Raw genomic sequence first — 144,179 nt, forward strand, 5'->3', positions numbered from 1 at the left:
TCACAGAGTCACACTAGCTAAAACATTTGCACTAAGCAAATGTGCTTTAGCCACTGTTCAGATATGGCCCCAGGAATTTGGGGGCCAAATGGCAGGAACAAACCCCTGAGGGTTCGCTGCATTTTGAAATGGCCTTTCCACCCCCTCCGAGCAGACTGGGGGTGGCGGGAAAGAGTTGACAGTCTGCAGCTGTAGGCTCCCCTAGCTCAGGGATCTGAAACTCCCAGGGGAGGCTGGTGGCATGGAGGCCGGGCCGCAGGGATACCACAGCACGCCGTCCTACCCTCCAGGGCCTACTGGGGGGAGCCCGGCTGCCCCCTGGGGCCTCCCTGCGGCAGCGGCGGCTCCGGCTCTCCCGCGGGCCAGGGCCGGCCGCTCTCCGGGCGCCGCCGGGCGCTCCCGCCCGCTGCCTGGATGTTTCATTCATGCTCTCTCCTTCGCCATCTCTCTCTCCGACTCAGGGGAAACGGGAGCGCGCGTGGGCGGCCGCTGGAAGGCTCCCTGTCAGTCAAGCGGCCGAGCTGCAAAGAAGGCGAGCGAAGGAGAAGGAGGGAGAACAGCTTTCTGAGGGGAGGGGGCGGCTGTTGTCGCTGTCAGCCTCGCAGCCCTTCCCGGGGGCATCTGCGGAGACCTTCCCGCCTCGGGAGGAAGCAGGGGGGCCGGCCGGCTCCTCTCCTGCCCGTTCATCACCTGTCTCCCCTCCGCACACACCTACTCAGCGGCGACTTGCGGGGGGGCAGGGGGGAACGGCGGCCGCTCTGTCTGGCGGGAGTGCCGAGCGGACGGGTCTGTGCCTCCGGCGCAGAGGAGGCAGGGCGCTGTGGCGATCTTCGTGTACGTGTCTGCCGGGGACTGCGTGGGCGACGCGCCGGCGGAGGGGGCTGCCTGCCCCTGCCGCTCTCCGGGGGGCGCCCGGTGTGTGTGTCAATGGAGCGGGGTACGTGGGGCAGTGCGTCCTCCTCAGGTCGCCCCGAGGCTGGCGAACTTCCTGAGGCTAAGGGGCGCTTCCTAGTCCCGGTACCAACCGCACCACAGGGGCTGGAGTGAGAAGGTTTTGAGGAGAGGCATGGGGGCAAGTTGTAACGGTTTTAACTGTCGTAACGGTTGCGGGGGGGCGGCCGGCGCGCGCCCCTCAGCGGGCTGAGGCGGGCAGGGCGCTGGGCGGCGGGGAGCGGCGCGGGCGGCTACCGGCGGCGGGAGCACCGGTGCAGTGCGCAGCAGGGCTGGGGGCTCGGCAGGGGAGAGGCGCGGCTTGTGAGGGCCCGCTGCCCCCCGCCGCGCTTTTCCGCGCCGCAGCGGGCGGCTCTGCTTTGTGCTTCCTCCGCACCTGAGTGCGAGGCTGGGAGGGACGGCGCAGGTGGGGGCGGGCACGGTAGACAGCGGCGGCAGATCCCCGGAGCCAGTGAGGGGAGGTAAGGCTGTGCCGTGCTGCGGTGGCCGCTCCCGGGGCTGTGGGGGGCGGCTGCGCCTTCGGCCGGAGGCGGGGGCGGCGGGCAGGTCTCTTGGTTGGCTTTTCCTGCAACCGCTTCTCATCTCATCCCACTGCACGGGGAGAGATGCAACAGCAGCTGCCCAGTCCCCTAGGGAAGGACGGTGCTCGAAGGTGGGCAAGCCGTATGGGCCTGGCCGATGCGCGTAGGGGCGGGCTGGGGAGGGGGGAGCAGCCGGCGGTGCGTGCCCGCTCTCCCGGGCTCCACGCAGCTGCCCGTGAACCTGCGAGCAGCGCTGAGGGCGGCCGGCAGCCCGGCTCCGCCGGCACCGATAACGCCCCCGGGGCGCCCGCTCCGCTCCCCGCCCTCCCTCAGCCGGGCCCGGGGCGTGGTGCCGGCGTGCGCAAGGTTGGGTGGTCGCGATATGAATTTTCCCCGTTTTCCCCCGCCAAAGAACATGCCAAGATAAGCGAAGCAGACGCTGGTGTATGCGCTTAGCGGATCTCGCTCGGGAAGGACCGGGAGGCTTGGGGGAGGCTGCGTTCAGACTGGCGTAGTCGGTAGTTAACTACTGGCTGCAGTTAAAATTTTAGCAGCAGCAACAGCTTTGCGATGCTTTCCGGGAATATTGCTGCCTTTGAGCTGATGTGACAGACAGCCCGTGGTACGCTGCCACTTTCTGCTAGATGGCAGTGCTGAGAACAGGATAGTTGGCGTTGTAGGTAATAGTGTTGGGAAGCTGGAGACCTGTGTGCAGCTGGATTTTGGTGGAGTTATGGGCAGAAGAGGCTTCACATGTGCCCTGTAAGCTTATTTGCAATTAACAGGATTTTTTAAAACTTTACACATGATTAGCTTGTTATGCAATTATGATTTAGTAAGACTGTGATCTTATATTTGGAAAGGAAAAACAAATTTAGTAAGTTAAGCCTTTGTATTACAGCCTTATTGACAAACTTTCTGAGGTTTGGATACACATAATTGGCAAATTTAGGCTGTCACCTACTTGGCAAAGATTTACAGCTGAGAATCAGACTCTGTGCTTGCATTAGAGCAAGAAATTACAGACTCAAACGAAATGAAGTTGTGTGGTACGTCACAGAGTGCTGAATTGTATTGTATGGAATATCTCAAGTCCAGATTTTTCTCTCCACTTGCCCTATACTTGTTTTCCAATTTGTTCCTTTGGAGTACCACAGGGCAATGCTGTTGCTAATGTTTTCATTGATGCGTTTGAATTAGGGTTGTATATCTGAAGCCAGAGATAGTTCAGGGCTTGGTATGTGCCCATTGAGAGAAAATTTAGCATGTTGACTTGAATGTGAATCAAATGGACACCAGAACTCTTATTTTACATTTGTATATGAGTCTCAATGTTTTCAGTAGATACGTGCAGGAAGGTAAGCACATCGTGTTACCTTGTGTAATTAATTTTGTTATAATTGACTGGGCATTTTTCTTTGTAGTGTTTTGTTGTTTGTTTGGGTTATTTATCTATTTTTACTTCTCACTTACTGTTATTGTTGTGGTTCAAGGGTTAAGCTTTAAAATGTTTGTCGCTCCACTGCAGAGTTGCCAACTGGATGTCATGCATGTGAAACTAGAACAAGAGCCTTTAAATAGCAAGACCATCAATTTAGTAACAATTTAGTGTGATAAATGGTAGAACACCAACAAGAATGCAAGTCTGAGTGATTATAGCATGCATCTTTTTATATCGATAAGGTACAAAGCAGAAAAGCAATTAAACACATTCAACTTTTAAGTACCTAAACTGGTTTGAAATGGAAGAGCTGTTTTCTGTTATGCGCTTTATGCTTAAAAAGAAAAGGGGTGGAGGAGAGAGGGAAGAAAAGTTATTTACAAGCATTTATTTTGTTTTCTGGATCTCAAAATTCCATTATGTGGCAGGATGCTTTCCAGTATCTGCTTTCTCAGTATCTGGAAAGGCAGATGTTGCTGCAGCAATTACACTGATTTGCAGCACAAGGAAAAAAAAAAACAAACAAACTGTACTGACGTTCTGCCTCTGCCTAAAAAGATCAGCCATTTAACTCTGTTTTGGACTTCTCAACAGAAGAGATGAGGTAAGGAAGTTAAGTTTGTTCAACAGAAGGAGTGAAGTTAATGTACAAATTAGGAAATTTCTGTTTCCAGAATAAAATGCCTAACAGACTATGTTAAAGAATTCCACTCACTTGGCTCTACCTCACAATTGTCAGGGAGTTTTCCTAGGTGGTGTTGGTTGCTTGACCAGATCACTCTGTCCTGTGGAACATTGAGTCAAAAGGCGGAAGAAGCAGTGGAGACTAGAACCCTGTAGGCTTAGTGCATTATAGCTTTCTGAAAGCTGCGTTACAGAACCCCATCTTCACTAAAATCGCTGCAAATTTTGCTATCACAGTTGTTTTGGTTTGCTTCTTATTCTGTGTAGACCACAGCAAAGTGTGACTGGCACTCAAGATTCAGCCTATGATAGCACGTGGATTCTTGGTTTAAGCTGACGCTATAAAGAGTTTATTTTTAGTTTTCAGATAGAAAGTGTTTCTACTTTAGAGGATATTTGAGACTCCCTGCAAACAAAACATGAAAGTTAAGAACTGAAGAGCTCATTTGTACTAAAGCATCTCTAGCAGAATAAGGCCAGAAGAGATGCTGGCTATGTGTATGCTATATGAATGTGTGCTACGGCATAGTGAGCGAGCTATGATATTCAAGAAGGGCGGGGGTCTTGTGTGTGTCTGGAAGGTGACAGGGTTTATCATCTCACTGTGGAGCTCAGGCACAGTAGTTCTTTTTTTGGGTCTTTACAGACTCATCCGTTACTGATATGGAACCAACCTGACCTGTGGTTTTGAGCAACATTTTAAAGAGCTAGTATGGTACTAATTTGCATGTTAGAAGTCAGATTTCAGCTCCTGTATTGTAAGACTCCTGATTTGTGACCAGCTAGAATTATAGTAAGTGGTTCTGTATGTTCTTTTTTCCTCTTAGCCCTGCCTTGCTTAGTGATCTGCTGCATGTAACCTGACTACTAACTTGTTTGGGGCAGGAGCAGTGTCTCGTAACTTGTTTCAGTGTGGCTCAAATCCCTGTTTGCAGCTCTAAGAGGCTGGTGTAGCAGAAGGTAACAGCCTGACCCTTGCTTAAGGTCAAAGGTAGCTGCCCAGACTATTTCATACTTTTAAGAGGCAGAGTTCTAGCATTTAAAAAAAAAGAAGTTTATTTTTTTTCTTTGTGATTCCTTATCATAACTAGTTTTATTCTGTGTTTTACTACTGTGCTTATGGGTATAACAGCTAGACAGTGCAACCTGCATTTTTATAGCAGTGCAAACAACTGCAGGTGTTAATGCGAGCTCTTGTTTTTGACACAAACTCACCCTTCAGGCACAAACAACTTGGTTAAGATACAGGAAGATTGTGATCCCACTTATATATCGCCAGATAAACACCTTCAGACTATCCTTGTTGATCACCGCAGTATAATAAAGCCATTTAGACCATCTTTTCTAAAAGAATTGAATATGTGATGCTGGGTTCAAATAGCAATGAGTGCTAGGAAGAGTGACAACTGCATGTGATATCTTTCATATGTATGAATTTGTTTAGGATGATACCTATCTTCATAATCCTGTGTGTGCAAATTTGGTACTTCTGGATGTGCCAGAGGTTCAGACACATTTTGAATGCTTCAGTGAAAAGTTACTAATAGCTGCAGTATGCAGAGTCTACTCGCTAATTTTGCCCACTGTCACATATGCAGCTGACATGTCACTATCCAAACTGATGTCTGTGTGCCTACACCACTTCATTAAACTGCATAAGCTATGACATGGCTAGTCATAATTACGCTGCTTTTTTAAGTTATTCAAATGCTGTAATTCATGTATTGCTAGAATTGTTCTACTGCTTGTTTGTCCACAGATCATGTTTCATTAGAAGTGCTGATGAGGTCCCAGGACTCTGAAGACAGCAGTTTTGTGCAAGATAAGAATGTTCCTTAAAGAAGCTGATGGAGGATAGAATTCCAGAGTTGTTGGCAGACACTGACAGCGTAAGATGGCATCGTAGTCTAGTCTGAAACTGTAAGTCTTAAGGAGGACTAGGTGTCCTTGACTTTACAAGAAGTTATTGTGCTGAAGAAACTTCAGTGGGCTGTAGTCTGCTTTTGGGACCTGTGTAGATGGCATTTGTTTCTATTAAGTTATACTGACCGTGGAGCAACTAGCATTTCTCTACATGTGAGTGTGAATTTAATCCCTCTACATTAAAAGAAGTAATTTTATTTACCCTAGCGAACCTGAGATCTGCACCCATAATTTCTGAATTACTTTGTTTCTAGCACTGCTAGGAAATCTAGGAAATGGATGCTGTAAGCTTTACAGCATGACTGAAACTACTGGCTCCAAAGGAGTCTGAGTTTCGAAAGCTGCATGTTCCAAAGTTGTTGGTTCGTTTGCAGAAGTCTGTTTGGTATCTGCAGTTGACAAAGATCATGAAATCACTGATGCCGTGAAATGTGCAAAATATTTCATGTGAATGATGTCTTTGCGAAGACCCTTGCAAAGTCTGTTTTATCACTGAGACCTTTGTTTCAGTACATGGTCCTATCAGTAGGAAACAGGTTACAGGTCAGGAGGCTGAGACACTAGCACTGTACATTGTGCCTGAAATACATTACACGGTTATAAGTCCAATGTTGAATACAAAAATAACACTATCATTGGCAGATATAAGATTGATAATTGCTCGAGGTGGGATCAATATTAGTGGATATTTTAGTGGACAAGTCAGTGGACTTAGATTTTTTTCATTTCAAAAGGTGGAAGAATCTTAACTCCATCTTCCATTTCCTTTTGCCTTCATTGCACAGTTCTTGTGAGAAAACAGTCTTGCAAAGTATATTTCTATTTATAAGTAGTCGGTGATCAAATTCTTTCATTCATTTCTTTCTGACCCTGAGAGATGCAGGAGGTTGATGTATTTCACTGGGAAATGGAAAACTAATTTACATATGGAAATTTGCTAACGCAATTGCACCAACCTTATTTTCCTCACATGTACACCTCTTACAGAAGCAGACTGTGAACATGGAAGTGTATATCTCTAAATATTCAAAATGGCTATTCTGGTAGGTACCCTTGTGTAGACAGACTCTTGGATATAAATTACTATTGCAGAAGTTGTTGAAATCGCATCTAAACCTAAAGGAGAATAAACGACAAAATGAGCCCAATAACAATGAAGCTGAAGTGTAACAAAAGCACTAAGATCTTCAAAGTACATGCGCTTTGGTAAAAATCTGTGTTTTAACCTGTAGGCCCAATGTGAGAAGTTAAGGTTAAATGTCCTTTTAGAAGTCCACTCCCTTGTTTGGTCTGTATCTGTATAGTGAACAGAATACTTCTGTTTAGGGTAATACTTTCTATTTACAGTTGTAGCTGTTTATTCAGGTAACGATGCATCTTGTACTACTAGTGCGGCAGAGAAGTGACTCTGTGACATTTGTTACTTCTTGAAATGCATGTTTACTGAAATCAGAATTATACCTAGAAATCACAATCTCCCTAGATCCTGTGAGCTCTGTGTGTCTGGATATGTGTACTCTGTCCTCACATGCAAGGAGTACAGGTAAAGATAACTTGTGTTACGTGTCATTACAAATTAGGTGTTGAAAATTGGTGTAAGAATAGCACTAATCTTTAAACTTAAGTCACTAAAGTATAAAATTGTTCAAAATGAATGGCAAAGGAGTAGACATGGGACAGTGGGAGCTGTTGATGCATGCAAAGCAACAAAAGAGATGCTTGAAGGAAATTACCCTTTAAAAAAAGAGAGAAAGGAAATTAATTATAAGGATTTGGGTAAAAATCAGTAAGTATTTTAGATTTTCTTTTTTGTACTACAGGAGTTGTAATTTATGTTTTTCCTGTCAAGCTCCTAAGTATTTGACAGTGGAGTACTTGAATTGTAGGACAATATCAGACTATTAAATCATTGCAAATGGGAGACAAAAGAAGTATTGCAAAAAGTTCAGTATTAGCCCATGAGTTTAAAAATATTCTAAAATTGTCATTGAACTAAAATTTAAATTAAAAGTCCTTTAGAAAGCATTTTTTTTATTGAGGAAATAGAATTTGGAATGTTTTGGTTACCTTCCATTATTTCATCTATACTTCCTTTGGGTTGGTTTTATTTTCATAATGTACCTGTATTGTTTCTGATGTTCTTAGATGCAGAAACTTGAAAATTTCCCATCCTTAAAGGCTCAATTAAAGTCTATAGGACCATTTGTATTTACTAATATTAAGTTTGTGCCTACCTTCATTCATCATTGAAACTACAGAATACTATTTATGTTACTGTGTAATGTATAGTTTAATTCTCTGCTGATTTCACCTCTTAGCAGGGGCAGCTTAGATGATGAATTCATTTGAACAAATGTGTACCTCACTTTCAAAATGAGGCTGTATCTCACTTTTTCCCTAATTCCATACCCCAGAAAGTGGCAATCCTTATGGTTTCTACCCTGAGAGACAAACGTGTCCTTTTTCCCTGCAGGGAGTTGCTACTCCTCTTCAGTGGGTGAACACATTCTGTTTGTATCACCGGTGATATCATGAGCCTCTAATGGTATCTTAGAGTTTGTTAGGAAATACAAATGGTAGCATTTTGCAAAGATGCAGAGAGTTTTTTCAGATATCATTTAATAATCAAAACTACTGAAAAAAGCTCACAATTTTGCATGCTGAAGGTATTTGTTCTGAGCTGTATCTCTCAGGTGCTATAAATAATAACTATTTTCATAATAGATGAATTGCAGTCTGTAAAAGCAGGTCATTCCAATTACTACCTTTTTTCTCTTCCCACTGCTCCAATGGCAGGAGATCTTCAGCAACCAACAGCTTTGCAGACTTTTTTAGGTAAAGGTGAATATTATATGGGTGTGAGGTAAGGGAGGGCTCCATTGGAGTATAACAGGCTTTGGATCCTTTGGAAGGCAGGATTCCAAAAGCTGAGGTGGGCTAAACCAACAGTAACTAGCCTTTTTTTCTTTTCTTTTCTTTTCTTTTTTTTTTTTTTTTTCCTGGCAGGCAGATTCTTACCTAATTTCAGTTGTTCTTTGTAACCTTATTCCTGCCTGTTATCAGCTTGCCAGGACCACAGCTTTACTTCGCTTATAGATGACAATTGTAAGTGATTGATAAGGGGATGGGGACAGGAGTTGAGACGCTTCTTCTTTGCTTGAGAAAAGTACCGGGAAGCAAAACAATCCATTGAACCTGCTCACTGATCCCAGCTGGTCTTTGAAAACTGGGTTGTCACCAGCAGTATATGGGTTGTAGGTTGACAGTTGTCATGTGCAGCTGTGGTGACAACACTCGAGCACCAGCTTTTCCATACAGCCACTCTTGGAGACCTACTCTTACAATTCTGCTGTTGGGTAGATACCTACTCAGGAGGCAGGCAGCTGGATCACCCTGGATGTGTTCCATGTGTTTCTTAATCAGTAATGAAATTTTGTGTCTCATAGCGGTGTCTTGGACTCGATGATCCTTGTGGGTCCCTTCCAACTTAGGAGATTCTATGACTCTCTGTATACTTCCATAAAATAATAAGCAAAGCAGACTATTGCAGGTGTGCTAGTGGCAGTCCTTATGGGCTTGAGGTTTCATTTTTCTCTACTCTTGCTAGATTTAAGTCATACCATTTAGTCAGGACACTTACAAGCAAGCTAGGCATCTTGATTCAGAGTCTCTTAAGTGAGTACTTGTTTTGCCAGAGATGTTATTTAAAGCATTGTCCTGGGTATATGATACTACTTTTGAATTTACTGCCAGTTCACTGAATTGCACTTGCCTAGTTTTGGTTGGGTTTTTTTGTTTGTTTGTTGGTGTTTTTGTGTGTGTGTGTGGTGTTTTGTTTTTTGTTTTTGTTTTTTTTTTTAATACAGGTAAATAAAACATGCTGAATATTTTTTTTTTTTTTTTTTTCTAGCATCGCCCAGAGATTCTGGGAAAGCAAACCCATTTTATTTATGAGGCATTACCTTTTTTTTCTGATGGTTCTGTGGAGCCTGTTTTAGGAACAGAGACTTGCTGCTTCCATCCTGTACCTTGACTTGTTGAGTATGGCTAGATTTGTTTATTTTCTTTTCCAGAACATCTTCCATTTGGTACTCCAACAGCATCTGTTCCCTCATTTTCACTCTCAGTAACAGTGCATATTACCAGCCTGGGGCTTGGCTGTAGCTGTCTCCTTTAGGAGCAAGGCCTCCCTTGCCAGTACAGATCACTGCCACCATTCCATTACACTGACTGAAGTGTTTGCTCCTTAAGTTTGAGAATAGCAAGCCAGAGAGGTGGAATAATTTAACTAATTGGCTTGTTTCAGTCCTCTTCTAAACAAGGAAATCAGAGCCTGCAAACATTTGTAAGATGAAACATTGGCACAGACGTGATCATTTCTGTGAAACTGCAGATGTGACTGTTTTGTTATGAAGCTGCTGGGAGCTTTGTGAATTATTGTAAAAAATCCTGTGACTAAAAGGCATGTAATGGCTATTTTTTTTTCTGCTGCTAAGTGTTTCTGCACTTCAGAGCCTATTTAGAATGGCCACATAATTAAAATAGTTAACATTCTCTTTCAAATTAGAGGGAGACTTCTCACATACTTACATGATGCCTGACTTGCAATGACATACGTAAGGACATGACTGCCCAAGTGCTGTGTGTATTTTAGCCCATTTTAGCCCATGTCTTAAGCCATGTTTTCAGACCCTTAAGTGCTCTGTTCTTAGTGGTAAATTCCTGCAAGCATATGTAACATTCTTCATGCTATGTATGTTTTTTTAACCTCTCTAGATTCTTAATTATGCATTTTCTCCCCAAAGTAGGCAGTGCCATTTGTTTTTTACTTGTATCTCTTTTGCGCTTTAAGCATTGTGTACAACAGTGTGTGTCCTGAATTTTTTAGGGAAAAACATTGTCCCTTTGAATTTCATATGCATTCTCTGGCACCCTAACCCCTCAAACTCCTGATTCGAAACACTGTAGATCTTACTACTGAATATAGTCTTGGCCATTTGCCGCCGTTCTGCATGGTGCCAGTGGGCAGCAGATCACGAATGGAGGCTCAGTGCTATGAAGTTTTGTAGTGATACTAAGTAATGAGAGAACCAGCAATTAAGCAACAATATCTTTTATCTGCAGTGTATTCTGTGCAGCTCAGACCATCAGTTTTCAGTCTGTTATCCCTGAGTGGATTAGATTACAATATATTAGTTTGCATTGGATTAAACTGAGAGCTGCTGCTTTGTGTTAGTCCTGCGCATGACTTTAATGTTTCATACAGGTTTTATTTAACCCAAAAAATTGTGCCAGTGGTAAGACACTGATTCAAGCGTGGTGCTGGTTTTTGTGTTTGGACAGAGGAGACGATTATCTGGGTACTCAGGATTTAGGAAAAGATTCTCTTGTGCTTGGCGAGCTTGCTTGAAGTCAGGTCCTGCTGTCAGTGTCTCTGGCTTTACTGTGTTCTGTCAGAACCTACTGGCATTTATCTGGAGGCCTGGGATTTGTAAAGTTGTGCCTATGAGATTGCTGATTACACTGGGAAGAGAAGGCAGTCCAAAGCTAGCTGAAATAGTGTCTGCTGTAAGTTTAGAATTTGCTTTATTAAGGCATACCACTTACTCCCTTGGTTGTTGATACTGAAGAGAAGTAGAAATTGAGAGCAGATCTCTAAGATGATTTACTGTCCTTGAAACTGGATGTTTATTCCAGTTCAGAATATAACATTTCCTATCTGGGTCTACAAGCTTTTTTTTTCCTTCATTTTTTCAGCCTGTACCAGTCTGCTGCTCTGCACATGGCTCTCATCCTTTCCATCTGTGTCTGTCACCTCTCTAGCCCAAGTGTCATCTCCTCTATCTATGTATTTCTCTCTCTTTCTCTCACAAAGAGCTGAGTAACCTTCTGCCACAAAGGCTTCAGAGCAAGGAAGTGCAAACTGCCCTCTTTGTCCACTACATCCTCTCAGATTAGCAGCTTCTGTTTGATGTTGTCAAAGTATGAAAGAAGCAGCTTTTCCCTGGAAGCTATAGAATCGCCTACGTTCATAATTTCTGAAGACACAGCATGCAGCAAGTTGCCTGTAAATCCAGTGAACAACTTAGCTGGGAGAAGTCTCTGTTTAGCATAAAATTAGTGGCAACTGAGTGCTTCAGCAGAAACAAGTAGCTGAGGCAAAAAAATGAGTGATAATGAGAAGTTCCAAACCTCTGGAGAACTAATTACCCATGTTAGCTGAAGTAAATCAAAGGGGTTCAATATGTGATGACCTGCAGATGAACAAACCCCAGATAATTAAAGATGATATATAAGTAGCTAGAACCAGAGAGATTATCTAGAAATTATTGCATGTCGCTGCTTAAAATATTTTTTTATACTTTATTCCCACTAATATTTACCATGGTTGCTTTAACACAGTAGCTGTTGTGGCAACTAACATGATTTTTTTGGGGAAAAAATGAATCTATTTTTATCTTTTTGAATGGAGGAAATACTGTGAGGTAGGTTAGGATAGATACTGCATTGTTGTGATTTCTTTAGTCCTTTTGTTACAATTTGTTGTGTGTTTGTCCTTAAGCAAGGTATTCGGTGCATTTGGAAGGGATAAGGATTTCCAATAAGTTTTGAGAGTTAGTGGCAGTTTTTCACAGGTTGATAACAGTCTTCTAGAGCCTTATATACCAGTAACAGCAGTAGTAACTTCTAGATCTTATTTAGATTTGGACAAAAAGCATTTTGAGGAGTGTTGGTGGTTAACTTTGCTTTCATGACATTCAGTACCCTTGGGATCAAGTTTATTACGGGCTATTAGCCTAGAATGTTAGTAGCTGGTAATGGACTGACTGTTGAGAATTCCCTGTCAGTAATAGGGGACATGCACACATATAATGCCTTGTTTGTAAGGGACTTTATCGTGGATTGAAATGAGCTGATGGTCACCACTACATTGTACATAAAATAATAATTTGCTTCTAGTTTTTGTTCCTCTTTTGCTAGTGATTGCTGTGGACATCATGCTCTCTGATTCTGAGAACACAGTGGGGATTTGGAAGTGCCATCTTGAAACCAGTATTGGTCCTGGAAAATGCCATATTAATCAATGTAGCTGCTTCTAGGCCATTTCTTGAAATATTGAACTTAAGGATTGTGTCTACATGCTTGTGGTTGCCAGCTTTCTTTTTCAGTTGCTTCATGATTTTAGGAGCTGTTGCTTCATAAGTTACCAGAGATAGAGATGAGCAGAAATCTGAGATCATATTGTTAAGGAACTGATCTCAGACCTTAGGTCAGTGTAAATTTTAAAGCTGATCTGCTGTGCTAATCTCTTATGGTGTCATTTTGGAGCTGTCAGTTGATGATTATTCTGAATGCTTAACCCATTTTGTGTGAAGATTTCTAAACCTTTTTCTGGCACATTGTTTCTCAGTGACACTGGTTGACGTGGGGAGTGATTTTGGGGAAGCAAAAGGATTGGAAGGCAAAAGCAGCTCTTTCTCTTTTGTATCTTGTGTGTGCAGTGATGCCACAAAAAACAAGGGCTGGAAAGGATGAGAGAGCAATTGTTCCTATCCCTTGTACACCTGTCAGGTGTTCATCTTTGAGGAATATGCAGCAGAAGCAGAGCCCCATCTGCTGAGGTTCCTCTTTGTGTGAGAGTTCCTTAAAGAACGGACCTTACATAAATAACTTGTCTGACCTGTGTTTCTCTGTATATGCCGTATCATGTCTGTGGGTGTGTTGTTAACAGCTGTACAGGAAAGCAAAAGCGATACATCAAGTCAGTGCTAGAGCTGGAGAAACTAAGCAATCCTTTTAGTTGTATGCAGGTCATTATTTTTATGCGAGGTTTAGTATCATCACAAAACTTGGACCCAGATAACGTCAGAAGTTACTCCAAAATGAAGCTTAATTCCTCTTCATGTTGAACTTCATGGCAGAAATCCCCCAGGTGGTGGACAGAACAAGATCAAACTAAGTGGGGATGGCTTACAGGTTGTGAAATTTCGAGGCCCATCCACACAAGCATAGGTATTTTTTTTCTGTGTGAAAGGATCTTGATGCTCTGCTGGGTAGTAAAATCTGCTATTCTCCTTTGACTTGAAGTGGTATCTAGGGAGAGGAAAATGGTATTGGCAGCAACTTCCTTTGCTTTGAGCATTTTGTCTGTATATTCCCTGGAGAACTCATTAATTTTTAAGGCTGTGGCAGCGATAGGTTAAATGGATATAGTAGTGATACACTGATGGTTTGAGGTGCTGTGTTCATCCTTTTGGGATAACAAGTTCTGCTCCCTTCAGTGATATGTGGCACCCTGAGATCAACAGGGCAATTTAACAGGAGAAGGCAGCTGTTAAATGAATAGGAAGTTGCCATTGGTACAATGGTAGAAACCAGAAAACTGTTCTGTTTCTAGAGCATTGTCTGCTCTCTGATCAAATCCTTCTTAAGATTGACTTACCATGCTAATAGACTTATACTGTTTGCAGAAAGGGAGAAATCGTCCAGGAGGGGCACTCACTGGGGAGACAACAGTGTGTGAAAAGCAAGGTTCTAAGTTACACTATGATTTCTAATCAGTAATTGCTAGTCGGGATCAGTGTCTTGATTGTTGACTTGGAGGGTTTTAATGTTGTGAATGGATAAGCTTTTCAAACCTGAGTATATGTTTCGTGTACATGTATATATATGGCCATTTTGTAACTTGTAGTGTCCAAATACTTAATACAATTAAGTAAAATTAAGACAGCACTGTCTTAATGTGGGAAGTCTTATATCATGTGGTAGGCAGCTCCTGAGTCCTGACCTAGGACCTGAGTTACTATATCCAGCTTCCTCTCTAAGAAAAGCCATAACAGACTGCCATTGCCTTTTGAGCCAGAATTGGACTTCAGAAGACACATACTGTTTTTTCAATGGGTAGATACTTTGAGGGGGTAGTAATCAAAGCTGAGCTGACAGAGCCCAAGCAGCAGAGACTGAGGCATGGCCCTGGGGATCCTGTTACCATTTTGCTCTCATTTGGACACAGAGCCACAATGCTTTGTGGGAGATCCTCCAGTGCCCCGCTGCCAGTTGGCTGAGGTTCGCAAATGGGGCAGACCTGGCTGCAGCCAAGGCCTGAGACACCCTGAAGGTGCACCTCTGGGAAGGTAGCAGAAATATTGCAGAATACAGAGTAGTGGGGTATCACAGGACATTTAGGGGCACTGGTGCCTCAACCTCAGGGCAATGAAGGATGGAAGCAGTCAGCATATGGGCCTCCATTTGGTACTAAAACCACTTACTGGCTTTATCTTGACCTTACTGGCCTTACTTTAGGAATGACACCACTTACTGCAGATTTGGGTGATCATGAAGTGCCTTTGTCTGCTCTGTCCACACTTTTAATACTGTCTAATGCTGCTTTGCCTGTCCACCACTGCAATCCATTTCCAAGAATTTGAAGTCAGAGGCATGCACTCTGCTCCAGCTGATGGAGTTGAAAGCTGTAGGAGCTCCAAATTTGATACTGTGTATTTTGTTATCAAAGAAACGATGCCAAGATTCTGTGAAATACACCACATATATACCGTATATTTCATCATGTTTGGAGGTTTCTGATACTTGTCTTCCTGACCCTGGGCAGTAGACATCATCAGCCCTGGGACTGAAGCAGGATCAAGCTCACTGAATGAAGAATAACAGAACAAATGCAGAGGGACTGTGTTCCAGACCCCAGAAACAGCTATGTGCTTTAGCACCCGTTGAGAAAAACGAGTACTTAGACACTGGTAATCCCTCATTCTTTGGGGGTGTGCTAACCACCCATGCATCCCACTGAGATTAAAGTCACAGGGATTTACCACCTCCAGGATTTGGCCTTAGATGCCTGCCAAAATGTTCTCTGCTTTTGGAAGTTGCAATGATTCTATGTGTTTTGTTTGTTGGGGTTTTTTTGTTTGTTTTTTTTTATGTTGGGGTGTTTTGTTGTTTTCTTGGTGGGTTTATTTAGCCTTTTTTTTTTTTCTTTTTCTTTTTTTTTTTTAGTTTTCAAATTAAAACATAAAATCCAATCTACCCTGGTACTAACACTTCTTTCCCACCTCCCTACCAGAGTTTGTCTTCCTGGACTGGAACCCTGTATATCATGTTTCAGTAAGTTTCAGCATTGTTTTGCTAGCATATAATTAGGATTTATAAAAAAATGCTGACACAGCCTTAACTAGCCTATTGCAAATGTGACACTATTAATTAAGGACTCTCTAGGGTGCAGTATGCTCTTTGGTGGATTAGCTTCCTGGATATGTAATGGCAGTCTGCAAACTGATTTTTTTTTTTTTTTTTTTTTTTTTTTTAGGTCTATCTCTTGCTACTATAAAAAGCAATTCTGATAATGTCAGATTCTGTTTTACTTTATTTTACTTTCATCTCTGGTAAAAAAAAAACCAACCTGTTTCACCCTTCTACTGTACTTTAGGCAAAAGGATGAGTCAGCTGGGGAGATCTGGGAGAATTAGTACAAAACCAGATTGCTTTGTGTCCAGTTAGTCTTCTGGAAATGAAGCAAGATACTCATACTCGGTAACCAGTTGAACTCCTGTCTCAGCTGTTGGTGAACCTCAGTTAAGCTCAGAAAGGCTCCTGAGACTTATGTGTAATTCTGGCTTTATTTCTGTCTAGTAATTTTATGGAGGTTGAGATCGGAGGTGCTGTGGGATTTACTTAGTTCTTGGTGCATCTGAAGGCTAGATTATTTTGCTTCATCTCAGAAAAATGTTGAATTGTTTTGGTTTGTGGGATGCTACAGTACACTCTACTACGTACAGGTTATCCCTATAACATCACTGTGCAATAACCTTCTAAACAACTTGATGTATGGACATAATAATTCTGGAATAGCTATTTTTAAAATACTCATCCTACCGTACTATGACATAACTTGTATCTGTAGACAAGTTTGTAACAGTTTAATAGTGTTGGGGAGGTCTAATTATAAGATCGAAAGTGACCCATGTAGAAGAAATTATTTTGTGTAGAATTGTTTAGCTGAAATGTCATCTTTCATAAAGATCAGCATTTATTTAGCTATTATATACTACCTTTGAAAGTTTACCACCCTAAAACTTACCATTTTGTTTTCAAGTTGTTTGTTGCCAAATACTTTCCAGCCACTTCATTTAAATGCTTAAGTGAGAATTAATCTTTCGATCTTTCTGGTAAAAACCTGGCTGTTTATCTTTAAAAAAAAAAAAAAAGAAAGAAAGAAAAGAGTGAGAGTAAATGAATTAAGGTGTCCTTTAAAATGCTTCTCTAAAATGACTGTCCTTTTTCAAGTGATGTTATAGTTTCAAATTATCCCCGCCAATGCCCCCAATCTAGCATTAACCGTGAAAATAATTGATTAAAAAAAAATAGAATACTACTGAAGACAAAAACTTATTTAGTGATAATGTGTTCTTCTGTCTGTTCTACTGTGAGTTGACTGACTTGTAGATGTACTTGGCTTATACTGTTCGAACACTAGAAATGCTAGGAACCATGAAAATTTTGGCTACCTTTACTCGTGCCATATGCTTTGCTCGTATGATACTTGCTCATAGCTGATCAGACTGTTTTGATGGGAGACTCAATGGTGAGAGATCATGAATCCACACTAATATTAATATTTAATGCCAAAACAGTCTTCAGTGCAATATTGCACGAATGCAGAAAAAAATATTCCCAAATGAAATCAAGCTCTGCAGCATCCTTATGAATACATGAAGACTGTGCTCTGAGCTTGCTGGATTATCTTAAGTGACCCTATCAACCACACTTACAGCATGAAACAAAGAAATAGCAGGCAGATCCTGGGCTCCTTCAGGTAGCCAGTTCCTGCAAAGGATATAACTAGGTGTGGGAGTTAAGGTCTGCAGCGTGAGCATAATTGTCAGTGGATGGGGGTAGGAATGTGTACGATTCTTTTGAAGTTAGGCTGGAATGGGGAGGTTTATAGTTTGCCTTAGAAAATCCCTATGTAGATGAGTTTGATGCAAGTTTTTAATGCGAATGTAAGCCATTTAGCAAAAGTGGCTCTACATATCTCTCCATGATGTTTCCACTAACCATTTAACAAGCTCTCTGGACATATGTTGAATTCAGAATCACAGCACTTGCATTTGAATGTTGCCTGTGATCTTTTTCTGCTCTTTGTTACTTATGACCTATACTGTGGCTCACCCAGAAGCATATAATTGTTTCCTTACCTCAATCAACTTAGAATTTCATGAGCAGTGCTGTATGATTTGGATTGAGATTCATGTGGGTGGAAGGGGACTTTATATTATTTTAATCCAGCTGTAAGCTTAAGGGGTAAAAGAAGGGGGAAGTGATGGCCGTGCAGCAGTAGGGATGCAGAACTGAGTAGAACTGGTAGAAGAGGAAAGCGCTGTGTGTTAGGACAAGAACTCCTTTTTCATATCAAATTTCTTTGATTCAGCTGCAGTGTGTATCACACAGAGGGGTGCTAATGACCAGAATGTGTTTATCCCCTCTTTAGCCTCTTAGAAAGATGACCTTGAAAGACTTATGTGGATTTTTGTAGGATTGTGAGACTGGTTTCAGAACTCTGTGGATCTGGTATTTTTAATACTTGTAAGAATCCTAGGCAGAAGAATGTAGTAATTTTGATGCTTGCTGTTAGGCTTCATGACATCCAGTGAGAGGGAATTATCCTTACTGTGTGAAGACAGAGCTGAGGAGGAAATTGTGACCACTAGTAGTGGCTGGCTCTGTAGTGGGTTTTTTTTTCTGTTATGTGGGAGGCTTAGGCTTCATCAGAGCAGAGAATTCAATTTCCCCATTTCACTGAGGTTAGATTTTTACAGAAATGTAACTTTGTGTACCTTGCAGAGTCTGCAGGAGAGCAGAACTGATTTGTGTTGAGACAGATCCCCCACAAGGCTCTGAAAACAAGTGTACAAATTCAGAGTAGCTGGGTGTAAATCTGAAATAGCTGTCATGGAGATTGATGTTCTCTCTAGGAGTTAATCTAGATTTACATCAGGGTAACTGTGACCAAAATCTCTCAGAATTTCTCTTTGCTAGACTTCAGTAACTCACTAAATTAATTGCTAATTAAGTTGAGATTGTTGATTATTATGGATGCTTCCCACATATTTCTTCTGTCTTACCATCATAGAATTTAAAGAAAGAAGAGCTCCACTAGATCAGACCAGATCTTACCTGTTCTGAACTCCTGCTTGTCAAAAGTTGTTCCCTTCAACTAGATACGAAGACACTGAGCACAGTCAGCAGACATTACACTGGAGCACTGCAGTCCTCAGGAATCCAAACTTGTGTACATCTGGGACAAAACCAGCAGAGACATGGCAGCCTGTATTGCCTAAGACACTTTATGAGGAAGAGGTTAGAAGAGGGTCCTACAAAGCAGTCCCAGACTGCCCTTGAAGGCTGGCCTTACCAGTTATCTGCAGCAGAGCAGGGCAGTGTGAGTCTTCTCCTTGACATAAATACAGTGGTCAGTGTTGAGTTCACCACTGAGATATCTAAGAAACAGCATGAGCTGCCTCCCCTCAAAACACTTCTTCCCTTGTGTGTCAGAAACCACTTCAATTTGTGCTTTGTTAATTCTATACAAAGCAGATTGTACCGTGAAGTATCTCATGGTAGAATACTAATTTGCAGCATCCTAGGCCACTGAGCAGGGAAATTACCAGAGTCACTCCTTCAAGGTCTGACAACATTGAGGTGCCTGGAAATTCTGCCTCCCTCTTCAGATTTCATCCTCAACATTACACTAAAAAGGCACACCTTTCTTGTATGTGTTTTGTATGGTTTACATGAAATTGGGATGCCAGAAGAATGGTTTCCATGTGATTCTGCTGTAGTCTGGGCAAGGAGTTCTTATGAAAGCCTTACTTGAAAACTGAATTCAGATTCTGCTTCAGCATCCTCCAGAATGGAGGCAGAGGAGGACAGTTAAAGCAAGCCAACTGAGAACCTCTCATGCCCTTGAAGATAGTAAACAGATCTTTGTTGGGATTGAAAGCAGAACCAAATTAGGCTTCTGTTCAATAAAAGGCCCTTATTCATAAAATAAACATTTTGTTAGGTCTCACTAAAAATTGTGTGTAAGCAGCATGAATCTAAAATGGCACCCTTGTCTTTACAGACAAGCTTAACAACCTCCCAGTCCTTGGGCTTCACTTGGAACAGGTCTGTCCCCTAACAGCTTGTAGTTTCAATTGAGAAGGCCTGATGATACTGACTGATGAGCATGCAAGGAAGATGTAAGAATACAATAAATTGGTGATCATCTTTCTTGCCTGCATAAGAAAGTAATGGCATTGTGCCAAGCAAATATGCGCATTAGATGACTAACAGAGCTCCCACACTGTCAGTGTAGGCAGGGAATATGCAATGCAGCCACATATGTGTCTCTGAACCATACTGAGTGCTTTTTATTCTTAATGTTTGGTTTTGTTTTTAAATAGGAGATCAGATCTTCAAGCAGGATGTTTATCTCTATGCACAGAAAACAATGTTGGTCATAGTTTTTAATATACGATCAAGTTTTTAAAACTACCAGCTGATGTATCTGTTGTGAGTGATATCAGAATTTCAAGTAATTGCTATAAATGTTCACTAGGATAGCCCTGCATATCATATGTAATCATCTGAGTTTACCTTTTTTTAATGGCTGGAAAAACCCTTTTGTTTTTCCAGTGAGGATGCTGTTGGAAAGTTTTGTATTTAACTGCCCTGGTTGAAGTTTAGTCTTTCTTTCTTTGAAAAAATTGGTATGAGGTTTTGACAAAAATTAGCATGTGGTAACAAAGGAGCTGGATTCCATTTGATACTTGCTTAGCCATAGTTTTGAAATATAGATGCAGATACTACTGAGCGGAACACTCAGGGAAGTTCCATGAATCCCTGTAAACAGCGTGCAGTTCAACTTTGCATTTAATCTAGCAGTGACCTTCCACTGAAAATAGTCCCCTTTTCACTCCTCCAATGATGACTAATCCACCCCCAAAATTAATTAGTTTTCCATCAGTTCTGCAAGCTGAAGCAGCAGCCTTGTTGCTGCATGGATAAGATAGATGGGTATGATGAAATAGAGGAGAGTTAACAGGATGAAACAAACCCCTCTCTCCAGCAGTGTAAGATCAGATCATCTTAAATGCAACATGAAGCTAACCTTAAGTGTTAGTTTTTTAAATGGTAGTCTCATTTAAATTCCTTGAGAAGTATTAAGGACCCACTGAGCTAACTCTGCAAAAATAGAATGGGAGACAGTCTCTTGAGCTGAATCTTAAAAAATGAAGGCACTGGGAACCAAAGATGAAATCACAAACCAACCAGTTACAGCTCTGTGGCCTGACAACCAGATGATCAGGTATTCAATGGACAGACCTATGTTGTTCCCAGAGGTAAAATTTTTCCAAGTTTATCACACTTTTCACTAGCTTGTCTCATAAGCATACAATATTTCAGAAAGCAGACTTCTGAAGTACAGGTAGAGAGAAGTTTTCAGCTCTTTCCAGGACTCTCTTTCATTGATAGTGGCATAAACTGTCAAAATCCTTTTAGCATTGAATAACTTTCTATTTGATGACAATTTAATTTCTAAGACTTCAAGAAGCAATGAAGCTGTATTTCCCTCAGAGAACCATTTAGTAGCCTGTGTAATAAGGATTGGGTGCTATTTCGTCTATTTTAAACACTTGTTTCTTCTTGATCTGTGTGAAAGTTGGCATCTAGATCCTTCATCCCAGTTACTTTTTTTCTTTTTTTTTTTTTTACCAGCAGAAATTGCTATTAGGTGGACTAGCAGTTAAGTTGTGTTGTGTGGAACGACTGGAGTCAGGGTCCACAGGTAGCCTGCATTATATAAACTGTGCTTTCCACTCAGCTGGTTAATTAAACTTGATTTTCAAATCCCAAGGCAGAAACCACTTATGTACACACTCTATTTTAATAACATGTTTCTGTTCCTCTGTCTCAGGAGACTTGGCTCTGTCTTCAGGTAGGTCCATTCTTAAGATGGAGAAAAGGGAATATAAGGACAAAAGTTTGGACAGTGTGTGGCTCTGTATAGTCCCTTTTCAGGCAAATACTTTGTCTGACTTGGGGTTGTACGTAGAGCGAGGGAACATCTTATAAAGTAACATTACTACAAATTGACTGAATTACATGTTCTTTGAAATAGATTCTGTGTCCTTCCAGAACAGGGAAAAAGTGAACAGTAATAAAACATCTTATAATTTTGCGTTCCAACCTCTGGACTTGTGTTACAGTTCTGTGATGATGCTTTTGCACATTAACCTGCTTTGCTGCTCTGTCAGTGCTACAGTATTTATCCAGATAACTGTGTACACGATTTTTGCTTGCATCTGGGCAGATTATGCCAGCATTTTCAGCAAAAATTAACCTGGTAGCTTAAAAACATGGAATGTTGCTCATACAGAGCACAAGATAAAGTCACACTTGCTCCAATGAAGTAGTCTGAATGTGCTGCTTAGTATTGGTACCAGAGGTTTTGAACTTGCTTATCAGTCCTCTGTGACACATCCTCTAGAGGCTTCATACAGAGCAAAATGATGTGCTGAAATCTTCTCTTAACTCAAAGCCTGATTTTGCTGGGACTTATGCACATGAGCAAGTGTTCCTGTGTCTGGTTTTAGCTGCTCATGTCAGTATAACGAAGGACATGCAACAGTTCTAAAAACAAGGTTATGCAGTTGCGTTGCCTTTATTGTTTAAGGTGACTAGCTTCCTGTAAAACTGCTTTGCTTTCAAGGTTTTCCTCGTAGTCATGGGCACATGGCAGCATGTTTCTTCTGTAATGTAAAATAGATGTAAAATGCTATCAACTCTGAATATTTTTTTCACATCAGTTTTGCATTGGTAAGAACTGTAATTTGTAAGGTGATTGAGAATAAAACGGTGTCCATTTTCAGAGACAGGAGTGATTCCTAACTGTCAGTCCTTTAGTAGGTATATTCTTCTGATCGTTTACATGCAGAGACAGAAAGATGGGGCATGTTAGGCAATAGATGGTCTTAATTCCTTCAACAGTTTAAAGTGACACTTGTCCCTAAGTTACATGATGGGGGAAAGGGGAGGCAGAGGAGAAATGCTTGAATTGATAGGCAGTGTAGAGAAAGGGATTAATTATGGAGTCTGACAGGGCATCTGTACTGAATGCAGACTGCCACAGTTGCATGTAGCTTAGGAAGAGGTAATTCTGTGTAGAAGCTACAAGGACCTAGAGATCCAGGTTTTGTCCCTACAGCTTCAGCATTAGTTCTTATTCATTTGGCCTCTCTGGAAATGTCATGATAGCAAGTTCCTTGCACAGTTGTGTGTGTAAAGAGAACACTTTTATACCAGCATTTGAATATTGTGGTGAACTGCAGGCACTTAGGAAGGTCAAAGAACAGCATTTGGGGCTGTCATTGCAAAGAGCTTTCTGTTAAAAACTAAGATGTGTGATCAAGATACAATCTATCAGCTGAGCCACAGTAACTATGTGTACCCATTTGTGGGCTGCTTCTGTAAGCACTTCCTGGCTTGAATTTAGTAATGTTGTCTTCTGTTTGCATTGGACTGAGACCATCTAGCATCAACTACACTTCCACTTAAACAGAAGTAATAACTTTATATACTGGGGTAACCTGTTCAGGTACCAGAGACCTTCGTGTCAAGACAAGGTAACAGATAAGGAGAGCTGCACAGATAGCCGTAGCATCTTTTATTAGAGCGCTTGGTGTAATTTGGGGTTATAGTTTGGCCTTCAGTTGTGATTCAAGAGGCACCAATTCCTTTTTTCCAGTAGCAATCACTTATGAAATCCAGGTTTGTTTTTGGTTCTGCACCTCAGGGACATGCTGCTGCAGTGGAATGAGTGCCTTGCGAAGCCTGTTTCTCGGGAACGGTTGCACAGAGCTGCTGATTATGTCATCGCCAGAAATTTCAGTGGAGCAATGGGGGTGCTGGTGGCGGACTCGGAACTATCAGCATCATCTTTTTATGGTATTGTTAGTTGTTTTTTTACTCTGTAAAAGAAGGCTGATTCCCCTTGGGACTTACTGGCAAGACATCTTTTCTGGGTTTGAGCTTAGACTTAAGAAAACACATCAGAAAACAAACTTAATAAAAACATCTAGCTGAAAATAATTGGTTGTCATTTTTTCCTGCGAGGGAGGGAGAGGTGTTTTTGAGTGGCTATAAAAGTATAAATACCATCTGTATGCTTTATGCCTGATTTTTCTGGTTTTAAGAATAACTTTTGGATTATGTTTTGACACACACTGTGTACACAGACAGTATTTCTTATTCTTGGACCTATGTAGTTCCTCTATACTATGTTTGTATTACAAGTGAGATACACAGCATTTATCCAGGCCTTTATAGCAAGTTTCATCCCTTGACTCAATAGTCTCTTGTCCTGGGTAGCAGAAGATTGCTTAATGCTAAAATGTGCTGCATTGGTTGAGGTGATTTTTTTCTTCTTTCTGAGTGCTTCACGTATGACTCTGCTGACTTGCTTTTACCTGGATGCTGTCTTATTGTATCTTGCTGTCTTCTAAGAATGTGATTTACTTTTAAGTATGTTTTTCTTTTAACATGCAGGTGTGCTTATCTTCATGCAGTAGTGACATCATGTCCCAGTGCCAGTGCTGAAGTCTGAGTATCTAGATGGTCTTTGATTTATTAGCCTCTTAAAAACTGGAAAGATCATGTTCTGGTTAAGTCAATTCTTTGTGATTTCAACAGGACCTCTGTAGAAGGGGGTACTTTCAGGATTTAGCCCTTTATACTCTTGTTCTTCAGCAGACTTCTTGATTGGGTTTGTGACAATAAAGTGCTGGCATCAATAAAGAGAGTTGCATTGGTTTCTCTGGGCTTTGGATGAGACTGGCCTGATGCTCTTAATGTGAGGTGCTTTAGCAATAGACAACAAATCATATAAGCCTTGGAGGTAGAACATGGTATTATCTGGACAAAGAATACACCTCTGACCCCTCCATTAGCAGAATGTGTAAAGAAAGAAAAAGTCCTTGCAGTTTGTTAGAGGTGAATTTCTTTCTAGATGCGTGCATGACCCTCTCCATGCTTTTGCTCTGCTTTGGCTGAGTGGCTGTATTGGACGCAGTCTCTGAGGCAATGATAGACTGCCTGTCTCCATATTATGTATTTGGTTAGCCCTGCTGTGGGGTAGATATGACACATTCAGCAGTCCTTCACAAGTAGTAAAGGGCCTCTTTAAGCAGTCTCTGAGATTTTAATGAAATTGGCCTTTATGATTTCAGCTGAAGCCTTTTTCCATGTAGAGCAGATGTTTCCTAAGGGAGGTTAGCTTATGGATCTCCCCTTTTCCTTAAATACTAAAAGACTGTATGGTACATACCTTTTGGATCCCTGTTCCTTTATGCAGGCATAAGGAAAAGCAAGTGGATCAATAACAGCACAGGAATATGCTTCATCTCCTTTCCGTGCTTCCCCCACCCTACAGACCAGTGGCTTGATACCGGTGGCTTGGGTGGACATCACATCATGGTCTTTTAGAATATATTTTCAAGCAAAGTTTTTTGACATCTGATAGTATTAAAACTTAGAATTTTCACCTTTTTTTAAGGATTCTCATGCATAAAGGATGTAAATGGTAACCCAAGAGGACCATCTGTCCTGGAGCAGACATTGTAACTGAACTACAATGTGACTGAAAGAACTGATTTCATATCAGGTCGTAAGTGAGGCAGGGAAGACCAGATATATCATCCTGTCACTTCAGTACAGGTGAAAAATACAGCCACACATTCTTTCAGAACTTGTCCTAATCTTGGAGAATGAAAGAAACAAGGAACAAAAAAAAAAAGAAACAAAAATTCATTGCAGGTTGTAAGTGTTTTGCAGAGCCCAGTTGGCGTGGAAGGTACTTTTTCCTAGATCTTCTTGTATTGGACTCTGTCTTTTAATCTAGCTGTGGTTCTTGAATCATGCAAGGAGTCCATTTTACCTCCATTACCTACCTGATGTCTATGAAGCTTGTTTTAACTAGGATTTCTAAGGAAACACAAAGGTTTGAACCTTTGTCACCTAAAAACTCCTTTTAAATCCAGTCCATAGCTGTCTCAAACGTTTTTTTTTAATTTATTTTGTGGTAAGCAGTAAGTAAATTAGTGTTGTTTAGTCATTTGTTTTCAAGTCATTCTGGACTTGGGTCTAAGCATATTCTGTCTCTTACTAGGAAGTGTTTCCTCTCTGATCAATTGACCTCTTAGAGCTACTGAAGTTTGGAATTTCAGTCATGCATCTGGTGCAGATAAACTTTATTTCTTTTTATCGATTAGGATGGTGATCTATTTACCTTCTGGTTACAGGCTAAATATGTCTTAATGCTGCACTGAACCAGCCTTTCATACCATCTTGCAGGTATGGATGCCTTACAGACTGTTGCAGTCTGGTTGTTTTTGCAGTACAGAAACCAGTTCCGCTGATGCGGGTGTGCGTTTGGAATCTACTCACTGTGAAGGAGGCCAAGCTTATGGAAAGAGGGTGCTGAAAGCCTTTATTAGGGAGTATTTGGAGGATAAAAACATGTTCTTTATGTGAACAAGCTGTAAGGTGAATGGGTTCATTTCACCTGCTATATGCTTTGCTTCTGAAAAGCCCTTTATGCACTGTTACCTTTTATTACTTACATGAGATCCTAAGAAACTTCAGGTAACCTACAGATATATCTCCTGGGTGTTCACATTCCCTTTACAGGTTAGCTATAAGTGATCAGCTTTGACCAGCTGACAGTCAATGCTTGCCACTCATTTGATGGCAAAAAGGATGTGCGCAGAGTGTCATGCTACTGTTCTTTACAGCCTCTGTGTTATGTGGTCTTGTCTAGATCCTTTGAGGCTAGTGTTAAGCCTAGGCCATAGAACATCTGTATTATTTACTTTTATATTGAAGTGCTGTGTAGGTGTGCTTCATTATATTAAGACATGTACAAATATGCAGTAAATGGCAAACATGCACTTTTTGCCTCAAAACACTTACTCTTGATAATTTAGCATAAGTAAAAACATTATATTGTATGTTGTCTGATTGTTATGGTTATACACTATATTAATTTCAAAGCAAGATGTAAATGCAATTCTGAGAGTTATACAAAACAATGAATTCAGAAATCACTTTACAGTGTTTATCAAATTTATCCCTGCAGTGAAATTTGGGGTAAAATGTAGTGAAAAGTATGGAGTTAAACCATAAGTGAATTTGATCCATCCACCAACATAGAAACCACTCACACCTCCTATTTTTAACTGTGTAGTTTAAAAAATAAAATTAAAAATATATATATATATGTGCTATAAGTCCACTATGTGATTCTTTTGCATAGTGATTATATTCACAAGGCTTTCATGTTTCAGTTCCTATTTCCTCTCTACCAATATGGCTGCTTTGGGAGGAAATGTGTGAATGGTTCTGGTAAGAATAATGCACTTTTTTTACAGGCCCCCCCCCCCCTTTTTTTTTTTATTTCTCCTGGTTTGTATGGGACTTCACTTCTTCCCATTTTGTTTTCACTTAGGTTTTGACACTGCCCAAAGAGAAGTGTTCCCCTCTTTATTTGCTTCTCTTCATCTCCATTGAATTCTCCTTGGCCAAAATATCACGTGTTGATGCGCAGTCTGCAGGTTGTTCATCTAAAAGATCTTTAATTTGGCAGTGATTCTGGCTTACTCTTTGTACGTGGGCAATACAAAGGGAAGTTTTTCAAACAGTTTTGTTTTTAGAGCAGAATAAGGCGTGGGTAGTTGTGCCTTGCAGAAAAGCTTTGCCTGGGAAAACCTGATGTAGGAGAGGAGAAAGAAAAGATTGATGGTCATTTACCATGTGGCATCAAAGTGGAATAGTTCCAACAAAAAAACTTGTGGTAGAGCTTTCCAGCTGAATGTGAGCTGAAGGTCATGCCCTTGCCTTCATGTTAACATAGTAGTGTCTGCATGTGGAAGACTGGTAAGTACCGTGAAAGAAAGTCTACATAGGCTGCCTCTGGCAGGCGTGCTTGCTTGAAAAGGTAGCCTGAAAAGGCCTCAGTCTGAGGTGGCTGAACAGACTGCTTTTTGTACAAGAGGCAAGGAAAATTAGGAAGTATCAATGATAGTAAATTGAGTGAAGACTCAGGAAATGGTGTATGAAATACAAATCCACGTCAAATCCAAATCAAGTCGACAGAGGGTGCTCCGATAAATGTTTGAAGTAAAAGTCATTGTCCAGGCATTGTCGTAGGGCCACAGACTTGCCCTTGTTTCAAATTTAGCTAGGAAAAGGGTATCATTTTGTTCAGCTGACACAAACACACTAATAACCTTCAGTATTGCAAAAAATGCCATGTAGAATGTGGCTGAAGGTTTCCAGTGTTTTAGTGCCTAAATTGAGCAATCAGTAAAACACACACAAAGAAAATGTTGTTTTCATTGCAGGGCATGTGAGCTAATGAGAAACTTCTAATGCATTGCTTGGTAAGGGTAGGTTGCAGGTTAAATGTTAAACCTCTGTTTGCTTTGAAATTCTAAAAAATGCCTTTGGAAACTGTTAGGGCGTGTTTGTGCTGGTCAATGAAAAGGAATGGTGAAGCCATAAAATATGATGGACTAGATTGAAAAATGGTCTTTTTAAGCAAATAGAAGACTATTTATTTCACAGAATTGCCTTCCACTAGATTTTGCATGTGCTGACATCCAACATAGTGCATGAAGCAAAAGGTGTGCAGAGTGACATAAAACTGGATGATGTTCCTGGAGGAGGCTTGAAAAGTTTTGCTGTAGCTGTGGGATGTAGCTGTGAGCTGCTGTGGTGCAGGTGAAAAATTGGATACAGATAAACAAGGTCACATAAGACTGTGGGGATGAGCAAAATTAATGTGCTAGTTTTGAAAGAGTGTGCACTTGGGTTGATAGTTTGAAGTTGAGGTCTTTCAGTTAAATCTTTGTTAAAGCTTGTTTCTTCTGCAGTGTGTACACAAAACTCAACACTGTAGAAAATTAAACAGATGAAAATCTCAATCCATCTCTGAACAGTATCTAGGAATCAGAGCAATGATGAAAATGAGGGGGTTTACAGTGCAAACATGCATTACCTCTGCAGGTTTGTATCTACAAGGACCCTGTTTTCAACAAAGAGTTAAATTAAAAATCAGTCTATTGTTTTTGACAGGTGTCAACTTAGTAAATTATCATGTGCCAGTTTTAGTTATATGGTCCTTATTGCTTTAGATTTTGACTATATGCAGTACATGATGTTTTTTTCTTATCAACCAGAGTGTAATTAGTTTTTCATTTGATGGTGTTGCACAAATAATTCTGATGACTTGAGGGAGATTTCTCACAAAAAGGAGAGCAAAGAAGTAAATAAGGAAGCCTTACTCTGGCTCTGTGCAGTTTATACTGCTTCTGTTTGAGAAATAAAATATAGCAATATACTCTCAGTGGAAAGAGTGCTTCTGTGGGAACATAGTGGAAGGAAGAAGATGTGGTTCTCTTTGATTAACGGTTTGACATACAAGTTGAGAGACCATTCATTTAACATTGAGCTTTCGTTACATGGACATTCCATGATTTCACTGTAGTTTGATAACCAGTAGTCAGCATTTCTAATGAATGCTTGATTCAGGAAGATATTTGTGCTTATGAAATATTTATGTAGTAACATGAGCAGAGTTTGGCTAACCATATGCTTGCACGTGGAATGCAAACAGAATCATGAAAAGAGACACTGACTTTGGCATGAAAAATCCCACCCGTTTTCTTATAAGGTTGTTATTCTTCCTGTTCCATTATAAATCATGAAGAAGTGGGATTAACTGTACACTAGGTGAAAGTGGTGAAAATGTCAGTTGCAGCAAGGAGAATCAAAAGAAATGTGACCATGGTTGGAAAGTTTAGCTTTTACCAATAGATTAAATATATATGTAACATGCATTCACTGTGTGTTATATGCTGTGTGGGTAATGAGGGTAAGTAGGCATAGCAAAATTTTGTCTTTGTCAAGGTCTTAAAGGAAAAGCAATGACTTGGAAGGTAGTGTTTGAAGATGTTTTTTGTGTGGTATACCTTTAGGAAGGGTTGGACAAGTTCTTAAGAATTTTTTTTTTTAATTCTTCTTGTACTTGGTCCTTTCTCAAGCTGCACATGTTGAAAGTGAGTTGACTTGATGCTCTTCCTTCTCCTGTCCTGTGCATAAAATGGTTTTCTTGCTTCATAGCACGTAAGGGGTAGAAGTCTGGTAAACTGGAATTTGCAACTTATGGAGATGTGAACTATTTGTTGCTGTCCTCCAGTGTATGCTTATTGCTCTGCTAGCTCAATTAGCCCAGCATAGCACTCACAATATAAAAGATATCCTCATATCCTTTTGTTTAATACCAAAGACGTTAATCTGGGATTTTGTGAAGCATTTAAGGAAACTGATTATTTGTTTTCCGCGGAAGTTCCAGTGAAAGTTAGAATCCTTTGATCACCTTTCAAGCATCTGGCATGAAAACACAATAGAATCCATATGCTGGTACATCTCTGGGTCTCTGTATCACTCAGTGCCTTTCTAGGTCACCATGGAGAGATTGCAATTCATCATGTCATTGGCAATGCTGACTGTTTAATATGGGTAGAGTATGAACTGTTAAATTATGAACTGCTACAAAGGTTTATCCTGAACTTCAAAAGGCCTAGCAGGCCACATCAACTGGATTAGAGCATACAGATTTCTGCAGACAGCAGTTTCTAGTGGTGTGTTGTGAGGTGGTTTTTGTTGTCATCTTCATCATAACAGTCCAAGTAAAAGATACATACAGGCTGATCTAGCATGGTGGTTCGATGCAAAGCTCCAGCTTGTGATTTGGTATTCTACAGCACTTCTAACCACTATGGTGCTGCTTCCCCAGCAGCTATGAGCTTTTCCTGGGTTTCTGCAAGGATGTACCTCTGTTTTCCTCCAGGTGCATTCCACCTTACCTCTTTCTTCCCCAGACAAACACTGCCTTTCCAGTTGCAGTGACAGAGTGATTTTTTTTTTTTTTTTTTCCAAAATTGATAAGGTGAATATGCCTGTTGTTTGCTTGATAATGCTGTACTGTGCTTGCTATGAAAAAAATAACCAAATGAAGTGGAATGCACCTGAGTTTGGGCTCACGTATTAGTAATCATTTGACCACACTAATTGTTTGGTTTGCTTTCAGTCTTTGAACATTGATACAAGAATGTCACTTGTAAAGTTTAAAGATTTATCAAGAATCACGAACGTATCTTGACAGGACATTGAGGCATACGTAGTATGGTATGATCCAGGAGTGCTAGCAGAAGTAGGCAGCTGTATTTCAAAGGTGGACCACAGAGTTTGTTTTTTAAGACTGTTTCTGGCAGTGCCTAGGAAGATTGAGATCTGAAGTCCAAGGTAAGACTACATTTCACTGAGTCTCCATTACTATATACAGAGCAAAATAGTACCTCTGGGCTGTCACTCCGAGAATTTTTCAGGACTGTTCTGTCAGTCTTTCTTTCACCATTCATATTAGGACAGCCTTCTCCTCATGTGCTCTTGCCCCTCTCCCACATTTTAAGCTTGATCTTCAACAGTAGGCACTGTCACACATCTGACCATGTGCTTGACATGTGTTAGAGTGAGATCTGGGTGGCATAATCTTTCTATGTTAGTTCCTGGTTTCTGATGAAGGAAATGTGGGCATGTGGACCTGAGAAGAGCAACAGTGAACTCCAGTTACTGTCCTGCTCTGGATGGTCGTAGGGGGGAAGAATCACAGTTGTAGTTTGTTCCTGCTATGCAGTTAGACATAGCAGCCTATGCACACACGCCATGACAAAAAACAGGTGGGGATTGAAGTGGTTTCAGTAGAACTAGGATTTTATCTGGCTGGGTTGGGGATTTTGAAAATCTCCCTAGACCTTCTGAAAATCTGGCTTCCTGATGTCCTATATCATTTAGGGAGGAGGTACCCACCATCACCTTTCCTGCTAGAAGAATTAGTTAAAATCAATGTCTGATTTCTTTGGCTTTGCCCTTGCTCACAGTGGCAACTGGGAAATTACAATCACAGAAAGGTTTAACTGGATTTTTTTTCTGCTTCAGAGTTTAGAGGAAAGTATCCCAGAAGAGAGAGAGGGAAGAGTCTCTACCCTAACTCAGAGGTTACTTAATCCCCAAGAGGAAGGAAGTTTTTGGTGTACTGCACTTGCATATGCTATCTTGCTTGATTTGAGCTACTGCCAGATGCTGTTTTTAGTCTCCACTCACTCCTTCTGCGAGGCTTTCACACTCCTCCTCCTCCTGTGGGTTTCTCTTCTGTGGCCTTGTATTTATTTTCCTTCTTTCATTTCTTCTCTCATCAGATATTCTAATTTCCATTATTCTCAAGCATACACCTTCTTTCATCACTCTTATATTCTCTTTTCTGTGCTTGTTGCTGCTAGTCCATTGTCTAGCTTAACTCTGGTCTTCCATATGACCTGATGAGAGTGTTTTTGTAGAACCTGATTTAATGTTACCAAACACACATTTTAGAGGTCAAAAATACCAAAGCATCTGTTTCAGGGATGTGGAACCCAAAATGATACAGTGTTTTGAATAGAGCACAATGTTACATACCAAATTTTGTGCATGCCTCATGGTCACTGTTTGGGTTGGTGGACTAACTGGCTGATTAGTGGACAAACTTATCTCAGAACTGCATGCTGAAATAAGCTGAAAATCAGCCTGTTAAAATGCTAGTAATTTCTGAGAACCTTGCTGACATGTGTCTGTTTGTAACAGTCTTATAAATGTTTTTTTTTTTATTAGCTGAAGCAAGCAATCCTTTGCAAGTCTTAATGTCTGTTGTAACAGTAGAGGTTTGCGATACTGTGTTTTGGAAATCATGTTTTCTAGACCGCTGCCTTACCAGATTGCAGGTTGAGGTTTCATGGTTTCCTTGTGCCTGCTGATGACATCTCTGTCGCCACAGGAAAATGCAAGAAACATCAATGAGAAAATAGTTTCAATAAAGATAGCATTAAGAAGAGGGTGGGAGGGGAATGCCATCCCCAAGAATTAGAAGTTTTAAGGATGGAATGTTTTTTTTGTTGTATCACAGTTCCCTCTCAGAAAAGAAGTTTTGCAAATGTGAGACTCTATCTTTGTACATCTTATCTCTTTCCACCTACTCATGATCTCTGATCTTTGTTACTCTGCATTTGCTCTGCATGTTCACAGCGAGAAGTTCTTAAAGGAAAGGAGAGACACTGCAAAGCTGATGAAGAGCAGGTGTAGAGTCATGTTCAACTGTCCAGAAGCAGTGAGGAGCAGTCTCCCAACCCTGTTGCCTGAGAAGAGTTGTCAAAGCAGCAGTGGTCATGGCGTGGTCTCACCTGATTGTTAGATTTTCAGCTGCGGTGTGTTACACTAGGAAATCTGATTGAATGCAACCTGGGAGTTCCTTGTGGTCCTTTCACCACATAATGAGCCTTCCAGTTGTGATCTGGCTATGTTGCATAAGAGAGCCATGTTCAAGCATGTAATGGAGGGAAAGAACAGGAAGGGGAGTCTGTCATGATGAACCTTCCTTAGGAGCATTCAGAGGAGAACTGAGGAGCTTCAGCTTTCAGATTTAGTGGAGAGAGATTCTGACATTCCAAAAGAACAGCTTTTAGGAGGACGGAAGAGGAGTTCAGTAAAGATTCACACATTTGTCTTTTTGGGGCGCATTTTAGCAACATCTGTCAAGCTTCCTTTAAAAATGCCCTGCAAGCTATGGCTTAACTGTGGATATTTTCCATACTTACTTCCCAGCATAACAAGTTGGCATTTTAATTTCACAAACAAATCAACCAGCTTATTAGATTCACCTACCTGCTCAAGGAAATGGAAAGCAAATAGATTGAGTTTCACAGACTGTTAGGGATTGGAAGGGACCTCGAAAGATCATCTAGTCCAATCCCCCTGCCAGAGCAGGAACACCTAGATGAAATTACACAGGAAGGCGTCCAGGCGGGTTTTGAATGTCTCCGGAGTTTGTTCTCATGTACTTTGCCATCATAGACTTCTGGTTGTCCTCTAAGCTTTAAATAGTCTATTCTGTTCAGGTTTTGTGTTGTACTATATTCTGTATAATTTCATCCCTGAAATTGCACCCACCACTACAATATGCGCTAGCACTGGGTTGTTAGGCTGTTCTCACCATGGGATCTGAATGCCTCTTCACTGTAGTCTATTTGGCTTCTTGTGTGCTACACCCCATGCTGTGGTAGCAAGCTGCCTCAATATTACTATATTGTGGTTCTTTGCACCTACCAGAGAGCATGAATGCTGATCAGGTGTCCTTAATAACATGAATCTGCCACTGCTTTATTTTCATTTCAGCTGTTTAGCTAAAAGAATGTGTTATTTAAAACAAAAAATTCACCTGAAAGTAAATGTCCAAGTACAGTTTTATTTAGTCCTGACAATAGAGGCCATTTGCTGTTGATGATTGCCATCATGGCACGCTTTAAGTGAGAACAAACATACTACCCCCCTCCAATACACACAGGCCTTTTTTCCTAACAGATTTATTCATTAAGCATATGTTCAAAGACTACAGCTATTACCACTTCTAAATAGAACCATTTTTTCATTGCTTTTCATAGATACAATGCTACAATGTTATGAAAAACCCATTAATGTTCCAGATTTAATTAACTAACATATTCTATTAGAACTCCTTTCTGCTTCTGCAGTTGTTTGACAGTAGGCAGATAAATACTGTATGTCGGAGACTGACCTTCAAATGATAGTCCATAGTTGCTGCTTTGCAAAGTGAGTAGAGTAGCAGGCTGAATGTCTTTGTCTTCTCTATCTGCATGTTAGAAAGGTCTCTTACTTCTGAACCCAGAAATAGGAGAGGAGATGGTTAGGCTTCAAGGCTTGGTCTCAGCTTCCTTGCGCAGGCAACATTCCTGCTGAAATAAATAAAGTTTCATTTGACCGAATTTTGCAGGCTTTCAGGAAGAGAAATGGCGCTCCTGAAAGACGCTAAATGCTTTCCATTTTGTATGCCTCCTGTGGGAGACAAAGATAAATACAGAAAGCGTATTCAGAATAGGTGATTTTTCTTTCTGTCACGTTCATGCAGGGGCTCTCAAAATGGCCCCTTTAAGCACTCTGTGTGCCCACTGGTAGGTTCTGAATATCTTTTAGGGGAAAACACTTGTGCAACAGTTCTTAGGTGAAGCTGCCTTTGTTCTTGAGGTTTTTCTGCATGTTACTGAAGTGCTATTCCTATTGGATGCATGTATAGATTCAGTAATGCTATGCCTTTTCAGTTGCTGAGACCATTTCAAGATGTATAGAGATTAAAAGATGGACTATAATGTTATAATTATCCCCCAGAAGTAGGACTTTATATTTTCTTGATTAATCTTCTGTCTTTTGTGCCTCTGCTCAGCATATCTGAAACAGATCACAGTGCTTCTACCTGGGCCATGCACAAAATGTTGCTCTCTTGTACATTCTGCTTATGATTTTCCCAGCATAATTAATTCTGTCTTCAGGAAAAAGGACCAAGATGGTGTGTGGTACATAGTTGTCACTGGGAGCTGAGAGGTACAAGGAAAAAATCTTGTGGTAGAATCTGGCTCCTGTGGATGAAGACAGAGGTGGTGAGTTTGAAAGGACTGCATTGGTCCTTACAAGCTAAGAATGAGATTTACAAGATTACTCAGTGCAGGTTTAACTTCTTCATATACCTCACTGTGGGAAGAGATTTGGTATGAGGTGTTTGGCATCTCCTGTTAATGCAGGTGAAGTGTTCTGGATAGCGTAGCAGGAATACGTCTGTGTGGATCAAGTCCTGCTTCCCATTGACTCATATTGCCAGCCATACTTCACTATAGATGGCAACTGACTGCCTGTATTTCAAAATATATTATATACACAGAAGTTTCAACATGGAGACAGAACAGTAGGGCAACTAGGAATCTATAATGATATGTTTGGTGCCTTTGTGGTGACCTGAGTTATAAATGTTATGAAATCAGGAGCTTCTGAAAAGGAAGAAATGTTTTAATCAAGGCCTTGAGAAAACCATGTTTTTGAATAGCTACAATTTGTGTTGCATAGATCATGCTCAGAATAGGACATACTGTGAGACCCTTTATGCCTGTAGCGATGGGAGGTTTTAAGTGTGTCTCCTTGGTGGCTCTGACTACCACAAATGCAGCATACCTGCTGACTGCTTCCGTGATCCATGAGATCATAGTCAAGTCCTCTCCAGAATGGTCTTTGTTTCAGGTATCAGAGAGCATTTCCACACTGTTAGTTGGAGTACAGAACAAAAATCCCTAGGTTAGCTGATAGCAAGCTGGCCCTGAAGCTAGAAGTAGAAACGCTACATTGATACAAGATCCGAAATTATGTCTCCCCAGAACTTTGCTTACTGCCTTGCAGACCTACTGATTAATGTCAGCTCTTGCTAAGGTAACTCAGCATGAGGCTGTGTGGTGCAAGGTACAGTCACCACAGATCAAGCAGAGCCTTGGAATGCATGCATCCATGAGAGGTTTGTTTCTTTGGATTGTTTTGCATAGTTAGGCTTATGACTGCAGGCAAGTGGTGCAAAATCCTCCCAGAATAATTGCGATGCTCATCATGAGCATGGGCTTTTTTCTTCTCACCTTCTCCGACATAAATCCATAACAACTTGTGCATGTCTGCCTATCTGTCTAGACAAAACATTGCTCTGTGCATGTTCCCGCACTGGGAAGAGGATGAGAAAGCAAGCTGTTGTATTTTTTTAGTTCACTACTTAAGGCTGTGTATCTGTGTTGATGAGCACAGTATAGGAACCCATATAGACTAGACACAAGTAAACAAAGTGGATGGTTACCTTCCTCTGTGTGCGCTGTTCACCTTTTGTGCTGCTGTGTGGTCAGCTAGCAAGGATGAGAGATTAACGAGTCTGTTATACTTATCACATTTTAATAATCTGAGCATGCCCCTAACATGAAGGGACTGCAGTTACAGAGGTGGAAGAGCACTGAACTGAAAGGAATGGTATTCAATTGTGCAGGCTTTGCATGTGGGCCCATAATGGAGTAGCACTGGGTGGAAACAGCACTCTAGTACAGAGATAAAATCGAGTGTGGACATACTGTTTCTAGATTTCTACACTTTTTTTTTTTTTATACAAGCGCTTATTCTAGAGCCAAAGTTATAGCATCTGAATGATACCATTGCTTTCTGAGAAAGCCAAGCAGTGCAAGCATAGCCTTTTTAAAAGCGTGAAAGAAAGTGAAATGATCATACTGGGGATAGTGCCCTTGAGGCATGTATCAGGTTTGTGGCTGAAGATGATTGTTGAGACTGGTCTTGATATAATTTACTTTGCTCAGGAAAGAGAATGCCTTTTGAAATAAACGTTGAATGTGATAGTGGCTTTCCTAAATGTTTTTGCTGAAGGCTCCAGGGCATAAGATATTAGTCACTTAGTAAAGCAGGCTATACCCACATGAATGGCATAAAAATGTTCACATTTGAGCCTGGCAGGAAGCCAGCATATCACCCATCTGCTTTAAGGTCCAAACCCTCTTATTCATCAGAGCAGAAAGCAAACTTAATACCTACAAGACACCAGGCTAGTAAGTCACTGAAAAGAAATTAGAAACACACAATGGCATTAGCATTAGAACTGTAGAAGTTATTGAGTTATGAGAATATGCTTTTTCCAAGCAATGCAAGTGTACTAATACCAATTCAGATGATAGTATAACTAGTAAATACTTTAAAAAGTGTATGAAACCAGAATGTGCTTATTTCTTTTAATTGTCAGATTCGGTCTTGTGTCACAGAAGCTGTTTGACTGGTTTTAAATTACTGCTGCTATTTTTTGATTATGCATTCAGGCACTTTTAAGTATATCCTGCAGTTAAAGGCTAAAGGCACAAAAATTATAATTTGTGTTTGGGAGGGAAGAGTTGTTTGTCCTGTTTCAGAAAGACAATTCCACCTTGTGCATCTCAATTGGCATCTTTGTGCTGTTGAGAGTTCTCCCTGGCTATGTTGTCTGTGCAAGGCTGATTCATGAGCAGTCAAAGCCAGAGCTCTATAACTGTGGAATTATGGAGCTGCATTGTGGGTTTCCATTTTCAGTGTTAAAGGGAGTTTGCAGGATGGGAATAGTTTGGCACAACCAGCTCCACTGAAAGTAAACTTGCAGTGTGTTTATAAAAGCTCAAGGCACCTGCAAAATTATCTCCAGGAACTTGAAAACTTTCACTTAATAAAACAGCATAACAAAGAAATGTAGCCTTTATTAAAGAAAGAAAAAAAGCATCTAATTGTTAAGCAGTAATCAGACAGATCTTCTGTAAGGGGTTTAATAGGAAAGGAGGAGTGAGCCTTGCACAAAAAAAGCCCCAAACAAACAACTTTGAATAGAGCCCTGATTGAAAGATGGCAAATGCTAATTATGTGTGGGTATGATAGAAGTTAATATTCACTGTCTCTGCCTGCTGAGGGTCTGCATTCACTTTTTAAGAGCTGTAATTTGACACCATATTTAATACTTTAATTGTTTTGAAGCAAACATTGCTCCAGGGGTCCTAGCTGCCACGAGAAATGACATATCCTTTAACTTGATGTATTTCTCAGGAGAGAAGTAAAAAGGACCGTGCTTGAAGACACATCTTCTGCTTAAGACCTGTAAGCATTAGTAGAATCATTAAAAATAAACCTCTTGTTTATTTGATTTAATAGTGGGAGTACAATTTATATGTGGACAGGGTCATAACTAATCATGCATTGGAAATTAAGAGCAACTTCTCCATTATTAGTAGAGACATAGTAGTTTATAGTGAGTATTGGAGGAGAATCAGACCCCAGCAGCTGGTCCAGTAGCTATCCGGTACTTCCCATGTGGTTGCTTTATCTGACAGTCCCTTGCTGCTTCTGTTGGCTCCTAGCAGCTCATCTTTACTGAACTGGGAGGCCTGGCTGGCTGGAGCAGAGGGCCTGATGATTTTGTTTGCTTCTTCCTCCCATGTAAATGATGCTTACGTCTGACCTGGAGTGCTGTCAGCCAGCTGTATTGTGAGCTGCTTTGCCCTTGCAACTCTGTTTCATATGAATTACGGACTGGAGATATGGTAAGATGATCAAATAAGTTACTTTCTCTCTTACTAGTTGGGCTAGGTGTACTACGCAACCAATAGCACTGTGTAGGACTCCAAGTCTGGGAGAAGTGCTATCTTGAGCATCTGGTTTCTTCAAGGAAGGGTTTAACAGCAGCTCAAATGAAGTCTCTGTTTCACTCTTCAGTGAAACAAAGTCTCTGGTGGCAGGCTGCATCCTTGCTTCTTCAAGGATGAATTCATAGGCCAGAGACCTGTCTCGTACTTTGGTTGTTTGGGAAAAAAATCAAACAAAACCAACCAACCAAACCAAAAACCAAACACCAAAAAACCCTGTACGGAGGCAGAAAACTTTTATGATGTTTTCAGTTTTGCTTTATTCTTTTCCGTATTTCTTTTTCCCTGCAGTCATCATATCTTTTCATGAACTATGTACTGAGCAACATGATGATGAGCCATACTAGAAGGCAGGGAAAGGAATTTAGTATAGAAAGGCATGTTAATGTGATGTTGTTAATATCTCCTCAGACTGAGTATATTCTTTGCACTTCAGATGTGTACAGCACAAGTGTGTTTTCAAGCAAACAGACTTGCGCTGGAAGAATTACAGAGAAGCAAGGGTGGACATTACCTAAAACCAGACTCTTTCTCACAGAGAAAAGCAGGCTTACTCTTTGAATTGCTAATTCTGTTTAATAAAACAATATTCTTATTTAGTTCCTAAGAAGCCCCTAGTTTTTCTGCTGAATACTAACAGTAGAGGTAGTTAAGAATTAGTCTGAAAATTAATCACAGTTGTCCTGGTTTAGTTTGGAACTTAGTTTAAGCAGCAGTTTTCAGATCAATGATTTAATAAAGTAGGAAGCTTCTGGGCATTTTCTTTTTTCATGAGCTATAAACTGTACTGTCCAGAAATCTAATTACAGAAAAAAAGACTACCTTGATAATTAAATGTATGTTTCCATATGTGTGGCCCAACCTAAGAGCAACGTGGACCCTTTGTAACCATGATGAACATGTATGATACCACTGATAATAGCAGGGTCCCTTTTTACATAAAAATTTAATAGGTAGTAGATGTTGCTTCCTGTTATGCTTGAGTTTTGTGGAAGCTGCAAGAAAATGGCTCAGATTTTTCTCTTTGTCTTCTTGAATGATGAAAGTTGTGGCTGATGGACATTTCCACTGCAGCAGCTCAGTTGAAGATGCCTGTAGGAACTGGGATCTGTCCAGAGGGTGTTGGTACTTATCACTGTGGCACTTTGCTGTGGCAGCCAGTCATTTACTGCACAGAGCCTGTTGGACAGCTGAAAACATCACAGTAACTTGAAAGCTCTTCTAAATCACAGAAACAAAGGAAAACGTCAAGGCCTGATCTGAAACCTGAGATTTGCAGAACATGTGAGCAAGCATGTAACATCAGTGACTGATTTGGAATCGGATGAGGTTCACAACTTATTTGCTGGCTGATCTCCTCTTGTAGAAGAGGGGGATGCAGTTTGTCTTGCAATCTGAAATTCTTATTTTCCATCCCTCTCTAGCAGCTTGCAGGCTTCCTTTTATATGTGACCCTGCAGTATCATAATGGTCCTGGGTAAACATGAGCATTTTTTCTGACTTCACCTCTTTCTCTTGCCTCCTACTCGTCCCAGATGAAGTGGCAGGTGGACTGAGTGGGAGCAGTGTGAAAGTGAATGCAGAGAAAAGGTGACTCAGCAGTTCAGAGGGAGCTGCTGAGTGGAAAGGCAACTATTCTCTTAACACGCCTTGGCATCAGGTTCCTGTTCCCTCAGAGATGAGAAAAGGCCGCTTATGGATGGAGCTGCGCAGCCCACCAGCAGGGAGAAGGGGCTGCATATTCTCACCAAAACTTACTTGAAGTGGAGAGGGAAGTTTCGTCTCCAAGTTTGTTAACAATTTTGCCAGTGAAATGGGAGAAGCCTAGGTTCACTGCCTGGCTTGCTCACAGATTTTTTGCATTACTTTCCTCCTTTCTTATCTCTTGATGCATCTTTCCATTTTGGTAATCAGAGTTTGGCTTAAGCAGCAGCCAGACTCTACCAGCTGAGCTTGAGAAGTGCAAGTCTGTTTTTCCTGGCTAGTAAATGACACCCATTTCCCTCTCTGCGCTTTTGTTTCATGAACTCCGCAGAGAATGTTTGCCTTTTTCTAAATGAGTATGCTGGCTTTGAGCATGCTAGCTGCAACTCATGGACAAGCAAGTGCGAAGGAAAATTGATAATATTTGTGGGTTGTCCTCTGGCACACAAGGATAAATTAACCTTTCACTCAGAGTTAGGGAGGGGCCATTGCAGTGTTTTTCTAAGCAGTTTTGTAGTGATGCAAAAAGTTGTGGTATTTTAGTATCAGTTTCTGTGTTTTTCTTTCAGAAGGAAGGACTGAAGCAGATTTTTCTCTATAGACAGAACAACAGCAGGCAGACACACTTTATATCACTGGTTGTACTTAACTAAAAGCTCAGTTTTAAAGGTTTAATGTGCATTGTTGTCACCAAATTTTCCAGACTTGTATTCCGGAGTTTGATCTTTCAGATGAACTTTTTTAAAAAACAAACAAACAAAACGTCCTTCCCCCCAAAAAAACTAAAACAAAAACCACACACACACAACCCCAAAACAAACAAACAAAACCAAACCCAGCCATGGGTGGTGTTCTCTTGAATCTTCAGAGAGCCTGAAGCAGTGTCACTTGAGAGCTCTTGAGCAACTGCATTCCTCTTGATGGGTGTGTAAAACCAGGAATCAGAATGAATTAAAGACCAATATTCTTGGCTACTTCCAGTGTTATCATTTCAGCAAAAACATCTAGCTTTACCAAATAGAATCCTTGAGTGTTACAAATTATTCTCCACACAGCTATAAATACCTGTAGCATGATCCAGCTAATTCTTAAGGTCCAGGGTAGATACGCTTACTGCAAACTGAAAGCATTACAAATCATAAGCTGAATTTCACCTCAGAATAAGGAGCTTAGGAGACTGACAACCAGGTTGCTGTTGTGTAGGCTGAGTTTTGGTGAAGAGTTTTCCATTCCTCTGTAATGTGTCAGAGATGGTGGTTACAGTTATTTGGAACCTTTGATTGGATTAATGGTATGTCAAGTTTATTTCTTCTTTAATTTCTGTTGCACAGAGAGGAGAATGAAGTCTGCAGTTACAGTTTGCAGTCCTACAAAGGACTATTGGATCAATTGAACTGGCTTTTAGTTAGATACCAAAGTGACTTTTGCCTTGCAGTGTTTAGTGGTAAACTTTGTGGGATACGTGGATCTGTCTGGGTTCTTGCTAGTGTTTGAATTAAGCTGCCTGATACCTTCTGAAGTAGCGCTCTATGTGGTTTTGCATTACAAATGCAAGATCTACCAACCACAAATTCTTGGCAGCTAAAACTTGGTCATTTTCCAGAGTGGAATTGGAATTATTGAGGTGATTATGTTGTAAATCCCTTCTGTCTCCAGTCAGGCGGTAGTAGATAGCTGTTGGGTGCATTTAGAAATGTTTTTCTTTGCAGCTCCTAATCTGGATACTTGTAGCAACTAGATGCTCTCCTCCTAATGTTTTATTGAGCCATTTGGAAAAGGTAAATTTATTGAACTCTTGTAGACAGAGCACCTCGGGGACCGAGTAGAAATAGTTTCATAGCATGACTGGGAAGGTAAAAAAAAAAATAAATTAATAATGAAGGAGCCAGAGAAAAAGAGATGCATTCTTAGGATAACAGCAAGTGTTGGAAATAGCATTCCCAGCTTTCAATGGAGCTCATTACATCTCGAGTGTTATGTTTTAGTATAAGTTGTTAGATGAGTTAGGAATGCAGAGAGTATCAAGAAAACCCAGACTTTCCCCGGTGGTGAATTGTATCTGTCTATAAACAGTAATGATGCAGCTTCTGTTATTACATTTAGCTTCTTAATATCTGAGATTGGCTGGTTATAAAAAAGTTCAGTAGAAGTTTCTGAGTTGTGGTGACCCACCAGTTGGTTTCCTGTAGAAAGAGGAATATAAGTTCACAAGTTGTTTGCCTTGTGCGTATGAAAAGTCCCCTTCCTCTTACCCAGTTCCTCCATACCACTGCAGGGCAAGAGAAAGATGGACTTTTGGTCCAAAAGCTCATTCTGTTTCCGTCCTTTTCATACTGCAGTGGTAAACAAAACAGAGAATGTTTTCTCATCTGATACCTCTCTCCTTAAGATCCATTCTTTGATTAGATGAGCTGTCTTTTATCCTCCAGCACAAGCCGCCTCTCATTCATGTGCACTCTGAGGCAGCTCATTCAGCTTTGATGTGTCTTGCCAGCATCTGGACTTGCCTGCAATCAGTGTGTCTTGTGACCTGCAAATTTAACAATGTCTTGACGAGATTTGTGAAGTACAATGCCAGGGCTGTCCCCTGCATATGCAATTTGTGAAAATAATGCGAAAATAAACAGTTGATTAGCAGGCCCATATCAATAGTATATATTCATCTACTGTTTTCTAATCAATAGCAGGTCTCTCTAGCAGGAAATTGGAGGCAGTGATTTTAGTAGGCAATTGCATTTTTATATGTGAAGGTGCAGAGGCTATATGTGAATTTTGGACTCTGGTGCAAAGTGGTGATAGTCTTGTTGGATGTGAAGTCTTGCTGGCATGTTCACATTTTGCAATGCTTCCCTACTGTGGTCCCTTTCTATAGAATAAATTCTTGTCATGTGCAGCCATAATGAAGATATAGGCAGCTTCAGGGGGATATAAATCTCCACACATGTGAAACCAATATGGGACAATGCAGCTGAACTGCTGTGGCATGTTGACTGCTGCAGCCTGGGAGTTGGCAGAACAGGAAGGGTGTGCTTTTCCCTCCTATCTTGTCTATCTGGCAGCTGGTTCCACAGAGGTTGGGGATTTTACCATGAATGAAGAATAAGTCACTGTTAACAAAATTTGTATTTCCCAGTGAAAAGGCGGTACCACCCAGTCCTCCGGAAGCATAATTCCAACAAATAAAGTGTGGTAGATGCAATTAAAAGTCTGATAACTGCATGATCACTGTATTTTCAATGTTAGGGTACATTTTATTTCTATTATAAAAATTCTTTTGGTACAGAGCAAGTTTTTTTTCATCCCAAAAATACATTGTTAAATGAAGTCTTCCAATGGAGCTGTGTCAATTCCTTGAGCATTAGCACCTGTGCACAAGAGAGGACACAAGTTCCTTTTAAAGTGCTAACTTCATTAGGAAATACAGGCAGGATACATGGTTCTGGGAGGTTGTTTTTTGTTTGTTTGTTTGTTTTTTCCTCTGAAGGCTTTAAGTATGAATCAGTAGAGTTACAGAGCTGCTGATGCTTTGCCCACAGCAGCATTTGACTGGATCATGGCAAGTTACTGCAGGGCACTGTTGACTTACCATTACTACAGTGCCTTTTAGTGTTTCAGTTAAGTCTAGTACTCTATGCACATGTTTTTCTGAGAGTGTATATAGGTGTTCTTGTTTCATTCTTCTGCCCTTTATGTACCCGCATATGAAGTTAGAAAAAGAAAGAGCTGGAAGGCACAGGGGTTTCAAAATGGGCATTGTCTGAGTACAGAAGCCAGCTGTTACCTTGTGAGTGGACAAAGATTTTTTTCCCTGTATAGATTATTCCACAGCAAAGTGTTGTGCCATTTATTTTTGGCAGCTTGTACTGGTGACTGTGTTTAAGGAAAGAATACAGGCTGAATGGATCAGTGTTTTGATCCAGAAACTTCCTTTCCTTGAACAGCAAGGGTGAGGTTAAGTTTATGGTACCGTTTTGAAATTTCAAGTTGCTTTAACAAGCCATATGTCTGCTACAGATGCCAGAGACTTTTCAGTTCTTCTGCCAAAGGGTTTTTTCTACCAAGCATAGCCTGATATCAAAGCAAAAGTATTTGGGAAACTTGAATCCCAATCTCCATGATGCAGGGATTGAGGAGGATATCACATTGGTGGTTAGCTTTAACTGTCAGTCAAATCACTGGCAGAGGAGAGGCTTAATTCACTCCTGCTGGATGTAGTCATCCTTATCAGTTGTCTTAGGACCTTTGCACTGACCTTGACACAGGAAAACTTTACTGATACCTCACTCATTTATTACCTAATCTGTGCACTGAAATAAACCAGGGCCCGTTAGAGCAAATAATACAGGAATATAGCATTGCAAGATAAAGTGTGAATTGTAATATAAGTATTCTTTCAAGCTGGTGTAGTTAAATCCATATAGAACCCTAGGCGGGTGTCATTGTATCTGTTAACTCTTTTTTTTATTTGGAGTGGCAAATTTTTGAGTGAACTTAAATTAGTCCTTTGTGTACCCAAGACATTAATCTTAATCTTAATGTATGAATTCTTAATGTATGTATGAATGAATGTATGAATCTTAATGTATGAATCTTAATCTTAATGTATGAATTCAGACAGTTCTCCATTATTTTAGTTCTTGACCTGGTGCCCTCATAGTCTTACAGTCTTAGTGAAAAATACCTGTTGATAACAGCTGAACTGCATCAATTCAATGGAGCTGGAATCCTGGGCTCCTGGGTCCATAGACCAGATCTCTATGCAGTGAAAATAATTGAAAATACAAGTAGCCTATTGTCCTTCATATAGAGCAGTCATAAGAAATAGAATGTGACTCTTACAGCTATACAGCTGTTGCTAGACAACACTGGAATACCAGGAATTAGGCTTCTGGGCTGTGGAGAGGCATAGATCCCCATGGTTACAGATGCAGAGCGGTCTCCTAACTTTAGTTGTTTTTGTTTTGAAGGCATGTGGTTAAGTAGCTTCCACATCGTTATATTAGAGTCAGGGTTCTGTTTCCAACATAGGCAGAAGTGACCTTGTAAAATCTCAGGCTGTTACAGGTATGAAACAAAGAAATTCTGTTTACCTGGTGCATTAGGCAGGTGAATGAGCTTTTGGTCAGTTAAAAAAAAAAAAAAGCTTTTGGAAATATGATGTATTATGATTTGTACAAAATAGTTGGAAGCTTATCTGAATCTGTGTTCACTGGCTATTTGTTTTGGTTGTCTTCCCAAAGGTGTTTTAATTCTGCTCTGTGTATTTTATCACAAGCTTTGGGGAGGAGTATTCAAGAAAAGTCACTACGGATTGGAAAAACAGCAAATAGGTTCGTTGGCCATTCTTGGGGACAGAGGTGCATTATTTAAGTCCAGTAAAGGAACAGTAGGACTTAAAACATGCTTAGTGAAAACAGAAGGTTAGAGACTTTAATAAAACCATAATGAACAATATATAAATAGATACCTTTTAATGTCTGTATCTCAGCCACAGGTGCATGTCTTTTTGCACAGATGATGAAAATAATTTCTGATATCAAGATTCTGTCCCTGCTAAATTTCAAATTCCTATTCCAAAACACAGACCATAAACATCCTGCAAAAAGTGCAGGAAAAAAAACAGGCAAACAGTAACAAGGGTTTTCCCCTCAGTTCTTGTCCAAATCCAGTGATACATGAAGCAGCTTGGAAGCTTGGAAATTTTTAATTTCAACTGTTAAATTTTAGTACATTATAGAAAATGAAAACAAAGGTCAGCATTGAAATATTTAGGTAGCCTTAACTGTGTCTGCTGAATGTGGTCGCTGTGTTGTCCTCCTGGAGAACTTTGGGTCCAGCTTTATGTAGCATGGTGTCAGAAGTCACATGTTAAGAGTGTGTTCAGTATTCCAAGAACTGCGTCTGGACTCTGTGTTTCCTGGGGGGTGTCATGGACTGCAGATGGACCATCTGGATCCTGAAGGGTAGGGAGGTAGAGCTGCTGTGATCTTTGGAGCTATATTCCAGAAACTGTGTGCTTTTCTTTGAAATGTGTTGTTTTCAAGTGGTTGTCTTCTAGCATTAAAGACATACAGAAGAAAGTGAAGGAAGTTTTACCACCATGAGAAATATGGGATGGGATGGGATTGTTGACAGTTACATATTTTTCCATGTTTTATTGACCTGTATTTAATATGAAATTTTGTCAGTGGTTATGTAAATTACTGTACCGAGTCCTTGGCAAATAGTCAGTTAATTGTGATATGACGTGCATGGGTATATGTCTGTCTAGATGCATGTTCTCTATGCTCCTTGGGGCAATACCTGTGTAAAGACAATGAAAATAGCTACATGTAACCAGTTATACTCAGCATACCCTCCTGAGGCCACTACCTGTCATAAACTGATCAGAGATATTTTGAAAATGAGAAACCAGTAACCTGATCTCCTGGGCAAGTAGCTGGTAGTACCTTGCAGGTGCTCCTTCTGTTATCTCTGGGTCTCTCCAGTCATTACAAAATTATGACCCTGTTTCTGTTGGGCAGCTGTGGGAATGGAGAACCTTGCAGAGAAAGACATCAGCATCTCCCAAACACCTTGTTTTGTGCAGGAATGGATGTCCCAAGGTTTGTTTCAGTGAGGAGAAGAATAATCAGAGTGGGAATAAGCATTGCATGTTCCTGTCCACTCTTACATATTTGGATTTTATAAATCAGGAAGGGGTATTTTCATGAATCATTACTGTACCAATGGCCAGACTCTTAGCTTACATGTAGATCCTAGTTTCATTTGCCTAATCAGAGCTGTGGCTGGTTTGTGGATGCTAATCTGACTTAAAGATACTATTGTGAGATATTTAGAGAAATGTCTGATGAGAGGAACGTTCTGTAGACGCTTGACCCTCAACACGCCACAGAAGGGCCAATGATGTGGCTGTTCCCTGGGGCAAAGGTGGCTGCCTTAGGTAGGCTTAAGGCTACAGTGTTGTATGTAGGACAGCCTTGGGGCTTTCCTCATGTAGAAAGATGTGAATCAGTAGTACTTATATCAAATGGGTTTGATCTTTCACTCCTGTTAGCTTGTAAGTTAATTTATATCTACACAGAATGTGTTCAAAATACTGTTACTGAGGGACTAGCCACTCCAGTGCATATTTCCACTGAATGGAATAGCATTACAACATTATTAAATAGCACTCGAGTATGAATTCTTCCAAGAAGTAGGTTACTAGGATAAAGTCTATTTTATTAATGCCTTAGGACACTCAGCCAAAATCCAGAGCCCTTGAGCACTATTCAGACACATAACATGAAACAGTCTCTACCTCAGAAATTTGTAATAAAATTAAACAAAGCAGACAACTATGGGGAAATAAAGAAGTTGCAGCAGGGAGGGACAAAATGGGTTCTCTGCTACCCTGTATCTGGGAAGTGTGGAGCTAGAAAATAGCACAGATGATTCCTTTTAAAAGGTAAAAATGAAAAGGTGCAGTGATGTAAATGAGAATTTATTAACAACACAGCCCAGAATCTGCACCTCCGGAAAGAAAGGGAAAATAATTTATCCGCCCACACTCACTTCTTCTGACGAAGGCAGGTGAATGCAGCTGCACTAATAGAGTGTGACGCTCACAATCCTGAGCTGCACTTACTGATGCAGAACTGAGAAGTAACCATTGTCTCTAGGAAAACAAGAACCTTTGCAGGCTCTGCAGTGGCTACAGGGTTACCTACTATTCATTCCCTGCACATGTCATTTTCATGTGAAGGTCTTCCCAATCCAGCCATTATGGAGTCAGTGGATGAAGCTGAAGGACAACGGGGACAGCTGAACAGGAAGGAGCAGTCCCTGAAAACCTCACAGAAAACAGCACTGCATGGTTGGGCTGCCCGGTGGAATGGATTAATGCCTGGAGACAGCATGTATCTGTTTGTCTTCTCACAGATCCTGGTAAGGCAGCTTGTCATTGCTTTGAAATGCTGGACCCTTCTTGGGAGGTTTTCTTCTCGTTGGTAGTAGATGCAGCAATGCACGTAGCTACAGTCCTCTCATTTCTTCTTCTACCTCTCACAGCCCTGCCTTTTGACACCCCAAAATCCCATCCCATTCCCTGCCCTTCTGCAAATGCCTCCTTTGCCAAATGACCCGTCTCTCAACAAATCCATCTTCTGTAGCTGATATGTATGGGGGTAAATAACCATCTTGTTAAAAAGTAGATTGGGAGGTGTTTCCTTTAAAGTTGTAGTTTGCACTTTATGGTCAGAGGTGAGGGTATACCTCTCTGTGGGGTGTTAAATACAGCATCTTTGCTTTTGTAGTTTTATGTTAACTGTGATGTGTGCAGCAACCTTAAGTGGTTCAAATGAAATGTCTCAACATGTGTATGTTTGTGTGTATCTTTTTATAGGGATACATATGTGAATATGGGTATTTGTGAGAGCTTTGCATAGTATGAGATAAGCCTTAATGGTCTTTGTATGTTATTAAAAGTTCGTTGAATTAACCAGTTTTGATCTAAAAGTAATAATGCTGGAAGGTTAGAAGTCAGAGGACTCTGTTGCTCTTTCAATGTACAGGCTGCCATGGCCAGTCCTTTTGCTAGTGTAGAGGCAAGTAAGCTTGCTTAATTCAGTGATATACATCTAGTTAATGGTAGCTAATCATTTAGCCTTCAGTCTTTTTATTCTTGTTAAGCTACAGCCTAGAAAATACCTGACTTCTTAAAGCAAAAATTATGATCAACATGAAATCAATGAGAACTAAATTAGTTAATTATGCAGTCTTGAAATGAAAATGAATGTTTGTATAATGAGATGCTCATTATGTATTTTCTGATTGATTGCACAGCTTCTCTGCATGATGCTGTGGTACAGCACTTATGGGACCATCCCAGCAGCCCAGAATGCCTTTGACCTGCTGTCTTACTTGCTTACCCCATTTAAACAGTTTTTGTCAGATCAAGGGGAGGTAAGTCCCTGTACTCCACTCTGATTATGTAGTTAATGTCAGTAGCCTTGGGTGGGGCTTCTAATACCTCTTCTGATAAAAAGTATAATACACATGTATTTGATATAATATAGTGTGCATCCTGAAACGGTGAAGAGTTTTCTGAAAGAGATTCATATTTTATCTTCAAGATACAGGGCTAAATCTTTGGCTGTGATGTTAGATCAGTACAGCAGATTTTTCGTAATGTGCAAATGATTGCAAACAAAACAAAGCAATAAGAAATCAGCACACTAAGGGTTAGCCCATAGTAAAGGGAGAGCTGGAACTTAATTTATTAGGGTGGATAGAAGCTTGAATTCTGGAAGAATGGATCAACCCACATAAAGGGTGTAAATCAAAAAATAGTCACAAAATTATATTTTTGTTGAGTGTTTAGAGCATATTTATGAGGAGTGAAAATATTTCAGGTGTACGAAGTGTACAGATTGAATTATAGCCACAAAGCTACCCCAGTAAAATTACTTAGCTTCTCACCATGACATAATCACACGTATACCAGTATGATTCATCTGATAAATTGCTGGGGTAATTATACCCAGTGCAGATTTCTCTAGTGTGGACAGAACATTAATTAAATGCTGAGCAGCTACTTTCAAAAATCAGGCAAAATATAACTGCCATCAGAATGTTTAGATTCATTGTACATGATCTTTGTAGCAGAGGTTATGCAGTACAATTAGGAAATCTGACTCAGTGCCTCTTGTGGCTGAAGTACAGTGGAGACTGTTTTCTGTGTTCACTTAACAATATTATGAACTGCACGTCACCTGCTCTTTTGTTTATTTGAAAAAAGCCTTTTTTCTTCGGCATTTCTCAGCTGAATTTATTATGCATAATCAGAGCATTGCCTGGATCTGTTTGCAGTGGGTCAGTCATTAGCAAATGGTTCCTTACAGAAGAATCATGATTTATAGGATTTTGACGTAAAATAAGTATTCCGTGTGAAGGAAACTGATTCCTAGAATGTACCATAAGAACACCCCAAGTATGACTCTCTGCAGATGGTCTTTCATGTCTTTGAGGACAGTTTATTGCAGCACTATTTACAGTGCAAATTTAGACTTGAAAACAGTAAAGACAACTAAATCTTCTGACAATAAATAAGCAAAGGAAATCTCTTAACTCTGATTTTCTTTTTAGCTGTACTAGTGGGTCAGAAGCAGAGTAAAATTCCTTGCCCATTGAAGCCCATTAGGGCTGTATTTTGCACCTACCATAGATAATAGGTTGAATTAACAATACACTATTTGAACATGATTAAGATATTGGAGTAACATTCAGTGCCACTGCTGTGAGTGAACCTGATGGTATGTCACAGGATGTATACAAAATGTAGAGAAGTCCTCTGTGGCCAGGTTTTATGTAAGGACCCACAAACACAGGAACAGTACTGAATTTTCTTCCAAGCCCTTTGCCATGGTATAAAATTACACTGACTGTGGCAATGAAACCTTGGTCCAGGCTGCAAAATTGAATCATGAATCCAGATCTCAATTTTGGAAATGTTTGAGGATGGGAAGCGGATTTCCTAATTGCCGTCACAGTGAGCTCTGTTTTTTAGACCTTCTGAGATGCTGAGGCTTAGCGATGGTTTCAATTTCAGCCTTCTCCAAAGCCTGGCATTCTTCTGTTGGTAGTGGCGGCTTTTCCATGGATAAGAGTATGGTGTAACGAAATCTATATGGGAAATCCAAGAAGGAATATGGAATATACGGTTTGTCAAGAACATGCATGCAGACACTCTACTATGCCCCTAAATACTTTATGAATTATTGTCAATTCTGTTGTTTCACAGGACCTGACTAGAATTGGGAGCATTGTGGTATCATACATCCTGCTGTCTTTAGCTTCTTTAGGACTGTTACTTGTGGGATCTCTGGTAAGTTATGGCACTGTGCAAACTATATTCATGCCCTTTTTCTGTGAATTTTTATAAGATTTCTAAATGAACTGAAGTTGTTGATGTTATGCTCAAGTTGATTGTAAAGCAATGTCTTTGGGGCTTTTTCTATATAATTATCTGCTTGCTTTATGTAGAGGAATCATGACTACACTTATCCTTACTCAATTTCTTGATGAATTGGGGAGTATGCAGATGGTTTTTATTCTTTTCATCTGCAGATGTGCAAACTATTTTCTTTTAATTATAAGGGGTGTGGTGTAGTAATGGGACCATCTAATATTGCTACCTTCTGAATTGACTGCAGAGCAGCCACTGACTTAAGTGTCAGAAAGAGCTGTTCCAGAGCAACAGTGTAATTGTGAACATAATGCCCTTGTAGATGTAGGCCAAGGTCCTGGCTGTAGAACAAGATCAGTGGCATAACTACATTTAATCTAGTTAGCTGTCAGCTGTTTGGAAGCAGGAGGAACGTATTGTGTGTCACAACATCCTCATAGTGCAGGCTGGATGAATGCATGGTGAGGTGGGTCATGAACTGTCTGGATGGCAGAGCTCAGAGGGTTGTGATTAACAGTGCAAAGTCTGGTTGGAGGCCTGTAGTTAGTAGGTTCCCCAGGGGTTAGTAATAGGTCTAGTCCTGTTCAACCTGTTCATCAGTGACCTGGATGAACAGACTGAGTGCACCCTCAGCAAGTTTGCTGACAATAATGAACTAGGAGGAAGGGTTGATACACCACAAGGCTGTGCTGCCATTCAGCAAGAGCTGGACAGGCTGGGGGACTGATGAAGTTCAACAAGGGCAAGTAAAAGGTCCTGCACCTGGGGAGGAATAACCCCAGGCAGCAGTACAGGTTAGGGGCAGATCTGCTGGAAAACAGCATTGCAGAGAAGGACCTGGGAGTTGTGGAGGACAGCAGGCTGACCGTGAGTCAACAATGTGCCCTTGTGGGCAAGAAGGCCAACTGTATCCTGGAGTGCATTAGGAAGAATGTGACCAGCAGGTGGAGGGAGGTTGTCGTCCCACTCTACTCTACCCTGTTGAGGCTGCATCTGGAGTACTGTGTCCAGTTCTGGGCTCCCAGTTTAGGAAGGACTGTTGATGGGAAGGGACCTCTGGAGACTGCTAGTCTAACATCTTGCTTGAAGCAAGGCTGTTGCCAACACTCAGTAAGGTGAGACATGCATTTTTCTGCACAGATTTTGAAAACCTTTGGAAAAGGAGACATAAAATATTTCTGGTTGCCTGTGCCATAACAGCGTGGTGCTCTTGGGGAATAACTTATTTTCCTAATATCTGATATGAATTTCTCAAAGCTGAATGTCTGAGCTGAATTTCTGCAGCTTGTGGCCATTTTCCATTGTGGTATCAGCTGCCACTAGCAAGAAGAGTCTGACTGCATCACCTAGGAGCTGCCCTTCATGTAGTTGCAGGCTGCTGTTAGGTCACCTCGGCCTCCTCTTTGCCAGGATGAACAAGCCCAATTCTCTCCACCTTTTTCAAAGGTCATATGTTCCAGAGCCCTGCCCTCCTTTGTAGCCCTCCACCGGGCCCACTCCACTTTGTCCTTCTCTTTCTTAAACTAGAAGGCCTAAAACTGGACACAGTATTCAAGGTGCAGCTGCATCAGTGCCAAGGAGAGGGAAATAATACCTGCTTTGGTTTGATGGCCACACTCCCTGGTAGGAAATTTATAATATTTCGTAGTGTAGTTAAGTTTACTCAGAGTTTGCACAGTGGCAAAATCTTCTGTTTAATGTGTCGAGTGAATGTGTTTTTTAAAACTATTCACAAGCCAAGTAATTAGTGTTAATGTCTCTATTATTGTGATCATCATAGACAAGGAAGTTAGCCGGGCTTAATGCGATTTTCTGCTTTTTCGATGCTGCTGTTCCTTATCTAGATGAATGTAGTTTTCAAAAAATAAACTTCTGGTGATTTTGTAATTGCAAATATTAAAGAACAAAAATGAGATATCTGAGAACTGTGATGAACAGTCTGAATTCCAGGTAATTTTGCAGCAAAACATTCAGAGCGGGAAATCAAAACAGTGGGGGTGTGATTTCTCTTCATATCCAGCCTAATTTTTGCTGGATGGAAACATTTTACTGCTGACCCATTCTTAGCACAGAAACTAACTGTACATGAAAGCTCTTTGCCCAAGAATTCAGATCTCAGTTTGAACTGCTTAGCGCATGTAGTAACTCCTCACAGGTGAACACTTATACTAGTGTAGATGAGAGCGGACTTGGCCCATTTTTAAGTGTTGGTTAAAACTTTTTTGTAGAAAACAGTTTTATAACAGTTTTCATGTAGGCAAGCTTGCTCTGCTTTGTATTCCTGTGGTCTGTGCTAACAGTCTTCTAGCTGGAGTGGAGGCACAAATGTATCTGTGTGACAGCCTGTTTTCTGGACAAGTTGCAGAGAACCAGAACATAAGAAATGTCCGTGAGCACACACTAATGGTCTGTCTTGCATAGTATATTCTATCTTACAGTGGCACTAGGAAGGAGAGGCTGTTCAGAGAGGGCATATGAAGCTTTTCTGTTCCTGGCAACCTGTTAACCTTACTGTCTGACATAAAACCATAGAATGGTTTTGGTTGGAAGGGACCTTCAGAGGTCATCTAGTCCAACCCCCTTGCAATGACCAGGGACATCATCAACTAGAGCAGGTTGTTTAGAGCCCTGTCCTGTCTGGCCTTGAATGTCTCCAGGAAATGGGGCATGCATCACCTCTCTGGGCAACCTGTGCCAGTGTTTTACCACCCTCATGTAAAGCATTTCTTCCGTATATCTAGTCTGAATCTCCCCTCCTTTAGTTTAAAACCATTACCCCTTGCCCTATCACAACAGGCCCTGCTAAAAAGTCTGTCCCCATCTTCCTTATAAGCCCCCTTTAAGGTCTCCCTGGAGCCTTCTCTTCTTCAGACTGAACAGCCCCAACTCTCTCAGCCTGTCCTCATAGGAGAGGTGTTCCAGCCCTCTGATCATATTTTTGTCTGTCCTCTGGACCCTCTCCAACAGGTCCGTATCTTTACTTGAGGGCTCCAGAGCTGGATGGAGGACTCACCAGAGCAGAATAGGTGGGGAGAATCACCTCCCTCAACCTGCTCGCCATGCTCTTTTTGATGCAGCCCAGGTCGTGCTGCTTTGCATTTGCTTCTGTCAGTATTTAGGAAATAAGGTGTAAGATAGCCCTTAGCAGAACATTGAAAAGAATGTACTGATGGAGCTAAGCAGGGTTTCAAGAATACCAGCCTGGTGGTTGCATGAAAACAGTTTTCTTTATTTTCCTTCTTTCTCAGCTGAGTGATGCATATTTTCTTTTTATGGGTTTTAAGCAATGTGCTGTCCAGAAGGGACCTTGAAAGGCTCCTTTACCTTAAGAAGTGCCTTTATGATGAAATCTTTTTTTCCCAAATGTACTCTTCTGTCTTTATAGGTGGACCTGATAGATCTCATGTATATACTAGATGGCATAACAGTGAAAAGGAGCTTATCCTGTTTTTTTATTCAGCAACTGTGGTAACTTACAGTAATGCTTTAGTAGTTCCCTGTGGAAGGGAGAAAATGTGCCTTTTATGCAGGTATTTTGTTGCTTTATTATAGAGTAGTAACTGTTGAGCCACCTAACAAGGCTGAGTAATGGTGGTCATGTGGATTCTCGGAAGTGAAACCAAGAAAAGAGGGGCCCTGCCTGGTCTGTCTATGCACTATCTCAAGTCCAGCTCATTCCTATATCAAGAAATTTGTGACTCTAATACATGTAGAACAAATTTTTTGGGAGACCTCAGCTAAGGTTTTGAGGCACTTTTCTGAAAATACTGAGGTACCAGAATGTGTTGGGAGGTTAGCAATCAGAGTGAAAATAAAAGACTGGACAGAGGTCTTAAGGCTTATATTAGTGATGCTGTCTGTTTTCTGCCTCATATAATGGTGTTTTAAGACCCAGGCAGCTGCAGAGAATCCGCATAGTCTCTAGTCCTCCTGAACAAGTTTTCAGAGCTCACTATTTTGATATTATTCAGTTTAACCCCATCACTTTCAAGTATAACTTCATTTCTTCCAGTGTCTTGGGCAGCTCCCCATTTATTACAATCTAAAGAAAAGCTGCCTGGTTTCTAGGGTAAACTTTTTGTTCCTTTGGATTTACAGTGTGTTAAATCACCAGTGAAATCAATCCTGTGTCACCATACCAGCTCTAGAATCTGTAATACATAATTAGTACCTACACCTTCAGCTTGACCCTCAGCACAAGTGTTGCTTTTAATAATAACAGCACTCTCCAGCAGTACAAAGTTGTTGAGCAGATACTCCACACAGTGAACTGCTCAGCTATTACAGTCTTGTAATATGTGAAAGAGCCATGGGTAGTACTGTGGGACTGCCACGCTGCAGAAGTCATCTTGGGGAATGAAAACAGAATCAGATCTTCAAGCTGCTTGCTTGTCATCCAACAAGCCAAGCACGTAGGACACACTCAGTTCAGGTTTGGCCACCAATTTGTGTAAATAAAAGTCTAATAATCATATTCCTATGTTTGCTTTTGTAATTATTGTGTAGTTTGATTAAGTGAGACAAATAAAAATAAAAAGTGAAGTGTTAAATTAATACTGCTGCTTTGTGAGAATATAACATTTGCCAGAGCTGACTATGGACAGAAATTAAAACTTGATTCACTTCCTTTCATTCTTTCTTAGAGAAATGAGACTACATGAAGACACAGGCACAAGAAAATTATTTAAAATCCTATACAACTTATTGTGCTTTAGTAGCCTAGGAATATAAATTTGGCTTTTTTTAATAGCACATTTTCTAAATTCAGCTACACATTGTAAGAAAAGGATGGAAGAGGCTTTACTTTGGAAAATGTGGCCTGTTGTTTTTTCTCTCAAAAGGATGCCTGTCAGCACAGTATAGTTTGTGTAACATTTAGCCTGAATGATGCTGCTCCTAGTTCAATGCTAGAGGGGTGAAGCTGGCATAAGGTTCCAGATCCTGAAATTCAGTGGTGGACTTGAAATTTTTAGCTGAGGCCTGAGTGTAGGAGTAAACTGTCTACTGATACAATCTCCAAATCATCTAGACTTCCACAGCATCCGTGCAAACCAATATGATACAGTAATTTTTTAGATTCATGCCATTTCAAACCCTTCGTTAGTTCATATTATAAAATTTAATATTACATTTATGTCCTAGAACTTAACAAATTTCATTATTTAATGTTTATACCATGTTTAGATCAGATTGTTAGATTACAAAACAGGCTTTGTCACTGGCCAGAAACTGATATGGGCATTCTGAGCCTCAAAAGCTGGTACATCTAAATGAAGGCTTCTTTCAAAAAATGATTGGTTTATACATGAATTCAGGTACAGTACTAAATTATCAAAGATGTGCAATTCAAGAAAATATGTTTACTTTTCTAAACCCAGCTATATTTAAATTTTAGATGGAAAACCGTTAAGTCAGGAAAGGTATGATTTGTACAATAGTATAGTAGATTTTTATTTTGTAAACAAGCTTTGGAAGGGTAAGAAACTGAACAAAAGTACAGTGCTGTCACATTGGCTTGCATATGATGGTCACAAGCACATTCCACTTCCACTGTATCCCTGAGTTAAGCCTGACCAGCTCTGTGGAAACCTCTATGGCTGAAAGCAGGTTTGAATGGGTAGATGTGAACCCTTATAACAAGCACCACAAAGCTACTCCTGCATGGAACATTCCTGTTCTCTTCAGTACTCTCCAATTCTAATACATTATAGTAAGCTGGGATGCTGCCCTAAAGACCCATCCTCTAGGCTGTGTGGAAGGGCTGGCAACAAGCAGAAAGCTTTTTAAAATGTTTGTTTCCTCCAGTTTTGGCATCTCCTCAGAGCCCGTCCAGACCTCACCTTTCCACTGCAAGAGGACAGACGCCAATCTGTGAGCCGGCAGCCTTCGTTCACGTACTCAGAGTGGACAGAGGATAAAAATGAGGACGACTTCCTAGATTTGGATCCTGTACCAGAGACTCCGGTCTTTGACTGCGTAATGGACATAAAAGCGGAGACAGATCCAGCTACTCTAACGGTTAAATCTGTGGGCTTGCAAGAAAGGTAGGGTAGATGTGATTAATAGGGGAAAGCCTGGTCCAGATTTTCTGAATTTACGAGTACTGTGTAGTAGTGAGCTTGCTTGCCTTCATGAATGTCATTATAAATTGTGGTTTTAAAATCAAACACCTGCTTTATTTCCCATCTTGTTTTCAGTCCAGTCATAAATATTAACATACTGGCCAAAACCCATACAGTTTCTAGATGGCTTTCAACAAATGGCTTTCCCCCTCTGCCAGGGGAAATTTAGGCTGGATATTAGAAAGAAATTCTTTACAGAGAGGGTGGTCAGGCATTGGAATGGCCTGCCCAGGGTGGGTGGTGGACTCACCGTCCCTGGAGGTTTTTAAACTGAGGTTGGACATGGCACTTAGTGCCATGATCTAGTAAATGCACTGGAGTTGGACCAAGGGTTGGACTTGATGATCTCTGAGGTCTTTTCCAACCCAGTCGATTCTGTGATTCTGTGAAATGTTATTCAAAAGTGTCATTTCTTTCCTTTGAAATATCCATTTCTTTTTGATCAGTCACTTACCATTCCCCAAGGTGGCAACTGCAGGGCATGAAAGCCACTGTAGGGTGGTGAAAGCTTTTACCTCTGAAAGAGATGGATCTTGTGGTTTGTTTTGGTGTGGTTTTGTTTATTCGTTTGGTTAGTTTTTTCTGTTATTCATGCTGGAGGATTAGTCTTTTCTCCAAAAGCAACTTGTAGGACAAGTGGTAACCTACGATAATTCTCATGTAAATCAGTTAGTCCGAAAGCAAGTTGATTCCTTTTACATTAACCCAGTAATGGAAGTTTGGGGTGAGCTGGTGTTCACTCCTTGAACTATTGGGACAACAGAGCTTCTCAGAGAGATTCACAGCTGGGAAAAGGCATTTTTAAGATAAAAGGAAGGTCTTATTCTGGTTGGTGTTCTTTGAGTTGTCTTAGTGAAATATAACAAAGATCTTGATGATAGAAATCCTGTGGAGAAATTCTGCAAAGGTGATGATGTTATGAATAAGAATGAGGTTATTGAAGGGCCCGCCTTAGCAAAGTATCATCTTTTTTTATTTCTAGGTTTTCAAGCTTAATTGGCGTGCTAACTATTGTTAATTCTCCTATCTAAAACTTAAAACAAAGGGCAGAAAATAGGTTGTGGGGTTTTTTTTTATTTAAAGTATGATGCTGAGTTTGCAAAGGTCCACATGACACAGGAAAAGGGAAAGTTACAGAAGCAGCTTTTAATTTGCACTCTGTGAGTTTAGATTTCTTTTTTTCACGTTATCCATGGTTACAATGTTTGTCCTAAAATGTCTTGCCTTTTATATTCTACTTCGAATATGAAATTGCAGTAACCTCTGGGGCTTGTCCCTGAACCTGCTGCTGTCTGCAAGTTTTGCTGTTGTTTTTCGTTATAGGCGAGATTGGGCTTGAAATGCATCAATCATTTGTGCTTTTTACTGTCTCTTACTTCATTCCATCTCTCTCTTGTTAGACATCTTTTCTCAGGTTATGGCTAGCCTGCAGGAAAGATACTCACTGTTTCAAGAGACTTGGGGAATATCAATTGGGGAACAGCAGCTGGGGAATATTAAGTTGTTCAAGGGATGAATTACAATTAAAAACCTGCTAAAGAAGTAGCCATGGGAAAAAAAAAAAAAAGTAATTTCTTTAAGTTCTCACACTGGGTAGAACGTGTACACTTAAGATGTGAAATAAACTTATTTTCAACATGCACATGTGCTTGAGAAGCCAGGCATCATTTCAAGTTTGAGCTGTGCTCTGACAGATTTCATTTACATCAAGCATTGCTCACTCTTCCTTTGTTTGATGTTGTATTGAATTATCTACCTATCCGTCTTTTGCATCAGTTCTGCTTGTCCGTCTTACTTCCCTCTCATTCCTTAACCACCTACAACATTAGAGGGGTAGTTGCTAGCTAAATTCAAACAGTACTGGATGTTACTCTTAAGAAGAAACAATCTCATTTCCTCATGCTGAAGATCTATTAATATCTTTATATACATAACCTGTTCTGCCCTAAAAAAAAGAAAAAAAAATAAAGTATTTGTTACCAATTGCAGCTGTTTCTGGGGAGGAACGTAGCAGCTATTTAACAACACATGGGAGGGTAGGGTCAAAATCTTTTCAAAGGGTGTCACTGAAGATTCAGTATATACTGCTAGTGGTCATGTTTAATCCAAAATCATTTCCCCATGACTGTGAATCATAGCAGGTGGCTGGCTGCACAATCTTTTGGAAAAGCTCCTGCAACCAGAAAAAGGGCTGTGATCCAAGTGACAACTTCTACTGTTGTCTTTGTGAGCTGGTCATGCCTGCATTCTTACGTGTTTTTTCAACATCTCCTGCAAACACCTCCAAACTAGATTTTGCCAGTTGAGAGTCATAAAAAATAGATTTACTGTTTGAATGCATAGAATATTACACCTAGTAATCATCGTCTTGTGTGATTTTATTGTGATGTTAAAGATATTTAAATACAGATTCACTGATGACATTTGAATCTTTTTTCTGGGATATGCAAGATTGACAGAAGCTCAGAAATGCTTTAAAACTGCATTCAATAAACAATACAGGCATTTTGACTTTTTTTTTTTGTTTCATTGTATGGCTAACTTACATTTAAAGCCACTAAAAAATTTGTTTAACAGCATATTTGTTTTTAATGTAATTCTTAAAATGTTGGGACCTTCGTTTTACCCTCATCCTGATGTACTGTTGTGGAAAGTTTTTCACGCAGGAGAAGTCATTCACTGTAATGGGTGGCTTCTTATTTCTTTATTAATGTTGACCTGGTAATGTTTATCCCAAGATCTTACCCCACTGATGTTGTCTGTGATTCTAATAAATGGTTATTCAGTAGGATCTGGTCTGACAAAAGCTAAGACCAAGATTTTCACCTGAGGTGTCTGAAATGTCAGTCCATATTTAGGCATGCAAAAACTTGGCGTGATTGACACAAGTATGAAAACTTTCCTGCAGTTGCCTGTTTAGCACCTTTGATAAGCAAGTTGGATCTATTTAGGTGATGAAGTATGCAGTTACCTCCCTGTAGACAGCACTTTGAAAGTGTTGACCTTCATACTCCAGTGTACAAAATCAGCTTCTGGTCTTGTCTACACAAGAAGCATCGCTCACTTTTTCACAGTTAGTGACCAAGATGTACACAGCAGAACCAGCTGGGTGCTTTTCTAAAGCTGCTGTTTATCTGTCATTGGGACTGTGTCTGTAGCTGACAATGATGGGTCAGTCTGTTCTGTTGTAAGCAAACTTTGATCACTCTGTTTTGCAGAAGAGGTTCAAATGTTTCACTCACACTGGATATGTGTACCCCAGGCTGTTCTGAGCAAGGGTTTGGCTATGTCATGTCACCACGGGAGCAGTCAGCCCAAGAATACCTCCAGACAGCATCAAACATCCTTACTGAAGAGGAACTGCACAAGAAAGCACTGGATCCTTTCATACTCCAGGCAGAGTTCTTTGTGAGTATCTGACCTCTCTGTTCTAGGAGCATCAGAAAAATGGGATGTTGTGTCTCTTCTATGAACCCTGCTATTATTTTCTGCAAGTCTAAAATTAGTACCTGCAAACTCCACTTCCATCAGTGAAGCTTTTAATGCAATCCTGAAATTTGTCATCCCTTGAAATGACAACATCTGAAGGCTTTCAGGGATATTGTCACTTAAAAACTAAAAAATCTGTTCTGGCAACAAAACAAAACAAAACAAAAAGCATCTTCGTTTTCACAAGTCTCTTTTTTTCTCTTAGCATGCTACTTTTTAACAAAAAAGTCAAACTTTTTCACTAGAGTACAGAAGAAAAGCCAAGTTTGCTATAGGCATAACTTCTTGATATGTGTCTGGAGTTGCCCTAGGGATGAAATTCATCCAAGTGCATGATCTTTGCTGTTAAGTGCTTGGCATGGAGCTACTTTCCAAACCTGAATGTTCTCCAGATAACCAAAGCAGAGAAGATGAGTATGTCACTCAGCAGGAGCCATAGGAAGTATGTCTTACTGGGTTTTTTTCTCCACAAAGATTATTTACTAGTTGTAAGCTGCTCTATTAGTTAGTTGCTTTTAGGATTCTGAAGTATGTTTCCTTGGCTCACTGTATCCACTGTTGCTTTGGGAGAAATAATTTTTTGCCTCATTTTTGGAAAAAATATACATATACAGATGAAGCAAGCAGTTGAAAATTGGATTTCTAAGTAGTTTACAACAAAGGCCAGATACATTTCAGTGTAGTGAGTACACTGACATTTTAGATCTTTGCATTCTACGAGTCTCTCTTCCTTAACTGCTTGAGTGTCCACGTGATAGGCATTTTCGTATTTACTATACCTGGCAAAAAAAGAAAAGCAAAATGCTGCAGTGGCTATCACTACTATGTCTACTAGGCAGGGTTGTAAATTCCTGCACAAGATGGGAGGTAACCAAGGCACAGTCTTGGCATGCTGGAGTATTTCAACGCACGTAATCAAGAGCTACTGAAGTTAGTGCTGTCAAGTCAAATATTCTCTTAAGCGCGGAATCTCAGCAGAGCAGGAGGAAGATGATGGTTTGCAAATTAACAGCCCTTTCAGCCTGTCTTCTTTATGACCTGCGAGGGTCTGAAAGGGCAGGAGTAACACTTTGAGTATCACTTGCTGCCCTCCCTCACTGTGTGATTTCAGTTTGGTTTTTTTTTTCCATTTAGAAGCACAGGGGGAGACTAAGTAGTCTGGACTTCCATTTTAAAACAGACTGCTGGATATCTGTGGTGTTTAGTTCACTTAGTGCTGTATGAGTTGAAGAAAAGCAGCTTTTGTGTAGGCAAGCCCTGATTCTTTTAAAGTAATGCATCTATTGCTGTTCTAGGGAAGAAGTGTTCACTTAGTGAGTGTCTGAATTGACTGCTGAACAAGTTCACTTTCAGTTTCGTCAGTTGGAAAAAATACGCTTTATTTCTTTGACAGATTTCAAATTAGTTTGCCTGGTGTTTAGAAAAATAATTCAACAGCCAAACTGTCCCAAGTAATATTCATTCTTTAATGAAAACTGAAAAAGCATAGATTAAAATGCTGTGCAATCAAAATGTCATTTCTGTAATTAAAAATTGTAAGCTAGTTGTTTGGGGGTTTTTTATGAAACAGTTATCACCAGCTAGCTCTACATGGTGTATTTTCAGTCTGTCTAAACTACTTGATTTTCCAAGTCCAGATCCACAATGAAGCAAGCAGCTGTGTTTCATTTTGGAAGAAGAGTCAGAGGGGATGTCACTTGCAGGACTAGGTCCTGAAATTCTCACAAGATTTAGCATGTTTACTCAGGCAGAAGTCCTGTTGATTTCACCAAGAATTTGCCTGAGCAGTGAGTGACTAAGTCCCAAAGAGAGACCGTGGAGCTTGGCTCAAAGTTTTGGTTGACTACATATCAAATAGCAATTGAGGAAAACATGACAATTTAATTCCGATGCAGTTCCCCAAATTGATAGGAAACTACTTCAACAAAATGTGACATTAATTGCCTTTCGTTAAGCCCAACAGTACACTCTGTGCTATGTAAAAGATGGGATACAGATAGTCAGTCTTCTGAAGCTCTGAAATTTAACATCCACAGCTCTGCTCGTCTTCCCGCAATGAGGCTTGTCTTACTCAGCCCTGATTCCCATTACCAGTGTGCCCAGTACTGGACTCTCAAATCCAGTGTGCAGCAGCTGGGCTGACCAACTCTGCTCCCAAGCTCCCATGAGTCCTTTCTCTGCTGATGCCAGTTGACACATCCCATCTCATCACGTGCCTGCTGACTCTGGTTGCTGGAAGGTTCCTGTTTGTTCCTGTCCAGCATTGGCCACTTACTTGCAGGAGATGAGTAATGCAGAATAAGAAGTCACTCCATCTTTGGGTGTTTTTTGGGTCAGCAGTGTAGAGAGCAGGTAATCCCTGCTTTCCTTGCCCGTGGAGATTAAAATGCGATGAGCACAAAGAGTGACACTCCACCGGCTCCATTGAGTCAGTACGCCAACCTGTCATAAAGTGTGTCATAATTTATTGCTGGTAAGAGTCAGTAGCAAATTATTTCCTTCCACCCTCTGAGAGGAAGAAGGATTGTGAGTCAGAAAGGATGGTGTCTGAGGTCCATCACTTTTGGAGCAGAGTATCTTATGTACCACCTTTTGCTTAGTTCTGTGCCTACACTTGCAATTCGGTTCTAATAATATTAGGAGCTAACATAATGCTATTGCGCACATTACTCAATGAATTAGTCACTGTGAGTGTTTTCATATTAAGGATTTCAGAAAAGAAAGAAAATGACAGTAAAAGGAAACATCAATTGTATTTTGGTGGTAAGTTGCTGGAAGTACTGTACCATACGTCTCAGTGGACTTCATCACTTTGCCTTCCTCACAGGCAGGATGTAGTAGGCTTGGGTTTTTTTATTCCTCTTGTGAATTTAATAATACTACCTACTGTGGTTTGTGTTTTTTGGTTTTGTTTGTTTTGGGTTTTTTCTTTTAACAGGAAATTCCAATGAATTTTGTGGATCCAAAGGAATATGATATTCCAGGCTTAGTGCGTAAGAATCGCTACAAGACCATTCTCCCAAGTAAGTTTCCTGCTTTTAAGTCACTGAGTGTCACAGTTTAAGGCAAGGCAGCAATAACCTGTGGCAGACGCTCCCTGTTATCCTCTCACTTCCCACCACCCCTTTCATTTAGATCGGAAAGATGATAGGAAAGATAAGGGGAAAGGAAGAGAGGCTTAGACGTCAAGTTGGAGAGTTTTAAAGGGTTTACTAATGCTACTAATAAATAGAGAATATATACAAAATACACAAAACCAATATTGAGTGCTTGATGTGGAGTTGGCGTCACTCCAGCAGCAGAGCTGGGTGTGCGGAGCTGGCGGCTCCAGCAGGTGCAGCTCAGGCCCCCGGGAGTCATTGGCGGGACTGCACAGCAAACTGGAACCTGGTTGCAGGATGCAGGGCCTGAGGCCTGTAGAGCACAGGCAGACAGGCAGGGTCCTCTCTAGATGCCGGCCATGGTCGAAGAGAGCTTGGCCCTCGTGATCACCCTCTTATATAGGGGGTATGACGATTATGGGATGGGATACGCAGTTGATCCTCAGTTGGTCAGTTCTAGTCACCTGTTCCATCCACCCCTCCTCAAACACGCCCCTCTCACAATGAAACATGGGAAAACTTATCAGTCTTTCTTGGCTACCATAGTAATAAGTCTAAACATGAGCTTCTTCAGCATTCCGTTGGTCTTCTTATCAGCACTGAGTACAGCATCCTAGGAAAAATATGCAGGCCAAAACTCAGGAAAGTACAGCCACCTAGAACTTAGCTGAAAGAAAAATCACTAAAAGAGGAGTGGTCTTGTTTTTAACAAAACCAGGACACTGAGGCAAGGTGGTTTATTCCACAAGCTGAAGGGCTCCACACTTTCCTTTCTAGAATGCATCAAGTGTGCTGTCACTACCATGTACTGTCCAAAGGCCATATTTATGAAGCAGCAACATGGCTTCAGAGCATGAATCAAATTTCAAAAGAGGTACAGAGCATGGAGAACCTAAGATTCACTGAACATCAGCAGCATTTAAGTTTTTAAGTCATTATAATTGCATTATTTGGTGCTGCTTAAAAATTCTACCCAAGAATTTGATGTGTTTATTCAGATGTTACTTAGTGGTTTCTTTGATTAAACTCTTTATAAGTACCAAATTCTAGCAATGTTGTTTTCCTGACTGATGTTTTTCTTGGAATCATGTCTCAAATGCAAACTGGGAGAATACTGGGAGCTGCCCTGATGGCATTAAGATGATACAGAAAATCAAAGTATTTTTCTTTTGTATTACACTTTATTTGTAGCCAGGAATATGAGTTTTGAGAAACATTTTCATACAAAATTTTACAAGTGTCATCATTTTGCCCTGTGTCATACTTAAAATTACTTTGAAAAGTTATATAATAAGGTGTCATTGTTGGAAGATGCTACCACTAGCCTCAGTAGCTCTGTTTGCAGAGCCCAGAAGGTTCAATGTCAGGTTAACAAAGATAAGTGCCAAGAAGCTAAAAATGTCCTTAGCTATACTTGTTACTTTAGTCAGTGAACCTGGATTGGAAATTATACCAGAAGAAATTGTTCTATCTAGACTTACAACTCCAGCAGCTGCAGGCAATGATCCAGTGTGCACAACCCTTCTGATGACTTTCTCCACCTTAGACCAGAAGTTCAAAAACACTGAGTCACATTTCACGATTTCTGTGCTAATGACCAAGGTGAATCATTCAAGTATTAATTCACTGTTGTTTTTTTTTTTTTCTGGAAAGGGAAGATTGCAAAAGTGGCTAGTGATTTCATATTTCCAAACGGCAAGATTTTAGAGTGATCTATGTATTCTGAATTTGGTATCTAGTGTGTACTTTGAGAACCAGATCCATTTTAAACATCTCATATTGGATGGCTAAACCAAAACATCACAATTGCTGCCATGTTGAACACCCTGTTCCAGGGTTGTAAACAGATGCCAACTGGCCTGCTAACATACTTTTCAGAATGATGACTCAAAGGATTAATTATTTGCTGCAAACTTCATCTCTGCATATGGATGTCTGCTAGCAGCCATCATTTTGCTTTGACCTTTCTAGATAAGTAATTTCTACCCTTACATGGAAACAACACCAAGTTGTGCGGGAATGTTGATCTGCTGGAGGGTAGGCAGTCTTGACAGAGGGATTTGGACCAGCTGTGTTGATGGACCAAGGCTAACTGTATGAAATTTAACAAGGCCAAGTGCCAGGTCCTGCACTTGGGTCACAACAACCCCAGGCAGAGCTACAGGCTCAGGGAAGAGTGGCTGGAAATCTGCCTGGTGGAAAAGGATCTGGGGGTGTTGATTGACAGCTGGCCGAACATGAGCCAGCAGTGTGACCAGGTGGCCAAAAAAGGCCAACAGCATCTTGGCTTGTAGCAGGAATAGTGTGACCAGCAGGACCAGGGAAGAGATCATCCCCCTGTACTGGCACTGGTGAGGACACACCTCAAATGCTGTTTGGGCCCCTCATGACAAGAGAGACACTGAGGTGCTGGAGTGTGTTCAGAAAAGGGCAAGGAAGCTGGTGAAGGCTCTGGAGCACAAGTCCTGTGAGGAGAAGCTTGGGGACCTGGGTTTGTTTGATCTGGAGAAAAGGAGGCTGAGGGGAAACCTTATCACTGTCTACAACTACCTGAAAGCTTCCTTTAGCGAGGTGCTTGTTGGTTTCTTTTCTTAAGTACCAAATGATAGGACGAGAGAAAATGGCTTCAGATTGCACCAAAGGAGGTTTAGATTGGATTATTCACAGAAAGGGTTGTCAGGCATTGGAACAGGCTGCCCGGGGAAGCTGTTGAGTCACTATCCCTGGAGGTGTTAAAAGACGTATGGATGTGGCACTTAGGGACATGGTTTAGTGGTGGACTTGGCAGCATTAGATTTACACAGGGACTTGAGGATCTTAAAGGCCTCTTTTCCAACCTAAATAATTCTATGCCTCCAAGGATTAACAAGCTTGTTCCAAGCTCATTATGATCTGGATATTTTTTTTGAATGAATTCCAAAGCTAGAAACCTCTGTGCAACTTTGTCCCTGGCTGTGACCAAAGGATGGCTCGATATTGCTGAGGAAAAAAGAGGGCTGCCTTTTCACTTTTATCCAACTACATCTGTTTCCAAGGGCTAGGTGCTGGCAAGGAGAACTAAATATCCCCTTTATGCTTCAAAGCCGAGGCTGCCAGTAAACTGTCTGTGCACAAGGTAGAAGAGGGAGCCAGAGTCAAGAGGAGGGAGAATCTGGTACTTTTCAGGCTTTGACCATCCACTGACTTTTTCCTTTCTGAGCTGACCAAATGTAGCCCTACCTATAGCGTTTCTCCAAGCTCTGCAGAAAGCACTAGTGGCAGGAACTGCCGAACAAGCTGCAATAGAGCAGCTGATTTCAGAAGGAACAGTAAATGCTTGATTACCAAACTAGAGTCAAACCCAAAACCTGAATTTAAAAAGTAACTAAAATTCCCTTGCCAGCTGCTTTGCCAGAAGCAATCTAGGCAGTTATCATTAGAAGGTAAGCAGTCACTTAACATAATGATCAGTTACTTGCACTCCTAGATTTGATTGTGGTGAAAGGCATGATAATAGTCTCAAATTCATCTCGTTTTTATTTCTTTTGTGGTAAATTCCTTTTGCAGATCCTACAGTTTTGCTCTTGGTAGTAAAATTTGCACAGAAGGTGGCTTTTTGATGGTGGAAGAGTGGTTTTGGGAAAATGCCCAGCTAAGGATGTTGATTTGGATATTTTGTAACTATGAATTTGTTTATTTTCAGACAGTCCTCTTCTGGGGATGCATCCTATGGCATTTCCTGGAAAACGATAACTTTTCTCCAAGATGTTTAGAGGCACTCTTTGAATATATAGAAATGGATCTTCTTGTTAGAGAATTCCAGAGATGGCAAGAACTTATTGGAGCATGTTGTATATTAATCTCGTTGAATCCTGATCTCAACAGTAGTGTCTAGACACACTTTTAAAAATTTCTACATAGCTCGGTTGCTTTTACACCATTTTAAGTTGTTCAAAACATTTCAGTTAAGTTTAGTGAGTTCCTCTGTCAGGCATAGTATCAACACAAAATGGCCATAAAGAGACTGAAAAAAACAGCTGACGTATAATTTGATTTCTGCTTTTTTAAGGGTGTGGTGTCTTCTTGAATCTGGCCTGTGCACTGGTGTTGTCGTGGGAGAAATGTTTTCGTTAGGAGTAGGATTTGATTTTGCTTAAATGCCTCTTTATTGAAAATTTGAAATTCATACTGTTAACTCTAAAAGTCTTGTTATGTTTTGGTTTGGTTTTTTTAAGAGGAGGTATTCCTGTTCGTATATTTCTAAGAGATGCAATTCAGCTTCAGTTACACTTTCTGCAAATTAGTGCGAGTTCTTGTGTCAACATCACGCTAATAGGCCTCTCTTATACAAAATAAGGTTGAAACTGTTTGCTAACAATACTACCTTAATAAATGTAAGTACTACATTAACAGGAAAATCATAAGCCAAGTATTATAATTTAAAGTAAAAGAAGATTCTGAATAATTTTTTAATATTTGTGGATACAATAAAAACGTTCACAGTGAAAAGTAACTCCAATTCTCCTGCAGTTGAAGAATACTGAAAGAAGCCCACACTTAAGAGTCTGTGGCCTGTTGGTAGAGTTCTTTAGATCAGTCTTTTTTTCTCCATAAAGACCCACCATGAGATGGACAACATAGTATTATTGCTATTATTAGTAGGGGAAAATAATGTAATCGCTACTCAGCCTTCAGCATCCACTCCATGGATGACTGCATAAAATCCAGGCAAAGGAACTTCATGCAAGGTGTCTAACTACCCTTAATATCTGGCAAACAATGTCTCACCTTTTTAATGGTGTGAATGGTGTGACATGTTGCAGGCTGTCAGAATTACTGATTAAAAACCAGATTTCATCTGTTGTCTCACCATCTCCCCAGTACTAAAGAGGTGAGCAAGGTTGAGCACAAGGGAACTGTATTCAAGAGGAACTCACTGATTTCAGTACTTCTGTGCTGTAAAACAGTATCTTTGTTAATATCTTTGCAGATTGTGATTATATTATCATATGATAGATAACATGAATCCATTCTCTCTGAGGACAGTGTTTCATGCAGAGCCTCTGTTTGTAGTACAGTAGAAATTACTGTGTGCTTAGTCCTTTGTGCTATACCCAATATCACACTATTTTTGCATGTTTTTTATTTTGTTCTGGTTTCTAAGCAGGCTGGATTTTTTTTTAATGAAGTCATCTGTGGTTTATTTTTCATATTCTCCTGGTGATATACACTGTTGCTGCTTTCTGAGGCCTCTATCAGGAGGATGTTTCTTATCAGTGATAACAAACTGTGTAGTACTGGTCCAGGTGGATAAACGTGAGCCTGCGTCAGCTCACATTAACATCAGTGGAACAGCTCCCATTGACTTCAGTGCGAATTGGACTGAGCTTCTTAGATGGAATCAGGTTTTCATTTGTTCTCTTACTAAAACAAGAATAATGCCTCATAAACAGCACCAGTGGGGGACAGTCAAGTACTCAAGAGACTTATGCAAAGTGCAGGAACCTGTTAATATTCTTTAATTTCTCTTTAACTGTTCACAGAATCACAGAATCGACTGGGTTGGAAAAGACCTCAGAGATCATCGAGTCCAACCCTTGGTCCAACTCTAGTCCGTTTACTAGATCATGGCACTAAGTGCCATGTCCAGTCTCGGTTTAAAAACCTCCAGGGACGGCGAGTCCACCACCTCCCTGGGCAGGCCATTCCAATGCCTGACCACTCTCTCTGTAAAGAATTTCTTTCTAATATCCAGCCTAAATTTCCCCTGGCAGAGTTTAAGCCCATGCCCCCTTGTCCTATTGCTAACTGCCTGGGAGAAGAGACCAATCCACACCTGGCTATAACTTCCCTTCAAGTAGTTATAGAGAGTGATGAGGTCACCTCTAAGCCTCCTCTTCTCTAGACTAAACAAGCCCAGCTCCCTCAGCCTGTCCCCATAGGTCTTACGTTCAAGTCCCTTCATCAGTCATGTTGCTCTTCTCTGGACCCGCTCCAGCACTTCAATGTCTTTCCTGAACTGAGGGGCCCAGAACTGAACACAATACTCCAGGTGTGGCCTCACCAGTGCAGAGTACAGGGGAAGGATCACTTCCCTTGTCCTGCTGACCATGCTATTTTTGATACAGGACAGGATACCGTTGGCCTTCTTGGCCACCTGGGCACACTGTTGGCTCATGTTGAGCTTCCTGTCAATTAGTACCCCCAGGTCCCTTTCTGTCTGACTGCTCTCCAGCCACTCTGCGCCCAGCCTGTAGCGCTGCAGGGGGTTGTTGTAACCGAAGTGCAGCACCCGGCACTTGGCCTTATTGAACTTCACCCCATTGGAATCAGCCCATTTTTCCAGCCTATCCAGATCCCTCTGCAGAGCCCTCCTGCCTTCCAGCAGGTCGACACTCCCTCCCAACTTGGTGTCATCAGCAAATTTGCTGATGATGGTCTCAATCCCCTCATCTAAATCGTCAATAAAGATGTTAAACAGGACTGGACCCAACACTGACCCCTGGGGAACACCACTAGTGACTGGCCGCCAGCTGGATGCAGCCCCATTCACCAGCACTCTCTGGGCCTGGCCCTCCAGCCAGTTCTTAACCCAGCGTAGAGTACACTTGTCCAAGCCATGGGCTACCAGCTTTTGCAGGAGTATATTATGGGAGACAGTGTCAAAGGCCTTGCTGAAGTCCAAATAGACTTGCTGAAGTCCAGATAGATGTTAATAGAACATCTTGGAGTTTAGTTCACTGCAAGACAAAGCAGGGAAACAGTTACTGTCATCTGTCTCGCCTGTGCGCAAGGAATGTGTGTTTATGGTTTTGGAGAAAAGCTGATTTCTGTCATTTCACAAACAGTATTCTAATGTCTTACAAGCCAGAATGAGTCTGTTGACCTAACAAATTGAGAAATAACTTCCTGGAGCAGCAGACTGCTTTTCCAGAATCACTCTGGGACATTGACTCTGCAACAGGAACAGTTAAGCAGGCTTCAGCAGGGGATAAAACTATCAGAAGGCAAATTACCCCAACCACCCTTTCCCCATTTTTATGGTAATGTTTTAACATGAGAGCTCTCCAAGGCCATTCACATATTTTTTGATGGCCATGAATGCTGTATGATATTATCTTGTGTCCCTCTCTCCTCAGAGCAACTGATAAACTATTACTTATGTCTTTATACCTTTCAGATCCTCACAGCAGAGTGTGCCTTACCTCAGCTGATCAGGACGACCCCCTTAGCTCTTACATCAATGCTAACTACATCAGGGTAAGAGCTGAATAGTCCAACATGTCTGCTTAGCCTGTATCAGCCACTGTTAATATAAACAGAATTGCAACATCCACTGGCTTTTAAAGGCATCCTAGTTGAACTGATTGCTACTCTCTCCTGCTTATATTAACTGAAAAACAGTTCTCAAAGTGCAACTGTACAGGTTCAGACCAGATAAAAATGCACTTCTGCATTTCTTGATGCAAATTGCTTGTCAGCTGGCCTGACCAAGATGCTGGATAATAAGCCTGAATAAGGCTCTTGCCCTCACCAGAGGCCCCTCAAGGCTGTTGGACACTCATTGCTGGAATTACGTGAGTCCATAGTGTGCCTTTGCTCTATGTACCCACGTGCAGGAGAGAGAGAGAGAGAAAGAGAGAGGGGAAGAACTGATGCCATGGAGTCACCATTCCAACCAGTGGTAGCTGTGTGTTTTAAAGACTGAACCTTCAAGGTTGTGGTGATCATCCCTGTTAAAACTGATCTCTTTTTGTTTTGTTGGCAGGGCTATGGAGGCGAGGAAAAAGTATATATTGCTACTCAGGGACCGATAGTTAATACTGTCAGTGATTTCTGGAGAATGGTGTGGCAGGAGCGTTCTCCCATCATTGTCATGATTACCAATATAGAAGAGATGAATGAGGTAATGGTGTTACATAGTCTGTATTTTTATCTGTACTCTAGCAGATATTTTCAGCACAGATGCTAAGCCAGAGAACAGAAGTTGTTTCAGTGGCCTGAGTGATCAGACCCAGCATTAAATTCTTCAGACTCAGAGAAGATGTGGGCTTCTCTTTCAGTTCACTTTACTGTAAGTCTTATTTTGCTGTCTAACTTAGCCTACTGCTGGTTTTGCCATTTTTCTTCTCCCAGCTGGCCTGAAACCTCTCCAAACCCAGCTCTATTTGCAGACAGTCTTTCAAGTTCCCTTCAAAGGAATCAAAAACAGTAGTACCCCATAACTACTAAGGTTGCATATCTTTAATCAACAGAGTTGGTACTGCTTTATCATGCATTTGTTATGATCAGTGTTTATATCCAAATTTCATTGAGGCTGTCTCTGACTTGTGAAAGATTCTAGTTGCCATAATCAAGAACTAGAACTGACTTGGAAATGGAGCACCTTTTCCTGAATGCATCTGGGAAATGCTTCTAATATACAGAAATTAAGATGCTGAATTTTCTATTCATCACCTGATTTCTCAAATTAAACTGTCATAGTGTTTCTGCTAATCCACCTAGCATGATTTTTGTTTACAGTTTAAAATACTGCTGCCCTCCAGTTGTTCACTACTTAGCTGCTGAAATATTTTCCCCACAGCAGACTTGCAAGAACCATGTGCTTGGGCTTCAGTTCACAGACAGGTAGCTGAGCCTAGGTCTGCCTTTATTAGCAGTGTAAGGTGTGAGAAAGGAGCCTGGGCATGTGTTGGGCTCTGCATCCTCCTTCACCACTGGCAGCATGGTGTAGTGGAGATATCCAAATAGTGTTCCTTAAGCTGCAGCAGCAGTATTTGCCAAAGCTTGTCCCTAAGGACCCATTAGTAATTTAGGTGAGAGTTTCCTTTGGAGAAAAGGGTTTAGACACTTAGAAGCCCAAGAATATGGACTTACTTCCATCATGTACACAGAGCTGTAACGGCTTGATTGCTAGCTGGAAACTTAGTGCCCATAATTATGCATATGCAGAAACCTTTAGCTTTCCTCAGTTGTGAAGTAAATAAATTTCACCTTGGATTTCAGTGAAAAAGACATGAACAAGACAGACACAAAATTGTCATGCTTTGCAAGTTAAAAATGGTCAGTTATTACAGCCAGCTGATTGGCTGCATACTGTCAAGTCGTTGCTGATGTAAAGTACGGTATGTTGCTGATCTAAATGTTTTCTTCTCAATAACTTTTTAAACTCGCATCTGCCTCTGTCTGAGAGGCAACATGGAAGTAACAAGTTGCTTGTTGGGCAGAGTTGGCAGTTTATGGCAAATAAGATGTTAAAGTGTCCTGACATAGTGTACCAGAATCATATAAGGACTTTGAGGTTTAAAGAAGAAGGTGCAGAGGAAATACTGGTCCTGAATGACACATCTGGTGATAAGTTCTTCCACTACAGTTTTCATAGCAAGATTGTGTAACAGGAATGTAAAATAACCTTCACATCTATGTTTCCTCTTATCCACACTGACCAAGTATGTCAACCATCACATGAGTCTTGGGAAGCAGTGCACTGCAATGCTCTTGCCCTATATAGCTGGAGTTTGCCACAGCCTGTCTATCATAACAGAGCCGCTGAGTCTTTTTTTAATACCTTTTGTGTCAAAAATTAAATGGTGTCAGGAATCTTAGCCATAAGTGTAGGGCAAGTCCTTTCATGAAAATCTCTCCTATATTCATTCCCTTTCTTTCATAACACATGTATTAAAATACAAATAGCAGGACTCAGAAGTACGTATATTCAAAACCAAAACCTTTGTTCAGCAATGATGCTAGTGACAGAGGCTTTGTGTTCCTCCTCGGTGCAATGACTTTGCTAATGTGAGTATTAAAAGCTCTGTATCTCAGCCTTCTGTCACATTGAATCTGAACTGACAGACAGCCCACAAAAATGAGTGGGCAGTCTTACTCCACTCGTTTGAGGAGAGCAACGTCTGTGCTATTGATAGCTGCTAGTGCTCTTGACAATTTTTACAATGGATTCTGCAGTTTAAGAGGGGAGGAATCAAAAACGCAATCTGCGTAAATAACTTTACAGAGACACAGTGGGCCACATTCCCAGTGGGTTATTAACTGATGCAGATGGAACAACACTGATTATCTCATGCAAAAATTTTGGCTCAGTAACTTTGCAAGATACTTTTCTGTTGTTTTGTCTTTCTCCCGAAGTGAAATTATTTTTGGTGGAGGAGAGCAAAAGGATTTAACTTGCTTTCTTCAAGGTTGTGTACAGCTGTGTAAAATAGGAAGTTTACAAGCATCTTTAGCTGGGTTTGTCCAGGAGCGTATTCTTATTCTCCTGTGATAGCAAGATTGCTTCTTCCATTATCACAATGGAGCCTTCTTCTCGGACCCTGCCTTGTTCATGTCATTCCTTGTCCATGAACTAGTTCATGCGCTATGTTGAAGTGTTTGTCTCTTCCTTTGCATATTGATTAAAGAGAAACCACCACACTGAAAACCACAGTCTCTTTCAGTCCTCCTTCCAGGATAGGAGTGTTCACAAATTCTTACCTACTCGTTTCTAGTGTATCAGTACCACAATGTAGATTTGCAAATGGACTATAGTTTTTCTTTCTCTAATTGTCAGGTTGTGCTGGCTGATTTTTTTTTTTTTTTTAATTTTTTTTTTTTTTTTTTTTGGCAAAATCAAATGGAGTAGTCTAATAGCTATTGCTTCCTTTTAGTTCCTTAGCTTGGAAGGATCTCAGTGTCCCTTTAAAGTGGATTTTGGTTCATAATCTAATACCCAAAGCATCTCCAGTTGTGTTCTTTTGTACAAAAACCTATCCAAATGATCAGCTTATAAAGGGTTAATGCTCTCTGAGTGTAGAAAATAGAGAAAATGTATTTTGGTTTTCAATATCAACATGTACATACCACAGAGATATTCCTAACTAGCGAGCATTATACTAATCAATTATTATTTTAATCTAAAAACACAGGTACATGGCCACTGGCCTTTCTAATGAACCTTCAAAATGCACAGCACTTGCCTAAATATAAATAAGGATGTGCATATTTAAAAGCATTGGTTAGTCATTACCTGATCTGTGCTTTTAAGTCGTGCAATTAGGCTATTATGAATGCAGCAAAAATCACCTGAAATGTGGTCCCGGTTTACAAAATGAAAGCTTGTACTTATAGAATCAACAGTCATTCGTATTTACCTACGCATGTGCTATATCCAATTTCAGAGTAGCAAAAATGAACCTCCTTTCATGTCTCCGTAACCAGATTTATTTTATATTGCACACAGAAATGCACAGAATATTGGCCAGAAGAACAAGTCACCTATGAAGGAATAGAAATCACAGTTAACCGAGTCATACAAGCAGATGATTACCGTTTAAGGCTCATCACCCTAAAGGTAAATCATTGCAATGTACTTACATAACTTAGCTGTCTAAACCATTAAATGGAGATGTTTGTGGAGAGTTGTTTAGAAACTTGCACAGTTTATGCTGTGCAAATACAACTTTGCATTACTGAAGTCATTATAGCTTTGCCCAGTTCACCCACACACAAACACTACAGTAAAAGAAGCAGTCAGATTTAGACCACAAATGTACAATCTAAAAGCTAACAGGCCAATCGTAGTACAGGCTTCACTCAGTGGAAGAAACTGGTGACTCATTCTGTGCCTGTGTCTTCTGTGTTGACTGGTCATTTAGAGTGACACGTTAGCTCAGGGACGGCTTCTTACCAGCCTGTGCAAGTCAGACAGACGACGCTTGTGGAATAACCCACTAAGCTCTGTGATGATGTTCTATAAAATTCAAAGGCTTGCTTATTCTTTGAGCCATGGACTTAGGCAAAGGGTTACTAATTACTAACTTTAACCTGCATGGCATCTTACATGTTTTGCAGTATGGGGACACCCTTAGGAATTAGTGAGGTTGTGCTTCTTGTCATTTTATGGTCATTATTAAGTTGCTGTCAGGCTGCTGGTTACCCACCGGCTGTTTATATCTAAGATGACTTATGCTGTTAACAAGAAGTAGGGGAGTTGAGAACTAGCAAAAGGGTTTTGAATGTTGTTTACCTGTTTTCAGTTTCTCTCAGCAGTGGAACTGCTGGCCTGCTTGGCACTTGTCAGTGGTGTGGTAGCAGCACTTCTGTTCACCATGGCTGACCCCTTTTAATAGGTACCATGCTAATTTATTCATGGAGTGATTTAGTTGACTTTAAATATCTTTCCACTTCTAGACACTAAAACTGCTGATGACTTTTAAAAACACTTGCACCACAGCTTTCTCCATTTCTAAGCATTAGTATCTTTACAACTAATTGTATATGTAGTTTTACATACTAGTAACCATTCTATCATCTTGTAGATGGAGATTTAAACATAGGTTTAATTTTTTTAACTACTTAGATGCTACTTGGTCTAAAGTACCAGAGTCCTATTTTACAACTGTTTTCATTGCTAGGTTCTAGAATGTCAAGCTGTGTGTTTTAAAAAAAAAAAAATCTATTTACATAAACTTTATACATATTTCATCTACCAGATCTACTGCTGACCTCAGTATAACACCACAATTTCCTTCCAAGCTTAAGAACTCTCCTTTTATCCAACCAGTTTCAAGTCTCTTCAGCCATATGGTAATAGGCAGAAAGCCAGCAAATGAAATCCCATGTCTGGATTGAGAGTATGGAATGTCTGTCACTCATGTTTTTGGCAAAGGCAGCAAGGAGAAAATCACAGTCCCTGACAAGTGGGAAATAAAGAAGTACAAGTATGTTGCAGACTCGCAGAGGTCTTAAGTACAATTTATCCAAAACACTACAGTTCAGCAGCAAGAATAATGCAAAGATTTATTCTGCTGGAGTGCTGACATCTAACAGAACTGATCACTTTTTAGTTCTGGTGAGAAAACAAAATTTCCTCAATAAAAAAACTACACTGTCTGCCAGAAGAGTTTTTTGTAATAGTTTTAAATTGTTGAGGATGGCATTTTAATTTTAAATGAATATTGCACTTTTTTTTTTCAGCTTGACATTAACTTTAGAGATTTAGTTGGAAATGTTCTTCCTCATCCCTGCCTTCAATAAAAAGAAAAAACTTTCCCTCTATATTTCTGGAAGGAGATTTTATTCTCTCCCTATGGAAAGATAATTTTTTTCTTCTCAGGTAATAGCCATTTCTGGGTTCAGATGAGAATTGCAAAGGAATGGCTTTTAATATTGGAGTTGCAGTAGCATATTTAAAACCCAGTATCACTTTAACAGGTGTTGCACAAAACATTAAAACAGTCCTGAAGAGCTTATATACAACAACAGAAGCGTAATAAGCCATTCTCCCATCCCACAAGTACCTTTCATGCTAATACTCATCCCTGCAGAATGTTTTCTTCCAACAGCAACCTCTCAGTGTTTTCCCAAATTCTCTTGTCCCTACTCAGTTCTTCCTTAGGTGAAGCTCTCCACGTTAAAGAAGGAGCTTCAGAATTTAGAGTCAGATATGAGTATATCTTTTCTGTGTATATAACTGTGGGTCCCATGGGCGGAGGGGGAAAAAACAAAACAAAACAAAAAAACCACCAGCAAACTGAAAGCCAGATTATTTGTCAGAGTTGTCATAGTCAGTATGTTCAGGCACTAACCGAAAGGAAAAACAGTAGCCAGGGTAGCAGAGTACAGCAAAGTCATAAGGAAAGAAGTACAGATACCACACATTTTTCCCAATCATAGCCAGAAAAAAACAAAAAGTTTTCCTATCACAAATGATACAAAACCCTTTATTGGACATATACATCTCCAAGGATGTAGTTCCTTCCCTTCTCAAATAATTTTAGTTGTGTTGTTTTTTTTTTTTTTAGCTCATCCTAGTTTTTCAGTTAAACACTGCTTTTGTTTTCAGTACTAGAGGGGCAATGTCTCTTTCCTCCCACCCCTAAATGTCAGGACTGCTAAGTTTTAGAGCTGAAATAAAGATTCCATTTCTTAGGTTACCTTGCCTCAAGCTGTATATTTGTCATTTAGCAGCAATATTGGAGTTGTGGCTCTGGACATATATATGTTAAATGACTTGGCAGTGAAAACCAGAGAAGCCATGAATTTACTCCTGTTATCCCTTAAACAGGAGTGGTCAGAAATATGATACCACCACCAGAAATCTATGATTACTGCGTGTGTTACAAGGTGGACTGTCATGGTTCTCTCAGAATAGGGGACTGGATTTGGCAAGATTTGGGAACTTAGAAAATGCTCAGGCAATAGGGCAAGGCGTGTTTTCCTTTCTTGAAGGAACCTGTCAGTGTCTAACCACTGACTCATGATCTCAGCAACAGTGTACATGAGATGGCAGACTTCAAACCATCAGTTAAATCTTGCTTCCTCCTGGGTGTTCCCAAGTCCTCTCAGTCCCAAGGAAGCACCAATAGAGAATATTTTGTTCATCTTGAAACAGAAGTTTACAGAACCATAGAAGTGAGGCTTCTCTAAACAGAAGCATAAAACTGGTTAACAGCACAAACAAAACTAAAGACATCCAGAGTTCATCATTAGAACTTCGACTGTTTCTATCAAATGAGTGATTTTATGTAGTGATTCATGTTTTTCTTCAGATGAGACTTACTTTTCTCTCAGTATTACTGACAACATTATTATATTTTTTCACAACCCACTTAAGAATCCAGTGTTTATAACTTCTGTGGCTCACACTTGATCACACATTCAAAAGCAACTGTGTGCGTTTGTGCTTCAGAGCCGTGTTGAAACTTGATCAGATTTACTGTAGTGAGCGCAAGTACTATTCATGACAACTAATTATGCTCTCTTAAGCAGAATATCTTCTCACTAGGGTAAATAATCTAAGGCCAGGCTCTGTGCTACTCTCTTTTCCTAAACTGAACTAAAAGTACTCTTAAGGTTCTGATGGCTGTGCTTCAATGAGCACTTTAAACACAGTATAAACTGGAAGAGCAGCTAAATGAAGCCTAGCCTCTCTTTGTCAAGCTCTCTTGTTCCTACCCTTGTGCGATCTCCCATCTGCCCACACAAGCGTTTACCTGTGTGGTAAGCCAAAGGGGAAAACTTGATCTATCCATCTGAAAATTAATCCAGCATGAGAAGGAAAAGAGATTTGATCACTTCCTCAATCTAGTTCACTGTGAAGCTATGCAAAAGCTTTGTCAACCAAAGAGCACTTTTAACATCTAGTGACTGACTGTCATAGGGACTTAAGAGTATAGGTGACAGAAACTGTTTCCAGATTTTTGTACCTGGTTCTTTAGAAACAGACAAATTTGTTCTTTTTTTCCTCTTCTCTTAAATTTTGCCAGCTCTGTGTTTAAGGGAACATTGTGGAAGCTAACATTTCTGTTCCCGGACCTTTTCAAGATATTTGCTTAGCCCTAGGCCAGCTGGCTTATGTCATGGCTGAAAGGGTAAGGCTGTTTCCCCAAGCTCCGTGTTCTTATTTGGCACCTTTAGAAATCAGGTGGAAGGATGTCAATTTGAACACGCAAAATCAGAAGCACACGGTGCTGCTTGGCACTCAGAAAAGATAATGACACATTTGCTATATTCATAGCCATGCTGAGACATGGAGAGAAATGGAATTTCTTTCTCTCAAAAAGCCCTGGACTGTAGCTGGATACAATTCCCACCCTCCAAAGTGTCTCTGAATTTCTCACCATGTCTAAGAGAAGAGTAGAATTGACAGAAAACTGATGTGAATCTGTCTGTCAGAAGAGACAGAAAAATAAGCTCCCATCTCTCTGCTTCATCTATCTAGCTATGAGAGACAGAGATATGGCTCCTGGCTCTCTGTCAAATACATTATGAAAGGATTTATGTCACAAGCACAGCTCTGGCTTTGCTGAATGAATCTGTCAAGAGGGAACAGACTGCCTGGAGTGTTTTGCACACAGCTCTTGGCACTAAAAGATCAGCATACTTTGGCGGGAGGATTATGTGTTTTCTTCAAGGCAGTTTACTGAAGTTCAGATGTGATATTTGAAATCCTGATTTCTGTGTTATGTGGCTTGCCTTTTGGATCTCCTGTTCCATTTAGCGTTTATTTGCTCATCTCATTCTTAAAGGTAAGGCCAGGTTTCAATATCAATTTACAACCAGGAGTTCTTTTAAAACTTTGTGGTGTTTGTCTTAACCGGATTACAGAAAGGAGAAGAAGTCAGAAACCTGAAACATTACTGGTACACGTCTTGGCCAGACCAGAAGACACCAGATCAAGCCCCTCCTCTGTTACAGCTAGTACTGGAAGTGGAGGAAGCAATGCAGAGTGCAGAAGAGAAGAATGCCCCAGTCATTGTTCACTGCAGGTACATAAATGTTGTGTCAGATTTCTAAGGACCCTTTTGCATGCAGTGGCAAAGTACAGATATTGTCATATTGGTCATCAGCTGGATATTGGGGGGATCTTGTCCAACTGTTTTTGAAATATGCTTGGAGTGTCTAAAATTTAATGACAATAATTTTCTATTACAAAATGTTGCATTTGGATACAGACTGAGCTTGAACACAGAAGCTGATGGTGGCTCAGTTACAAGTAAGAATAGTCTCATTTTATTTGCCTTACCAGTAATAATGCCTTTCATGATCTTAAAAGGGCCAGGTTACCAAAGATTAACATACTGTGAGTGGAACTGAGTAGGAAGACGCATGCAGAAAAATGAGAACATTGAACTTTAAGCTTCAAAACTCCCTGTTTTATAGATTCCGTCTTTGATTTTTAAAAAATCCTCATTAGGCCAAAGGCAATAATTTAAGTGTAATACATAAAACAGATGAAACAGTGGCAAAGCTGATTGCAGTAAGTACTAATCAACAGACAGGAAATGTATAAAAATGCTTCTAAAACTGGAATATCTGTGAAAAGCCCCTGGCAAAGATGAAAACTGCATATGTGGAAGAAGCAAAATCTTTACAGTGGTTTGAAGCCTGATGAGAAAATTGCAATTATCAATCACAGAGCAGAAAAAATAGATGAAGATAGATACTTCTGTCTTTAGAAAGATGTAGGATGATACACTTATCATTTGTAGACATGATGAAGTACATTCTCTTGTGCTACTAACTCAGGAATGTGTTAAGCAAGCTACTAACCATTATTAAATCAACTATACTGGGTGATTTACATGTGAGAGTGTTGAAAAAAATGGATCCGCAGGCTCTAAAGTTTACTATATCTGTGTTCAAGTTTTTGGAAAATTGAAGAAGTTCCAGGAGTATAAAAGCAAGTCCTGTTTTGCCACTGTCTAGAAAGATTAAATGTGATTGAAAACTACAAGTCAGTTCTCAAAACAATTATTTCAGGTAAATAGTGGAAAGCCTGGTAAGTCATGCTGTAATCTTGCCAGGGTAATCCTCCGTAGTTTCAATAAAATACATTTTTGCCAAATTAATCTTTGAGATTTTTGTAAGGAATTTTACCTAGTTTTACATAGCGTTTTCCAGGAAATGGCAGGTGGTTGCTATCCAGAAGCCATAGGATCGTTCAATGGGCATATTTTTAAAGAGACTGTTGACATGAATGGTTGGTAGCCTGAATTCATCAAAGATCAACCTATAAGCTGATATGGAGTTATCGCTGGTAAAATGTTCATGTAATGCCACATGTCCAGCTTTTCCTGCCTGTGTTTTAAAACAGATTTTGACAAATTTGAGAGAGTTCAGAGAAAAAAAACAAATGGTTTTTAGGAAGGTCCCCTTTGCCCTTGGAAATCTGTGACTCTATGAGCTCCTTGAAGTATTATGGTATTTGCTGCAGGTAAAAATTCTGCTCACCATGTCGCTCTTGCTTTGCATACTTGTTTTGTCCTCTTGTATGCTGTCATCTCCATGAAATTATAACAATTTGTGGAGAAATGGGGGCATTTTTATTTGAGATAACTATTAAGAGACATGGTGATAGGATTTAGAAGTATTTTATGTGATAATTGTGAACTAGAACCCTTTCAGATTATTCTCAGTTGCAGTCATTTTAGTTGAAGAAGGAATTTAATACATTGCCTCTATTTGAGAGTGCTATATGCAGCAAGCCACCAGCCAAAACCAATGTTATGTTGAGTATTGTAGCTCTTTTGGCTTTTGTGGCAGGTCCTCAGTAGAATATAATCACTGTGGTTTTGGCCTTCAGTGATGTGAAAATAATGCACCATTAAGGAAAAAATAGATACAAACCTAATCATGAAGCCATTAGAATCATAGAATAATTTGGGTTGGAAGGCACCTTTAAAGATTATCTGGTCCAATCCACCTGCAATGAGCAGAGACATCTCCAAATAGAGCAGGCTGCTCAGATCCCCGTCCAGCCTGGCCTGGAATGTCTCCAGGGATGGAGCATCTACCACCTCTCTGGGCAACCTCTTCCAGTGTTTTACCACCTTCATTGTAAAAAATGTCTTCCTTATATCTAGTCTGAATCTAGCATCTTTCAGTTTAAAACCATTGTGCCTTGTCCTATCACTACAGGCTCTACTAAAAAGTCTGTCCCCAACTTTCTTAGAAGTTCCTTTTTAAGTACTGAAAGGCTGCAATAAGGTCTCCTCAGAGCCTTCTCTTTTCCAGGCTGAATAACCCCAACTTTCTCAACCTGACCTCATAGCAGAGCTTCTCCAGCCCTCTGATCATTTTTTGACCCTATTCTTAAAAGCAGCTTCATATTAAAGGCAGGCTAGCAGTCCTGTTGAGGTCTTGTGGATAATGCATCACTCTTGGGCAGCCTTGGAAAGGTTGTGGCTTGGTCTCCTCCACTGAAACACCTGCAGCTTGTCCTGGGACAAGTGCTGCCTCAGTGCTGTTTGCTTTATCTAAAAATATATGTTGTTCCCTCCATTTACGAACACTCTGAGGTCTATGGATGGGAATTAGTATACAGGAGCTGTGTACTGTGGTCTATTTGTTTATGGCATAAATTGGAAGATGGAGGGCTTTTTTTTATTACCATTGATATATGTCCATATGCAGCAAATAGTCCTCTGAATCCCTGAAATATTTGAAGTATTGATGAACAAACTGGATGTAGTAAAGAAAACAGAAGTGAGGACATGAGGTCCAGAGATTTTCATGGACAAAAATTTTAAGTCAGGGAGGTACCTCTATCACATTTATTTGAAGACTGAGATGAGTTCTTGGTAAGATCCCCAAAACTTCCACAGAATTGCCTTGATCACTCAGTAGTAAAAGTTAAAACAATTCTAGTGTAGCTGTTTCCCTAATGAGCATAAATGCAGCTTATAAAACCTGTTTGTACAGTCAAACAGTATTAGGACTTTGTAAGCACCAGCTAACTGCAAACTCCATTGTTGCCTGTACATTTTTCACCAGTGTTTTTGTATTATGACTTCAGTGCAATTTAAATGGAGGCAGAATTTCTTGCAGTTGTGTCAAGTAATTATTCCTGAGGATGCTCACTTAATTATTTAATGCGTAAGAAGGGCTGTAAGCTTTCACTGCTAGCTTTTTATTAGGTGATAAGAAGAATTAACAACTTTGATGGCACTGTGCCTTTGACAATAAAATCAATTCTGGTCATTAAGCAGGGACTGAATCAGATACGAAGGTGTTCAGGGAAGACAAATTTCTTTATTCATGAATTTATTGTATCCTACTGATTCAGAGAATTACTGGATTGTAGATCTGATCTGCAAATGGCATCACACTTACCGTATTGCTGTTAACTCTAATTATTTAAGCAAGGGGTTTGTTGGTTTTTTTTGCTGTACCTGTGGTTGAAAATAGCTTTCAAAGAAGCTGTTAGGATTAAGAATCTAAAAGCAAAGGTTGCCTTCAGAGCAAGTGTTGACCACAAACCAAGTCTAAGAAATACTGTTTCACTGTTATTTTCAATGGTTCAGTGACAGGTTCAATGACATATCAGATCAAACAGTACCCAGCAGTCCATTTTTTAGCACTGTATGTGCAGCGTTCATCCTTTTGCTGCGAGCGGCTCACACTTAATTGGATTGTCCCAATGAAGTTGGTATCTTTTCCTATTTATGGCTTTATATTTGCCAGCACTCACCTAACCAAGGTTGGAGGGAGGCAAGGGGTAATGGGTTGTGGTTGCTGGTTTAATGGTGCTCATTTAACAAGAACGTTCCAAAGCTGTTCTAACATCTCCACTGTTTATTTCTGCTTTTCCCTCCCTTAGTGCAGGCATCGGGAGGACTGGCTGCTTTATTGCAACTAGTGTCTGTTGTAAACAGCTGAAGAGCGAGGGCATAGTTGACATATTGCGAACAGCCTGCCAGTTACGGTTAGACAGGTAAGAAAGCCTGTTTCCTTTCCAGGAAAAAAATAAAACAATTTTTACTTAAGGAGAAACAAATGGGAAGAGGGGAGAAACAAAGGCAAATGGAGGCCAAGAGAAAACATTCCTAGAAGGAAGTTTTCCTATTCTAAGTAGTTCTGACTTTAATCTTTGCCTGTTTTATGAGAAGCAAATCTTGATTAATAGCCCTAGAACTGAGCTAGATTCACAGCTGGCATCAAAACCTGCGTGGCTGTGCAGCTGCATAGCTCAGTGCAGCAAGGGATGACCTTTCACCAGCTGGAGAGTTGGCCCTGCATTCTTACAAAAGCAAAGGCTCAAAGGTCTGCTGTACTTAAGTTCATAGGCACAGATCAGCACTTTTCTCCCAAAAGAAGTAAAGAAAACTGGCCTTGCGTAGTTGGAACTGTGAGCACTGTTGGGAGGGCATGGCTGCTTGGGACTTTGTGGGGAGGAGGAGAGCATGCACAGTGTGGAGTGTTTGCAGACATATGAAAGGAGCTGTGAAAATCTCCAGAAATTCAATGGTTTCCAGTTAAGCATTTCTTAACACACCACCTTGAGTTTGATTATTAAGTAAACAGACTTGAATTTTGCACCAGATATGTTATTTTTCCTCTCCCACTGGTTTCAAGTGCCATCAAAACATATCTCAGTGCTCTCTCTAATCATAATGATAAATGTAGTTGGGGGAAGAGATGTCACGAAAAACATACCAAAGATTTTTCTGAGGGGGAAAAAAAAAAAAAAAGAACCTCAACCCCATGCTGAACTTTATTGCAGAGAAATTATGCTCAGTGGGAGGCAGAAAATGAAATGCTTGCTGCTGTGCTGAGGCTCTGATATACAGGGATCCGCAGGAGCCTGGAGGTTTGGCTATTTCCATGTATTTCAGGCCAGACAAAGAAGGGCTTATTGATAAAAAGAAAACCAGTATATGAGTAGTGATTGCTGATTATCCATGGCCCAGTGGAATATCTGTCTGGATCTGAAGTATCTTGTCTCTGTGACTAGTGTTACACAGGAAAATAGCCATACAAATGGAGGTCGAAGGCACCTGCTTCTGCTTACAAATGTGCTTGTTACAGAAAGCCAATTAAAAATACTGGCTTTGCAGAGAGAGGGGAACTGGCAGTCATTTGCAAAGGCTGGAGAGGGGCGATCCCACTTAAAGGATGCCATGGAGGAAAAGGAAGTCTGCAGAGTCCTTTGTAGCTACCATGTACCTCTCAGGGGTGGGACAGGATAGGAAAAGGCCAGTTAAATGTCATGGGAGAAAAATGCTCAAGATAGAAAGAAAGCAAATCACCATCCTTACTACTGAAGAGCATGGTTTCATCTAGGAGTGAAAAATGGGGTTTGTAGTCTCTTGGAAGTCATGCTGCCATCCACTATTGTCATTAAACCCCCACAAAAGCTGTGAGTGACTTCAAACGCAGCGTGAGGGGATGAGACAGTGTCCTAGCAGCTATAGGAAGGAAGACCTTCTCCATCTCTTTCTCCTGTCTGGTGGTTACTGGCTAGGGAAAATAGGGTGGATGGGAAGGAGTCACCAGGGACTTAGGGAAAGAGGGTTGGATGCAGTCCAGAGCAGACGTGTAAAGGAATGCACGTCACAGGGCTTGACATTAGCCCTGAGAACTGCCTTTGAGGTTGCTGTGGGGGTGAAGGGCAAAAATGTTTCTTTCCCTTCATTCCTGTACAGATCTCTTAGAAAAATCCTGTGTGCTGGGCTTTGCACCAGTGGTCAACAGTTGGTCATAAATAACCTAGTATGAATAAGGGCAGGAAGTGGTCATTCCTGCATCCTTCTCACAGTGCTGAGAGATATTTGCTGTCCTTTTCAGCATTGCAACTCGGATTTGAAAGGTTTCTGTGGCAAATAGAGGTGAAAACATAATTTCTCTATTCTGTGTCAAAGCCTGGACAGTGAACACGTGTCATGGTGTGCATGTGTGTGGGAAGAGGAGAAAGCCAGCACATAGCAGGAAAGCAGATAAGAAGGAAAATAATTTCCTTTGGTCTGAAACTCTAGTGCTTCTGTTGCTACAACTTCAGGGTGCAACCTCAACGTTAATGGAATTGCATGGGAATTAATTGCCAGAGATGACTAACGTTCCTTGTGTGTCATGGACTGACATAAATATATTTCAGTGCTGTGTGCAGCACAGAAGAACTCAGAAACACATCAACTGTGAGATTGCATTATGTAGAGCAGATGGGAAGGAGATGCTCAGCTAGGAAGTAGTTTCTTTTGAAACTCCAGTGTGGGTTTCCCACCTTTGCTGATTGATGAGAGGTTGGAGCATGGGTCCCTACCATTCCCTGCTCATTGTCAAGTGTTATTTCAAGCAGCTGCTTATCAAAATAACTGTAAGAGGTTGAAGCAGGAGGTTGTCTTGCCCATGCATCTGCTTCTTACTGGTATGTTTACTGCGTGAGCCACAATTAATCACAGAATCACAGTATGTTTGGCATTAGAAGGGACCTCAAAAGATCATCTAGTCCAACTCCCCTGCTGGAGCAGGAACACCTAGGTGAGGTTACACAGGAATGTGTCCAAGCAGGTTTTGAATGTCTCTAGAGAAGGAGACTCCACAACCTCCCTGGGCAGCCTGTTCCAGTGCTCTGTCACCCTCACTGTGAAGAAGTTTCTTCTCATATTTAAGTGGAACCTCCTGTATTCCAGTTTGTACCCATTGCCCCTTGTCTTATCATCAGTTGTCACCGAGAAGAGCCTGGCTCCATCCTTGTGACACTCACCCTTTATACATTATAAACATTAATGAGGTCACCCCTCAGTCTCCTCCAAGTTAAAGACCCCCAGCTCCCTCAGCCTTTCCTTATAAGGGAGATGCTCCACTCCACAATTTTTAAGGTGGACCCCATAGAAGAGGGCAGTCCCTATGGAAGGTGCTAGCACTCTGCTGGCCCTTTGGCTCAGAGGAAGCAACTTTTCATTAATTTCCTTTGGTGAAGGTTTCTGAGGGAATGTACCACATACACTCTTCCTCAGACTGACGCAGTCTGCTTGGTTCTGGTCACCCTTGGGTTCCTGTGTTCCTCAGCATCATTTCTCATTTCAGCCTCCTTTTGCATTGCGTTCCTGGGATCTGTGTACCAGCACCAACGCTGGCACGATTCTGCATCCACCTTCTGTGAATCTGAGCCATGGGGTTTAATTATTTTCATAATAGATTATCAAGAGGTTGTATCACTGATGAGGTACTCTTAGCAGAATTTTGAGTGTCAGTAAAATCTGCTTAAAATGGACAACTTTATCCTTATTGTGCATTTGTCTTCCACTATAGTACTTATGTGTTGATTAATATGCTACTTGCAGAAATAAACAGACTAATGAGACATGAAAAGCAAATTGTTTCTGCTCCTGCTTGCATTTCCTTTCAGGTTTGCAGTTTTAAAGAGAACAGTGAAAGCTGAAATAAAAGCTGAACCAAAACAGATTTCTGTGCTGGGAATTTTTACTGATGAAAGTGTGCAGTTATACATCTGAATTGTCTTTTGTTAAAGTTCCATTGTCTGTTCTAAAATCCTGTTGGCCATCCCCTAGTTCTGTGGTGAACTTAGCATGGAGGAAAGAGTGGGAAAGTTGTATGCTGCACCGGTTATCTGGGCTGGCCTGGCCAAGCCCTCTATAGTCCTGAATTCAGTCTCTAGTGCAGCTCTGAATTCTTGGATAAGCTATTCCCCCTGCTCCCATCTATCCGTCTAGAGCTTTGAGGTAGGAGTTGCTTTTCATGGTGTTTACAATGGTGCTTGGAGTATGGTGCTCCTGTAATATGAATGTACCTTACTGGATGAGGGCCTCTGCCAAGAAAAATGAAGGTAAAGCCCATGCCTGTTCTGACTACCTTCTGTTCCTTGGGTAGCAGAGGCTTTCAAAATGAAGCTCGAGGTCAGACTGCCAGCCGGCTGCAATCAACGGGTGCTTTTCACTCATTTCGGAAAGTTTTGGGATAGACCTTTTGTATGTAACATAAGCTTCATGTTAGATGTGCCATTTCCTCATATGTTTGCATGTAATAAGGCTGCTGTTTCCCTCCCCTTTTTTTCTTTCCTTTTCAGGGGAGGAATGATCCAGACTTGTGAACAGTATCAATTTGTGCATCATGTCATGAGTTTGTACGGAAAACAGCTTTCTAGAGCAGCAGAAGAATAAGTGTTCATGATATTCCTAAAGGCTAAAACCAAGAGAGCTTTTGACTGCATTCAGATGTATTTCAGATCTGATAAGAGACACATGGTAACCTGGCTGTCCTAGCTGGAAAAATATATTGGTTTACTTTGATATTGCTTTTATGCTCTTGTTTGCATTGACATTTAAGAGCTGAGGTACGCCTTGTCTTAAACATACATGACAGGACATAATCTTCACCAAAAAAAGGCTTATTTATACTGTAAATAAGAATACTAGCTTCATTTGTTACAAAAGCAACACAAAAAAATCAGGAAAAAAAAAATCCACTGTCTTCAGTTTGCTATTTTTAAAAGATCATTGCTAATATATCCAAATACAGTGTGAAACTTTTTGAATTGTCATGCTGAAATGTGCCGTATGTTGACTAAGCTTGAAAGTAACTTTTTGCCTCTTTCTGATTGTTTTTACATATAAAATTACCGAATACTGTGTGTATCGTAAACCTTCTGAGCCTCTGTGTTGGGAGATTCAAGTAGATTCACATTGAAATTATGTTTCACACATCATGTTTGCTTGTTTATTTTTCCTAAAGCAGTCCACCACCATTGTTACCAGAACTAAGGGGAAGAAAATATTTCAATGATGTGAGTAAAATTCTTACCTGCAGTTCTTACCAGCAGTGTATTCCAGTATCATGACAGCTGGGTGAATCTGAGGTGAACAGTAAAAGTTAATCTGAAAAGAAATTCTTCACACTTTTTCTTTGTCAATATTCTGGCATCTCAGTCTACAACCAGATCTGATTTTTGTAAATAGTTTTTCTTTTTATGTAGTCAGACCACAATCCGAATACAATTTTCCCGGAAATCTGAGGTTTAAAATCAGGTGAGGAATTTTGTGACTTGAATTTATCTTCATTAAAAGTGTAGTAATAAAATCACTTGTATTGTATGAAGTTAAACTGGTTTCAAAGCTTTGCAGGTGACCAGGTGCCTAGTGCTCATTAAAATTAATGCAAATCCTATAGGCAGCTTAAAAAAAATGTCAGTCTGAATGTCTTGGCTGTTTTTTGATAAATTTGCCCTCAAGCCAAATATAGACAATCATTTAGTCCATTCTAATCACTACTCTGGTCAGCAGTGTTTAAAAGCATGGGCAGCAGTCTGTATTATTGAAAACTATTTTTAGACCTCAGTCAGGCTGTGAAGACTGGAGTTTGTGTTTAGTGCTTAGAGGTAAGCACATGTTTAAGTGATTTGTTGAGCAGAGAAAAATTGAGGTACGCAGGACCCTTAACATGAAAGATAAATGTTTTGTGAATAGAAGCTGTAATGATCTACTAAAAATATTTTTACTTATCTTTATTTATAACAATAACCAAAACCCACAGCTTTTATTAGTGCAGGAGATTCTGAGAATTTACTGCACTTCCTAATCAGGAGAAGGTAAAGCAGCTCTCAGAACAATAAGGGCTGATCCTGCTCCCACTGAGGTTTTGCCGTTGACATCAGTAGGTGCAGGTTTGTACGGCCTGAAATGTTATGCCTACAATTTCATCACTGTGGGGAAAGTTTCCCAATATTGCAGTACACATCCTTTGTGTTTATTCTGTATCCATGAACCTGTAAAAATCCTGTCAGCAGGGTTTGCATGAATGTGTGGTAAAATGTGTTATCTTTAAACCACTTGATTTTATTGCTGTATTTAAAATATTTCCTTCAGTGAGAAGCTAGCTGGAAGAACTGGCATTCTTTTTAAAAATACTGGTGGTAGTCATTAAATAGAGCAATAAACTTAAGCTTTTGAGCATAACATGACTGCTAGTTTTATGTAAACCTTGCTAGCTGTATTCTCTCCATTGCTACCAGTTCTTTTGAAGGGATAACACTATTCCATCTAAGCACTCCTTAGAAATAACAAAAGCACCGCTGACGTTCTGAATAATATTGTAAGTGGAACTCCCTATAAATGTTGTTTTCAGCAGTTTGGTGGCGTTCAGTGTGAAAACCGACTCTGAATAAAATTACATCTTCTGTCACCAGGTTCCTGTGCATCTGCTGAAGAATATTTGTTGATGATTGATAGGATTGTGCATATAGGAGCGAGGTTCAATGTGTAAGTTACCTCCTGTACAAGGACACTTTCTTAGACGAGAATTGCTTTATGGCAAACAAGGTATAAAGGGCTCTAAGGTACTGACTTTTGAGGTTCTTGCACTGATCTTCAGCAGGTACTAGTTGGCAGTGCTTCACTGACTGGTGTATAAGTCAACAAGGAAATCTAGCCTGCTGTCCACTCTCATTCTACATCTGTGGAATATCATGGGAAAGTAGTAGCTGATGAAATCAGCCTGCTTTGCATCAGTTCACTAGTACAAAAGAGATGTCAGCTTAGTTGCACAGTCTGGTTATGAGGGCTGCACTGTTGCCGTCTCACACCAGGCAAAAGCGTGCCACTTAATCAGGACTGAAATGTTCAAATGCCTCTTGAAGCATTATTTTGTCTAACAGATTTGGAGCTAATCCTTCTATTTCCTCTTTGGCCTTACTGTAATTAACATATTTATCTTTTTTTTTCTCTTTTTTTTTTTGTTATAGAATTTGAGGTCTGAAGGACCTTATATCAGCTGTTCTGATCTCTTCTGACAGCAGAGGTAGTCTTAAGAAGTGCTTAGGATTAGCAGAAAGGAGTTCTGGCCATGCAGAAAGCACTTGAGATGAGTGGGGCTGCTGCTTCTGTAATCAGAAGGTTTGAAACTGAGCTGACAATAGGAACTAAGCTAAGCTATCTGTCTTACTAGACTTCTCTTTTTACTTTCTCTGTTAAAAGCATATTCTTAGCACACTTCATCCATTCTTCAGCTCGCTGCTCAGGTCTCTTTGTACCACAGACTACAACATTAATACCTACAACACAGTTGTTTCCCAGAGGGCTGAATTCTTCTCTCCAGGTAGGTTTGCATGTAACAAATTTGAGTTGGTTTTTTTTTCCAGAACCAACTATGATGTCTTCTGTTTCATCAGCTTTTTCACACTTCAGGGCAAAGATTAGCTCAATGCCTCTTTTGTTCCCTAGTCATTTGGTTGTTGACCATCACATTTAAATAGTGTTATCCTGTTTATGTTCCTGTCATGGTAACAGACTAATTACACACTCTGTCCTTTTGTAGGTACTCCAAGATCAGCAGATAGAAAGGGTTATGTAAAAACAAAAACTAAGATTGTACTTGGAAGCAAGAGCTGTCCCCAGGTAAAGCACATGTCTGACTCTCTAAAGGATCAAGATAAATAATGCTTGGCAAATTATTCTGAAATGTCAGCTACTCAGCAGTCATGTGTGGTAGAGTGTCACATTTACTTGAAAGACTTTCAAAAGTAGCTAACAGTTCTGGATGTTTCCTCTACAGTCAGTCTGCTTTGGAAAATCTTATCCTTAACGTGAGAATTTGCAGTTGCAAGAGGTCTTAAGACTGAAGAGATCACCAAATGGAACCTTGGTTCCTGTCACTCACCTGCTGTCTCTGTAGTGGAGGAACCATGCAGCCTGCACACAGGTGGTCTTAGAAAGTGTGTCTGTTGATTGGTGAGTTGGCAGGGTTTAGAGATGGACCTGCATTATTTTTGGTATGTTCTTTCCCTCAAAACCATTTTAAACAAAGGCAAATGATAAGTTTACAATTTGTTAAAACACTGTTTCTGAGATATGTTGAGGATAACCTTGTTTCTTCTGCCAAGTCTGTAGATGTATTTGCTGATGTCTGCAAGAGCGACTGTCAACTTAGAATAATGTAGGGCAGCTCAGAAGTCAAAAAATTACTCCATTCAAAAGCACAGAAGAAATACATGAATGAAAGCAGCATTTGCAGCTTTGTGTGTAAGGGACAGGCAGACAAAGAACTACATGCTCTAGACAACACAAGCATTGTTTTCTAATGTCTAAAACCAAATGTCACATATTCACAAAGAGGTGAATTCCTTGCACACAAGGAACAAGAAGAGTCCACTCTCCTCTGAGTACTGATACAGTTCAGGCTCCAGCACTTGAGTGCAACAGATGCCACATTCCCATGGCATGGTTTGAAAGTCACAGAAGGAGGTACAATTAGCTCTAGTGCAGAACCTGCTCAAGCTTGTGTACTGTGTAATCCCCAGCAGGGCAGCAGTGTCAGGTTTATTCAGATGACAGCAAAGATTAAAGCAGAGAAAGGCCAAATTATTTACTCAGAATTAAAAGCCATGTTGGCACCAGAGTTGGCAACGTGGCTCAGAGTACTTAAGATAAAGCTTAAACAGTCTGGCAAAGGACTCGAGTATTGCAATTCCTGGCCCTTTCTTTCCACTGGACCGTGCTACTCTACTTCTGTGTTACGTATTGCTGCTTTCTCTCTTATCTGCCTCTTAGTTCTTAGGCTTAAAATAGAGTTAAGTAAGTCACTGTATTGAACTAGTTTTAATCTAATATATTGATAGCCAGTGGTTTCCAGGGATCGCCTCTTTCCTTGGAGAGATCCTGTCTTGCCAGACACTCTTCAGAAGGCGCAGCCTCTTCTGCCTACCTTTTGATCTCAATACATCCTGGAATTTTGGGGACAGAGAAGTCTGCAGTACTGTGTATCTTACTAAAGGTATTTCTCCTTTGGGAAATGGTAGTGTTTGCCTGAGTCAAAGTTTTCTTATCATGTCTGACCTTACCTCCCTTAGCCCCAGTGGCAGCTGCAAAGTGTCTGCTTTCCTCTGACAAAGCAAAGGCAACACTTCTCTTCAGGGATTAGAGGGTTTTCCCCTCCTCACACAGATCCTTTTGCTCTGTCTCCTTTGCACGCTTAGCTTGTTTGCCTCTCAAGTGGACAGAAGAAGACTGTCAGGAATTAAGTCAAAACTAATAAGGCAGAAGAGAACAGAAACCTCTTGTAAAAGAGTTTTGACTCCATTTGTCTCAAAAAAAGGAAAACCTGATATGAGTGGTACATCTGCTGTCATCTTGGTCTTTAGGCTGTTACGAGGAATATGGAGAGCAAACACTCAAGCATCACAAGAGTGAGGATAATGCAGAAATCATACAGAGTCACTCCTCCCCTGTTTGAGGCTTATGTCTGGCAGCGTGGCCAGGCTTAATGATCCAAACTGGAAGATCTTCTCATGTGCATTGGTTTTCCTCCACAGCAGTGGGTGTGTGCACTTGTCTGTACACACGAGCCCACATAACGTGCCATAATAGCTGGTGCAAGAACATAAGCATTAGGGTGGATTCATGAGCACTGATAAATGAACGTAGAAAGGAACTGCCTGGGTTTTGAGTCAGTTTGGACAGGTCGGACGGGTTGGATTGAGTTGGCAGTGTTTTGGTTTTGTTAGGGAAAATGTGACTTCCAGCCCAGATACCAGGTTTCGCTGTATCTAAGTTGGGCTCTTGTTTCTGAATTAGTCTATTGAAGAGGTAAGTGAAGGTTGGTTCCTTGATAGATTTATTAGACAAGCAATAAATAATACCTTATCCACTTTACAGCATGACTGATCACATTTCCATGCACTTCTGATTTGATAAATGAGTCTGTGTTAATAATAACACTAACTTCTAGAGAAGTGAGCACAAAGTCTTCTGTTGTGCTGGAATTTCTCTTTAGTCTGTGAACCACAGCATGTGCTTATTTTTGCTGTTTGTGTATATTTTTTGCTCACTGGAAAAGTTGATGATGTTTCAAACTCTGCACATTTTTTTTCTTTTTGTTTTTGTTGGAATTTTACCTTCCTCTTGTAGACTGGCAGAAATCATCCAAAATAATCTCCTGATGAAGGTGGTGTGTTCCCTGGGAGTTTTGCCATTGCTTTTTCAGTAGTTTTCCCCTAGAATTAGGCTTCTGGAAGTTGTCTAGATTTCAATGTTCTTTGGTATTCTATGTTCCTGTGTTTTGCAAAGCATAACCTAGGTGCCTCCTGTACTAGACTCCCTTTTCATTTGAATTTAACATAAATACAGCATGGATAACAGCAGTCTGCTCCAAACAGAAATCAAATGCAGCTGGTGAAGAGAAGTAGTTTATTACCACTAGTTCAGCCTTTGTTACAAGAAAGATACTTGGTTTGTGTCCTTCAGAACGGATAGACCCGTATACACATCAAATGGCCTCTTGTTCCTGCACTGTTTCAGCACTGCCGCTGTTAATGCAAGTGAAGTAAAAGATCCCTAAAAACACAGGCTGAGATCTGTAGTTCATTCGCCTCTTGAAAAGTACCATGCTTGTTAGGAATGAAGTCATTCCCCATATGGAGAAGGGTGACACAACCTCAGGAGTAGAAGAGATTAAAGAATGTGCTCTGTAATCTAACATTATGAACTGTTTTTCCAAAGAGCTTGGTCCCTGCTTGAGTAGCTGAATGAACTGGCTGGGCTTGGACATGGTGGAAACAGCTGCCTGTGTAACTTAAATATAGTCAAAGCCTGGACATTTCACCAAGGTGTGAAAGGAGCACTGGGGACTGACAAACACCAAAGCAGGAATGTTTAACTGTTTTAAACCTGGATCCACATATTTTGTTTTTAACATGAAAAACAAGACTGGTAAATTGTTTCATAGTCTGTCTTTGAGAATTTTGAAATGGTGTAACAATCAGTTGTAAGAAAACCTGGGATTGAGGAAGTAATTTTTATTTTTAAATAAAAAGGTATCCTTTTGCCTACAGAAGGCTTGCTCCTTTTAGCCTCGTACTCAAAGTTTTATCATCCTATTATTCCAAGAATGTGAAACTGCTGAAGCAAGTGTAAAGGATGTAACAACATAGCTCACAAGATGCCAGTATGTATTTAACTTTTGAATTACTCAAAGCCATATTTGTCCAGTGTAAAGGGACCCAGGCACCTTCCTAGGATTGAAACAATCTAAGGGACTTCATATAAGCTGAGGGACACAGAAGAGTCAGTCATGGCCTGAAAGCTCCTGAGAGCTTCTGTCTCTTAGTAGGAATGATCAGGACCTTAGCAACTGAAAAGAAAAAAAAAAAAAAAAAAAAAAAAAAAAAAAAAATACATAAACATATTCTCAAGAATGTCCTAATAAAGGACCTGCAAAAACTATTGTGTAGGGAAGACTCGGTTACCTACAAAAGAACTGGTCAAGCTTGTCCAACTCTCTCTTCTGTAAATGAAACTAAAATTACCATTTGCTTACACCAAGACTTTGCATGTATTTCAGTGGTATTGACAAGTCTTTTCCTGAGATCTGGTTTGCCTTGTGTGTACTGAATCTGCTAATAGGAGCCATGGTAAGTAAATATAGTGTAATAGCCACACTATATATCATGGGTGAAGTTAATCTTTCTGCAGGGTACCTGTGGGTTGATTCATGGTGTATTTGTGTTCCTAAGCACAGAGGGTTGTCTGCATTATCATTTTGTTTTCTTTCTTGCCCACAGTTAAGGTATGGGCAAGTTACATTGTGGTGATGGGCAGTAACAGACAATGTCATATCCTTCAAGTGGAACCTTTTGGGCTCTAGAAGCTGGTTCCAGTCTCATCAAGAAAAACAGGAAATCTTGGCATCTGATGAAGCTTCCAAAAGCTCATCAGTTACTATTAAGGGCAATTTTTCTAACAGAATGCTTGCTCTCCAGACTGGAGGATAATGAAAGGTAATGGTCAGCAATTTCAAAAAATGTGTTTCTTACCAGTCATTTCTGCTCCTTAATTGACACAAGCTACTGGATCTTAACCTGTAACATTTTCATGTTCAGAAAATCTGTGGCCGAGGATGAAACTTTTGATCAGGCAAAAGAATTATAATTAAAGGGCATTCCATTTTTAAGGCGAAAGGAAGAACTGTTAAAATGGTGAACTGGCTTTTAAACCATGTTGCTGTGAGCTTTGTAGGATTTGAAAATCTGAATACATCTGAAGGTGTGCAGAGAGCTGTGCAGTGGAGCAGGTGAGTAAAGCAGAATGATGTATGCCTTCTCATTTTAGCACTTGATGCTACAAGTGTGAATTTGCTGCATAATGATTTAGGGAAAAATATGCTAATTTCTGGGGTGTTGGGGATTATAGAATAACATTTCTCATCTCTTCAAAACCAGCCTGAATCATTGCCATCACCAACACTAATGGCTGTTGATATGCAAGAGTGAAAGGGTGAGAACAGGACAGTGAGAGAGGGTAGTAAGGGGGATGGAATCTTTGGGCACATCAGGCAAAAGCAAGAGTGATTTCTTCCTCCTGGCTTCTTGGTTTGTAGGAAAGACTTTAAAAAATGTGTCTCTGTGAGAAAATTTCTGAGCAGAAAAGGAAGTCTTGAGACACCTGGTATCCCTGTGTAATTTTAGAGGGTATATGTAGGTATATAGTCTAGGATAGAGACTCTTCACTTGTCTTTTGTGCATAAGGAGTCAGAGGACATTTGTCTCTCATACAGGCAGCCTTGAGACAAAGGGCAGCTCAGCAAGGAGACCGGGATATATATATTCTGGTAAGGAAAAGAATCTCCTTGGGAGGATGCCCAAAACAGCACTTCTGGCATAGCTAGAATTTCTGCTGGCAACAAAACAAAGTCTCAAGGTCATATGGTCTTAATATTGTCTTCTCTGTGGACTGTATCTTCTATGTTGCAGTGCATAATTACAGCTTTTTCATCTGTGCCCCCAGATATCAGAAGGGCTTGTGTTTTGGGTTGATTTCCTTCTGCCCCAAGATCCCTCAGCAGCACACAACTGTTTCAGAGACTGCCATTCCTTACGGTATCTATCTTGCCAAGGAACACTTTTTAAAACTAGGTAGCTACAGTTTCTAGATGACGAGTACTCATCCCTCAAAGACTAGAACTGAATACTCCCTTTTCTCCAAACTGCCTTTCATACTGGGACCAGTCTTGGCGTAACTATAGGCAGCAGAGTCCCCACTGGAAGAAGGTTTTTTGTTTTGGTTTGATTACCTTGGCTTAAAGCAACTTCCTTTACTGGTTCTGTCTCAGCACTGCAGTGAGGACAATGACACAGTTCCCAGCCACATCTACTGAAGGCAGGGTGTGCACTGGCCCCTGTAGCATTTACACATCCCACTATATGTGATACACTTAGGAGAGCTGGGGAGGTCTTTGAGTAAGGAAAAGTGCAATTAAATAGTCTAAATCAATAAATTGGAATAATCCAAGCTGGTAGTGGAGTTTCTGGTTATTTTCCTTGTGTAAAACAGAGACCTCTTGCTATTAACCACAGAAAAATGTCTCCATTCCAGTGAGACGTTTGCATGGACTGGTCAGTCTGGCTGGAAAAAAAATTACCCTGTTTTACCTGAAGAACAAGTTATTGTAAGACCAAACTAGATGGGTTCATTGTCATGGAAAAATGCAGCTCTTTGGAGCCTCCTGAAATGAGCAGTTTAAAATTTTGTCTATATATATATGTGGATTCATAAAGTGATAAAAACAGACTTCTGGGATATTCTACAAGCTTTTTTCACCTTTACTGTCTTGATGCATAGTGACTTGCTAACAGCAAGGGCTAGATGGCAGCTAGTTGGACAAGGGAGTCCAGGGAAGCCACGCTTATCCTTACACATGTCAGGAAAGTGTGTTTATTTATGCTCCTTTCCAGAGCTTGCAGCCCCTAGAGCCCTGCCAGGAACAAAACTACCACTATGACACCAGAAGTTGTGTACGTGCAAACTGAGACTGAGACACATTGGTCCATTGAAATCTTCCATTCCCAAAAGCAACATGTGTCTCAAGCCAGCAAAAGTGTTGAAGGCAAGTGACATTTCTGTTCTGGGCATATCTAAAACTGTCTTTTTTTATAACTAAGCGTAAGTGGGACCAAAAGAAGGTATTGCCTTTCTGTGTAAAACTTGTTCTGAATGATGTGGGGGTGGAGGATTTGTCTTAAACTATGGGCATTCATCTAAACATAGGACATGAGCAGCACTCAGGAACTTAGTAGAGCTTGTGCAGAATAGATTGAGTCCTAACGGGCCTTTTGATTTGTCCAGTTTAGATACCATTCTTGAATGACATCTAACATCAAAGCACCTTGCAGCACCCCTGTGCAGCAAGGCAGCCTAGCTTTCCCATTCTGTAGATGGAAAAAAAGAGATACAGAGAGTACAAGTTGTTTGCATGAAATCCTGCAGAGAGACTGTGAAGAAGCAAGGAGTTGACCAGTCACTCTTCTGGTGCACAGACCTTACTCTATCAAGAGTTGGAACTGACTGGGGCAATTCTCTTTGTAACTTTGTTTCAGGGTTGCTTATAGTATCCACCCTTTCCTACACCTGGTAAATAAATTCTTCAAACAGTACCTCTTCGTTCTGCTTGATTAACACATTTTTTCCCCAAACGAATAAGTTCTTTCTAGGAAGTCTTCTGCCAAATTGGAGTCTTTTAGCATGGTGCCATGCTCTTTTGAGATCTTGCTGAAGAAAGCATTCCTGAATTTGTGGAAAAGCCATACCCAGTGACAACACCCAAGGGTGAGTAACAATAATTTCTGTTGATGGATGGGATGCCATCCAGAGGGACCTGAACAAGCTCAAGAAGTGGGCCCATGTGAATATCATGAAGTTCAACAAGACCAAGTGCAAGGTCCTGCACCTGGGTCAGGGCAACCTCTGTTTTCAGTACAGGCTGGGGAATGAAGGGATTGAGACCAGCCCTATGGAGAAGGACTTGGGGGTACTGGTGGATGAGAGACTGGACCTGAGCTGGCAATGTGTGTTTGCAAACCAGAAAGCCAATCATATCTTGGGCTACATCAAAAGTAGTGTGGCCAGCAGGACGAGGGAGGTGATTCTGCCCCTCTGCTCTGGTTAGACCCCCCTGGGAGTTCTGCATCCAGCTCTGGAGCCCTCAGTACAGGAAAGGCACGGACCTGTTGAGGAGGGTCAAGAGGAGGCCACCAAGATGATCAGAGGGATGGAACACCTCTCCTGTGAGGACAGGCTGAGAGGGTTGGAGTTGTTCAGCCTGGAGAAGAGGAATCTCCAGGGAGGCCTAATTGCAGCCTTTCAGTACTTAAAAGGGGACATAAGAAAGATGGGGACAGAGTTTTTAGAAGTGCATGTTATGACAGGACAGGGTGTAATGGTTTTAAACTAAGGGAGGGGAGATTCAGGTTAGACATGAGGAAGAAATTTTTTACAATGAGGGTGGTGAAACACTGGAAGGGGTTTCCCAGAGAGGTGGTAGATGCCCCATACCTGGAGACATTCAAGGCCAGGCTGGACGGGGCTCTGAGCAACCTGATCTAGTTGGAGATGTCCCATGTTCATTGTTCATGGTCCATCACCCTCTACAACTGGAAGAGTGGTAAACAAACACAGGTGTAAACTGCAGTTCCCTATACCCACCCTCACTGTTTTTAGAGTTCTCATGGATCAGTCAAAATCAGTGGGAAAGCTGCTGCTGTTCATTCCAGCTGCTGGAAACCTGTCCTTACGAATGGATTTAAGTACAGCAGTTCTTGTTTATGCAAAACTCATGATCGAATGATTTGGCTGGGCCTGGAAGAATGTAAACTTTAATGCATAAGTAAATAAGCCTTTCCATCATGTATAATGTCTCCTATATGGCAGATCTGTGACTGTCTGAAACCAGGGCGGGTCAAACTCTTTATTTTCCTACACTACTGAAGAGTTAAGTCCAAGAGCTTCCATTCACACTCCTCTAGTTTCTGTATTGCTTATGAAGTTCATGGGTGATACTTTCAGTGCAGAGTACCAGCAAAAAAGGATGTGTCTCAGAAGACATGGCTTCATTTTGTTGCCTTAGGCCCAGAATGGACCTGATCCGAAATACATCACTGTCAGAGGGAAGACCTCTGTCTGTTTCTGGAGCTTTGGAAAGGCTGTGAGGGATCTTCAGGGAGGAGGGACCATTTGATTTGGTCTCAAAATTTCTGCCCTCAAAGATCCTGGATTTTCAACAGGTCAGTTCTGTTAGTGACTTTAAAAATACTGTTTTAAACACAAATAAAAAGAGGAATTCACTAATACATTTATCATATCCACTCCTCACTGCCCCAACCTATGTGGAACTTCCACTTATTGCTTTCTCTATGTTTTCTTTTCTCTCCAATCTGAATGTTTGTCATGAAACGATATGGATAACTACAAGTGTGTGGTGTCCAATACTCACACTGATGCCATCTACATGGTATCCTTGATCATGGCTGAAGGTAAGCTCTAGACATCTGACTTGACTAGTGACTAGACCAGTTACTAACAACTAAGCTTGGAAAAATTTTGAAGTTAGGCAAAATTGAGAGTCTTTGCATGGCAGATTTGCTGCAAGTAGAGTGGGGTGAAGCAGGATGAAAAGATCTACCCCCTGCTGACTTTAAACTGAGCACTGTGTGTCTTGCCCTCTGTGTCCACTGCACAAAAATAACATGTTGCTAAAGGTGCAAACATTGTGCTTATTATGGGGAAGAACATTTGTCTTCCCTGTATTCACTAAGAAAATATGATACGAAGTATATGGTATGACATGTATGCTGTGCATCACCAATGTGAATGGGAAAGACCTGGGCACCTACAGTCCTCTTGTGACTGACAAGGAACTCTCTTCTGTTGTGCTGGGAGTTATAGGTAATCTTTGTTCTCAGATACATGAGATTCTGTGTACAATGTCAGCATCTGTAGACAAACATTTGAGGGTCAACACTGGTGGGCCAAACCGTGACCTACTTTCTCTTCCTATATGTCTTTGCAACATTGGTGATTCACTGGTGTCCTTAGGCTCGAACAGAAATCTAAGATTGTACAAGTCATAAGCCAACTCACAAATACCAGAGCACCCATGTAAAAACACCTTTCATGAGACAGCAGATTTCAGTTTGAAGCCTAGTTATTACACATAATAAGCTAAATTCTCCACTGACATCAGCGTGGCAAGGGTGTGAGTCACTACTGAATTTGGACCAGTTTTAGTGGAAAGGAGGCGAATGATAAAATGCACCTTGGCACTGTCCTTTTAGTGGAAGCAAACTTTGCTCAAACAATGTTATAAGACTTAGGAGTGAGTGGCTGTGCCTGGGCATAATGAGAATGATCTTTTTTTTGTGCTTCCTACAAGCAGCCAAACATGTGCCTGCTGTGCCAACCACGTTATATACAGCAAAGTTGCTTTAATTCAGTGCTAAGTGAAAGTGATGCTGCCCACCTGCTTTACCTTTTTATAACAGTAGGACCATCTCTTAAAGATAAGCTTTGCCATAAATACAATTTTTAAGTATAATATTTGTCTTTCTGATAAAGCCCTTAGCAGGACTTGGGCACAGGCTATTTGGTAGTGTGGTAGATTAACTTACTGAGCCAAATACTGATCCTGTGCCAGGTACTGCAGCAGTCTGGACAGGTAATGCAGGAACATGTCAATCCTTCAGCTTGCCAAATGGTTCCAGGTGTGCTTGTAGATGTCATCTCCAGTTGCCTGCAACCATTTACTTCACAATGACCTGTGGTAAAAAAGAGAGGAAAAAAAACAAACCAAACCAAACCAAACAAAAACAAATAAGCAAACAAAAAACCAGCTAAGACAGAAGAACTGAACAGAAAAGCAGTGAGTCTGTTGGTAATCAGCTTTATAGGATTACGTGCAACTTGTATAGAACATTATGAACTGTAGTTAGCTTAATTTCCACCGAAGTTGAAGGAATGAATTAATCTTCCTGCTACCACTCAAGAAAGAAATCAAAATCACTTCACTAACATCTTGCTATCTAGTGTAGGAAATCTGAGATCAGGAAGTAAAAATAACAGAATGCATGTTTGTCTTTGGGGTATTTTAACAGGTGGACCCCCAACTCCTCACAGAACTGAAACCTCTGAAAGTGACTATATGACAGACAGCAGTGTTTGAAACCCACCCACCAAAGAAAGTGCAAATCTTCATCTAGAAGTTCAAAGGGAAAGAGTTGAAGTGGGATGATAAGTATGAAATTTTCACATCTGATGATGGATTGGCCCACACTGTGAAAACTAAGGCGGTTCAGCCCAGTTACTTTAAAGTACTCAGTGTTGAGATTGAAGTTCTAGTGCAGAACACTCCGCTCTTCATTGATCATAAGTAATGAAAAGTAAGCATCTTTGGGCAGTGAGTTGAGCTGCAAAATCCGTAAACCTAAAATACAAAATCCCAGAGCGTGAGCTCAGAAGACTGAAATCTGCAGTCTCATAAAGCTAGTCTGTGGATGGGCAAGCAGAGGAGCATCAAGACCTGCTTTTCACACTGGAAGTCTCAAGCCTGAATTCTCTCTTGAGCAGGAGCCTGTGCTATACCCTGCAAAGGCAAAGCCACTTGTTTCTATTTATAAGGGGTATATAAGGTGCTTGCTGGTATGTGCCCTTTTTCTTGCCAAAACCCTTCCACTTTCCCAGGGGTTCCATTTCAGTTTGTCAGCAATCTCAATAACACCCAAGTGAAAAAGAAGGGAGAAGCCTGCCTGGAGTGTGTGCTGACTTACGAAGATCTCACCCTGAAGGGGATAAAGAATGGACAAGTGATTCAGAGGTCTCCTAAGTACACCATGAAGCATGAAAGCAAGAGAGAAGAGCTTATTATTAATGCTGCTGAGCTGAGCAACTCAGGAAATTGCACAGCAATTGTAGGCTATGTAAGACAGTGACCCAAATGAGCAGTACAGTAGTGCCAGTGTAAGAGTGGAAGATAAGTGTAAATGAGCCGAGAAGAGGAGGAATGGTAGTCTCTACACTGTTCTTCACTGAATTCTGCAGAGGAGCAGTGCTGCTTTGCTGTGGCAGCTAAGAAACTGATGTGCAATGACGTTGCTCTGCAGTCTATGCAATAAGCTGTTAATCTGTGCCCCCTCTTGGTAGCATGAAGGTAGTAATTAAGGGCTTCCCTTTGCCGTGTAAAGCAGTAGAAGCATAAAGCAGTAAATATTCCATTTAAGTCATTCCACACGTCACCCAAACCAGCCTAGTAAAGTGTACCATGTTTTTTTTATTTTATTCAGGGTTGTCCTAATGAATTCTTATCCTGTGATTCTTTACAGTGACCCATGGGATGTTTCACTGCAGTCTGCTGAGGACCAGCAGCACAACATGAGGCTGGAAAATATTTAATATCACATTTGTTTTGTTAATTAGTTTTGCAGTAGCATTATTGATGCTGTAAACTTACTTCTATGATCTTTACAGAAAGACAGAAGACTGTTAAGTGCAGGAGGAAAAGTTGGAAAGCTCACCTTCATGCTCTCAGCATAGGCTGAGAAGAATTTCAGAGTTAGGGTGTGGATGTATTGGCCATTAGTATTTCAGATTACTTCTATTAGATATGGACCAGCTTTGAACTATGCCTAGGTGGCTTCCATTAAAAGTGCAGCATTTTAAAACCATGGAAGGAGAGTAGAGTGATACTAGTATATCCTTCACAGGTTCAGGAACAACTGAATGTTCAGTTGGTAGGATGGTATGAAGGAAACTTCAGGGGCCAAAAGAGTCTCAGCTCTGAAGTCAGGCAGATTTTCTCACATGGAAGATTGATCTGCCCTAGTGCCCACCTGTCTCTGTGTCCAGGTGTGTGTCTCTGTCTCTGTGAGGCTGGTCTATTAATAATTGTCCTGAGTTTTCTTTGTCTGATGATGCCCTGCAAACCCTGTCCTGGTATACAGACTTGGGTGGAGGTCACTCCATTAGTTGCATTTTGGCCATGTATTTCTCATTTTGTTTTCCCAAAACAGGCCAGAAGGGAGCAGTTTCCCAGCCCTGGGCTTTCCGAGTGTGCAGTCTGAAGAGGACTCTGTGGCCAGGGTTGAGTGTGGTTGGCAGGGGGCAAGGAAACCCTGGCGCCTGGAGGATGGCTACCAGGTCTGGTATGCAAATAATCTTGGTGGGCCATGGCCAAGGTGGCCTGGAGGGACAGTGCGGGCAGGGGCCTTCTCTACATTGTCCTAAATGATGTGAAGGTGGAAGGAATATGGCTCAAGGATGGCAAAGAGGTAAAATGCTCATTGTATCGTCAGCATAATGAAAGGCTGCAAAACCCTAGTGGGAGGTTTTTTTCAAACAGCTACTGTGTAACTTGGCCTGATATTAGTAAAGGGCTTCTGACTAAGGACAAACAGACGGACCCATCAGGTGGGAATAGATCTAATCTTGCCCAATCTACTACAGTGTCAGTCTTACTGAGTTTTGACTTTGGATCTTTGGCTTTTTCAAAATTTTCCTTCGCAGTCTCCTGTAAACAGTCTTTCACATTTGCTAACCCATTTTCTCAGCCTGTAGACTTGCGTTCTTTCCTACAAGTCTAACTTCTCACCACCCACCCTTTTCCCTCTTCCAATCTCTGATTTTCAGAGTAATCAGTAAATGTATCCTTTGCATGCTAATGTGCACCCTGCATTACATGCCATGTGGCTCCTGTAGGCAGATGCGCAGATCACTGTGTCTACCTAACACTGAATTTGTTTTGTCCATAGATCACAGAGCATTCTACCAGAGTAGGAACTAGAGATCCTGACCATTTATAGTCATCTTAGAGCAGAAAATGGTGATCAGGTGATTCAGGGACAGGGTTGGAGATAGTGTTTGTGGCAATGTGAGTAGTTTCCTGCCTCAGTCTTCTTGTCAGATTATGGACATGAAAAAGATCTGGATAGTGAAGCAGAGAGGCATACACAGACTCATAGTGGACAGAATGGGAGAGGAACATGAAGGGAGGTAGATGTTCAGGGCCAAGGGGCAGAGAGTGGAGCAACAGCTGCCATTGGAGGCAGCCGCCCCATCTCATTAAGCTGTCTACCAGATGTGCACAAATGCTTGCAGAGTCAGTGCTTCCCCAGGTCTCCTTACCTGGGCTTGTACCATTTTTACAGGCTTATCTACATACACAAGCAAAAATTCTTCTTTTTGCTTCTTTGTTCCCGAAGGGGAGAAAATTGAGCAGTCATATGGATTGATTTTAAGTGACTAAGCCTAGGTTTCTGTGTTTATAAATCAGTGATCAAGAATTTTGGCCTGAGACTTTACTTCAAATGTTGTTGTCATCAGCAATGAGAAAAACACCTTTTCTGGAATTATATATAGAAATACATAAATATGTTTATTACTCAGCTCTTGGCAGCCAGATGGCGCCAGATGGACTCTCAGACTTGTCTGCTGCCTGAAAAACAGCCTCTTTCTCATACCTCTGCCCAGAACGGGGACAAACATGGCAGTACGGATGCTGTGTCTGCAGCACTGAATATTTATTATACCTGCCTTGTGGTAAAAACATATCCATAGCAAAGCTTTGGTATAGGGAGGGCTGATTTGCCTGCACTCAGAATTATTTTTGAATGTCTTTATTGTGACTTCCAGCAGAAGACTGTAATTTCTAAACATACACATTGTGCAATGAAAATAAAAGTAAAAACACCTGATATGTTTAGGAACCTGGCTATTTTTCTTTACTGTGTGCAGGCCTTCCTTATCATTTCCCCATATTACTCTGTAACAAATGAGGGAGCATTTTCTTTACAAGCAGTAAGTAACTTTTTGATTCTTTATTGTGGTGATAGATATATATCCCGGTGTGACCTTAGGGAAGAACAGCACAAAAAGCTGCTTCTTGTGTACTGCAAAACTTTGAAACTGCCTGGAATCAAATCTCTAGACCCTAGGGAAGTGAGGAGCTTTGGGGATTCCTATTTCCCCAAGGTCCCTCTTTTTCTGCTGAGCTGAACAACAAAAGAAGATCAGCCAGCTCTGTGTATGAGAAACAAAACTAAATTAAATGAATCAAAACACACTGAAGATTTGGGTGTCCCTGGAGACTTTCACAAAATACAGATTTCTTATAGTAAAAACATGAAGGAGTGTATGAAGAGTCCAGCTCTGGATCACCTTTCCTGGGAACTCACAGGTACAGAAAAGATGTAAAGCTATTTTTGCAGCTGCAGCTTTTAAATGCCTTCTGTTCTTTCCAGATTCTCCTGTTATTGAAGAATTTGTCCTCGAGCTTTCTGCTGTACACAGTGTTTCTGTGAAGACTAAGTATACAGCAAGCCATCAAGGTGCCTCTCAAGGCAAAACTGATGCCCAAAGTCACATGGTTCAAAGATGGCGTTGAGGTGACAGAGGAAGATTTCTTGCTTCATCGAGAAAGCCAGTGACTGCATAGCTCACAGTCAAAACCTGTGGCAGAGAAGACGGTGGAGCCATTAGGCTGAATCTGAAAACTCACTGTGGCTCAGCTTCCGACAGCCTTTGCCTCAACTTCATTGGTAGGTCCTAAATTAATCATTTTATAATGGGACAATCACTGGTAGATATGTTTGGTTACAGACACTGTAATTCAGACTTTTTCTATAGAAGTCTTGCAGTGGAGTAGACACTGAGTTATCAAATCAAATTATTCAAGTCAGTTCAGTTTTGCTGTAATCTGCACTGATTTACACTGTGAGAGGATATGGCCCTCTAAATAATAGTCCTTCATGTCACTCTGGTCAGCTGCTCACACTGCAGACAAACCAAAATTCCTGTAGGGGAAAGCAGAGTTCCTGCAACACATGGAGAAAATGCAAAATGAGATGAAAAGCACATAAAGGCCGTGGAGGAGAGCAGGTGACTCACTTTGTAGAGAGGAAGATGACTGGAGAAAAAATCCTGGATGAAAATAGGGGTGGTGTAGAGCAACTAAACCAAACTTGCTATGGAGAAGGTGGAGGAAGGGAAAGCCTACTAATTCAAAATACATGCTGTCAACTCTGAGGGCCTCATCAAGCCCCTGGAAACAGAAGAAATTTTTGCTGAAGAACCTGTTAGCCAGCTGGTTTTAGTGTGGTTTCACAGTCCCACTTCCCATCGTTTCTGTTGTTTCCTTCCTTGCCAGTCCCCAAAAGGACACTGTTCCCTGTGCTTCAGGGGACTAATTCCAGGGACAGAGCTTAGAAGCTGCTTTGTGCTTAGGCTAATAACCAGGATCAAACAAATACCCAGGTCCTTTCACTGCAAGTGTTGAGGACTCAGAAACCCCTTGACATGGACTGTCCACAAGAGAGGACTAACACACTGCTCTAGCATCAGTTACGTAAGCTTAGTGGGATACGGCAGAAATGAAAAGTGGCTTTCTCTGGAAAATATTGTGGGGGAGGAGAGAAAATAATTTAAAAGGGAATGCTTAAAACCATTTTGTTTTGCAGCCAATAAAAGAAATACATCAGCCAAAAACTGGCTTGGTTAGAACACACTGCTGAACTATCTTCTGGAAGTTATAGTTTGAGTGCCTGTTGTTCCTATGCTTCCTTTATGAACCTGGATCCACAATGAGACAGGATTTGCAGTCCCCTTTCCCCAAGACCAGAGTGTATCAGAGTCTTTAGAAAGCGGTTGTGGCCGTGAATAAACCTAAACATGCAAATTACCCTCCTTGATTTCTTGCTATACATACGTGCATATATATTTATGCACACACACGTAACACATACGCACAATCTGGAGTCAATGGATTCTGATTGTACTGTGCTAATTTGATTTTCTTCTATGCAGAGGTTCTGAGACAGGTGTCTCAGCCTCACGTTGTAGATGTCAGGAAAGAAGCTGTCACCATCACCTGGAACTGCCTGGCCCAGGATGGAGGCTCCCCGATGCGAGCTTAGATCGTATAAAAAAGGTAGAAGGGCAGCAAACTTTGTGTCCCAGTCACCAAGGAGCCAGTCCAAGGTCAGACCAAGATTATTATCTGCTTTAGGCAGACAGAAGGAAAGTTAGATAAGCTTTGGATGCAAAGCAAAGTATTGATTAATCAAGGAAAATTTCATCATGGCATCGAGCAAGATACACTTTTTGACATCTACTGTTCAAAGGGAGATTTTTGGCCCTCAGATAGAAATGGCTTGATACTCATGAACGAGAGGGCAGAACTCTCAGCACCTCTGAAAGTCACATGTATGGTTTTCAGTGCCTAATTTCAAGCATTGATATTTTACATTTCTCCCTACATAATTTTGACTGCTTTTCCGTGACTTAGACCAGAACGGAATTAAACAAGTGGCTGATTCTGTTGTATCCATCAGATCGCAACCATATGATCCATGCTTCGCACAGCTTGTGTAACACATGGGAGTGTTCCTATCAGCAGCAGCATCTGACTAACAAGACTTTTGCTCTTCCCTTTCTGTTAATATTTTGGTTCTTTCTTGGATTCTTTCCTCTGTCTCATTCAAAATGTTGGACTTTCATATTATTATAATTAAGTTACAATTGATCAGACTGTCCGAAAATATCTTCCTTAAGGCATCAACATTACTCATGGTAAATAGTGGAAACACCTCTTAATCCAAATTATTCAATTCCTTAGTTGTTTGTTTTTTTTTCAAGACCAAATGGAGGTTTAACCTGGCTTGAAGGCTAGGTTGTGGAAGGCTTGGCCACTCACTTGTTACATTGTGAGAAATCCCACTGAGGTCATTGGAGCAAGGCGTGAAGATATTTTTCCCCATCATATATGGTTATACCAGGCTATAGACCATAACCTAGTGGGAAGCAAGTTATGCATTTTTTCCTTTTATTATATGCATCAAAATTCCTTCTCTTCCTTAAGGAGACAGATATGAAATGGAGCAGACCATTGGAGAAGCAAAAGTTAGACCTAGTTAAGGGGCTCCCTGAAATTTCTTCTTGGTTTATCTCAGTCTGAAAGAAAAAAAATCAAAAAAACAACAACAACAAAAAAACCACACCCAAACCTTTAAGAGCACTTCTGTGGGTGATTAGACAGTTGAGTAATTGCAACATGTGTGTGTGTAGCTACCAGATTCAAAGTGGATGGTTTTCTGGAGGATACAGAATGAGTTCTGTGCGATAGCTGTGAAGCATGCAGGCTGGACTTAGCATGCCCTCAGCCTCGTTGCAAAGGATCCCATTCAGTATGCTCTTTTCACTGTGTAATGTCTAGTTTCCTAAACGTGCTTGCAATTGCAAAGACTAGGTCTCTGCATTTCTGACTGAAGTCTGAGGGAATGTGGCAATTCTGGCCTGGCTCAATGTAATGGACTGCGTTGTGTTTACAGCTTAACTAAAGATTAAGGAAGGCCTTAATGCTGTTGGCTATACATGTAATAATAAGTGCTTAAAATGTGATATTATTCACTTAAAATGTGTAACTATTAAGATAAGGACACAGTAAGAGATTCCCACCTATGGGGAATGGAGTATATGCAAACAGCAGAGATCAACATGATAAACGTGCTCTCAGGTGTGGATACCTTTAGTATTTAATGTTCATGTACAGGTTGCCAAAGGCCCTAACGTATAACAAAGAAAATAATTTCTCATACACGTTACTATGCTCCTTTCATCAGTCCTGCATCAACACTTTTAAAAGAAGAGAAAACTCTGGTGGAATTAATGAAAGTTGCTTACAATCTTTAATACTGGATTTTTAGTAGCAAAGAAACTATGCCTAATTCTGGACTGATCAAAATCACAGACAAACTCCAAATATACGTTGAAATGGGCAGATTTTATTTTGTGCCAGTTATAAAGAAATCTTACTCTATATGATCATATAACTGAAGTAATTTAAAAATAAAAGGCTGTCAGAGGCCATCAATAAATAGCTTAAACTATTGATGGAATCTTGTAATAGATACAGGAGTGGGCCTTAGTAGTCACGTGTAAGTCAGAAAAAAATCCTGGCCAAATGTGAAAGCCTTTATAGCTAAAAAATGAGAGAATTCTATGTAGTAGACAAGAGCCTTGAGGTTAAATAGTTACTCAGATGGGAAAGCATTCAGGTTCATTTACATCAGAAGACAACACAAAACCAATTTGCAGCCTGAAGCTATGATTCTTCTCTTACTTGAAGACTTGTGTTATTTCGCATTAGGCTTAGGAGAATATGCACTGTCCTTATGCACCATATTCTTTATGACCCTGTGTGATCATGTGAGTGTTCTGTATAAAAGCCATTAGCATCAAGTTTGTCATGGCTTGCTGCACTGGTTGACATTTTTGGTTTGGAGTGGGGTGATGTTGTTGCATTTTAGCTGAGGCTTTCAAAGCAAAAGGTAGATATGGACACACGACTCCCTATTCATTTGATTAAAAACATACAGCTATTTTTAAATATTCAATTTTTTGCTCTTCTTACCTATTATGGAGATCTAACTAGACTGCTGCAAGGTGGACTAAAGAGCAAAAAGTATGTTCCATATTTTCAAAAATGGCTATTTATTAGGCATACTGTAATCTTTGGCAAATAAAATAAAATAACATTAACAGGACCTTGCAAGCCAGCAAACAAATTCACTAATCCATGCAGTCTAGATGGCACCTGACCACTTCACACAGAGACTGTAAGGGGGATTTATTAATAAATAATACATTCTTTATTAATGGATTATTATTTATAACATTATATAGCATTACAAATAATGTTATATAAATTATTTATTAATAAATAATAAATAGATATTAAACAAGCAGATACACCAGGCACTCCAAGCCATACAAGACAGGCTATAGGACATGTACTGCAGAGCTCACCAGTCAGCTAGAAAGAGACAGAAGCACACTTTTAATGCTAAACAACTCTGCCAAACACCTGGAGAATGAGTGGTCAGCGCTCATAGAAGGTGCCCTTTCCAAGATGAATTCAGTGGTCCCATGTCACATGTTATGAGGATTTTTCTTAATTGGCCAGCCTTGCAACAGGGTCTACGTCTATGTGCAATGTTAGGAACTGCATTGTTTTGTTGGACAGAATTTGCTGTGTTTATTAAGGCACCTTTTACCTTAAAACCTTGCAGGTTCAGCATCTTGAAACAGGAACAGCTCTTCATTCACATGTGCAGGCACAGGCCTGCGGGTACAGCAGTGTGTCACAGCTTATATGTTGTCACAGAGCCTCCAGTCCGCTGAAGGTGGTGGATTTTTCCTTAGCCTGGCAGGACCCAGGCCAGGGACTTGTGTTGTGTGAGCTAAAGACACCAAGAAATGGACAAAATGCACTAAGATCTCGATCTCTAGTACCACTTATGCTGTGGGAGGCTTGCAGGAGAGATAAATACTACTTCTAAACCAAGCTGTGAATGAAGCTGGTATGGGAGGTGCAGTGGAGTGACAGGAAGGAATTCTACCTCAGGTAAGACCTGCAGTATCCATTCAGCTGAAACCTTAGTCTATCAGCTGTTACTTTCATTCGGTTTTAACATATACCTCATTTTGTAAAGGGTTATCAAATTCATCTTGCACAGAAGAACATTTAGCATCACAGCACCTTTCTTCTTGCAGAGTTTTCGGAGATGCTGCTGGGGGGAGATGGAGGGCAGCACAAGCTGTGCAGTCCTTGAGCCAAATTAAAATCATGCTGCCATCCTTTTTGCTGAGCTGTCCCCTGAATGAGTATGTCAGATATAATGGCCGTTGTTTCTTCCACCATGTGACCTCTCACACCACATCTCACGTATAATTACAGAGGCCACTGTTGGAAGATTCTGTGATTCTTGTCATGGCCACTGTAGTTTGAGTATGGGTTAGGAGGGTAGATACTAGCGTAAATAAGCCATCATGTTTGAAATGCCTGTTTTTTTCTAAGTACAGTGGTATTAAGACAGGATTGTAATTCATTCAGGTGCCCAGTTTGAATGGGATTAACAGTCAGTCTGCTAAAACTGAAATAAAATTATCAGAAGTCATGTTTCAAAGACACTAATTATGTCTTGAGAATGAAGGTATCATATTAAGTCCCCAGATAGCTTACTATTTGAGGTAGCAAAGTATTTAAATCTTCATTGTTTAGAACTTATGATTGCTTAATTATTCATTAGGAAATTCAGATTTTTTACGTCTAAGATAGTCCCAGGTAAAAAAGCATGGTACTGATGCACTCAGTAGCAGTAATACCAACAGGAAAAGATGGATGATTCGTGAGTCATGTTGTATAGTGCTGATTCCTGGAGAGTAGAAGGACATGCAGGTTTGACTGAGGAAGTCTCAGAAGGCAACAGCCAGGTGACTGACAGAAAAAATGCTCGTTTATTTTCTTGGTCTCCACTTTGGAACTACACGACCATCTGCACAGCATGGTTTTGTTACCACATCTCCAAATAGAGAAATACCAAAAAATCCCAGAGAGACTGTATGCTCCAGACAAACTTCTCTGGTGTGGAATGGCAATATGCAGTACTGTACTGAGGAGTATGAGAAGTCATCTAAGAAACAGACATTATACAAAACTGCTTGTGGCAGAAGGTGGTCAATAGCATCGTCTAATGAGGCATTAAAGCTGCCTCTTCTTTTTTTCTTGTGTTCTTGTTCGCTTTTTACGTGAACTATTTTTAAATGTTCCTGTTCTACCTGCTTCACCTGAAATGGTCCTGAACAGGTACTCATCACTAAGCTGCTGATTGCTGAGACACTAATGTTTCTCTTCTGGTGGTACAGGTGTTAGGAAAAGAGCAGGCAACATCGCAACTGTTAACTGCCTTCTGCTGAAACAGTCTGAAGTTTTCTTCATCCAGACTTCAGACATGACTCAACAGACTGAAGAATGGCTTTACCTTTCTATACAATCTCTCACTCTTTTTTTAAATTTCTCTCTCTCTTTCTGTCTTTTATCCCCCCCATAGGTTTAATCTGACTGTGAGGCTGAAGAGCCACATGGTGGTTTGTGCTGGGACAGCAGCATGCATTCATACATCTTTCCTTGTGAGGCTGCGTGTTGTGTCCTGTCAGAGGAGAAATCCTGCAAGTACACTTTTCTTGGGCATCTGGTGAAATGCAGCTGCGGGGCTATGGAGGCTGTAGTTGTCCTTTGGCCTTTATCACTTGAGCTGTCACTTTGGTTTAAAAGAAGCTGACTGTTGGAGAAAGCACATGCAGCGCTTTAAGTTCATTAAGTCCTGCATAACTGCTCACTGCTTTTATGGCTAGTCTTTGTAAGCCTCCCTGTGGCAGTAAGGGTAGAGGGACTCCAAGTTTGTCAGCTGCACAATCCAGCCCTCTGCAGCTGGAGCAACAGTGTTCAGCAAACCGTAAAACATTGGGGAAGCTCTCTGATTCATCATGAGAAGCAGAATTTTTTGAGCATGCAACTACCACTCATGCTAACTGAAGTGAAATAATTCTTGATTAAACCTTGGGGAGCGATCAGGTTGTAAAGACAATGCTTGAGGTCCAAACACTGTCCTTTCTGAGGTACAGTTCCTATTAACATGGATGTTTAGCTCATTTCTGTAGAGGCAAAGGGCAGTTTATATGCTTTCCTTTTTTTTTAAGTATAGACTACTGCATAAGCTGGGGCTGTACAGCACCTTGCAGAATCAGACCCAGTGTAAAAATCTATCTCAATCTAAATTGTACAAGCTTATCTGTATCACATGAGCTGTTTCGTCCAAGCTTTCAAGATGATCAAACTAATGAATGGTAGCATAAGGTTTATGTGGCATTTCTCAAGCCAGCTCTGCGCACTTTGCTGTGGACAAAGCCTTTATAGCTTGAAAAAAATCTCTAAAATTGTTGTCCTTGAAACATTTTTCTACCAGTCTGATCATGTACAAGTGGCTCCTGTAGACAGAGGTGTCCCTTTTGTGCTCAGAGATGTGGTTTGTTTCTGTTTCCACTCAAGTCTGGAAGCAGAACCTTATAAATACATGTTTGTCTTGACCAGGGATCCCCACCCCCACCAGTGATGTGGGAAGAGGAGAAGGACAAGAACCATTCCCAGTCCTTATCAACAACACCAAGCCATTTATTTCTGACCTGTACCAGATTATCCTCAAGAATAGTTCTAGAGAAGCCCTTTACAACATTCAAATGCAAGTTGCAGGTACAGTGTAGAGTAAACTTGAGCATCTCGGTCACCTCTGAGTATTGACAAGAGGTATTCCTCTGCTGACAGAAATTTCACACAATTTCTGCATTAATACTGGAGTTGCCAAGGTTGGTTTTTTTTTTTCTTGCGGGGGGCAGGAGGGGCAGCAGGGGAAAGAAGACAGGGAAAAGAAAAAGATCCAAATCATACACACCCCCTATCCAAAAAATGCCACAGGAGCAATCCAGAATGTTGTTTCCACTCAAGGGGAGGAAGACTCCCTAATCAAAAAGGATTTTCCTACCTCTCACCACTGCGTTTCCCAAGTCTTCAATGCTAGCTCAGGGGCAAGAAGGGGAGCAGCACGGTTAAGAGCTGAGGGATGAGGAAGGTACTGCTGGGGCTTTGCTCACTCTGCCCAGTGTGGAGGGTTAGGGTGCTCAGTTGTTGCTCCAGACATCTCCAAATGCTGCCTTGTTTTTCACACCATTATTTGATTGGGCAAATCCCTGTAAAAGCACTAACACAATGGTGTCTGTCCCCTCAGCAGTCTGGTGACACCATTTCTACTTTGTGTGTTTATGACAGTGAAGTGGAGACAGGCTGACTTGCTCCTTAGAGAGACTCGTATTATTAAGATGATCTTCTGGGGCGTTAGGGACCTTTGCAATATATTTTGTACTTGTCATCTCTTCCAAGAGTGCTTTTTAAAATTAAACAGCCTTATTTATTCATCAGGAGGGAATTACACACACAGGGCAAATTGGTCCTCAGGTTGTTCAGGGTAAAAGAAATCAAGGAAAGAAGTACTTTCCTTGACACATGGGGACTTTGGGATACAGGACATGAACAGAAAAATTTTTGCCCCAGAAAAGGACAGAGGGAGGGTCCCAAACAGAAGAAGCCAATACTTAAATGTGCTCATTAATTCTTAGATTTCCCCATACCACTCACTAATCTGCAGCTTGTTCATAGTTCAGGTGTAGAAGATGACTGATTATGGTGTCCTGAAACGTTATGTCAGTGCTGCCACGTGGTTCACAGCCGCAGAGAAGGTCCACAGCAATAAGTACACTGTTGCGGGCCTGCTCCCAGGGAGGAAATACTCCTGAGTCATTGTCTGCAATGACACTAGGGACGCCAACCATCTGTATTCACAGGAGCAGTGGTACATGTCCAGAGACAGAGGTGGGTATAAAACTTCATGACAGCACTGGAGGAAGATGAGTACTCTTATACACAAGCCTGTGGACTAAGCTCAGGCTCCCTTTGTGGTCTTGGGTAGTTCACTAAGCTATTCTGCACTCAGGTCCCCAGCTGGGGAACAGACACAAGAATACCTCCTGTCCTATCCGTTTGTTGGCAATCTCTTCAGGACCAGGCTTCCCTTTACTATGTGTATGTGTAGCACATTGCACGGTAGTTCATACAGATGCTGTTTGAATTAAAATTCAAGACAGTAGGGGCCATCCATGTGCAGGGAGGATGATATTGTCATGTCTTGACCTAACAGAAGATTGGCATTACAAGTCATTTGTCTTGTGGTGTATTTCCAGTCTGACCGGGATTTGTTTCATAAATGAAAACCAAACAAATCTATCACATGTAGGAGACTGTGTGACAGTCTTTATGTGGCACAAGCTATAAGAAGTCCCTAAAAGGACATTAAATGAAACACTCAGTGGTCACCCCATCAGGTAAACACCTTCTCCTTTGTTCAGTCGCTCCCTGCTCAGCCCTAATCAGTAATAAGGATGTCTCATTAGCAATACTCCCAGACAAATCTGAACATGCCCCAGCTCATCAAATCAAACTGGTAAGTGATCCTTCTGCCCAGTCTGGGGAAAAGCAGAGTGCAGTTGCTCTGAACAGTGAGATGCAAGCCAGATTTTTTTTGCTTGCCTGTGTTAATAAACAATACAGTAATACAAAACAAATTATATATAAATAGCTATTACCAGACTATGCATATATTTCTTCAGAAGCATATCCACATGCTGCTACAAGTCTTCTAATCCCATTAAGAGTAATGGGCAGTACACTGAAATAACAGAATAAGTAGTATACTAAAATGAGTAATCAGGTGTCAAATTGTGTATTTGTAGTTAACAATCAGCCTTCCTTGATCAATGTAACTAGACCATAGGTATGTTACTCCAGCTACACATGCAGTTGAGAAAGCGCAGTTCCAGTTACGTGGCTGTAGTTGTGTTTTTGTATGGAATTACTCTCTAGGCCTGTATTTTAGAGTCTGAAATAATTTCAGTAACTTCTGTGTGTGCAGGTGAGTATAGAAGAATAGTAAATGGAGGAAAGCTAAGCTGTCACCAGGTGCATGGGGTGAGGTTTTACCAACAGTAACCCATGAACCACACGTGGTTTCCCCATGTCATCATGGCCAAACTTGGAGCTTGTAGAATGGTCTTATAGCATGTATGGCAGTGCCTTGAAACAGCTGTGTCCTTTGAGTTTCATCAGGCAATGGTAGGCTTACCCTGCTTATGATTCATTAACTAGGGAACCTTCAAGGTTAAACATTTGAGAGCAAGAATTATCCATCCTTTTGTCGGTCATGCCACTGGAGTATGTTTTCTCCACTACCCCTTTCTAGAGAAAGGCCTTGGGGCCTCAGGATCTGTTGGTGTTCTCTTAAAAGGAATGAGAGAGACAGAGAGACTGCAAGGCACAGCTTAAAATGAAACTGATACAGCACCAATAATGAGGGACTATATTTGGAAAGATCTTCTAAGGTTATTTTTGTCTGTGATCATTGCTTCTGGACAGCCTGCTGACAACTGCTGGTTCTCTGCTAATACAGAAGTAGCTCCCTGTGGGTCAGTGGAGGGAAAGGATGTGCACGCTGGGTTTCATGCTCTGATTTTCAAGCAAACTTATTGTGCAGGATACATGCAACACTTCTTTCACTGAAGCCAGCCATTGCCCACCTAAAAGACTGAAAGTAATTCTTTACCATTTTTTAAGAATTCCTGGTGTTATTGGGTCTCCCACTTCCTATGCTTCCTGATGCTCTCCTCCCTGAAGCCACAGTTTCCCGGTCCCTAGAATCAGTGGGAGATTTCCCTAGCTGGTATTGCTGCCAGCCAGGCTGATGCAAGAGAAACCCTGGCAGCACTGCTCACCCTGGTTCAGGGAGGGCAGACAGGCCTGAAATGCATGAGAACAGCTTTCTATCTCCCCAGAAATCTGATTGCTGCATAGGACTTACCTTCTGCCTTCCCACACAGAACTTGTTGCGGTGGGGACTGTTACAATAGGAACATATCTCTTCAAAGTTATTCTAAGTAGCCTGTTTATAAGCAGAGCCCACTAAGGAGCAAGGCTTGTGAAAGCACTGTGTGGGTGAGGTGCTAATTTATATTCAGATTCCTTAATGGGAGCCTATTTCTGAGGTGTCCTGAGGCTCCTCCTTACCTTGACCTAAACAGGCTCTTGGGAGGGTCTCTCTGCTGCTAGGCCTGTTTGCAGCTGAATAAGGTGGAAAAGCTAGGAGTCAGAATAAGAGACTGTAAAACTGACTTTAGGAGATAAGGAATTAATTGAATTCAAATTGAATTTCACTGCAGGTTTATTTTAGATTTCAGAAACTATATTCTTGCTGATTGTAGTTCTGGAAGAAGGGTAGTAACTGCCTGGAGTCAGGTATGGTAGGCTGGAGGACATTTTACCGTGTGTGAAAGCACTTTTTATTAGGCCTGGAGTGCCTTCGGACCAGGACTGGGAAGACTTTCTTTAGAGACCGTTTTTAGAGACTTTCAATGGTGACAGGCTGTCCTAAGAGGAAGGAGCAAGGAGTGTTCTAAGAGATCAGTAAATCTGCTCGTTTGAGTAGCTGTGCAGGAGTCTCAGTTGCTGATACCATAGGAGCTAAACTTCTATTTCTCAAATATCTGTGTCCACTCTTCTTAATGTATTGTGGTGGGTTGACCCTGGCTGGATGCCTGGTACCCACCAAAGCCATTCCATCACTCTTTTTCCTCAGCTGGACAGGGTAGAGAAAATATAACAAAAGCCTCGTGCGTTGAGATAAGGACAGGGAGAGATCACTCAGCAATTATCATCATGGGCAAAAGAAATTCAACTTGGGGAAATTAGTTTAATTTACTACCAATCAAATCAGAGTAGGGTAATAGAAACTAAACACCTTCCCTCATCTGTCCCTTCTTTCTGGGCTCAGCTTCTCTCCTGATTTTCTCTACCTCCTCCTCCTCAGCAGTGCAGCAGGACAGGGAATATGGATTGTGGTAATTTCATCACACATTGTCTCTGCCACTCCTTCCTCCTTAGGGGCAGGACACCTCACCTTCTTCCCTGCTCCAGCGTGGGGTCCCTCCCACGGGAAACTTCTTCACAAACTTCTCCAATATGGGTCCTTCCCATGGGCTGCAGTTCTTCATGAGCTTCTTCAATGTGAGTTCTTTCTAAGGGGTGCTTCCCTCAGGAACAGACTGCTCTATTGTGGGTCCTCCATGGGGTCACAAGTCCTGGCAGCAAACGTGCTGCAGTGTGGGCTCTTCTCTCTCCGTGAGGCCACAGGTCCTGCCAGGACCCTGTTCCAGTGCAGGCTCTGCATGGGTTTGCAGCCTCCTTCAGGTATCCACCTGCTCCGGCATGAAGTCCTCCCTGGGTTGTAGGTGGATTTCTGCTCCACCATGGGCCTCCATGGGCTGCAGGAGACAGCCAGCCTCACCATGGCCTTCAGCACAGGCTGCAGGGGAATCTCTGCTCCAGCACCTGGAGCACCTCCTGCCCCTCCTTCTTCACTGACCTCAGTGTCTGCAGAGAGAACTCACATGTTCTCTCTCTGGCTGCAGTTGCCCATTTGTGCAGCAACTCTCTCTCCTTCTTAAATATGTCATCTCAGAAGCACGACCACCAGCACGGATGGGCTTGGCCTTGGCCAGCAGTGGGTCCATCTGGCATTGGCTCTATCAGACATGGGGAAAGCTTCTAGCAGCTTCTCACAGAAGCCACCCTTGTTTCCCTGACACCACCCAAACTTTGCCATGCAAACCCAATATGTGTATGCTCCTCTGTTTCTCTTTTTTTTTTTTTTTTTTTTTTTAAGGAAGGACACTTGTATTCTTCTGCTTAGCTATGTTTTCAGATTTAGCCTTTCTCTTAATATTCGAGAAAACAAATAGGGCATTGCTCCACCTCTGTGACACACAGCAGCATCTTTTCTGCTGTCGTAGCTCAGAAGGGGCAATATCATTTTCCTTAGCGTGGGAGGTGACAGGCTGCAGAGAATACAAAGCCAGTTAGACCCAAAGTGAATTATTCAGAACAGTGATGAACTGAACAAGGGGAAATTAAAATGAAAATGAGAGCTCCCTAAATCTGAACTGTTCACCTCCTATGAAAACTGTGACCAGACTTTTTCCTTTATGCAATGGAAAGCTTTATACAGCTTTTTAGCCAGAACTTTGTGAGACTTGCGCTCAAAACACAGGGTTGGTTGCAGTACTTACGGCACTCATCCTTTATTTCTTTTTCTTAAGAAAAACATGATAATAGTTTCCTGGACACAGTGACAGAAAGTTTGCAGACGTCAAAACACAAGATGTAATTAGCGGAACTAGCTCTGCCTCGTCCAGCATGCAGAACAGCATTGCTGTGGCTGTGTAGTTGTCTGTGTTTGTGTGGCCCAAAATGCAACTGGCCTTGGCTTCTGTAATGGTCAGTTAACCCATGTGGTGAAGTGGGGCCTCTGCTCAGTAGGAACACTTCTGATGTTTCTGTCTTCCTTCCCTCTAAGTGGTTTTGGACAGCAGGGTGCACGTTAAAGGTGATCTTTCTAATACCATCTGCTAATGTATCTTAATGAAAAGGAGCCCAAAATGCAGTTTTCTCTTCTATACATCAGTCTGCTTCTGCACTGGTCAATGAGAATCTTGCTTGTGAGTTCAGGAAGATACTTGGGTTCTGTCTCCGTGTCCCCAGATATCCCAGCAGGACCTCCATGATGATCTAGGCTTCATTATGTCAAATTGTATATAAACATAGAGTAAGCCATAAATCTGAAGTACTTAAAACTTTGTAATACCGAGTAAATACAGTCTGCAGCTTTGCAAATGAGAGTTGCTTTGTGAAAGTGCTGGCCATAGAAGGTAAAATTTGAGATCGAGAAGGGTCCATGAACTTCAGTGCTGGTGGCCAAGACTGGATAAGGAATTACAGAATATCTGAACCATTGAAGGATCAACATATTGACGGATAGATGAATATGCATTTATACATGGTGCTGGTTATTTTAATTTAGAGCAAATTCTTCCAGGAACCAGCTGTGGAGTAAAAGCAGACACAGACACAAATTCAGCCTGAGAATATTTTGCCGTCTTTGTTCCATCTGGAACTAGGAAGGAGGTATGAGGAAACAGGATGCTCCTTCAAGCAGGCCTCTTAAGTTTTTGAAAATAATGAGGGGGTGGGGAGAAGAACCCACTTTTGCCTGCCGTTTACCCCTTTAGGCTGCTTTGGAAATAATTTGGTAGTATTGCTGCCTGGTACTGATTCATTCTCACCACTCCACTTCAGAAGGGGAGTATGAAGAAGTCTCTGTCAAGCCTGCGAGCAGATCCATTTAATGGACTAGGAGTAGTTACACACTGTGTTTCTATGCTATAAATCCTTAAAACCTGTTCCACTGGTGACAGATGGCCTGGCTCAGGATTAATGAAACCAAATATCTGTGCCACTGCATCAAACAGCTGAAGAAACTGGCATCAGATCTCCAAACTGAGAAGAACATCCACAGTACCCTACTTTTTCCACCTGGAAATGCTGCTGGGGCAGTGGGGGAGGAGAGACTTGGCCATTTGTCTGGGATTTCCAGGCAGCAAGCTGCCTTCCCAGAGCAATCCTTTGCAGCAAGCTGCCTTCTCCCTGGAAGTGTGGACAAACGGCCATTGTATGTGGGACTGGCTGTAGCAGTGAGCATGCTTCAGGGCTCCGCGCCCCAGGGCACCCAGGACATGTTGGAACATGAGCCGGTGCCTTTGTCGTGGTGATGCCTGGTCAGTTTGTGTTGGATGTGTGCCCTGTGGGGTGCATGTGGCTGTGTTTTGGGGTTCCCCAGATGGGAATACTGTAGCCAGCTGTGAGAGTGTCAGTCAGCTTCAGTGGGGTGCTGGGTGGCTCCAGGGCAGAGCCACATGACTGATGGATATAACAGCAGAACAAAACTGCCCACCACAGAGGTTCAGTTGACTACTCCATGCTGAAACTGTCACAGAAGCAGAAAATAAGCAAGGAGACATATCTGCACAGTAAATAATACCCAGTAAATTAATATTTTAATTGCTGTTACACACAGAAGAAATGAGAAAAAAAAATACATTCCGAAGAAAGAATTAAAATAGTAAAATCAGCATAAAAATATGTTAAGAAAAGATCCCAGATCAAGTGGCCATATTGCATGTGGTGACCTTTACAATCACAGTAAAGGAAGTAAGTGCTAGAGACTTTCGCACATGGCAAAATGTTTGACTCCCAGGGGAGAGCAGCTGCTTCAGTCCCATCTTTCAGTGCACTCTGCCCGGAATGCGCGGGAGAGGGGCTGGAGCAAGAGGCTCGCATGGGGACACGACATGGAGATTAGTGTTCAGGACAGACCAGCCAGTCTGCCGTCTCAGCTAGGCACAACTACTGCTTGCCCAACAGCATTTGTTTTTTTCTTCCTTGTTTGTTTTTGTTGTTGTTCTCTAGTTGCAGTTTTATTTAACAAAGCATCAGGTTCTGCTGGACTGACCCTGCCAGCACTGTAGTCTTGGAGCAAACCTCCCCAGGTGAATTAGGAGCAAGGCCTGGCCTGGCAGGAGCCTGCACAAGCAAGGACTAGATACATGTGTTTGTACTGATTCAGCACCATTGCCCAATGGGCTGGCTTTGGTTTCTTGCGTTTTAGCTATCAGGAAAAGGTTTGTTTTATTTCCTGGTGTTCTCTGTCTTTTGACTGATCTGAATTGGCCCAGTTGTGCTCCCCGTGCAGTCTCGGTAGTTCAGCCCCTGCATCCCTCTTACATGACACTGGCCTTGTGCTTCAGCCTCGTTGTTGAGCCATCACACCACTCCAGTAGCTCATCCTCCAGCAAGCACAGTGTCACCACAGAAACAATACAAGCCACAGAAGTTTTGGCATTCCTGCCAACTGGCCACCTTTTTTCATTTGTAGTCTATCTAGAGTTATATATTTCTATTCTTTACAATAAGAGCAAAAATAAAATAACATTATGAAAATTTCATCCAAACTAAGAAAACTAAAACCCATCAAACATTTTAAAGAAACCATAAAAATTTGCATTGTGTTTGCTTCTGAGTTCATATCAAGATAAGATTTTACTGCAGCTGCTTCAATGTTATGGTCCATTTCATATGTACACAGCTCACGTTCCTTGGTGTGTAATTTCTCACATTCACTTGTGTTTGCACAGCAGCTAGTTCTACCAGAACTAAGTAGTTCCTAGCTGTGGTCCAGATTTGAAATCCGTGAACAGTGGCATTTTTACTTGAGAACATGGTGATGGTTTAGAGCTGTATTTCTAGATCAACTTTTGTTCTGGGCTCTAGGACTGGTGGTACAAGCACTTCCTTCGCTACAGACCCTGCTATTTTTTTGATTCAGGTGAAAAGGAAGTAATTCAAGAAGGATGCGCCGACCTTATTGAATCCATTATGGTCTTCCCTCTCTGCTAATTTTAAAGCCGGTAAAACTTACAGTCACAGAAATTAAGCACCCCTTTGTAAGTTGTCCCATGAAACCGAGCTGACCTTCTGCAGAACTAAGGTTGAACAGAATAACTTCACTTTCTGTTCCAGTCTTTTCATCAGCCATAGCAGACTGTGAGGGTACTGTGTTTTGGCTCAATTAGATGTATCCTTGCTAACAGTCAGGGATGAGACCAGACTGCAAAATTTGGATGCAAGGTTCAGGTCTAGGGATTTGGTTGAGGCTTTTAGAGCTAAAAACGATTGGCAAAACTGAAATTAGAGTTCAGACTTTTAAGTTCAAGTGCAGCTGAGCTCATCCTCTTAGTGTGAATAAATATTTTGCATTTGCTTTCCATCTGATGCAAACTAAAAAGACGGTCACACATTCCATGCTTTAAGAGCAGTCCTGCGGATCCCTGAAAGTATTTTTAACATTAAGGTAGGATAAATACTTGGGATTATACAGCACTTCACGTCTTCCAAGTTCTTTATGAGCATTAGATTAGTCCTCACAGGTAGGTAAGTGCTAATTTCCCCATTTTAGAAATGGGATGAGGGCCTGGTCCCCTGCTGTTGTAGCTTGGCATAGCACTGGCTCTTGTACACTTGTGCCTATTCACACCAGATGAGGACCCAATCCCAGAAAATTTAAGTGACTTACCCAAGGCCGCAAAAGGAGCAAGCATGGATAAAAGGCAGAAGTACCCGGGAGGACTTCTGTCAGCAGAAGTCAGCAACTTCCCATCCTCTTCCAAGAACACAGTTAGGCTACCTCTGCTTAAAAGAGCCCATCTCTGTATCCAGAAACCAAGCAAAGAGAAAGGGGCACCTGCCACTGAGCTTTACAGTTGCTGTTTGCTTTGATCTGCTTCCTCCAGAACAGCTCCCAAAATTACCATGATAGCAAGCTGAAAACATACAGGTATTAGTGTAAAACTAAGGGACCAGAGAACTTTGAAGACCTACTACAAAATTCTGCAAAGTTTGTCCTGGGAATTTTATATAATTGTGTAAAAATGTATCAGTTACCTCCACTGATTACAGCATGAAACCTTCAGCAATCTCCTTAAAAGCCATGTTAGAGTCATTCTTACACCAGTCTTACAGTTGCCTCAGTATGGAGATGTAAGACCCCAGGTATTAAGCACAAATACAGTTTTCTTGGTAGAGTAGGAGTAAAGCTGTTAAAATCCTCTGGCTTTGTTCTTCTCAACCTGCTGTTTTTACACCAGCATCACCCTGCTGACATCAGTGTGACTGGCACAGCCCAGCAGCATTACTAGCAGTTAAAAACCAGTTGCAATTAGCATTGCTTTGACTTCATTGGGAATTCTGTGTAAGATGGTTTTATCTACAGAAAGAGATACAAGGCTTAAATAAATGTGCTGCATCTTTTATATGTCCAAATAAGGAGCCGATGGATCTCCAAGAGGGTAATATCTACACAAAGGAAAGAGAGCAAAAGTAATCAGACCACGTGTGTAACATCAAGCGATCATAGATGGGAATTGCAGAGGGGTGTCTGAATACAGCAGTGTGAAAGAAAAGCCTCTGCACCTAGCAAGGAAAAAAGGTGATATTGCTGGGGGCAGGCAGGCTGCACTGCTGGGGTGCTTCATTCCCTCTGTAACGTCCCTGGGCCAACGACTGGGTGTTTCTCAGAGACTGTACCCCTGAAAAGGAGAAGAATGGATCAAACCTCACAGTTTAACAGTGCAAAGAGGAAACAGGAAAGTCCCTAAGGGCAGTGCCACAGTCATGTCATTCCCACTTCTTGTTTGCTCCCTTTCAAAGTGAAGATTGCCCTCATTGGGGTTGAGGGAACAGTTTTAACCCCCAAAAAAGGTATTTAACAGACTGTCAGCAAGTGCTTATTGTTTCTAAGGGTTTACAAAAACTCAGGATTGTGTCCACAGCAGCTGGTCTCTTCTCAGCAGGAAAGAGCCTCCAGGAAAATGGTCTCATTCAAGTAACAGGGATTAAAAGGAAGAATGCAGAGCAGGAGAAGGATTTTGAAGACTGAGAGCCTTCATTGGCAAACCTCCAAGCCAGCCAGGACTCTTCCTGACTTTGTATGCTGAGAGCTCTGCCTCCTGTTCCTGGGAAGGCTGAAGCTGTTGCAGCGCTGGGATGGAGCCAGGGTGGCTGGCCAGGATGCATCCAAGCCAGCCTGCTCCAGGCGAGGGGACAGCGAGGGAACAACAGCCCACTTTGGCTGCACATGTTTCTGCTGTCCCAGCTGGAGCCACCCAGAGCCTCTGTCACTGGAAACTGCACCTCTGATGACCAGTGAAGAGGACAGATCTCCTAGTATCACTTAAAATACCATTTTCTGCAAATATCCAGTGGCTGATGGCAGAGCAGGATGATAAAGCAGGCCATGATGAAAAAGCACACAGAAAAGCAACTCAGTGATCTTCAGGAAACTGAAGACTACTCATTTCTAGAGGGGAAGAAACAGATAGTCAAAATTCTAACTTTTAAATAAAGGTTACGTTATCACCCATGCGTTTTCCTCAAAGCAAAGGGAAGCTCAGCGTGCCAGGGGCCTCTCTAAAGAATTGCCAGCTAAGGACTGAGCGTACTGGACTGACCCCCGACAAGGAGTTGTAAATCAGACTGAAATGTGCTGTTTGCTTACGTGCTGGGAGGACAGTGGGGTTCACCCCAAATGCTTAGATTTCTTCTTAGCTGTTGCTGGAAAGATTTGGAAACAGTCAAGCTGAATAACAGCAGGTGACATCCACAGAGAGCTACACTGTAGGGTTCAAGCTGTGGCCGGGAGATAAGCAATGCTGATGAATGAAGATGTTTTATGGTCTAAATTCCCTTAGCAGTTTACTCCAGCCAGGCCCCGGTGTGCCAGTGAATGAATACGGACAATATTACACAACAGCATTAAAGGGAAGAGATTACACGGGGCTGTGCTATTTACAATGCTTTCGCTCTCAATAATGCAGCTGACCTTTCTGATCTCTGTCTGAAAAGCAGCAGATGCCTCATGGGGTCAGGGTGGTTAACCTAGATTTTTGTAATACTGGCTGCATTTCCACTAATGCAAAAGTCATGGGGAGGCAATGCCTGTTCCTCACCCAGTCCCACCACGCGAGGCCGGAAAGGAGCAGGAGACCCACTTAGCACCTTTCAACACCAAGGGAAAAGCTCATAGGGTTGGTAGGGTTCCCTCAGCTGCCCCCTGACCCTGCCACGCTCCTCGGAAAGAGACATTCCTGCTCTGCTGACTGTGCCAGAGACTTGGTGCCAGAGTTGTGCCTGGAATGGTCTGAGCACGCTAGGTATGGAGACAGCGGTGATTTTCAGCCCACAAGGCTGGTCTGGAGGGCTGTCCCTCCTGCTCGCCCTGCTCACACGGGTGTGTGCAAGGGGCTGTTGGGGCATGCATGGATTTGAGTTGTGCAGTCCCTGTTTGGCTGCAAGTTTGAAGATGTACGGGAACCCTCAGCAAGCTTTCTTTGCACACCTGAGTGCATCCATGTCTTAAGCCATTGGGGAGCATCACAGCACATGGAGCAGCCCTAGGAGGGACAGAAGGAAAAAAAAACATTCAAATAGATTCAAACAGAAACAGAGGTTGCTGGTAGATATCCTAAATAAGAGAAAAATATGCATATGATCACAAATGAACTTGGATTAAAAATTCAGGGCAGCCTCTTCCTTTATCTCTTTAAGAGAGTCTGAAGTCAAAAGTAATCTTGCTTCAGCAGATGGACAGACAAACTAACCAAAGAATTTGGAACAGAATCAAACAGGCTTTCCCAGCCCTGTTGGCACATTCTCACTGCATCCATGTAAGTTTGAGAAGGAAGCAGCAGGCACTTTGAACACAGGACAGAGCTTTTCAGGAAGCTCTGCTGGAAAGGGGCTTTCCAAAAACAACTGGCGCAATCATTTACTACCACCTGGCAAAACACAGCAACAATTTACATCCCAAATCAGGGCCTTGACCACAGGAAATGCTCACATGAAGATTCAAGAGAGATACTGCAAGCAGCAGTACTGTAAAGCTTCATCAGTATCTGGAATATTATCTGTTAGGATACTGGGGAAGAAAGGCATAGAGGTTAGATTCCTGTCTGCTGTACTAAGGACAATTAGGGCATACATTAGTAAGAGACACATGCTCCAAGTCCTGCTATAGAAATCAAAGTTCCTCATGTGCCCATTCCATCTCAGCTATCACTGGTGGCTGCAGACACCATACAACCACATGGAGAAGAACACACTGGCCTAGCTATCTGGATGTCCCTGAAATCCCACCAAACTCCTAGTTCTGTCACACGCAGCACCTATGGACCTGCCCTGGAGCAGCAATCAGCCGCAATCAAAGCTCACAGCACTGCATGCCAGCGCACCCCTTGTTTTGTGCTCTCTGCCTGGTGCTTTGCTTTCATTCTGGTTCTGCTGGGGGCTCCCCCACATGCTGCTGTTGACTCCAAAGCTCAGCCCTCATCTGGATATGCTGTTTTCACTCTACCTCCAGACTTCCTTTCAGCAGAGGCAATAGCTCCAGTTTGCCTACTGTGTTTGTAATGCACTAACAGAAACAAATGTTGGTTAAATTCATTTTTACCTATGACTTTAGTAGAGATCTGTGCCTGTCTGCCTACTATAGAAAGTAAGTGTTGTAGCACAGTGCATGGCCAAATCTCCTCGCCATCAGCCCTCCTCCTCCCAGACATTCAGCATCAGTTTCAAGACTAACAATAAAGTGTAGTAATATAGCACTTCCAAGGAGGAAAAGTTGAATGAGTAGCTACTGCAGGGACAGTTTAAGCTTTCTGATGTTGACTCCACATGGAAATAAGCTGTATTCAGGGAAAACCATTGGAAAAAAAAAAAGCCCCAAAGGTAATGCTTCAAAGAAGCAAAATCAACACCACCAATGTGCCTAGAGAAATGGAGATCTCTCTCAGGGGTGAATGCAGCTACAGCACCTGAGATATAACCCACGTGTTCACAGACTATTGGTGCTCCACCTAGCTCCTCTTTCTGAAGTCCTCTTCATCTCTGGTCTCTACAGCTGACAGTGCAATAAGCATTTGGGCTGCATAGTAAGTAGCCATGATTTTGAAGCGTGAGTAGGGCACAGGAAAGCAGAACTTGTTAAGTGCAATGGTCAGATCCGACACCATGAACAGCATCGCGCCGATGCAGGCCGAGAGCTTGGTCCACGTCCAGAGGTCGTTGCACAGCTGCATGCCCGCGATGGCTCGCCAGCCCATGAAGCCAATCAAGGCGATGTAGACAGCTACCAGGTAGGTGAATGGGCCTGAGAGGTAGGAGTACAGGAAGGCATAACAGGAACTGGAAACTATGCCCATCAACAAGCCGGCTTTGAGGTCCAAAGGCTTCATACCGAAGGCTGAAGAGTACAGAATGTGTGTGATGGCAAACATCAGCAGACCTGGAAAGAAGCATTGACATAGCAAGTGTGACCTTTCATCAGTGACTGGCAGTTGGTAGCAGAAGAAAACATGTGGCCATACTGGGTTTTAAATATAACACAACAAGCACAGGCTTAGATGTCCTTGTAGTGTTACAACCCTTAACACTTTCAGTGGGAACCATACTGACCACTTGGAACCATTTTAATATAAAAATCTGTGCATGGGAGATCAGCCTTAACACCACACTCCCATCCCAATAAAAAGCCCCAGCGTATCCACTACTGTAGCCAAGTACAACGCTCTTGTGATGCAAGCCTGTTCACTGAGAGTCCAGGTGAATTAAGCTGCTGCAGAAGGAACAAAGCTTGTTTTTCAGGTGTTTCTTCCTCCCCTGCTTTGGAAAGAAGGGTGGGGCAAAGCAAACCAAAGATTATCCCCTTTAACTATCCAGAGTGTTTTGCTCATAGGTCACGTGTGGAACAGGAAGGCTGGAATCAGAGCAGTGTAGGAACAAAATGTGATAAAAAATACCAGTCGCTCCAAACCCAGACACAAAGCCTGACTGTATTTAGGCACAAACCCAAAGGCACTCAGGGACTAAATCTGGCTTCTGCTCCATCTCTGCCCATAGCTAGGGGAAACCTAAGCTGGAAGGAAGCAGCTGGCATATTTCAGGGACTGCACCAGTGTGATCTGCCAATAATTTTATGGCTATTTGCAAGATTCAGATGAAGCTCAGCTGGAATCAATCAGTAAAAACAAAATGCCAGCTTCCCTTTGAAATGCACCACCCCTAAGAAATGCCAGATGTGGGTGTTGCAAGGTACTGCCCCTATGTTATCCACTTGCCACTCATCCATTTGTCAAAAAATGTCCCAATTTATTGGTACAGCTGCTGACTACTAACTGTCATTCCAATCATAGGTAATGGGCCCCAAACTGAGTCTGGCTTCTCTGGTCCTCTGCTTCCCAGCCCCACACATGGTGCAGCTACAGGCTGTCCCACTTTATCCTGGCTGAGTTATTAGAGTAGCTGGAAGTTTTCATGCAGCTCTAAAGCATGAAATGGAGAAAAGTTTCTGGGAAGCCGAGTCCTCCATCAGGACATTTTGTTTACATTTAAGGCATGATGCTGTGGTGTAAAGGGCAGCCACTAAAACCTGCTGCTGGCAGACATTTCTTCATCCTCATACTCTTGTGTTGAAGCAGCTTAAAGAAGGGGGAGTGTCTCCCAGCCTTTGCGGAAGACCAGATCAGACATCCACTGAAAGCTCAGCCATGGTGGGGTGAGAGGGGAACCCACAGGAGGGAGGGGGCTGATAAGGATCTGGTCTGCAAGGTGAGGCAAAAGAAAATTGACGGTGTGAAGGGGAAGGACAAGAAGTGCAAAGGAGGGCAAAAATAAGCTGATGTTTCACAGAACTATTACACATCATGGGCACAGCACTGAAGGAAACCGAAGTGGGGTTTAGGACAAGAGATGTTTGTGGTGTTACAGTACAGGAAAGGTTAGAGCCCTGGGGGTGGTAAGGAGAAGAAGGTTACTTCACCCTAGCAGTGAGGACTGGCATTATATGGAGAGTTCTAGGATGGGGAACTGAAGAAGATGTTGTCCTTCATGCAGGCACCTGGAAATGAGGAGGAGGAGAGGACAGGATGTGGCAGTGAAGCAGAAGCCCTGAAAGGCAGGAGGAGTTTTGTGATTTGTGGTGAAGCTGGTCATCAACGAGTCAGCTCCCAGGTTTGCTCATTCAACACCCACAAATCAAGCCAGGAACTGGGGGAACCTGTGATGGCTGCACAGGGAGGGGCAGCGCATGTCTTAGCCTTCGACTTGGTCCACCCAACCACATCAGGCAGATCAGCCCTTCTGCTCTCTGTCTGCTTCCTTCCCCTGGGTTTCCTTCCCCTTCCCTGCCCCCAGAGTTTCCTCTCAGGCTGGCAATAAGGCTCTTTTGTTAGTCTCTGTCCTGTTCACCAAATGCATTATTGTTTCTAAGTGTCTGCTATCACGGGAGGTGGATGTTAACACTGTGAAGTATCTTCTACACTAGTCAGAAAATAGAGTGTTATCAGTGAACTGAAACAGCAAAAATGAAAAAAAGTCAAGTGTGCCAGAAGCAGGTTCCCAGGCTCTCACTTCCCTATAAAGAAATGAGCAAATGTCCTTGTATTAAAATAAACTCAGTGTCTCAAAAGCTATTCAAATCAGCCCAGCTCCCAACCCTTTTTTTTTTCAGCCTGACAGCTGTAGAAATTGAACTGAGAGTGCATTTTTATCTAGTATTTCCTCTTATTCTCGTGAAATTTCAAATTCCCACCAACAATGGTGTCAAAAGGTCGAATATTGCCAGCTGTCAACAGCAGCAGCCTGCTGAGTTTTAAATAGGAGAAAATACACTGTGTAGGAGCGGTGAGGGATGAGTGGGTTGATGTGCTTTATCTGCTAACAGCTGGAACACAGCTATTGAAGGTGGTAACTCAGATTAGTATGGACTGAGGCAGGCATGGGACAGCCAGCATGAAGGCTGAGGTTTTCAAAATGTTTCAAAAGAGCCTTTCTTCTCCTTAAGAAGAAAAATGTGTCTAAGCCCACAGAGCAATTCTTCTCAGTTGTGAGACTAGGGTTGAAAACCCAACTTATCTGCACATTAAAACACATCAACCAGATACTGAATTGCAGTGACTGGCTGACCTTTGTATAACACTAAATTGGAGAGGGAACTCGGAGATATCCCAGCTACATGGAAACAGAGAAGCTCAGAATGGTCAACGTACAAAAACGGTCATGGTGAGAACTGGGCCTTTGCCAGGCTTCAGGTCAAGGACCAGTTCCAGGAGGCAAAACAGAAGCAGAAGCAGTCGGGCTGAGGTGACCTGTGCTGAGCTGGGTACCCCTGTTAGGGGGAGGCCCATCGGTGGGAATGCCAACACAGCACAGAGGGGATGGCACCCCAAAAGAAGGCTGGAGCTCCTCAGCAATGTGGCCAAGATTCAACCAGATAGATCCAATCGTCAGGCCCTAATCTAAAACCCACCAAAATCAGTAAAAATTTTTACATGAACTTTTAATGAGATTGGGATAAACCCTTGGGAAGCAGGATTAAAACCGCATTCAGAGCATTTGGCCTTTCATATCTGGCATTGCACACACTTCCCTCTCATGAAGAAAGAGCTTGTGGGAATCCCAGAATAAAACTAAATACTGACCTCAAGAGAGGGGGAAAAAATAAGCCTTTGACTTTCACAGCTGACAACAGCAGAAGTCAAAAAAGTCCCCTCATCACATTTTCTAGTGGGACAGTCAAAGCAGCCAGTTAATGGTGAGTGTTATGTGAAATCCCTGTGCTGGTTAAAATAACTTCAGAAAGCCCACCAGTCACTTTAGTAAAGGACTCAGCTGCTGCTTATTTCTTGTGACAGTCCAAGGCCTGGGCAAGCGTTGCTGCAGGCAGGCTCAATGTAGCTTTAAATGATTAAATCATTATGTTCTATTCTGCAAACTAGCAAAATAAAACAAGCTTGTTTTGCTCTGAGAGATGTAGATCTTTCTGTAGAGAAGACAGGCCACGTGGTAAGGTTTGTCCTTGATTCCCCATCATTTATATGCCTTGCAAAACAGACATCTTGTACAACAGGCTACATGATTCATATCGATGAACCTGCAAGTAGGACAACATTTCTGATGTTTTGTTTCTAGCATCCATTTAAACACCTGCCCCAGGCTATGGGCTTGTCTGTAAAAATATAAGGATCCTCTCCACCTGTTCTACACTGAGGACCTATTTCTTATCCTTGCAGCAAAGTGCTGACAGATCTCCCTACAGAGTGAGGAGGTAGATACTTCGCGTGGCTTCATGGGATCTGCTGAGTGCCGTGAGCGTTCCCTTTCCCCCAGGGATCCTGCTCATGCCACATTCTCAAGCCTCAGCCAGCTGCGATGCTGTGAGCACGTGCCAGGGAACCAAACCTGCCCCAATTACCTCAAAGCTCAAGAGAAGGACTCATCCACAGTGTGACTCCACTAACCATGATGGATTTTAGTCAAGGGATGTGTGCTTCCCACTGCCTGGGGCTTAAGCTGTACATGAATAAACAAAACATGTGGTCCAGCAACTCATTACTAAATAGAGTAACAGCCGGATACTGTGGCATCCCTTTAGGACTGACACCGCACTCACCATGAATGAAGTAGCCCTGCTCTTGCCAGATGAGAAAGGCATCTCCCACTGCCGAAAATATGAGTCCCGCTAGGATGCGGCTGGCGCTCCGGTGTGACACTAAGAAGTTAATTCCATGAGCCAGAAGGAAAACCCACAGGCAGAAGATGGGCAGACATTTGATGAGGGCACTGAACCAGGAGGGGCTGGAGGTTGGCAGCCAGAGCACAAAATAGACACAAGTGGCTTTAAAGAAGGGCACCAGTTTGGGGCCTTCACTCTTCACCTAAAAGGAACAAACATTAAAAAAAGATAAATTAGTGGGCTTATCAGAAGCAGCAGTAGAATAAGCTGCATAACAGAACTGTCTCCTTCCTTTTGGAAGCTTCTCTTTCATGTATACTGTCAGCTAGCAGCATTTCTACTCTGAGAAAGGCTGGCTGAACTTGACCATGATCCTCAGCCTAGACCTTTGGGACCCTCTCTGCTGAAGACACTTCTTGGCTGGCAGGATGTCTTTTGCATGATGGAGATGTAGGAAGTTTTAAATATCTTTTTATTTGTTCTACGAAAAACATTCTGGCCATTTATCAAACTCCTCTGGTGGTCCTTGCCACCTATCTTGTGTTTAGACTAACCCCTTTTTACACGTCCTTTCCTGTAGCTGCGAAAGTACTGCACTCCCCAGGAATATCCCAGCAGCAAACAAGCCAATAAAAGTGCAAATCTTCTCTCCCATTTTGATGAAACCTCTTGCTTAGCTGGTTGCAGATCACCCTGAGGACACAGCCTGTCTTCTAACACATTTTTCCTCCTGCTCTGTAGCCTCCTGCCTGAAGCTTGCTGTTGGCATCACCACATGACTTCAAAACCCATCACATCCACCTCACAGGTGAGGATGTCACTTCCTCAGCTGACTAATATCAACCATGTGTTGCTTTGTTCTAGCATTACACTAATAATAGGCTGCCCATATTGCAGGAAACATTTTGACTCGGGGCTCTGTTGTGTCAATCCAGACACAAAAATGCAGCATGAGCACTAGGTTACTCATAGCAAAGCTACAGCACAGGCCAGGTGCAGAGCTACAAACTCCACACTCTGGGTCTGGTCTTAATGTACACTTAGCTGAGACCACTCTGGACAGTGATGATACATATTGTGTTCACCTGTCCTCCTGTGATACCTCTGCATTTTAGTGCAGGTGGATAAAACAAAGCTATGCTTTCATTTTCTCCAGGAGAGCAGCTGAGGGTCAAAACAAGGAGCAAAGGAAGAGACTGTGATTGTCTCAGTTGCCTGCCTGAGCATTGTCCTGGAGTCTTTTAGGTGGCCTGTTTGCTCCTGCAGCTAAGGCAGTGCAACCTCCAGAGCTCCCCTGCAGGCAGGCAGTTCACTCTCGACCTTCTCATTTCTTTAGTCAAGCAAGATTCAGTTGCTTAGTATCACAACGACTTCCCACTGCTCATGGCCAAATCACACAGAGGCCTTATGCACGGCAAGAGGACATGGGAGAAAATGAAGAGGCACCGGAGCTGGGTTCACAGTGCAAAATTCATCAAAATCTGAACATCCTTGTGTGACACTCTGGGGTTGTTTATCTCACACAGGAGCCCATGCTTCAAAAACCTCTAACAGAAACATTGGTTTTTCTTTCCAAATCACTTGGCTGTATTTCTGCTTCCTGCATCATGGCACATTGCCATGACACAAAACCAGCATCCGTTTCCCTGTAACACAATGCAAATTGGTGCAGATACCTAGAATGGCTGAAGACTACACAGCAAATACCTCCATGCTTACAGTGCTCAGTTAATAAAGCTTAAACTCATCAAAGCTCAGGAGCTTTTACAAACACAAGCAAAGGGAGTAAGGTGAAGCTGGGAGACAGGGGCAGAGGCAGTGAAGGACATCTTCATATGCAGTATCTATAGAGGGAATGCAATCTCTGAAGCAGAAAGACCATAAATAAAGGGCATCCCAAGAAGACAGTGCTTTCAAAATTTTTCTCTTATCTGATGGAAATTTCCCCAGCATATCAGCAGTTTCTTAGCAGTAAGGTATTTCATTATTCCTCTATACATTATTCATAGGCTATTGCCAACACAATCTTTAAACACTCCATTAAACAACCAGGCTACACAATTCACTCACAAAAGGACATCAGCAAGCTGTTAACTTTATTGTATTACATGGGGAGCCCGACATGAGCCCGCTACTTTGGTCGTCAAAATTAATCACCATTTACCACTTGTCTACATTCCTTGGGAGAATTCTGGCAGCAAATAGCAAATGAACTGGAAATAAAAGTCATAAAAGCCCACAGAGTCTCACAACACTGGGGGTGTCTGGGAACTATCAAGTGTCATAGGGGGAAGACTGGAGCCAAGCTTCCCAGCTTCCCCCTCCTTCAGACACAGCACCTTGCCCTTCTGAAGTGACACATCAGACTCAGACTATCCAAAGCCAATTCCCAGCTCCAGCTATGTCTCTTCCCCTTCTGACTCTTTTCTATTAAAAATGTAGTTGATGACATTCATCCTCTCACAGTTGCAGGCAACAGTTGCTGCCAGCGCTTCTGGCAGGGTTTCCTCCTCTCCCCCACCAGTTGTGGAGGATCCCCACCATGCCATAAGGAGCCTGACATCTTCAGCACAGAAAACTAACAAACTCCAGAGCTACGATGCGTGAAAGAATTTCAACAGCAACAGTGCTCCATGTCCCTGTAGCAGTCTTAGCTAAGGTAGGTAGTTTTGTACCTCTGAAGACATTTACGCTGAAAGATATAGTTCAAGTTCAGCCTTGTTTGCAACACATCACGAAGGCACGGTTACAAGCATACAAGAGAGTATTTGGGTTAATAAACACAGGAAGTGTTATTTAATACCTCACATTAAAAGAAAAACACCTGCTAGGAGCAGTTACCATTACAATCACAGCTTGCCCTCCCCTGTGTGCATGCATGATGAGAAAGGTTTTAATTACACTTGTCATTTTCCCCAGGAACCTTGTTTTAATGAATGTATGATACGCACTTGTGCAGAAAGATGATGTCTGCTGGTAAACTTAAAATTACCGTTTCTTACTATTTGAATGTGAATTTTCCAAGTCCAGCCAGCATTATCTTAAAGTAACAGTTTGTATTATTTCCATCCTAGTAATAATTAAGGAATTTTTCAGGCATAAGGAGTCAGATTCCAGTCTCAGTTACACACTCATAACCATGGAATTTACAGTGTTATGGAGTTCTCATATAAGAATAACTTTGTATATCTAGAAGGGCTACAGGCTTCTTGTTATTAATGCTTTACTCCTTTACATTTTTTCTACAAGTATACTTCAAATGAGTGATTTCCAAACATGCCTTTGCCCATTACTGAATGCTGCAGCTCAGTGGAGCCACTGTTATGGTTCTGACCAAAATGGGAACCCCACGAGGGACACCCCTTGCTGAGACAGAGGCACCTGTGCAGCTGAGGGCTGGGCAGCGCATCCTGCTGGGATGGTGTGGCACTGGAAACACTTGGAAGGAGTCTCCCAAGAAAAATTGAGACAACCAGAGGGTGAAGCTGGGGGATTGCCGTCTGTTTGGACATGTGGCTGAGGCTTAGGGAAGAGGTGATGGGGCAAATTGCCACCTGGAAGACAAGTCAAAGCTGGTATTGAGAAACCATGTACCAACACAAGTGGAGGCTGTGGCTTAAGGAAAGCCAAGCACATCATCCATGACTGGACTTGCCTGTATCTCAGGGAAGGCAACATTATTTCTTGGCTGCATGGATAAATTGCATCAAACCACCCATCTCCTTTGCACCTGTGTCTCGGAGATGGAATGGGAGACGAGGCTGTGCCATGGTGTTGGAAAAAGAAGCATTTGACACAGGTGACAAGATGCTTTTTGCTAATGTATGTGATTGTCACAGCTTTAAGCTGGGTTTTTCCATTTTGTTACAAGTTCTGTTGCATTTTTCTTCCCACTTCTTTCCATCTTTCACTACTAATTTACTCTGTGCTGAAATGCAGCACAGAAAACACCTTGAATACACTGACAAGGCAGTATTTCCAAGCTTTGAATTTCTAAACTGAGTATAATTTAGGACATTTTCTCAACTACTATCACTATTAAGTTACTTAGAGTCTTTAAAAAATAGTTTAAATTTCTGTAAAGCCACTATCTCTGTATTTGTGGAATTACAGTGGAAGTATCATTTATTAAATTATCTGTATCCAACCAAATCTAATAAAACCCTCCAAGACTCAGGCAGACTAGGAGGAAATCGTGTCCTGGTTCTCACCAAGAGATTTTGGACCAGATGATCTCCAGAAGTCCCTTTCAATCTCAATCATTCTGTGATCTTCAAAACAGAACATGGTATTGTGACATACAGGTCTTTGGAGGCTCAGGGCTTGGATATCCACCTCCCTTCTAGGGATTCATAGGTTTACAGTATTCCTTTTTGTTTTGTCTGTTCTCATTCTGCCCCACTTTGAAATACTGCACATTTCCTTCTTGCTGTTGTTCAACAGCGACAGAGGACACCCAGGCAGGCATGGTGGTGGAGTTGCTCTCTATGTGAGAGCAGCTACAATGTACTCAATTCTGCCCAGGAGCGGATGAGAAAAGAGTTGAGAGTGTATGGGTCAGGATCAAGCAGCAGGCTGGCAGGGGGGATACTGTTGTAGGTGTCTATTACAGGCCACTGGATCAGGCTGAGGAAGTTGATGAGGCCTTCTATGGGCAGCTGAGAGTGGCCTCACAGTCTCAGGCCCTGGTTGTTGTGGGGGATTTTAACTTCCCTGATGTTTGCTGGAAGGACCATTCAGCCAGCCAGCCACAGTCCAGGAGGTTCCTCCAGTGCATTGATGATAACTTCCTCATGCAGATGGTGGAGGAGCCGACCAGGAGAGGAGCGCTGCTCAATCTCATCCTCACTAACAAGGAGGGTCTAGTCGAAGTGGTAAAGGTTGATAGCTGTCTGGGTTGCAGTGACCACGAGATGGTGGAGTTCAGCATCTTGTGTGGCAGGAACAGAATATCAAGTAGAATTGTAACCCTGGACTTTAGCAGGGCTAACTTTGGCCTTTTCAAGTAATTGCTGGGGGAAATCCCATGGGCAAGGCTGCTTGAAGGAAAAGGGGCCCAAGATAGCTGGGTGGCATTCAGGGATTGCTTCTTCCACGCTCAGGATCAGAGCATCCCCACACACAGGAAGTCAAGGAAGGGAGCCAGGAGGCCTGCATGGTTGAATAGGGATCTGTTGGGTACGCTCAAGCAGAAGAGGAGAGTTTACAGGTCATGGAAGCAGGGGATGGCCACTTGGGAAGAATATAAGGCTGCTGTTGGAGGACGTAGGAAGGCAGCTAGGATAGCCAAGGCCTCCCTAGAATCAAACCTGGCGAAAGGGGTCAAGGACAGCAAAAAGAGCTTTTGCAAATACATAGCAGATAAAACTAACACCAGAGGCAATGTAGGCCCACTGATGAATGGGGTGGGTGCCCTGGTGACAGAAGATCCAGAGAAGGCAGAATTTCTGAATGCCTTCTTTGTCTCTGTCTACTCTGCTGGAGGCTGTCCTGCGGAGCCCTGTACCCCTGAGACCCCAGATGAAGCCAGGTCAATGGAGGAGTTTGCTTTAGTTGATGAGGACTGGGTTAGGGAGCAATTAAGTAGTCTGGACATCCATAAATCCATGGGTCCAGATGGGATGCACCCGCGGGTGCTGAGGGAGCTGGCTGAAGTCATTGCTAGACCGCTCTCCATCATCTTTGCCAAGTCTTGGGAAATGGGAGAGGTGCCTGAGGATTGGAGGAAAGCAAATGTCACTCCAGTCTTCAAAAAGGGCAAGAAGGAGGACCCGGGTAATTATAGACCGGTCAGCCTCACCTCTGTCCCTGGGAAAGTAATGGAATGGCTTGTCCTTGGTGCCATCTCAAGGCATATCAAGGATAAGAGGGTTATTAGGGGCAGTCAGCATGGCTTCACCAAGGGTAAGTCATGCTTGACCAACCCCATAGCCTTTTATGAGAATGTAACAAGGTGGATGGATGATGGCAGAGCGGTGGATGTGGTCTACCTTGACTTCAGTAAAGCCTTTGACACAGTCTCCCACAGCATCCTCACAGCTAAGTTGAGGAGGTGTGGTCTAGACAATAGAGTAGTGAGGTGGGTTGCAAACTGGCTTAAGGAGAGAAGCCAGAGAGTGGTAGTCAATGGTGCAGAGTCTAGTTGGAGGCCAGTATCTAGTGGAGTGCCTCAGGGGTCAGTACTGGGGCCAATATTATTCAATATATTCATTAACAATTTAGACGAGGGAATTGAATGTACTATCAGCAAGTTTGCTGATGACACTAAGCTGGGAGGAGTGGCTGACATGCCAGAAGGCTGTGCTGCCATCCAGCGGGACCTGGACACGCTGGAGAGTTTGGTGGGGAATAACCTTATGAAATTTAACAAGGGAAAGTGTAGAGTCCTGCATCTGGGCAGGAACAACCCCAGGTTCCAGTATAGGCTGGGGAATGACCTATTAGAAAGCAGTGTAGGGGAAAGGGACCTGGGGGTCCTGGTCGACAACAACAGAATGACCATGAGCCAGCACTGTGGCCTTGTGGCCAGGAAGGCCAATGGCATTCTGGGGTGTATTAGAAGGGGGGTGGTTAGTAGATGGAGAGAGGTTCTCCTTCCCCTCTACTCCGCCCTGGTGAGACCCCATCTGGAGTATTGTGTCCAGTTCTGGGCCCCTCAGTTCCAGAAGGACAGGGAACTGCTGGAGAGAGTCCAGCGTAGGGCAACAAAGATGATTAAGGGAGTGGAGCACCTCCCTTATGAAGAAAGGCTGAGGGAGCTGGGTCTCTTTAGTTTGGAGAAGAGGAGGCTAAGGGGGGACCTTATTAATGTCTATAAGTATATAAAAGGTGAGTGCCATGAGGATGGAGCCAGGCTCTTCTTGGTGGCAAACAATGATAGGACAAGGGGTAATGGGATCATGCTGGAACACAAGAGGTTCCACTTAAATTTGAGAAGAAACTTCTTCTCAGTGAGGGTGAAGGAGCACTGGAACAGGCTGCCCAGGGGGGTTGTGGAGTCTCCTGCTCTGGAGACATTCAAAACCTGCCTGGACATGTTCCTGTGTAACCTCACCTAGGTGTTCCTGCTCTGGCAGGGGGATTGGACTAGGTGATCTTCTGAGGTCCCTTCCAAGCCCAAACATACTGTGATACTGTGACACTATCACACAAGTATTCCCACTATCCTGTGATTTGGTATTGGCGTAAGATATCTTGAGAAGTTAAGGCTAGCCAATGAAGAAACACAGTTACAAGGGAAGTGGCAGACATGGAAAAGTAACTCTGAGTAATAAAGACTGACAAAAAATTCCCAGTGTGCAAAATACAAGATGTAGAACACAAAGATGACCAAAAGCTTCATACAACAGCTCCTAAGCTACATCCGCAAATTAGTTATTGGCGACTCGCCAAGAGCCATGGGGTCCCCGCTGGATGATCTCTTCTTGCACCTCCCTGCTATGCAGTGCTAGGAGATGCTCATGATTCATGTCTATATAAAGCAATATTCACTACAGGGAATGATCCAGGGAACATCTGTGCTGCTCCTCTGCAGCACAGACAGCCTGTTCTGAGTGCTGCAGGCACAAAACCACACCAAAAAATTTACAGCTAGCTCCTCTACCCCAGAATAAGCTACACCCACAGATAACAGCTACATTTGTAAGACTGTGCCCTGATTTTCTTTAATGTTTTGGAGCCAGTTGGCTGTATCTACATCACAAGTGGGATGAAGAAAATCCAGCTGCCACAAGGATGGAGACATCATGCTCCTGAGGTACAGAAGAACATCAGAAGCTTGTTGCTCTGAAATCCTGAAGCTGGACAAAGTTCACTATTCCTAAGCCTCATGCTGGTCTCAGGAAACAATGTGGGGCATCAAAAAATGCTCTTCTCTCCCCAGGTCCCCTAAATCAGCCTGCAGAGAAAATGAGTATACAGCCTCTTCCAGACACCAGCCGTGTGCCAACCTGCTGTGGGGATATGGCTCACGCCCATTGGGTTGTAAAATAATGCTTTCCAGGATAAGTGTTTTAAAAATAATAACCCAGCTATTCCACTGACCAACACTTGAGCACAACTGTGTGCACTGGCCAAAAAAGGCTGGGATGTTGTCCTCCACCCACCCTTCCAGCAGCCTTGGCTGGCCAAGTACCATCTTGTGTATCCAAGGCTAAGCTGCTTCTCCGGGCTTTCAGCATCCTGCATCATGGATCCTGCCTTTGTTCTGCCCTACTGTGACAACAGCTCTTACCCCCAGTTGTGCGCCAATACATATTTATGTGGCTTTGTTGCCATTTATTACGCTGCCACTGCAAGCCCATGGCTCATGTTTCTCATTCCCCAGAATATGAGGCTCTTTGCAAGTCACTGATGATCCTCCATGCAATCTGAGTCCCTGAGGGAGAGCTACTTCAGCCTGCGGATGGACCACAGTTAGGACAAAGTATATTTACATGCAACAGGCTCTCATCTATAGTACGACGAGGAACAAACACAATTCCCCATCAGGCTGAGCCTATAGAAAACCCATCTTTGTGCCTAACCAAAATGAGCAGACCATAAGGAGAAGCCCATGTGTGCACAGATCCTAGCCAGAGGAAGACAATATTCCCCTAAATTCAATGACCCATCAGCTTTTGCTGAATGAAGGAGAATCTCAGCAGTGATTGGCAATCCCTGGCCACGAACCTGCATGAGTTGACTGCAAAGCCACCATACTGTGGGCTTGCTTGCATGTTCCCACCTTCACTTATATGGTACAACATCAGACCTTCTGAACATGTAGACACTGCAAATGATAAAAATCAGGGAATTTTTAGACAGGGGTGCCAGATCTGTGTGTAACAGGGAGGATTCAGCTGTTCAGTACCCAGACTTATCATTTACATCTTCCCTACCCTGGATGGATGCAGAGACTGTCACAAGGACCAGCCCTGGTGTGGGCCCTGGCCTGGCCACAGAGCAAAGGTCCCAGTGGCCACTCTGGCCACTCAGCTCTGCATCCCTCCTAGGTGGTTTGTAGCGGTGAGAGGAGAGAGGGATGAGACGTAAAGGGACCAGCCAGTTGCTGCTCTTCACTCCACAGCATTGCTAAAATACTGGGGCTGGCTGGGACAGCTCTAACTGGTACAGTCTGGTGAGTGTCGGTGAGTGCAAAGCGCTTCACCTTCAACTCCACTCTCCTGCAGGAGCAAACATGCTCCTGAGGCAGAACCGATTGCCTTTTGTCAAGGAACACACTGGCTTGTACATGACATAAGATGTTCCTCAATAAAATTCTGCGAAAAAGTGCTTGTTTGCAGAGGGTGGTGAAGAGTTACTGAACCAGCCATCCAACCTGCCAGAAAGACTGTGTTGGTGCAATATATTTGTGCAATGAATAAGAGGGTTTATGTTTGTGTTGGAGATGCCACAGGCCAGGCATCCAAGGCAGATAGCTCCTGAACAGGCTCCACATGCTAAAGGAAATTCAGGGTGATAGATAAACCCTCCTCCTCTCAAGTGGAGACAAGATCATAGAGGCTCCATCTAAAATGGACTCATAAAATAGCGAACAAATCACCCAGAAGATGGTACATGATTTGCCTTTGGGAGAATGTGTGTGCTAATAATCCTCTATCTCCTCATGCCATGCGATGAGTTTTGTCAGGCCTTGTGGTGCTCTATTGCAGCTACTGGTGCTCCCCAGCACAACTCAAGCTTTTATTTCCCTGACAAGGGTAATGCAGGGACAGTCAGCTCGTGCTCGACCATCCAGCCAGACCTGTTCGCAAGAAGTCAAAAAATCATGGTTTTGTCTGACAGAAGAGCCCCTATCGTTGAGCACAAGCCAGAAGTAACAGGGCTCAGCCTGAACTTTTCCCACCTGCAAAGGACCATCCTCACAAGTCAGCCACCTGTGGCAGGAGCAGTGGTCCAAGGCAGCTCTTCCACCCCCAGGGTCTCTTCAACTCCTCCTGCAAAGTAGGGCTGATTTGTTGGCTTCTCTCATCCCAACCTCTACTCCAGCAGCTCTCTTCTTCCCCCCAGTCAAGCAAAATAAGCTCCAGCTGCACTTCCCAGCTTTGTTCCACAACAGACTGACACAAGGTTGAGAACTAGAAATATTCTGCTTCTTTTTCTTAAGACCAAGTTATGGCTATTTGCCAGAAAAATGCAATTAAAAATTTGGCATGGGCTCTCACAGTTCTTGGGTGGTGAACTCAGCTATATCACTGCACAAGTTCTTGGCATCAGAAAAGTTGCCCGTTGGTGGAGGCACAGGGGAGCTGGCAGTGGGTGAGGATTAATCACACTGGCATCTAACAAGGGCCCCTGTGCAAGGCTGGGCTGCTCCACACAGAGCATGTAGCTGAAATGAAAACCACAACAAGAATTTTCATCTCCAAGCCAAAATCCCACCCGACTTCCAGTCACATCAACATTCAGCCTAATCTCCAGATTAACCATGGTGGGGATGAAAAACTATCAGCACCGAGGTTAGAACTTCCAGACGAGCGTCTTCCTCCCACATGCAGAAAGAAGGGAGGAAATCTGGAGCGGCAGTTTCCTCGCAGCCGCCTGTCTGCAGGGCAGGGTTTGCCTGCACCAGCCTCCCCAGGGGAAGCCACAGCTCAAGTCCCCGCAGTGTGGCAGCACGCCTGGCTGCCGCGGGGCACGGCACAGCCGCCCAGCCAAGCGGCAGCAGGTGAACGTTGAGAACGGGACGTTTTGTACCGAGCCAGCTGGGGAGCACATGAGCAAGGCTCGTCACATCGTGGAAGTGCCAGCGATGTGAGATTGCAGACATGGCTGTTGCAACCATCTCTTTCCTGATATTTGCTCTCCAAGGATGATTTCTCCACCACAGACTGCTGTCTGTCCCCAGCCGTAAACACTGCTCAAGAGAAGTCTGTGCAACCCAATGCTTTTCCTTAGCCATGCTATGATCTAGCACCAAACCCCCTATCAGTTGTTGTCTGTGAGTAAATTTCTGAAGGGGACTGTCTAGGATAGGTTTTAGGAGAAAACTGCACTGAACACATGATGTGTGAAGGATATTAAAATAAATGGCTCAGGAAAGTGAGAGAGAAGCATTAGGCAAGTTTTGTGGCCTTCACCAGAGGACAACAAACAACTACAACCATGAATCCTTGTGCGTTGGTCAGGGAGGGAGATGAGCAGTAACAAGCAAAGAGGGCATGCAGCCTTCACTTCTGCCCTTTTCCAAGTTAAGGCAGAAGGAGCCAAACTGCCACTGCGTAGAAACAGCAAAGCCCATGTTAGCACAGCTGCAATACTAATACAACAGCAGTCCCATCCTGTCTTCAGGTGCTTAATGAAGAAATCAAAGAACACTGGGTGCTGAGCAGCCACACTGACTGTCCTCAAGAGGCTGCTGACAAGGCCAGTTTGGCCCAGCAGCCAATATGACCTGGGACCTCTTGGACATCGCAGCTCTCTGCTGCAATACCAAAACATAAAAAACAAACAAACAAAAAACTACAACAAAAACAAACAAACGCGTCTGCAAACAGCTGGGATGTAAAATAGTGCAGGAAAAAGTCACAAATAGGAAACAGGCATCTCACCTTCAAAAGACTCCTTGCAGGAGGCTTTAGAAATGCG

At 41.9% G+C, this 144,179-nt stretch overlaps 3 protein-coding genes across 3 annotated transcripts in view; 2 read left to right on the forward strand and 1 right to left on the reverse strand.

Moving 5' to 3' along the window:
- Nucleotides 1-410: 410 nt before the first annotated feature.
- Nucleotides 411-90,288, forward strand: PTPN5 (protein tyrosine phosphatase non-receptor type 5). Its single transcript, XM_065065226.1, is given in 14 exon segments — nucleotides 411-725; nucleotides 727-937; nucleotides 48,211-48,392; nucleotides 49,290-49,409; nucleotides 51,247-51,330; nucleotides 57,217-57,455; nucleotides 60,752-60,941; nucleotides 63,961-64,045; nucleotides 71,283-71,362; nucleotides 71,871-72,008; nucleotides 75,336-75,446; nucleotides 80,204-80,364; nucleotides 84,198-84,311; nucleotides 88,404-90,288. Coding segments are annotated over 14 exon segments (2,109 nt in total). The 5' UTR covers nucleotides 411-425; the 3' UTR covers nucleotides 88,498-90,288.
- Nucleotides 90,289-98,097: 7,809 nt separating this feature from the next.
- IGSF22 (immunoglobulin superfamily member 22) lies at nucleotides 98,098-122,234 on the forward strand. The gene is given in 23 exon segments (XM_065066501.1): nucleotides 98,098-98,206; nucleotides 98,801-98,863; nucleotides 98,866-98,925; nucleotides 100,431-100,628; nucleotides 102,268-102,520; nucleotides 102,638-102,648; nucleotides 102,769-103,058; nucleotides 103,060-103,124; nucleotides 104,157-104,288; nucleotides 104,983-105,163; nucleotides 106,289-106,462; nucleotides 106,464-106,539; nucleotides 106,542-106,564; nucleotides 107,020-107,052; nucleotides 107,054-107,413; nucleotides 107,946-108,356; nucleotides 111,207-111,273; nucleotides 111,378-111,516; nucleotides 113,028-113,106; nucleotides 114,068-114,122; nucleotides 114,125-114,226; nucleotides 115,147-115,204; nucleotides 115,206-122,234. Coding segments are annotated over 23 exon segments (3,153 nt in total). The 3' UTR covers nucleotides 115,420-122,234.
- The window catches only part of TMEM86A (transmembrane protein 86A), a 32,479-nt gene continuing 9,791 nt past the window's right edge, over nucleotides 121,492-144,179 (reverse strand). The window contains exons 2-3 of the mRNA XM_065065234.1: nucleotides 132,528-132,792; nucleotides 121,492-128,363 (exon numbers count right to left, since the gene is read on the reverse strand). Coding sequence (XP_064921306.1) covers nucleotides 127,936-128,363; nucleotides 132,528-132,792 — 693 coding nt within the window. The 3' untranslated portion in view covers nucleotides 121,492-127,935. The remainder of the gene's footprint in view (nucleotides 128,364-132,527; nucleotides 132,793-144,179) is intronic.

This window comes from Columba livia, chromosome 5 (genome assembly GCF_036013475.1).
Source record: "Columba livia isolate bColLiv1 breed racing homer chromosome 5, bColLiv1.pat.W.v2, whole genome shotgun sequence".
NCBI lineage: Eukaryota > Metazoa > Chordata > Aves > Columbiformes > Columbidae > Columba > Columba livia.